We start from the raw sequence: 140,095 nt of genomic DNA, 5'->3' as shown, positions 1-140,095 counted from the left end.
CAGGAGGTTGCTGTTGGGACAAAGTAGGTGTGATTTTGCTTTGAATTTTAGGAGGGTAAATGCTGTCAAACACGTCAGGAGTTCTGCATTCTCTGAGTCCCTCTCTTTCTTCCTCTCCTCTCTCCTGCTCGCCCTTACCATCGATCCCGTTCCAGGACGAGCGAGCGGTGTGTGTGTGTCTGATCCCAGTGCTCCTGTGTCCTGCTGGGACTCAGCGTGGAGCTGCATTTATCCCCGAGACCATGGCCCTTCTCTCCTGCTGTAGGCTGTAGGATTTATAAACCCCCATCATTTGCAACAGACCATATATTCTTATTCACAGAATCAGTCTCGCCTTTGATATCATGACCTGCTCTCTTGCTTCTGCAGTCTTCTGTCCCCTTGAGTGTCTTGTGTTTTACAGCAGGTGAAATGTGATGGTTTTTCTGTGGGATTCGCACCCTGCCAACATTACTCTATCATTTCTGAAGGAAATGGTGCCATGTCAAGAGCTGCATAATTAACTTGCTACGTTTTCCTTTGTCTCCTTTCTCCTCCAGGAGCTGTTAGTTAATTCTGGATAAACATCACCCACCAAAGAGCAGCGGACAGGGACCACAGATGCCCTTGGAAGCCCCAGCATCCTTCTGTAAGACCCTGACCAAACCCGGTGCCTTCTGCCCTTCGCGGTCCAAGACGACGACATGACTTTTCTTCTAATTGCCTGCATGTATCGCTCTCTCTGGATGTTTCTGGAGTTGGGAGGGGGGTTCTGGGAGAGGAAGACGCTACCATTTTCTTTTTTATTGTATTACAATGTAAAGATTCATATTGACCCCAGGTATTTCCAGCACAGCTGGTTCACCCTGTGTGAGTTTTGGGTTCACCAATCCACATCTGAGTTCCAAGAGCTATTTTCTTTGTCCGTTTGCTCTGGAGAAAGGGGTCCAAAGTATTTGGAAGTAACCCTGATTAGCTTGTTAGGATTCATTGTTCCTAGCACGCTCCCATTGGTTACACCAGCAGGCGCGTTTCTTCCCTTCCAAGGTTCCCTCTTAAACAATAAAGTGTTTAATGGTCACCGTGTACTGTGAGATACTTTCAGTCCCACGAGTGTGTTCGTTGCTGTTTTCTGCCTCCTACCCATGCCAACAAAAACTCCCAACAAGTGTGGGGGATAGAAATATTTGAAGTCACAGTTTATAAATCACAGAACTTGTTCGTTTTGGTCCTGGGCTGAATGACTTTGGCTTATTTGAAAGTACTTGGAGGAGTGCGGAGTCCTGGCTGAAGGGAGCTGGTGTTGGTGAATCATACTGAAAAAGCCGTTGTCTGCCATAAACTACCATCATTTCCAGCCTTGTGCTCAGTTTTGAGCCCTCTCCTCGCCCCGTCGAGGGACAGCGGTACCTATGTCGTCTGACATTTCATCCTCATAGAGGTAAGTGCGGCAGATTTGCAAAAGACCTGTCAGCAAACCGGGGGAGCAGGTCTACCTTGGTAAATTGATTCTCTGGCTAAAGCTTCTCCTCTGGCAGCATTTGCTGTTGGTGTCCTCTCTGACTGGATCTGACAGTTTCTGAAGGATGTGAACATGGATTTTTGGAGGTCATGTCAGAGTTTAATGCACTGTTTATGAAAATGGATGAGGAGGGCTGAGAATTGTTTTCTGTATTATATTCTGCTTCGTCTCCTTTTAGGCAGCAACTTAGTGCTTTACATCTTCATTAAAGCAACAAAATGCCTTTCCTTCTTGCAGAGTGCTGATGCCACAACACTCTTCCTCCTCAGAAGCGGTATTTGCTCATCTTTGCAAAAATTCCACCGCTTTATCTCCGTGCAGATCAAACTTGTTGTCCCCAAGGGAGGAAGGGCAAGTTTTCCAAGCCGATGTTGAGCACTTGGTGCCCTCAGATCTGTAGTGGTTCTGGGTGGGCTTTTGCTGTCGTGCTGACTTTGGGATCTGCTTGGGAGAGCCCAGTTCTGCAGAAACACCGAACCCCTGCCTCTGCAGGCACAAATACGGAGCGCCGAGGTCCATCCCTGACTAGACTTTAAATTACTGCTGCTCTGAAAAGTACCTATTTTGTCTCTTCCTCGTTTTCCTCTTGCCCCCATCCAGTGTTGCTTTGGCATGAGTCATTTGCATGTCATTATTTCAGCTGCCCTAAATTGGGGGGGACTGTGATGCCAGGGCTGATTATCTGGTGGCACTGGACAATTTTCTCTGTTAGGCAACTGCAATATATTTCCATGTTGTTTTATAATGAGCTTTATTTACCAAATTGGCAATTCCTCTGTTGAGAAATAACTGATTACAGCATTCAGGGAGTTGCTGTCATCTCAAGATACGCAGGTGTCTGTGGAACATAAACAGATGTGATCGTTCAGACAGTGAACTCAATTCATAGAGGGTAGGGGAGAAAAAATCAGCCATAAAATCACAAATGTAACATCTCCAGTTAGTGTTGGCCAGGTGCTTTGCGGCTGTTTTGCAGCATGGCAAGGACAAAGTGGCGCTCTAAAGCCATCCAGTACCTCCAGATGACGGACTGCTTGATTATTAGCCGAAAATATAGCTGTGTGTCATCGCACTTTAGTACTGGTTTGCCTAACTCTGAGTTTCTGGAGACACACATTAGTTCATCATAGGATGGTTTGGATTGGAGGGACCTTCCCAGCTCCCCCAGTGCCCCCCCTGCCATGAGCAGGGACATCTTCACCAGCTCAGGTTGCTCAGAGCCCCGTCCAGCCTGGCCTGGGATGTCTCCAGGGATGGTTCATCCACCACCTCTCTGGCCAACCACCTTCTCTTGCGCTCCTTCTCCTTGTTTCTCCTTGACTGCTTGTTGGATATTCAGACCATGAATATTTTCTCATGCGAGGTTTTGACAGCAGGTGTCAGTTACGCTCCGGAGCGGCAGAGATCGCTATTCCTGGAGCCTGGTGTCCGGTGTTGAATAGATGTCCTTATCGCACAGGTACCATCACAGTTGGCATTAATGGGCGACGAGGACAGCAGGATAAACAACGTGTGGATCTATTGTGGAAGCTGAATTGGAGGCAGTTTCCTCCAAAGGCAAGTTGGAGTTGGGTAGGGGCCGCCAGCCACGCTGCTGCCTGCGCTGGGTGAAAAGCAGCTCTTTTGTGTCCAGGAATATCCGTGACCCCCTTCACCTCCTAAAACCAAACCTGCCCGTCGCCAGATGCCGTCCAGGCGCAGGGCTCCATTCAGCCGAACAGCTGCATGTCCATTTTCCCTGCCCGCTTATTGCAGTTTTCTGTGCAAATTGGGTAATTGTGTGTACAAATGCATCCGGTAATTCGAATGCAATGTGCACAATTGTGGTAATTTCATGTGAAAATACAGCCTTGCAGAGTGCCCACTTTAGGAGCATGAATTGTTTTTAAAACCGGCCAGATGAATGGAAGGAACAACCTTTTTATTCATGCATAATTTCTTAGTGTTGCAAGGAGGAGAAAGAACAAAAACAATGAAGTTAGAGAAGATACAGCAAATAACAGAACGGATAGAAATTTTCCAGTAGGCTTCAATAGCTGTTTAAATGAAACATTCAACAAGCGCTATGAGATTCCAGCGTGCAAGAACATCTCAGGCTCTCTAAGCACCAAATTTGTGATCTTGCATAAAAACACAACCCATTGCTTCCTGTTGTTAATATTTCACACTTGGCTTTGCAAGACGCTTTATCTAATAACCTCTCTGCATTCAGGCTTCTACCAACTCTTCCTCATCCCCAGCAGAAGAGGCTGGAGGAGAAAGGCAATTGCCAAGCGTCTGTAATGTGTGTAGGAGGGTTTTGTGTAGCTGTAGGGGGAGAAGAGTAAGTCTCATTTCCTATTTTATAGTCTGCTGAATCCTGTGATCTCATGCTGCGTGCTCCTTTTCCAGGCAGAGTTTTTCAATTTGTCTTTCGAGTTGTTGTTATTATTTATTTCCAAACTGGTTAAAAGCGTTTGTCTGTGGCTTGTTGCTAAATTGTTGATGTCTGATTCCCCAAAATGCTTCATTGCCAGTCTCACACACGCCTCAGGACCACGTTCTTCTCTTTGCCCGGTGACTTGGTCTGTTGGGCTCAGGAGCAGTGAAGGCACAAGGACTCTCCACTCTTTCCTTTCCACTCCAAGAGTTGCTGTAACCAGATGCACCTGGATAAAATACACCCTACGATGGCAACAGATCGTCCTGCCAGCCCAGGGAGTTGCTGCCTCCAGCGCTGTCGAGTTATCAGCCCTTTCAGAAACCCACGGGAGCCTGAAGCCGTTCAGTCCTGCGGGGTTGTAGCCTCACACTTGTTCCCATTCTCTTCTTAATTCTTAGAGAAGTTTATTTAGAAATAAACACCATTTCTGATGTCTTTGGAGCACGTTTGCCATTAGCACGAAGCCACACAAATCCCTTTGGCTCACGTGGCTCGTTTTGAAGAGTTGGGATCTTCTCACCTTCTCGTGAATCCCTTAGAGCTTTGATTTCAAAATCTTGATTACTCAGTTGATATCTACACTGACATTTATGGCAAACTGGTGCATGCAGTTTAGTCCTATATGTTTCCTGCTTCCTTCTCTAATGTTACCTTCACTGTTTACAACCAGTTTTGGTACCTGGTGCTGAGGTGTTAGTGGAGTTGGAATAGGTCTATCTGGTGTTTATTTTTCTTACAGCTTGAGATGGGTTTTGTACGATTTAGTCCTTGAACTGCCTGAGCTAATTTGTCTAATGGGCACCAGTGGAGGGACATGAGCGTCGCTCCCTCAGGATGAACAAGAAAGGTGTTAATTCTTCCTTCCTACAACCTCTTGAACATCCCTCCGTATCCATTCTCTCGGTGATCGAGTCCATCGTCACAGTGAGTTTGATTTTTCTTTCCTATGACTGGGGAGTGCCACTGTAAGTCAGGATTAGCTAAACATAACATTAAAAATAAAGCACGGCTATTAATTTAATGGGTTCCTCGTTACAACCATCATAAAACAAGTAAACAGGAACTCTGCCAGTGCTGCCACGCGTTCCCCCTCCGAACAGCTGAACCAAGGGAGAGATTTGAGTTTTTGCCATTTGATAAAGCCGCGCGTGAGCCTGGCTGTTTAAATATTAATTCTTTGCTTTTCCTTCCGTAGCCTTTCAGCTGTGGGGCCGTCTGTGCCGACCGCGGCCGAGCGTCGCGGCTCTTAGCGAGGCGGGGGGGAAACGCACATTCCCAATGTCGCTTAAATCATATCAGTCGAAAGGAAAGCCCTACAAAAGGCAGAGAAATTGCTCTATATGGGCTGCTCTGATGAAACAGCCCTCGTAGTCCCTTTAATCCTTATTATTTTTCTTTCGCAAGCCGCCTTTGTGTTGGGACTTTTCCCCTCTGCTCCTGACTGTCCAGCGCTGCTGCCCGCTAATGACAACCTCCTTGGGTTGCGTTTATTGGATTAAATGGAGCGGTGTTGTGCATCTGCGACGGCCACGTAGGCTGAGCCTGGCATCCCTGTAGGCTGAGCCTGGCGTCCCCATGTATCCCAGGAGCATCTTTTGCCATGAGTTTCACAGAGTCCCAGAATGTCAGGGATTGGAAGGGACCTGGAAAGCTCATCCAGTGCAATCCCCCTCATGGAGCAGGAACACCCAGATGAGGTTTCGCTCCCCAGTTCGGCTCTGTGGCCGCATCTCAGGGCTCGGTGTAGGAAGGGACCCCACAAGAGGCTGTCGCGATGCTTGCAGGGCTGTCCAAGCCAAGCTTAAGCTGAGAGCGGGAGATTTATCTGTGTGTTAGGCTTATGCCAGGCTTTAAATCCAGGTGCTTGCGTAGTGCGGTAGGAAATTTAACTTAAAGAGGTTACAAAGATGGAAAATACTTATCCATTTATTTCAAGACTACATTCTAATTATTTTATATAGTGTGTTCTGCTACCCTGAAGTATACATTCCCAGAAATGGAATATCCACAGTAATACATTTAATATCCTTCATGGCTGCTTTCCCTAACCTCCTAATGAAACCCAGCTGGGAAACCTCGGTGCCAGCTCTCGGTTCCATGGAGCCGCTGGTTGGCCTGACCCCCCTGTTGCAGGAAAATGAACGGTGCTGTCTGAAGGAACGGGTCGTGGTTTAGTCTGTAGCCAAACAGATAGGGATGAGAAATTCTGCTTGGGAGTCTAAGCTGATCATCTTCTTGGAAGCACCCTCAGCAGGGCCTGGTTCTTGAGCTCCTCAAACAAACCAGGTGTCCTCTTCAGGGGCTGCAGGTGGTCCCACGCTGCTTGGTGCTGATACAAACTCAAGGAGTTTTGTTCGAGGCCATTTTCAGCCCATGAACGGGGTTAGATCTATATAGGTTATAGGAATTGCACTGAAAAATGAGACGTGTGCACATGCTGTAATTTTAAGGCAATCGATAGCATCCTTCTGACCGTGAACTTGGCCACTGCCCACTGGCACTTACCATGTGGGTTTGCTTGGGAGGTCCATCCTCAGCCTGCTGGGAAAACCAAGCACACCCGTTAACGGGGAGGTTTTAATAAGTTGTACTCGAGAGGATTGTGCTCTAGGTGACTTTCTGGTCACCCCTGGGACTGGAAGCTGATGCTCTAACACTGATACAGACCTTGCAGCGCTCCTGGGTGAGTAGGTGACAACATAATCACAGCTGTTCTCAGGAGAGCAGATCCTGCCAGTCTCAACTTGAGAGAAAATTACATCTTAATGAGGAGCACAAGGTATTAATAATAAGTAAGTAGACTGCAAGAGCAGCACCTTTCCTCTCGTGGTGTCTGCGTGTCCAAAAAGGCTGAGCCTGCCCAGGGCTGCCTCACCTGTGCTGAACCTGGACTCAAGTATTTCATGGGAGCGGAGGGGAAATGATGGTGGGAAAGGAGCGGTTGGAAACGTACCTTTGGCTGTTAACCTGGGGCAAACTAACAGCCTTGGTTCTGGTTTCCTAAGGGTTAAGAGAGCTGGGGTGTTCAGCCTGGAGAGGAGAAGCTCCAGGGAGACCTTATTGCACCTTTCAGTGCTTAAAAGGGACCGATAAGAAAGATGGGGACAGACTTTTAGCAGGGCCTGTTGCCACAGGACAAGGGGTGATGGTTTTAAACTAAAGGAGGAAGATTCAGGCTGGACATGAGGAAGAAATTGTTGCTCCTGAGGGTGGTGAGAGCCTGGCCCAGGTTGGCCAGAGAGGTGGTGGATGAACCATCCCTGGAGACATCCCAGGCCAGGCTGGACGGGGCTCTGAGCAACCTGAGCTGGTGAAGATGTCCCTGCTCATGGCAGGGGGGGCACTGGGGGAGCTGGGAAGGGCCCTTCAACACAAACTGTTCTGTGATTCCTTCAAGTTCTGAAAATTCCCGTCAGTAACGTCACAGTGCTCTTAGTCTAAACTTTTGAACTGCGAAGTCATCAGTGATTTTGTAGCCTTGTACAGCTACTGGTGATGTTCCTTATCAGGGTTCCTTACCCCAGGGGTGAGACATGGGCTGCTGGGGAAGGCTCAGGTGGTTTCTGCCCCCGGGGTGCTCAGCAGGACAACGACCATGGGCACATCTGTGCACAATGACAAGCAAACTGATCCTGCTGGCTCTGCCTTGTTTTCCCCCCCTTTCCCGACAAGTAATTGAGTGGTTGCACTTTATTAATGCCAATAATGTTCTAGTTTGAGCTGTTAGTAAACAGTTTGATATTTATATTTATTTATTTGTAGCATCCAGACTTTGTACTGTCTGGATTAATCCTCAAACTAATCTGATGTTGAGCTATTATTTTGACAATTGAGTATACAATTTGACATTCATGCTGTACCTTGTGTAGCTAATTTATGTAACTCAATTTATAAATTACATAAATTGGTTACATAATTTACCACATACCTTGTACACTTCACAGTAATATCCCCAGCTTGCAATTTAAACAATCCTTATACCAAGAATAATTTACGCTGAAGACTCTTGAATAATTTTGCAATCTATTCCTGGACAGATAAGGAGCTGTGTTTGTTATATAAATGCTTGCTGGTGTTGGTTGATTAATATCACCCCGTCCCAATTCCTAGGTAGTCCATGGCCCATCTGTGTGTCCTCCTGGGCGATGCTGTGCTGGCCGGACCCGTGCAGAGGTCCAGTTCTTTACCTTGTGCTTTTCAGGAGCATCCTGCCTGGGAATGATGAGTTTTTCCCTCCATCATCAGGTGGAAATTGGGCTTCAGCACAGGTGACCCTGCCTGGAGCACCGACCCCGGCTTCTCCATCGCCCACCCCAGCACCCATGCGATGCTGTAACCACGGTGAGGCTGCAGGGAGAGGAGGTGGCTTTGCGATTGTTCGGGAGACCTTGTGGCCCAGAACATCTCCACGGGTGGTGACCCAGGGAAGTTACGTGTGATGAGTCCTCGGGGAATCTCTGCTTCACCTGGCCGAGTTAGAGGGGACGGGTTCTGCTCCCAACCTCGTGGCGCCCAAGTCCTCCCACCCAGGGAAGGATGACAGTGCTGTTCATTGTCCCTTGTCCAAGTGGCCTGTGTGGCATTGACTGGCCCATCTCCATTGCTCCTGGTCGCTGGCACCATGTGAGTTGCTATAGATGTGACCGTGGGGTTTGCAGGCGTAACGGGGTGTCTGCAGTGTCTGCAGCCCGCAGGGAGCACCGTGCTGTGCTCTCGGGTCTGGCTTTGTCCCCTTCCCCTCTCCTGGTGTCCCCGTTGTGGCCAAACAGCTCCTGAGCGGGCAGCAGTGAAGCAGAGACGTGAGGACTCAGCAGGCAGGCGCTTGTGTTTGCATCCAGAGCACCTTTCCTTTCTTCGTCCTACTGCTTTTCATCTTCCTGTCACTGCCTGGCTCCCTCACTTTCCCCAGGAGGGGACAGTGATGACAAAGACCATTAATTTGGCCTCCAGCTGCTCCAAAACCCCATCCTACCCCCAAGCTGCTGCCCTGTGCCTGGTGCTTCCGAGCACCGGCAGATACCAAACTTGCATATGGAAAATTAGGAAGTGCAGGGACAGAGATCATTTCATGTTCCTGGTGGTCACTGTGGCCACCAGCCACCTCCCACCAGTGACCAACACTGTCCCCCTCCCCATGGTGCTGCTGGGGGGGGACGTCCCCTCCTCACCCACCTCATACTCCCTGACATCCAGGGGCACGGAGCTTGTCCCAGCGCTGCCTTTGCTCCTCTCAATCTGCCTCCCAATTAAGACCAACAAACGAGTTATTATGTGCACACGGTCCCGGCACATGTGCCAGCCGGACCCACGCACCCCAAACCCACGTGGGCAGACCCTGACCCGGCCAGTTCAGTGATTATCTCCTGCAAGGCAAAACAATTAGGAGTCTTTGCTCTCCTCCGCCTCCCTTCCTCCTTCCTCTTCGTTGTTCTTGGCAAAAAAAGGTTAATTAAACTCAGAAAATATCCCTTTTCTCCTCCCTCCTAACCATGAGACTGTTAATTTTCTCTTTATATTTGTATTTAATTAATTCCTGCAAAGGCTCCAACTATATTTTTTGGTATAATTTCTTCCTTTGTCTGTCTCTCTCATTGTTAATCCTTGCATATTCAGTTTTTCCCCTCCCTTTTCCCCTAGATTTGAAATTCTATTACCATTTCAGAAGGCAGACGTTTGAAGAGAAAATTGAATACCCGTCCAGTCTTGATAAGAAGGGACATTTGGTACTAAAGGTAATTTGTGAAGCAGATTTTCCCCCCACCCGTGGCCGGTCCCCCCGCCTTGCTCACCACGCTGGTGGCGGAGGATGCGCCGGTGCCCCAGAGATGAGGAGGAGGATGTCACAGCATCTCCGCAGCCCCTCCAGCCCTGGGTCACTGCATCACGGCCACGGTGGGGACGGGGTGACGTGGTGACATGCTGTCCCAAACACATCCCATGTGCCTTCAGCTCCCCCGGGAGCCAGCCCCACACTCCCGTTTTGCTCTTTTTGCGTGGAGATGATGCTCTGCTCTGTTGCCCCTGTGTTTTTAGGGGAAGCTGGATTGTGCTTGGAGGCTACATGGTGTTGGCCAGGGGGCTCCTGTCCCCAGCTCCACCAGCAGCCACCGTGCCAGCAAGACCTGGAGCAGCAGCCCTGACCCTCCCTGTGCAGAGCGCGAGGGGTTTCTCCTCGGGACGTCTCCGTGCAAAGTACAGGTACTGGAGTGAGTTGAGAGAAGGGAACGGAGCTGGTGAGGGGCTGGAGCACAAGTGTGATGAAGCGGTTGAGGGACCTGGGGGGTTCAGCTGGAGAACAGGAGCTGAGGGGAGACCTTCTGATCTCTGAACTGCCTGAAAGGAGCTTGGAGCCAGGGGAGTCGGGCTCTGCTCCCCAGGAACAAGCACCAGGAGCAGAGGAAACGGCCTCAAGTTGCGCCAGGGGAGGTTGAGGTTGGATGTGGGGAACAATTTCTTCCCCAAAGGGCTGTTGGGCATTGGAACAGGCTGCTCAGGGCAGTGCTGGAGTCACCAGCCCTGGAAGGTTGGACAGACGGACATGAGGTTCTCAGGGACATGGGGTAGTGCCAAGGGTGGGTTAACAGTTGACTCGATGATTTTGAGGATCTCTTCCAACCAAAATGATTCTATAGAAGTCGCGTGGCTCTTGTCTCTCTGGTCATGTGTCTCCATCGGGGGGAGGAGAGGTGTCCGGTTTTTGGGCGCAGGGTCCTGCAGCTCCTGCATTCAGGATATGGCCATGGGCACAGGCATCACCTGGTGCCCATTCCCACCGTGTCCTCACACCCTAGTGTTGCTGGCAGGAGTTTAAAGGCAGGGGAATAACAGGCCTGGGAGTTTATGCTATTTTTTTTCCCCAATTGCAGGTTCGCTGGCACCTCCCTGGCACCTCCCGGTCCCCCATCGCCCCGTGCCGCCCGGGGGTGCAGAACACTCACCCTCTGCACCCACCCCGGGGCTGGGGTCCCTCCGGAGCCCGGTGGGTCGGGCACCGCTCCTGGCGGCGGCAGCAGATGGCACCAGATGGCACTGTCGCTCCGCGCTTCTCCCGCCGCTGCCGCCCGGCCCCAGTCCGGGACAGCCCGCGGGGACCGGGACAGCCCGCGGGGACCGGGACAGCCCGCGGGGGCTGCGGAGCCGGGACTGGGCGGTGCCGCCCTGGTGAGGGTCTGTGCCCGTGGAGAGCTGGGGTGCACCCCTGTGAGCATCTGACGGGACACGGGTGCCGTGTCCCCGCTGCGGCAGAGGTGCCAGCCCGGCTGTGCCCAGCTGCGGGACACGGGCTGAGATCTGTCCCGACTCGTGTCGCTTGTGGCTCACAGGGGACGTGAATCCCGGTCACGGCTCCGGGCTCCTGGGGCAGGTGCATTGACCAAGGGGCAGGAACCGGGCTCTGCTGCAGCTGGGGATGCTCTGGGGCTCAGAACGTCCCTCGCTCTGGGAACAGGTGAGGGCTGGAGCTCCACACTGGGACGGGGCCACATTTGTCACCTCACTGCCCCGTGCTGTGGCCACTGGTGTTTCTGTGACCCCAACCAGCCCCTGCGCAGGGTCTGGCAGGTCTCTTCCTGCTTTTGGGTGCTGCGCTGTGTGTTCCCCGCTCGGGCTGGGGGTCCTGGGCAGGGCGAACCTCGCCCTGGCGCAGCCGTGGCCCTGAGGCAGAGCTGGTGGGACACGATGGGGAGATGATGTGAGAGCCCAGAGGAACTTTTTAGGTCCAGGGACAGCAAGGGGACGAGTGCTGGAGCCGCAGAGCCCCGGGGAGCAGCGCTCTGCCCCCTCCCTTGCTGCTGTGTCAGCCATGACTGCTTGGACAAAGCTGAAACGAAATATTCCCTGTTTCTTTGCCCAAATCTGTAGTTTCCTTCTGGCTCTGAGGCTCTGGGCCATATTGCACATTTGAATTTAAAAGCAGGTTTGCACTTGGGCTTGTTATTTATTTATTTATTCTAGAATTATTATTTTCTTTAAAGTCCAGGTCCTTTCTTTTCTCCGGCTCGGTGCTTCAGTCTGGAGCGGTGGCGGATGGACCAGGGTGCAAAGGGCTGGGGGCAGGAGGCAGAGGTTGGTTCCTGGCCCTGGAGGGTGTCCTTGGGGACATCTGGAGCTGGGGAGAGCAAAGTGCTGGAGAGGAGAGCCCGGTGCTGGCTCCCAGCCCTGCAAAGGGAGGTGCAGAGCTCAGGCGATAGCTGGGGGTGCTGACGGGCACCCCGCTTCCCCTCCCTGCCGTAGGATTTGCCATCTGCTGTGCGAGAAGCGGCATTTGCTTGCTTCAGAGATGTTGCGTTGGGGACAGCGCATCCCTGCACAGCATTGCTGGGCTGCCCTTGCCTAACAAGCCTCGTGTCTCCAGGGGCTGGAGCGCAGCAGGGTGGTCTGGGCACTGGAGGTGGCCTTGTGGTTTGGCACGTCTTGGCCTCATCTTCCCTGGAAAGGCGGGAGGTTGGTGGCTGAATCTGTGACAGGGGACACCCAAGTCCCAGCGGCTGCCCCATTGCAAAGGCTCTTGGGCACCCACTGAGCTTGGCAAGGACCAGCCTCACGGCTGCTTTGGGGATGGGAGCAGCTCTGCAGTGGGATCTTTGGAGCAGGATGGTGGAGGGAGAGGTGGGAAGAAAGGATGGAGAGAGGCAGGAGGAAATGGGGAGGACAGGAGAAAGGGGCATCTGCATGGAGAGAAGGGCACTGGGGCAGCAGCGGTACGGCTGGAGGAGTGCAGGAGCGGGCAGAGGTGCCACGGGACTGAGCCCCAGTGCCAGCGCAGCCGCCCTGTGCCCCACGTCCCCAAACCCATCTCTCCATCGGGCTGCTAATAATGATTAATCACCTGTGCTGGGCTCCTGTGTGGGGCCACACTCCCCTCAGGACATGTCCCTGGGGACTCCACGGGGATGTTATGGCTGTGTCAATGTGGGCAGCTGTCGGCAGCTTCACCACCAGGTACCTGGGTTGAGGGACCAAATAACCCCATCGGCTCTGCTCCCCACCCCGGCCGTGTTACCCACACTGAGCCACAGGCAGCACAGTGGGAGTTCTGACCCCAGCACCAGAAATCACCGTGTCCCTCTCATCACCTCCGTGGGCACCAGCATCCCTGGGCAAGCGGAGCAGATGGCTGCAGCCCGCTCCTGTCAGCCTTGCTGAAGCAGACGATGGGGTCCCTTAATAACTGATGCCACAATTAAATGGCATTCACTGATTGCTGAGTCTTGCTACGCGGCTGCGCTCAGGGCAGGTGAGTGCGGGCTGCCGGGGTCCTGCCCGTTGGAGGCTGGGGAAATGCAGGGATACGTCTGCTGCCCCAGTCTGGTTGACTCATGGTGCATTTTGGCCATTCTCTGAAAATGGTTTCGGAGGGTTTTAGATGGGGAAGGAGGTGCCGGGGGTGTGGAGGGGGTGAGTCCTGCCCTGCAGCCCCCGCTGTGCTGCAAGGAGGAGGGAGAGGTGTTTGGGGGTCCCACCAGGGCTGGGGTTGCTTCTGGGGGTGCAGGGATCAGGGAGGCGTTGGCAGAGCCCCTGCCTGGGGTGATGGAGGTGGGGATACCTGCGTGATGGAGGTGGTGGGGATACCTGCGTGATGGAGGTGGGGATACCTGCGTGATGGAGGTGGTGGGGATACCTGCGTGATGGAGGTGGTGGGGATACCTGCGTGATGGAGGGCTCCTCTCTAACAGTGTGGGACTTTACAGCCCGGAGCCTGGATTGCAGCGCACTCAGCGTCGTACTGGGCTTTATTACAAGCAGGTTAATAACTCTGCACTGGCTGGTTTGTTACAGGAGTTAATTTACCCCGGGCTGTTTGCTAATTTGAGCCACAAAGCTCAACCGCGGCTGCGTAGAGCAAAGTTTGTCCTTTGGCCTCGCTTCTTTAATCCGTGATGGGGTGAGGATGTGCCCGGCATGGATGGGCTGGAGTCCCCATGGGGTGTCCACTGGCATACTCCTCCTCTGTCCCCAAGCCCTGGCCAGGACAGGCAGCCCCGTTCTCTGGATGGGGGTCACCGGGGTCCCCGTCCCTGCCGTGGGGTGACAGCAGAGCCCCTGGTCAGCTCGGGCTCCTGCCCTCCACGATCACCCCCAAGCTTCCCCGCGGCACCGCACCGGGAACCCGTCTTTAAGAATACATATTGACATTAAAAAAGGCCCCTCTGTACCTATTAATTGAAAGTCATTAAATTTAATGGGATGGTTATTGCATGTTAAATAAATACCAGCTAATTACGAAAAACATATTTGCCAAGGTTTAACTATAGAAAAGATGCCTCAATTACATGGTTATTAAACCTCAAAAAATATACACTTTTAATAATGAAGTGACATTTAAATAACATACATTAACTGTCTTATTAAATGTTGATTCTTTTCATATTTGAGGACTTCAATTTGGATCGTTTTCCCTGGCACTGACTGTATGATGCATCATTAGCTGTCTTTCACTCATCATTTTGTAAACTTTTTTTATGAATAGGCTGAAGTGTTTGTATTGCTGTTGTTCTCCCGGCTCTCCCTTTGGGCAGCGGGAACTTCCAGGCGGCTTCTTCAAATCACTGAACCCCCTTCTATGGAGGGTAAACCCCTTCCTAAATCTTTAAACAGGTGGGCAGCCGAGCTTTTTAGGATTTCTACCATGTCCTTCTGCCTCGCTCTTTGTTTTCCGGATCAAAGTTTATAAGAAGTAACCATGAAAATAGCGTTTCATAGAATCATATAAATGCATCCTGAGCTCCTGCAGGACCTGGAGGTTCCCTCTGCAGCTCCGGTGGGGCACGAAGTGGGGTACAGGAATTGGGGTACAGGCTGCGGGGATGGTGTGAAGCAGCACAACCGAGGGGTTTGCAGGCTCCTTCTGCTTTAATGCGTTTATTGATTGTGGTGTACACAACAGGATATAATTTAGAAATCACTCTCCCAGAATCAATTAAAGGCCTTGCTAGTAATATAGGTACCTCTCTTAGTTAAAGCCCCCAGCCTTCCATTAAAACCCACCCCAGCTCTGCTTTTGGGGGGTTCCCATCTCCCTCCCAGCCCAGGCTGGGTGTCTCTGTGTCTGGGAACGTGGGTGCCGGGATCACCTGCTGCTTTTCTGGGAATGGGCACTACCCCAAACCAGTTATGGGCTGTGAGGAAGCCAAGACCCATTGTCTCCCAGCCCTGTTCATCACGTTCTCTGCAGTGGAGAATCTCTGCTCGGGGGCCCAGGTGGGCAGCACGATGCACAGAGGCACTTAAATTAATGATGAAGTGAAGTTCTGGGGGGCTCCCAGGGGAGTGGGGCTGCAGGCTGAGCTCGGGGGCAGGTGCAGAGCTAAGGGGGTGGAAGATCTGCCGCCGCGCTCTGTGGCTGTTCCGTCAGTGTGATGAGTTGCTCCAGCATCAGCCCACAGCCCCGTGTGGGGCTGAAGGCAGCAAGCGGGGACCGTGCTGCGGAATTGGGGATCGGCACGTCCCCTGCCTTCCAAATCAGATTACTATTGTCACCGCAGGCCAGCAGCGTGCCAGCTGGGTCCGTGCCACCTCTCGAGGGATGGATGCGATGGACCTTCAGCTGCTTACGCTCCATGGTGGCTTTTTGTTTGCTGGGACACAGCCAGGGCTGCCTGAGCCATGGGAACGGTGTTGGGGGGGTTGGAGGCAAATGGCTTCTCAAGCCCATCAGCTCCTCCTTTTCCCTTGTGTCCTATTGTGCTGTTTGGCGTTGGCACAGGGGTTGGGGCAGCCCCCAGAGGAGGGGGGCTCGGACCTGCCGAAAGTGTCTTGGTGGGGATGGTTGGACTAGCATGGGGCAGGCGGGGTTACGGTGCAGGTCCAGAAAAGTGGGGGCTGGACGCATTTGTTTGGGAGCAGAACCTGAGATTTCAAAACTTATCTTGCTCCACAGTGGGGTGATAGACTCGAAATTCCTGTGCAGGAAGATACGGGGCGGTCAGAGCAAGTGGCTGTGGTGTTAACCTCTGTATTCTGACCTGGGCTTTGTCAATATTATGGAGTTTATTCACAAAACAGAACTGAAACATTACAATGGTAACAGCTCTTCCAAAACATAGATCTTTGATCAATGTCTAAAGAATTTCCCTGCCCTTTATTTCGTTTTCGTTTCCTACCGGTGGTGATGAACTTCTCAGGAGGACTCGAAGCTGAAGCTGAGAGGTTGTGGATGCATCGCAGGTATTTCACAGGGCAGGACACTCGTCCTCGCCAAGGTTTGTGATGCTCCTCGAGGGATCTCTGTGCCGCAATATAACATCCCTGTGCAGGGAAATTGTCTTAAGTAATGGTTTCTGTGGGTTCTTTTAAGGTATATTTATCATATCTTTTATAGGAATAGAATTAAAGCGAAATTAGAAACTAAAATAACTTTAATTACAAACTTCATGATTCAGTATGTTATAAATCCTTCAGCATAATATTGTGCCATAAAAATGCTATTTGGTGATAATTATTATTATTATAATTAATGTTCCTTAATTGCTAATGTCGCAGGCATGTGTTATCTCCTAGGTTTTCCTGTGGTGTCTCTGGAGGAGCTCCTCCGTGGGGAGGATGCGGAGGATGCAGGCGGGTGCAGGGCTGTGGATGGATGTCTGGGTGTCCGTGTGTCCAGGTGATGCTGACGGCTTCTCCCACCCCCGGCCATTGGCCCAGTGCACCCCGGAGGAGCAGGAGGTGAGCAGCAAACAGGGATCAGTGTTGTAAGATGAGAATGATGCCGCTGACCCAGGCTTTGCTGGGGTCTTGTGTGCGCTCATGGTCGGCCACGTGCTCCCTCCAACAGAGATGGGCTGAGAGGTTTGGTGGCCCTGCCTTTGGCTGGGGTGGGAGCACCCTGGGGCACCCGTCTGCTCGCAGAGATGGGTGCAGATCACACAATCACAGCCTGGCTGGGGTTGAAGGGACCTCTGCAGATCATCCAGTGCAACCCACCTGCTAACGCAGGGTCACCAGAGCAGATCACACAGGATCACGTCCGGACGGGTTTGAATGTCTCCAGAGAAGGAGACTCCACACCCGCTCTGGGCAGCCTGGACCAGGCTCTGGCACCTCAAAGTAAAGAAGTTTCTCCTCATGTTTAAATGGAACCTCCTGTGTTTCAGTCTGTGCCCGTTGCCCCTCACCCTGTCACTGGGCAGCACTGAACAGAGTCTGGTCCATCCTCTGGCACCCACTCCTGAGATATTTACCAGCAGGGTGATGCAGGGTGCAGAGCAAGGTGGATATGCAGGTGAGAATTAAGATGGTGATCTGAAAGGAGTTTGTAGCATGGAGGGTGTTGGTCTCTTCTCCCAAGGAAGAAGTGATAGGACCAGAGGAAACGGCCTCAATTTGCACCAGGGGAGGTTGAGGTTGGATCTGGGGAACCATTTCTTCCCCAAAGGGCTGTGGGGCATTGGAACAGGCTGCCCAGGGCAGTGCTGGAGTCACCATCCCTGGAGGGTTGGACAGACTGGGATGAGGTTCTCAGGACATGGGGCAGTGCCAGGGGTGGGGGCAACAGTTGGACTGGATGGTCTTGAGAGTCTCTTCCAACCAAAATAATTCTGTGATTCTAAGACCAGCCGGAGGGAGCAGGAGGAAGCAGCGGGGTGGGGAAGCGGTGGGATTGACGCTGTGGCTGGGCTAGGCTGCACAGTTCTCATCCTTGCTGAGCTCAGAAGATGCTCTGGGTCTGGGAGGCCGCGGCACGGAGCGGCTCCTCGGGCTCAGGTGTGAGGGAGGAGCAGGGAGCAGGAGGATGGAAAACACCTCATACCAAGCGCCTGAATTTTTCATGTGACCCGGCGCCCTCGCTCGTACCAGCGTGGGGCTGCTCGGGACCAGCCGGGAGTGGAAAGGCATGAAAACAGCCCCTGAGCCACCTGCTTCACAGTGGTGAGTGTATATGGGATGAAGCTGAAACCAGGATGCATTTTTAATGATGCAGGCAGGGCTGGGTTTCTTTAAATAAGACTAGACAATGCATATGTGCTCCCGAAACCGTGTAGTGCACCACAGATGCATTATTTACAGCGGCTTCTTCCTTGTCCATTTTAATTTTACATGGACACTGGAGAAAGCGAAGGGACTCCTTGGCGTCTCGTGGCTGCCCCCTTGTTCCATGTGACAGAGATGAATTTCCGAGGTGCTGAAGGGATTTGGTGTTGATCTTTCCGCTTTACTTGGGTCACGGGGGACGCAGCCAGTGCGAGGATGCAGCCTGGCACCCAAAAGTAGGGACAAATACCGCAGATGCGAACACGCTGCCCCGCAACCCAACGGGTGCCTTTTCCTAATGCGAAACACCTCCTGGCAAGTGGCAGTGGGGAGAAGAGCAGCCTGGGGTTTAGTCTGGCTGGTGCATCGTTGGGTCTTAATTGTGCTGTTTTCTGTCTTCTCCCCATGCATAGAATGGAGGGGGGATGCTCCAGAAAGCCTTTGGGAAGTGGGTGATGACACGTCATCCTAATGGTGAGGGAGGAGGTGATTTTGCTCTGGGACAGGGCTCCTCAGCTGGTCCTGGTGAGGGAGGGTATGGGGCAGATGGGAGTGAGCGGTGGTGTGATGGGCTACAGTGGAGGTGGGATGGAAAGGGGCTCCAAAGGACGTGACATTTCCCCAGGGAGATACACTGCCTGGTTCCAGCCAGGGCGGTGAGCACGCACCTCAGGTCGCTATTCAGCCCCCAACCATTAGGTTTCAGAGTTAACACCTTTTGCAATTAACAGGGAATCTCTTTATTACCTCGATGGAACCACGGGGTCAATCTGTCCTGCGTTTTCTTGTCTCAGCAAGGCCGGTTGCGAGGCTCAGCCCATCCTGCACGTTTGACCCGCGCTGTGTGTTGACGCTGAGCTTTGGGTCACCAGGGCTGCCTGATTTCCTTGTTGGGGAGCCCTTGGGCTGCTGGGGGGAAACACAAAGTGTTTCCAGCACTCCTGAGTGGCTGCAAAGGTGGGATTAGAGTCCAGGAGCTCTTTGACACGAGGCCACTTTCCCCAGCACTGCTGGCTCTGGGAGGGTTGAGATGACGGCTTGGAAAACAGGCTGAGATGAAGGAATATCAATACGGAGAGCAAGCTGTTCCTGCCGAATAGCCCCGGGGCAGCTAACATGAAATGCTGGTTGTCTCGGAGGAGTTGACAGGTGTCTGCATCAGGCTTCTTGCTAATTAAGCGCCATCGTGTGTCATGGGATGAAGGAGCTGGGAAGGAGCTCAGCTGGTGCAGGTGTGGGTGGGATGGCTGCAGGACCTCCCCGCCCACCGGGAAGGATCGGGGTGCACACGTGGCTTATCGGCTGGTGGACACACAGTCATTGGGGCAGGTGAGTCTTCTGGGAGCTGGGGATCAGCTTTGAGAAGAGCAGAACAAGCCATGTCACTGGGTGTCCATCTTCTCCTGGGGCCCATGTCCTTTTGGAGGATGTTCTGGGACCAGCTGGGCAGAGCTGAGCTGCAGATTCGGGGTGTGAATGTCCTCAAAGCCAAAACTTCTGCTGTTTTCTGGGCCAACAAGATTTCACAGCCCAAAAGGCCCCCGAGCTGAGGCCACTGGATTTACCTCATCCCTACACATCCCTGTTTAAACCCTGGTCGCACGTTCTGGGGTGGTTCATTTTGTGATGGTCTGTGGGTGATAACCAAGGGAGGTAGAACGTGCTTGAGGACCTGGGCACAGCTTGTGGCAGTCTGCCTTTTAGCAGAAGTGTTTTAGCAGGCAAGAATTACAGACAGTTGAAAAATCATGAATTTAGCTGATTGTTTTTAGCCCTTCACCACCCAGACTCTGTTTAACCCAGTGAACTCAGCAGAAGAGCCTCCCCATCTCTTCCAACTCTCCCCACTAACTTAATCCTCTCCCAAATTATCTTTTTCCCCTTTAATTTTTTTTTACTAAGTAGTTGGCAGGCTGCTTTTAGAGAAAAAAATGCCCTCTCGGTCTCTTTGGCAGCGTAGGAAATGCACACCAGCCACACAGAGAACAGATCGCCTCCCAATGTAATTTTGGTTAAAATTGTGGGTAAGAAGCGCTGAGTCAGCTTTTAGCATAAAGAGAAGGCACCGGGTGAACCCCTCGCCGCTGGGCTTTGGGTCCAGCTGCCACCAGAGCCATCGTCTGCCTCCAGCCCTTCCTCCCGGGGGCTTTGGAGGGGCTTTGAGGTGCCACTCAAGCCGTGTGTCCTCGGGGCATGGCCAGGCTGTCGGGGTCTGCTGGGGATGCACAGGGAGGTTGGGGGAATGAGCAGAGCAAATAAAACCCCTCGGGAGGCAGGATAAAAGGCCAAGCTTCCCGAGATAACAAGGGTCTCTCTGCAGGGGTGAAGTGTCCAGACGTGCAGGGAAGACATGTGAGTGACAAGCGTGTCCCAGCGCCCGCCGGGCACGGTGCTGGACCGGCCATCGGGTCACTGTGAGCCTGGGGCTGCGTCCCAGCCAGTACAAACCCAGGATGGTCCCCTGCTGGGTTCCTCCCTGACCCTGTGCTGGGCTCCTGGCATGGCAGGTCCTGAGGTTCTTGGCTTTTCTTGCTCTTTTTTAAAGTTTTATTTTATTTTTACTCCTGTTTCTCGGGGCTGGACCCTCCGCACCAGCTGAGATGGTGCTGGAGATTCACCACCAGGCTCCACCACCTTGGTTTCCCTCGTTGCTGGGCAGAAGTTGACAATCCACCTTCGTTTAGTAGAGGGTTTTCTGATGAGTGGTAACTCATTAGCTGAGATCTTTCCCCCCTCTTCCATGACCGCGCCTCCTTGTTTTCAAAGTACAGCAGCTAACAAAGAAAAGCAGAATATCCTTAGCAAGGAGGTTTATACAGATGAAAATTTAGGAGTTTTTAGCTGTGGATCAGCAGATTTGAGTTGTGGTTGGACCACTTGGTGCAGGAGCTCAGGTGGGAGACGTGGAAGTGCCCAGAGAGGTGGTGGATGAACCATTCCTGGAGACATCCCAGGCCAGGCTGGACGAGGCTCTGAGCAACCTGAGCTGGTGAAGATGTCCCTGCTCATGGCAGGGGGGGCACTGGGGGAGCTGGGAAGGTCCCTCCAACCCAAACTATCGTATGGTCTTATAGCAAAAATAAATTGCCTCAGTTTCCCTCCCACTGGAGCTGAGCAGGGGAACACAGACGGGCAGAGCTGGCCTGGGGTCAGTGTTGCTGCATCGCTTGGTCCTGCCCTGGAGAGGATGAATTCATCCCTCTCCTCTTGCCGCTGCAGCAGGAGGTGGCAGCTGTGGGACCGAGGTGCCCGTGCACCGGTCCTGGGAGACAGCGGATTCAAAAGCAGCAGTGAGAGATTGCCTGAATATCTCTCCCTTCTTCTTTATATGTTTAAGAGGTTTCGCTGTCTTGGTAACTCCCTTGAGGGACCCGAGCAGCAGCCTCTTTGGATGTGAATACCTGACAAGTTTTTAATGTGAAAGGAATTCACTAAATTTAGTCTCTTGGAGGAAGGCAAAAAAAAAAAGGTGTTTCAATCCGGGGGAAGCGAGCCAAACTCCAGCCGCTTCCCTGCCGGCACAGCGCACCCATTTCTTGTCTTCTCCTCCACCTCAAAAGCTTTTAAGTCTGGGCCCCATGTGTGTCTGTGCACAAACGAGAGGTGGGAGAACGGCAGCACCAATGCCACATCCTGGGGGAATGCGCGTGGTCCCAGCTCTGCCTGGAGATGGATGCTGGCGAGGGCAGGGTGGGGATAAATGGCGAGAAAGCCTGGTTGTGTCAGAAAACATATGTTGTCCCCACCGCAGGGATGTGATCTGAGCTTTCAGATGGGCTTTGAGCAAGGCTGAGATGCTGAAGGTGCTGAGGGCTGGAAGTAAAGGCAGAAAAGCCCTTGAGGTGCTGGAGCGAGTGGAGAGAAGGGAACGGAGCTGGTGAGGGGCTGGAGCACAAGTGTGATGGAGCGGCTGAGGGACCTGGGGGGTTCAGCTGGAGAACAGGAGCTGAGGGGAGACCTTCTGATCTCTGAACTGCCTGAAAGGAGCTTGGAGCATGGAGGGGGTTGGTCTCTTTTCCCAAGTAACAAGTGATAGGATGAGAGGAAATGGCCTCAAATTGCACCAGGGGAGGTTTAGATTGGATATTGGGAACAATTCATCCGTGGAAAGGTTTGTCAGACTTTGGAACAGGGCAGTGGTGGAGTCACCATCCCTAAGGGGATTGAACAGACGGAGATGAGGTTCTCGGGGACACGGGGCAGTGCCAGGGGTGGGTTATGGTTGGAGTGGATGATCTTGGGGTCTCTTCCAACCAAAATGAATCTATGACTCTATGATTCCATTACAGTGGTGGAGGAGCTCTTTGTGAAGGTGCCTGCACAGGGTGAGCATGTACCCTCCATCACGGAGAAGGGCAACTCCCAGACTTCACTGGCACATCCCTCTCTGAAGGGTGAAATGTTTCCTTGTTCCCCCCCGCCATGAAAACCTAGGTGAACATCCCACCCCGCACTGGTTGCCCATGGAGAGGTGGCCCCTGTGGTCCCTTCCCAACTGAGAGATGAAACAGCATTCCTGTAGGGCCTACACAAACACAAAGGACCCCTTGCACAGGGGTGTGGTGTTCTGGGGGCAGGCAGGGGGACATCGCTGTCCCCGGGAAGGGGTGATGTGAGGGCAAAGCAAGGGAGAGAGCTCAGGGGTGGGAGAACGAAGGTGACAAAAGTGGCAGGCACCGAGTGTGCTTAAAAAAATACAAATTACCCCCTCATGCCCCAGCTAGTATTTTTTTTTTTAATGGATTTTATTATTTTTTTCCCATTTGTACTTTTATTTTGGGGCAGAGTGGATATGGGGCCAGAGGAAAGATGCTGAATGGAGACCCTTGTGGAAAGACACAATGGTAAGACAAGGGGCAATGGGTTCAAACTGGAACACAGGAGGTTTCGCTTAAATTTGGTAAGAAACTTCTTGATGGTGAGGGTGGCAGAGCCTGGCCCAGGCTGCCCAGGGGGTTGTGGAGTCTCCTTCTGTGCAGACATTCCAACCCGGCTGGACACCTTCCTGTGTAACCTCATCTGGGTGTTCCTGCTCCATGGGGGGATTGCACTGGATGAGCTTTCCAGGTCCCTTCAACCTCTGACATTCTGGGATTCTGTGAAGCAGCGCTGCCGTGGGCTGCAGAGGAGAGGCCGGTGAGGATCCCCCACCCGCGCTGCTTCGCCCTCAGGTGGGTCCCGGCCCCCCCATTGCCCCCGCACTCGCGTTTCGTGGGGTCCCCAGTCCCCACTGCACCATGGCCGCTTTAAGCCCCCGCCCCTTGCGCGGCATCGCCCTTTTAAGAATAGGCGATGGGCGGGGCGGCTCCGCCCCCCTCTCCCCTCCCTCGGTCCCTCGGGCGCCCCCTGCAGGCGGCGCTCGGCCGCTCCCGCTTCCCCTCCCGGTTGCGGGCGGGCGTGCGCGTGCGTGCGCGCGGCGGCGGGGGCGCGCGCGGCGGGCGGCGTTCCGTCGGGGCCCCGCGCGCCGCCGTCCCATTCATGCGGGGCAGCGGCGGCGGCGCGAGCGAGGCGGGCGCGGAGCCCCGGGCGGCGGCGGCGGGGGGGGGAGGCGGGTGCGGAGGAGGCGGCGGAGGAGGAGGAGGAGGAGGAAGAGGAGGACGCGGCGGCGACGGCCCGGCGGGCGGCTCGGTGTGGAATGCAATTATGGCTGGCACGGCGGAGGCGAGCGGGGACCGGAGCCGTGAGTAACCCGGTTGCAACTTTCCTCCGCGGCGCGTGCCTTTATGCGCCCGATCGGTCGATTTGTTACAAATACGCCGATTTGGCTTTGTTGCCCTTCCCCGCTAAAAAAAGAAGAAAACACACGGTGGCGGAGAAACGGGGGCTGGCCCGGGCAGGGCAGCGGCGGCCCCATGGTGGGGGCGGCCGGGCTGGGCTGGGCTGGGCCGGGCCGGCGCCGCGCTGCTGCCGCCCCGGGCCAGCCCCGCATTGCGCCCCGCGGCTCCGGGAGCGCGGCCGCGGGAGCCGCCTCCCGCGGGGGGGGACAAAAACCCAGCGGGAACCGAACCTTTATCCGCCCCACGCCCCGCGCTGTTTTCGCGGCGGGGTGCTGGGGACCGGGCAGGTGCGGGCTGGACCGGGCGGGGGCCGCCTCCCTGCTCCGAGCTCCTCGGGCCGGGCCGTTCCGCGGGGTGCTGGAGCCGGGGGTGCCTCCTGGCCGCCTCCCTGCAGCCCCGGCTCTCGGCGGGGTTTGCTTCCCTGGCGAGCCCACCGTCCCCTTGCCCACCCGAGTCCGGTACCGCTGGAATCATGAGCCGGGCGCAGCCTTTCCCGGGGCTCGCCGCTTTGGATCCCCGCATCCGCCCTGCCCTGCATCCGCGCTGCCAGCCCCGCATCGTGCTGCCCCACATCTGTGCTCGCATCCCCGCATCTCCCCTGCCCCACATCTACGCTGCCATCCCTGCTTCTTCGCATCCCCGCATCTTCACGTCCCCCCATCGTCTTCACATCCCCGCATCCTCCCTGCCCCATATCTACGCTGCCATTCCCGCTTCTTCGTATCGCGCCGGGGCGGGGTGCGCGGCATCCAGGCAGGGCTCGCCCCGACACCCGCAGAGCCGCCGTTCTCCCCGCGTTTCCCTTTCCCCGGCAGCTGGCTCGGCTTTGCAGGGCGCTCGGTGGGATGGCTGCCGTCGCCCTCGGTACCGCCGTTACTATTGTGATCGTGTTGTAGTTTCGCAGAGCCTGGGCACCTCTCCGAGCGAGGCGTGGGCAGCTGCGATACCTGTGTGCGGGGCTGCGTGCCCGCTGTGCGCCCGCCGTCTCCGATATTAGCGTGGAAGGTGGCAAATGAAGCTGGGCTGCACGTTTGGTGTCCCTTACCCCTCTGCCTTTCCTGTTTCTGCCCTGCAAACACACACGGCAGCTCCGACGTGCAAGCAGGGAGGGATTTGCAAAATCTCAGTGGCATGCTGAAATAAATCCCGAAATCCCTTCTTCTCCCTCGTCCTCCTTGCGGGGAAATTCTTCCTTCTGCCCCTGGCTGAGCGCCGGGGTGGGGGGAGCCAGGGAAGGGGGCTGGTGTGTAAACAGGGCTTAACATGAAGGTCACTGGTTAAAGAGGAGATGGATGGGAGAGAAAAGACAGGCATTAACCTCACTTGTTAGCTCTCCCCTTCCTCCTCCTTTGGGGAGGACAAAACAAAAGCAGAACCTGCTAACGGGGGGATGAACGTTCATGATCCTTCTCGTATGCTCTGGGACACGGAAGGGAGAAAAGTTGGGCAGATGAGCCGCCTTTCCGAAGCTGCTTTTCCTCTGGCTTGCGAGAAAATCCCTTTTTGCTGAGCGAGGGCTGTGTCGGGGAGAATTACCAGCCTTTTGCTGCATTTCTTTTATTTTTTTTTCTATTTCTTTTGTGTGTGGCTGCAAGGAAAGAAAAAAAAAAAAGAGGAGCTGAGGCTATTGACTACATCAAAGGTTATCCATTTGAAAACACCATTTTCCTCTGAACAGCGGCTAATTGCTTCCTGAACAATCTCAGGGTCTTTTGTATATACTCAGTGGGTAAAATGAGTGACTCGATGTCTCTCTCTCAAGACACTGGTGACCGAGCTGGGTGGAAAGGTGGAGAAGCCAAGGAAGAGCAGCAGGGCAGAAGCCTCTGGGAGGGTGCACGGATAAATTCTTAAGCGGCTGCGTAGGGGGGAAGGTTTTAGCCGCTCGCCGCGGCGCGGGCTGCCGGTGCCCGTGGATGCCGACGCGGGGAGTGGTGCGGCAGCACGGGGCCGTGAGGAAGGCTGGTAAGGAAGTTTGGATTCAAAATACCCGATCGTGCGGGGAAGGAGGGACTGGGATCCGGCGCTTCCCATCTGCCTGTGGCTTCGGCTGCCCGTGCCGCTGCTCCGTGAGCCGGGATGTGCCACTTCCGAAGGGGCTGCGGGCGGCAGCGCCGGGGACTGGCTGGCTCCGGCACCGTTGGGTGGCCGAGCTTTCTGCAGCTGGTACCCCAGAGATTAAAGTTTCGGTGGCGTTGTTTTTGTTAGCGTGGCGATACTGGCACCAGCAAGAGTTTTCCTCTCTCGCGGCTTATATTATTTTTTAGTAGACGCGTCGGATTTAGAGTGAAGCGCAGGCATCTGCCTTCTCGCACGCCCGCGCTGCACACGGAGCCGTGGAGAAGAGCGCTTGTGCCTCTCCGGCACACAAAGCCCTTTTCCCGTGCGAGGCGCAGGGCCCTGCCAGAGATAAACAAACTCCGGCAGAGACCGAGGGCCACGCCGGCGGCTCCGGGCGAGCGCTGTTTCGCCGGAGCCTTGCGCAGCCGAAATGGAAGAGGGTAATAAAAGCGGCGCTGCTGCGTGCTGGCAGGGCTGCCTCCCCTCCTCCATCCCACAGCAGCCGGGGCCAGCCCCTGCCCCGCTCCCCGGGTGGAAATGTCACGCCAGGCGATTTATTTTGGTGGATTCGCTGTGTTCGACATCCGTTGAACAAAGGGATCTGGCCTCGGGATTGGACTTAATGGGGGAAAGTTATACGTGTTTATTCTTTGGGCTGAGTGTGGGTCAGGGCCTTTGTTGCTGCCTGCCGTGCTCTCGGCTGGAGCACCCACCACCGGGAGAGCCGGGAATTTTGGGGCAGAGGAAGCTGGTGCTGGCCCTGCAGCCCGCGGGCAGCCTGCTCACAGCATCGCGCTTCTGCTGCATCCCGCGGGGCTTTGTCGACTGCCTCGGTGTCCAGTGCTGTGGTCGTTTGTGTCCGCAGCGATGGGTCAGTCTGTGTTTTGGTGCTGCTGGCACAGCAGAAGGAAGGTGGGCTGTGGAAGAGGCAGGGCTGTGGCGCTGCTGCCGTCTCTCTGTGTGGTCACCCCGAACAAAAACCCACACATCGTCCTTGCTGCCTGTAAGCTTAGATTTCACATTGACCTGGGCTGGTGGGGCACATGCTTGGAGATTTCGGGTTGCTAATCTCTGTGATCCATCGATGCCTCCTCCAGATTGTGTCTTTAGATGCTTGGGTGCTATGTGGAAGGCACCAGTGGGCGCAGGGCTCCTGGCCAGTGTTGGGCTGGCGAACAGCTCAGTGCTGTTCTGAACATGTGGAGGAATGCCCAAGGGCTGGGAATCATGAGGGATGGGGAGCTTGGTTCAGCATGATCCCAATCCCTTACCCCTCCTGGGCTTGGTCTGGGGTCCCTTTTGCCCAGTAAGGCGCTGGGTGCTGCGGTCCCATGTGAGCTGGGTGGGAGCGAGTGTTTGCTTCTCTCCGGCTCTGCGGTGGCTGGTTTGGTGGGGACAACCAGCTTGCTCTTGGGCTGTAGCCCATGGTGTGTTCTGGGCAGTGCTATGGGGAATGTGCCACTACAGATCGATGGTATGTGGTGAGAACACATGTTCTGACAGCGTCTCTGAACTGCAGCCTCAGCCATGTCCCTCTTACTCTCCTGGCCAGGATGCAGCATGGAAGCCACGTAGATACCCCAGCATGATTCTCTAGCTACGCCTGGAAGCCAAGTTCAAGCAAACATCTTGTGTATCGTGGAGGAGAAAAGCTCCAGCCGATAAATCCTGAGGGTTTCCACGTTGTGTAGCCAAAACACACGTTTCCCACCGGCTGGTCTGAGCGCGGCCATGCACGGGGCAGTGTCCTTGTTTGCCTTGCTTCCCTGGCCATCCCATGGCCGCCTCCAGCCCTTGTTCCAGGTGGAAGCCACCACTTAAAGCTCTGAATTCAAAACATTTAGAAGTTTATTTTCCCTGTAGCCAAGGCTTGGCAAGCCTCCTCCTTGTTGCTGGTGTGCGAACTCCACATCCACGCTGTCAGGCTTGCGCTCCTCAAGCATGTTGCACCTTTCTTCTTCTGAAGCCTCCTTGCGTGGTGCAAGATGGACTGTTTTGGGTGACCCCCGCATTCCTATGGTGCAGGGTGGTTTGCTGTGACAGGACCTGCGTTCACCCCGGCCCCATGGGCTGCAGTGTCCTGGTCCCCCTGTTTGTCACCTGAACTGCAGACATTTGTTATCTCTGGGGTCGATTCGGGCGCAAGCAAAGCTGCACGATCCTCTTTGCTCCTTGAGCTGAGCTTGTGAGAGCTTTCACTGGAGAAAGTGCCCGGGGTGAGGGCATGGCAGGGACGTGGGACAGGCTGCAGGGCTCTGGGTGACCTGCCATGCAGGGACCATCTCCTCCCCATGTCCCCTCACCTCCCCAGCAGATCATCCCCAGGGCTGGGCGCCCGCCTCCCCATCGTGAGCATCCCACAATCCGCTGGCCAACTTGGCACAGAGACCCAGGAGCGGTAATAATCCAATTTGGGCAGTTAGCTGCACTTTGCTATCCGTGCTGCTGGCCGGGGCTCGGGAGCTTTAATCCGGCTAATGACCCCGGCTTCGGGGGTTGAGTAACCGAGAACCATTTGCTTGATTTAGTTTTCCTTTCTGCCGGTGGAGGACGGAGCCTGAGGCTGTTTCTGAGTCCTGTCCGTGCTGTTGGGGTTGGTTTCCAGGTGTAGGTACGTAAGGACCGGAGGGCGAGGGCAATGCAATGGAGGGACACTGCAATCTGTGCTTTCCCTTCGGGAGATGCTTCCTTCCCCCTTCCCTTTTTCCATCTGCTCCCCCTCTTTCTCTGGTGAAGATAAACCGGAGCTGTTTTGCAACATACTATTATTTTCAGGAAGGCAAGCCAAGAAAAATAAAGCCTCTCTCTTCCTTCGGTTGCCTACTGTTTAATGTACAAAATACAGGGGTGGTAATTGCATTAAAATGTATATAATTATACTGGAGGGAGAAAAAAAAAATCATCTCGTTAATTGCACGGATGTTTTGAACTGATAAATGTCGAGCGATTCGCGTTTTCTTGGGAGTTTGGTGGCGTAGAGATGCGGTTTGGTGCATGAGGGGTTTCCTACCATTACTAGGATGCTCTAAACCTCTCTGGGGTAGCGCCGGTGGCGTCCGGGGCCCGATCCTCTGCTACGCAGAGGATCGGGCCCCGGACGCCACCGGCGCTACCCCCATCCAGGTAAATCTCAGCATCATTTGTAGGAGCTCGGTGAGTCCCTTTGCTTTATGCTGTTAGTTAAGCAACTGCTTGTGTGTCAAAACATCCCCGCTCTTGCAGAGGTAAATCCCTGGTGAGAAGAGCAGCAGATTCCTGCTCGAGTCTGGGGGGAGATATTTCCTGTGTGATGCAGCCCCATGTCCGGGGTCTGTTTCCCACCCCCCGCAATTAACGTTGTGTGGGTGCAAGCGGGTGCTGCTGGTGTCCAACCCCTCGGGCAGGGTGGGAGGAAGGATGGTCTCGCCTTTCCAGCGACGTGATGTGAAAAACACGTTTCCTCCCGCCAATGCCGACCCCGTCAGAGCCGCCGATAACATCGCGGGGAATTATAATGGCAATAAGTTGTTTGGTTTGTGCGGGCGGCCGTGCTCGGTGGATGGGAGGCTGCTTCGCTCTTCCTGTGCAGACTGTTGGTTTCAACAGGGGAAGAGGAAAACCCAAAAATATTTTAGGAGTTTAAAAATAATCCTCGAGCGTGGCCGGAGGGCAGGATGTTTCGCAGAATCGTGTTCCTTGCTGGTTGCAGTCCAGCCCTGCAGCCCTCGGAAGGGTTTGCTGGGCGGTGTTAAGCCCTGTCATGTTGTTTCGGACTTGCTGTCTGTCTTTGGGAGCTGGAGAGGTCCAGGAGCCGCCCCTGGGTTTTGGTTTTTGTGCTTGGGGGGTCAGGCTACTTCGTACCTGAGCGATGGCAGAGCCAGGGTGTGTGCTCGAGCTTATATCTGCTGAGGCCTCCGTAACCGTGTAACACTTAAAATCCGTTCCTCAGCACTGCAGCGTTGTGTTCCCTCCGCCCCCATCTCCTCCTCGGTGTTTTTTGTTCCTAGAAGTGCTGGCAGGATCCCTGCCTGAGGCTGCATATCTCGGGGTCTGGCTCCTGGATGGCTCCATCCTTCCTGGAGTCACAGGGGCTCTCCCCTCTCCGGCGGGACCAGAATCAGCCCGACGAGCCCTTCTGAAAGTCAAGAACCTGTTTTTTTCAGGCTGATGTCATCGGGAAGAAATGGGGGAGGAGGAAGGCAGGAAGGCAGCGCCGCTTCCGAAGGAGAGCCGCTGCCGAGCCCGTGACGCCACCGGCAGCCCCAGCTTCCACCAGCACCCGCTGCCGTTCCCGATGGTCGGCACGGCGGTGCCCACGGGCTCACCGGCACGCGTGGGACAGGTCCTGCTCCCACAGCCTTGTGCTGGCGTGGGGGAGAGGCGAGAGGGAGGGATGCGCCTGTGCCAGGGGGTCTTTTGGCTGGCCGGGTGTGCCGTGCTCGGCTCCTGGCTCTCCATGGGCTGACGGCACTCCTGGAGCCGCCACCCAGCCACCTTCATTAGCAGGAAGTGGATTTTTGGCAGCGGTGCTTGGACAACCCTCCCAGCGCAAGCAGCCGCCCCCTCGGTTTCGCGGTGAACAGGCAGATCCGTGACGCCGGGGCCTGTTGGGGTCTTGGCCCCTCGTGGGCAGCGTCAGCGGTAGCAGCGCTCGCGGGCTGGGGCTGCAGCCAGGGTCTGCGGGGAGGAGCAGCAGCCTCGCTGCACCCACGCTATAGAGTTGTGGAACGTCCCAAGTTGGAAAGAACCTACAAAGATCATCGAGTCCAACTCCTGTCCCTGCACGGGACACCCCACAGGTCACACCGTGTGTCTGCAGATGTTGTCCAGTCTTTTCTTGAACACTGTCAGGCTTGGGGCTGTGATACCTCCCTGGGAAGCCTATTCAGTGTCCAGCACCCTCTGGGTGAAGAACCTTTTCCTAATGTCCAACGTGAACTTTTTATTGGACGCCCTGCACCCGTTATGCTGCAGATGAAGCCCCCGTCAGTCTCTCGGGGCACCGTTTCCCCTGTGGTGGTTGTTGTGAGGAAGCTTTCGGGCTCTTCCCCTTCCCCTCACTGCCGAGTGAGGTTCCACTAGGCTCTCCGGTTGTCTCGCTGCCCTACCTTGAGCAAATAAAACATGGGGCCATGCTGAGCTGGGACCTGAGCCAATTCCAGCTGCTGGTGCTTGGGGAGCACGACTGGGACAGCGGGAAGGGAAGGACGGGGGCTGGGGGGAAGCAAAGGCAGGTACCGCTTGGGGTTTAGCTGGGGAAACCTCATCTGGAGAAGTTTTGTGGTCTGTTTTAATGGGAACTAACTCAGTTGCGTTCAGCTCGCTACGTGACGGTGCAAGCGCTGGTGTCAGCGTGGAGGCCAGGCGGGAGGTTGGGAATTTCAGATGAAACCCCATTCTCAGAGTCCAGCAGCCATGGGTAATCCTGTGGGGGCGCCTCCTTGCAAAGGGGAAGCTCCCCGGGTTCCCTTGGAGGTTTTGGGGAAGCGCAGCTCTGCCACTGGCCTTGTGGAGGTGATCAGGAGGTGTGTGCATGGTTTTGAAAGGGGAAAACTCAGCCTGGAGAGCCGGGCTGGATGAGGGACGTTGATCTGGAGAGAGTCAGGTCATCCGCTTGTGTTTGTGGCTGCACTAGCCTGGTGGAGGATGTGGAGCTGTGGGTTTGGGAGCGAAGAGCATTGTGTTATCCCACAGGGACGGAGATCAGACAAGGGAAAGATGCTGGTGGCCAAATGAGCTTTTGTTGGACTTTTCTGGCTGTTGGGAAACCTGGCTCATATGTGACCTTCTGGGTTTCTGCAGGTCCAGCTGTACCCAGGTGACCTCTGCCAGCAGGGCTGGTGTTTGGGATGTTTACGTGGGGCAATGGACAGATGGGATGTGAGAACCAGGGTCTGGAGTGCCTGAGCCAAAGCCAAGGTGGAAGGTGGCTTTCAGGAGACTTGGTCTGGACTTCTTTGCTCTGAATCTGGGGAGAAAATGTTGTTAATTGATCCCCATTGAGGTGGTAAAATTCACATCAGTCTGGGGCTTGAAGCCTGGAGCTGGCCCAGGTGTTGAGAGTAGGAAGCTGCAGTCCTGTAGTTGTGGTCCTGGAGTCAGGGTCTGCGGTGTGACGAGAGGTGCAAAGGGCTTCGGGGTTTTGCTCCATATGTGCTGATGGACAAATGTTCTGAGGCAGGATGGGGAGGCAGCAGGCTGTGTCTTCTGTGGGTGCTCAACCATGGGCTGTGCCTTGGTTTCCATCCCAGGCATTTCTTGGATCCAGGTCTTTATGTTTTTCCTTCTGCTGTAGGAGCTCAAGTGAAGGATGGGGTGCACTCTCCTCCTGGGAAGTACACATCCAGCTTACGCGTTTCATATAGAAAGCCTCTTGGCAATCCTTGTGTGGTTCCTACGTGGACTTCAATACCCAGATGAGTTGCAAGAATAGAATAGAATCATTGTGGTTTAAGAGACCCTTAAGATCGTCGAGTCCAGAGGACAGCCTTGCACTTCTGGCATAGCTGAGTGGAGTTGGCAAACACGTTTAAGGTCCCAGTCCATGCCTGGTTTCCACAGCAGGGACAAGCCGTCCTGGGCAGGACCCGCTGGGACTGTCCTTGCGTGCCTCTGTGCCTTGGGATGGTCATTTGGGGGAAGCCGGCGTTTCCACCTTGGAAATGCTGGTGATCCCGTTTGGGAACAGCTCTCGGCAGGGCAGCGTGCAGCCTCTTGATGGCGAGAGCACGTGGTGGCCCCAGAGCTGTTCTCCTTGGCGTGATGTCACTTCTCACAGAGGACCAGGGAAGGGGAATTGCACTCTTGAGAAATGCTATTTAATTTCCTTGCTGCTTATTCTTTTATGCCCTTTTTTGCTGAGGGTCAAGTTTCTTGTTGAAGCCCCTGGGCTGTAGGTGGCTGCTTCTGCTCGTCGTGTTTCTCAGGGCAGAAGAGGTGGAATTCCTTGCTCAGAAGATCCTTGCAGGGCAGAAGTGGAAGCTGCTGTGCCACATGTGCTGCAGGGCAGGACAGGGTCCTCAGCCCCTGCCCAGGAAGGTGCTAAAGATATTCCTGATGCAGGGGGTAGTAATGGAGATTGGAGCTGGGCAGCTTCAGAGCTCACCATTGATTTCATCAGGGTGTGGTTTGAGCCAGGGATAAGATTTGTAATGATTTAACTCGCCTGCTAGGGAGAGACAACGGCTCAATAGTTTTTAATGACTGTGTGCAGTGAAGGAAGGAGTTAAAGTTTAGCCTTGTTGCAGGCGATTGCATATGTAGCGCAGCTCTAACTCGGTACCACCACCAGCCTTTCCTCATTGTTGCAAGGCTTTTCCCAGGCAGATGAACCTAAAAATACACCAGCTGTATGGTGAGGCTGACTCTCCTGTGGCCTGTGGGCTTTTCTCCCCCCCCAGATTATCTCCCCTCTCTCCCTTTTGCTAATTACTGGCAGCTCAGCAGCTTGGGCGTTTGAAAATGGAGCCCGTCCCTTCTCCTAGCGCTGAGAGCAGCGAGTGACTTGGAGAGATTGCAGGTAAAGACCCACTAAATGCCATTTTCCCTTTTGGGAGTTGGTTATATGGGGGTTTTCAATCCCATTTCTTCACTCTTCCAACCTCCCTTGCAAAGTGCAAGGCTGTAAAGCTCCTGGGACAGTTTGCAGACCTCGTCCCACAGCTGGAGAGCAGCTTCTCTCCAAGACAAAACGATGCTTTCTCTAACCCCAGGGGTGCAGACCCGCCTGCGACCCCCACAGGGCTCCTCGTGGGGATGTGATGTGGGTGATGTGAGCTCACTGGGGTCCTGGTGATGCAGGAGTGGGGAGTGCAGGTGTGTCCGTGGGTGCCAGATGTGCACCTCTGTGCTTGTCAGCGTGTTTTAAATCCCACCTTCAGCTGCTTCTGCAAGGGCTGCCGTTTTGTATCCTCACCGCCTGTGCTGACTCGGCATCTGTCAGTGCTCTGGACTCGCTGCCTGGACGAGTGGAGAGCTGGTCCTTAACGCTCTGTCCAGTCTTTGCCTTTTAAGGTTAGTTTTTCCATCCCAGTACTCACGCTTTCTGCTCTCAAAAGTGATGATTATTTTCCCAAAGCATGATCTGCCATCCCACACCCAGGTTTCTCGGGGGATGAACGCTGTGGGCCCCTTGCCACATCTTTAGGAGCGCTCAAGTGGGATGCAGGCATTTCTGGGACAAGCCCATGTTTTTTTGATGAAAGGCTCTTTTGAAGTCGGGGTGCGGGAGTGTTGGCTGGGGCGAGGCGGGCAGCTCCATCCAGGTCACACAGCAGCTGTCACCATCTCAGCGCGGCCACTTTTGAGGTGAAACCGTGCGCAAATGTCCTTTCTGGCATGGGATGAAAGGGACTGGGGCGGATTTGGCGCTTGCGCAATTGCTTTGTTTCTGGCGGCAGGTTTCCTCCTATACGTTTGTGCATGTGTGTGTATATATGTGTGTGTGCGCAGAAAACCCCCAGCCCTGCGTGGGGGTGCTTTGTGCTGCAGGATGCTCTGTGCTGCATCTCTTGCCATCCAGCCAAGTGAGATGGGGTGTATTTTTGGTCGTGCTCTCCCAGTTGGCAAGCGTGCATCCAGGCTTGGGGAATGTATTATTTTATTGCAGCCTGTTTCAGGGCTGGGCTTGGCTCCAGGGTGTCTGCTTGGGGTTTTCCGTGCTTTGGGACCGTGGTGTGCACAGTGCAGGTCTTGGTTCCGGGTGGCACTTGCACGTTGGTCCTGGGCTGGGTCCTCCCTGGGGTGAGATGGTATTTGGGTGCAGCCCTGGGGGGGTTTGGGTGGCTCATGGTTTAAAGTGCGTGCCAGCGGAGGAGCTGCCCTGCCGTTAGCTGTACCATGACCTCTCCGGCGGGGTGGAGGTGCTGTGACGGGAGGGAAATGCCCTTTGGACCCTGCGCTGCTGCTCCCGTGGGCTGGGAGCTGCTCCGGTGCAGGGCTGCCTGCTGCCCCCACCGCTGGGGGCTTGGACCCCGCTTTCATTTGATCCAGGTCTCAAGTACTCACATTATTAATACTGAAGAAAGCAGGCAAACTAACCATTCCTACTTTTTTTTTATCTTTTAAAATAATTGCTGCTGCTGGTTTCAAGCAGGACAGGACAAAACCCCCGCTGGTGTCAGGGCACTAGGATAAGATGTTGCTGCTAACGTGTCTTTAGAGCAGAAATTTCGGCCGAGCTCTGCAGAATGTGGTCTGTGTGCTCACCGCAGCTCTGCCTCGCTTTGTTCGTGCTCTGGCTCCTGAGTAGCAATTCCCTACGTTAATTTGACAATCTCCTGTAGGCCTTTCTAGCCCCACATCCTGACCTCTGGCTCTCCTACTCCCTAAAACAGAAGTGATGAAGCTGCTGCCACGCTTGTGGCTTTTCGGAGCTAATCGGGAGGTTGTGCCGACAGCGGGGCTTGGTCCTGCACCTCCGAGTGGTTTGGGGGCTCATGAGCTCTGATCTGGGGTGCTTGTGGTTACGGTCTTACCAACAAGCTTGTAAAAGTGAAGGTGCTGGGCAGCATGGCTGCCCCGGGCAGCGGTGGGGCTGTGTGCTCTGTGCTCAGAGGCACTCGATGTTGCAAAAGGTGGTGGGAACAGGAGACTTGAGACCATGCAGGTGATTTCTGGGATTGGTGGCTTCCTGCTTTGGTGTTCTCCACACCCATGGAGCTTTGTGGCACCTGGCTTTGATCTCTGGATTGCTCGCTTCCCTTGAGGCTATTGCCTTGGAGGTGGAAGGGAGCAGGGTGGCAAGTTCTTGGGCAGGGGAGAGTTGGTGGATCTGCAGAGAGGGTTTGGAAGTGGTGTGGAGGCTTTGCCCACTCATCGAATCATGGAATAGTTTGAGTTGAAGGGACCTTCCCAGCTCCCCCAGTGCCCCCCCTGCCATGAGCAGGGACATCTTCACCAGCTCAGGGTGCTCAGAGCCCCGTCCAGCCTGGCCTGGGATGTCTCCAGGGATGGTTCATCCACCACCTCTCTGGCCAACCTGGGCCAGGCTCTCACCACCCTCAGGGCAACAATTTCTTCCTCGTGTCCAGCCTGAATCTCCCTCCTTTAGTTTAAAACCATCACCCCTTGTCCTATCGCAACAGACTCTTCTAAAAAGTCTGTCCCCATCTTTCTTTCTGTCCCCTTTAAGCACTGGAAGGTGCAATAAGGTCTCCCTGGAGCCTTTTCATGCGCTGGAGCCCAGTGTAGCTGGGCTGGGCTTGCCCTGGGAAGGAAAGTTTTCATGTTTGTTGGAAGCAGGAGAAGGGGGAAAAAAGCCTCTCCCCTCTGATGTCTCCCTGGCTGGCTCCTTGGCTTGGGATGGGGAGCAGCAGAACTGAGGATGCTCTATGGGATGTCAGGGTACTGTGTGGTCCAAACGCTGACGATGAGGCCCCCTGAAGTGTGTGTGGGGCCTGGCTGGCGGGTCACACAACCCCACGCGGTCTGGGGTGCTGCAGAGCCGCGCTGTCACCACCGGCCATATTTCCTGCTGAGCCCCTCCCTGATGGGGATCCTGCCCCAGGTTATCTCGGCTGAGGGCTGAGTCAGAGATGGGTGATAAGGAGAGGGAGGTTCTCCTCCTTCTCTGGCTTATCTGCCATGGCTGGGGTGGGGAACTGCGGGCTGAGCTCGTATCCCAGTGGCGGACCTGGGGAGAGATGGTTCTGCCTTGGGTGGATGGATCGTGATGGTGTCACTGGGATGGGCTTTGTGCTGGCAGGGGGGGTTTGCACCAATCCACGTTACCCAGGGGTGCTTGTGCTTGTGCCTATGCGGGGGATGGAAAAGATGGAATCACAGAATCATTTTGGTTGGAAGAAACCCTCAAAATCATCGAGTCCAGCCGTAAGCCAGCCCTGGCACTGCCCCATGTCCCTGAGAACCTCATCTCCATCTGTCCAACCCTCCAGGGATGGTGACTCCAGCACTGCCCTGGGCAGCCTGTTCCAATGCCCCACAGCCCTTTGGGGAAGAAATGGTTCCCAAGATCCAACCGCAGTCTCCCCTGGTGCAACCTGAGGCAGTTTCCTCTGCTCCTGGCGCTTGTTCCTGGGGAGCAGAGCCTGACCCCCCCGGCTCCAAGCTCCTTTCAAGCAGTTGTTGAGAATGAGGAGGTCACCCCTCAGCTCCTGTTCTCCAGGCTATAGGGACTGGGATGCAACCAAGGCACTGCCGAGCTGTCTGCCTTGGCTTGTTGTCGCCATCTCCCCGCTGCTGGGGATGCAGAGGCCACATAGATGTGGATTCTTGGCTGCCTCCTTGCCGTGCTGTATTACCAAGCCCCAGCTGTGGCACAGCAGCGTGCAGAGCGCTCCATCCTCCCCACCCGCGCCTCCTCATCCCTCCAGAGCCTCTCAAGCCAACTGCCTGATGACTGGCCCTGCGTTCCTTAATGCATATAAATGCCAGAAGGACGTGCTTCTCCTTGCCGTGCCCGCGTGCTCCCCCCATTCCCCCTGCCCAGGGCCCTCCTGGGCTTTGTCAGGCAGGCAGGTGGCAGGGGCGGCAGGCAGCGTGCCAGCACTGTCGGCTCTCCCAGCTCCTTTAAAAGGTCCGTCCTCTGTGCAGGGGCTCAGGCTGTGCTTCCTGCGAGCTGGGGGTTTGCATCTGCGCCCAGTGCTGCTGTGGAGCGGGACAGAGGCAGCAAAGCCGATGGGCTCCTCTTGCAGCTTGTTAGCAGCCATCCCTGGCTAATGCTTTGGTGCTGCTGGTGGTGTTAAAAGCAGGTTGGGGCCAGTTGTGCCCCATCAAGGTGTTTGTATGTGGTAGGTGTGCTGGAGTGCATCGCCAAGTTGCCGGGGATCATATAATTGCAGGATGTCCTGAGTTGGAAGGGACCACAATGATCATCGAGTCCAACTCCTGTCCCTGCACAGGACACCCCACAGTTCACACCATGTGTCTGAGGACATTGTCCAGTCTCTTCTTGAACACTGTCAGGCTTGGGGCTGTGACACCTCCCTGGGGAGCCTGTTCCATGTCCAGCACCCTCTGGGTGAAGAACCTTTTCCTCATGTCCAACCTGAACCTCTCCTGGCACATCTTCCTGCCGTTCCCTTGGGTCCTGTCATCGGTCGGATGTGCTGGTCTGCTCCAGCCAGCAGTTGCTCTTCCCGAGGGGTTTGGGCAGAGGGCAGGGCAGGGTGATGGTCCTTGCAGGGGGCTACTGGTTGAGGCTCAGATGGTGGGATGTAGCACATGACAGCGCCTGTGCATGGTGGTCTGTGATCAGGGGGGTTGTCCTCAGCATCTCCAGGCTCCCCTGGTCTCCTCACCTGGGATGTGTTTTCCTCCAGGGCAGGAGCTAGTAGGGGGTGTTTTGTTATGCAAAGCAGCAAAAGTCTCTGCTGGGTGGGGTGTTCCAGGCTTGACCCCATGAAGGAAAGCATCCTAACCTTGCTCTTCTTGTCTTTCTCGCTCTAGGGCTGACTGGACTGGCCGTGCCCACGATGCCCTGAATGCCGAGCGCAGCGGAACCAGAGGAGACTGTGTCCCGTTAGCTTCTCCTCCCTCCCTCATCCCTTTAGTTTGGGTTTGTTTCTATTTATTTTGTGGTTGGGTTTGGGCATGGCCTTGGCCGAATGCGAGGCTGCCGTGATGTGGCTCCTTTGGCTCAAGCACCACTTGTCCATCAACGTTTGGACCTTGCTGCTCTTGGGGAGCACCTGGCTACCGCTGGCGGAAGGCAGCCCCAAGTCTCCCTTTAGGACTTTCCCGGTTACAGACTGGAGCTTGACGCACTTGGTGGTCCACAACAAAACCGGGGAGGTCTACGTGGGGGCTGTCAATCGGATCTACAAGCTCTCCAATAACCTCACGCTCCTGCGGACCCACGTGACGGGGCCCGTGGAGGACAATGAGAAATGTTACCCGCCGCCCAGCGTTCAGTCCTGCCCGCATGGGCTGGTCACCACCAACAACGTGAACAAACTGCTGCTGGTGGACTACTCGGGGAACCGGCTGATCGCCTGCGGCAGTGCCTCCCAGGGTATTTGCCAGTTCCTGCGGCTGGATGACCTCTTCAAGTTGGGTGAGCCCCACCACCGCAAGGAGCACTACCTCTCCAGCGTCAACGAGTCGGGCACCATGTCTGGGGTCATCATCGAGGTGCTGAATGGGCAGAACAAGCTCTTCATTGGGACACCCATTGACGGGAAATCGGAGTACTTCCCCACACTCTCCAGCCGTAAACTGATGGCCAATGAGGAGAACGCGGAGATGTTTGGCTTTGTCTACCAGGATGAGTTTGTCTCCTCCCAGCTCAAGATCCCCTCGGATACACTCTCCAAGTTTCCCACCTTTGACATCTACTACATCTACAGCTTCAGCAGCGAGCAGTTTGTTTACTACCTGACGCTGCAGCTGGACACCCAGCTCACCTCACCCGACTCCACTGGGGAGCAGTTTTTCACCTCCAAGATCGTCCGCCTTTGCGTGGACGACCCCAAGTTCTACTCCTATGTGGAGTTCCCCATCGGTTGTGTGCAGGACGGCATTGAGTACCGCCTGATCCAGGACGCCTACCTGACCAAACCTGGCAAGGCTTTAGCCAAGTACCTGGGCATCTCGGAGCGGGAGGATATCCTCTTCACCATCTTCTCCCAGGGCCAGAAAAACAGGGTTAAGCCTCCTAAGGAGTCTGTGCTCTGCCTCTTCACGTTGAAGAAGATCAAGGATAAGATCAAGGAGCGTATCCAGTCGTGCTACAGAGGGGAAGGGAAACTCTCGCTGCCCTGGCTCTTGAATAAGGAGCTGGGCTGCATCAACTCGGTGAGTTCCTGCTTTTCTCTACCCAAGCCAGGCTGCTTCTGGCTCCTGGTGGTTCTCTCTGGCCAGACCCTTGCTGGTGACCTGAGCTGTGTTTCCCACTGGGAGTACTGGTGACGTTAGGGCTGGGTGCTGGGCTTGCTTGGTAGCATTCCTCATGGAGATTGCAGCTTCATTACGGGCCCATTTGGGTCTGGGTTGCATCTCCCCATGGAGAGCTCCAAGCAAGGGCCTCCATGCCAATGCAGATACCTGCTTCTGGTTCCCATCCCCTGTGGATTTGGGGAGTGTCAGTGAGCTGGGCTGGGAGGGCAGGATGGTGAATCCTCAAGCTGCAGCACTGTTGGGCAGCCCCTTGCAGATAGCTCGTGTGAATTTGTGAGTGTTATGTCACCTTGGGCTGAGCAGAAGGTGTTGGGGACAGTGGGATGTGTGGGGCGGGTAGCATGGACCTGATGGAGAGAGGCAGGGAGGTTGGTGGTCTTGGTAGGAGTTCGTCATGTTCAGCATGGAGAGACCACGTCCACTCCATGTGGTGCTGGAGAGGAGGGCGCAGGGCACTGTGAACGAGGTGGGTTTTGAGTGTGGCCAGTGCAAAGTGTCACCCAGAGCGCTGGCATCCCAGAGCAGTGATTTCCAACTGTTGCTGGATATTTTTTCCAGGCAACATTATAAACCAGAGCGGTTGTAGGGAGGCCACAGCTCTGGGTGACAGGGAGGTCTGACGCTGGGCAGCACCAAGCAAGGGCGGGTTTTGGGGTGCAAGTGTGCACATTTGGGAGGATCTGGTGGAGGTCCTGATAACCCCTGCTATCGCCCACCCCCATCCCCACTTACTGGTGCTCGGCACCTATCACTGAGCCCCCAGCCCTGCTCGAGCAGGGGTTTGGGTGCCTTGCGGTTCAGGTGGGTGGGCAGGGGGTCCCCGTGGAGCAGCCCTGCCTTCCCTCCCACCGTCCTCCCACAGCTCTGGGGGAGACAGCGAACAGCTGCCTGACAAAGTAAAGGGTTTGCTGTCAAGAGCGCTGGGCTCGCAAATCAGATTTTGGCTTTGAACTAATTCAATTCTGTTGGAAAATGATGAAATCGTTACACTGCTGCCTGTTGGGTCGCGCAGCTGCCGGCTCCGGCAGCGGAGATGCTCACCAACCGCCTCCCCCAGCACCCCACAGCAGCACTGTGCCCCCTGGATTTGGAGAGGGGGTCTGCCCCCTGGCATTTTAGATGCAATTTCATGCTAGGAGGGTCCTGGGATTGCTACTTGGTGGGCAGCCTGAGTAGGTGGATCTCAAGATGCTCTACAGGTCCTGCAGACTTGCTGGGTGGAAGGATGTGTGTCATGATGTGGGGTGGCTCCTGCTTGTGGATGGCTTGGGTTTGGGGGGTGCTGCTCTCCACCAGGGGAGCCAGGTGGTGTTTTCTGTCCCTGTCCTGCTCCAGCTGCCAAACAGAGCTGGAAAAGACATGACTGCACCATGAGTCAGGCCCTCAGCCCCATGCTGTGCTGAGCACAAGCCAAAACAGGGCCCGTGGAGTATGGAACTTCTTGCTGGCAGGAATCTTGGTGCCCCTAATAAAATGCAGCCACCTCTGGGGTGGGTTGTGACAGTGACGGATCTCTCGGTGGTGGGGGCTGGCCAGAAAATAAAGGGTGTATATATATATATTTTTAATTTATTATTAAGGGGGCAGAATGTAGTTGCTCAAATCAGTAGTTGCTTGGGATTTACACCCCATCCGTATGCAAAATATCCTGGTAGTGCTCTTTGCTCTCTTCCTTCAACGCAGTGAGGGGCTGAGGCTGGTCCATGCTGGAGGAGGCTTTACTGGTGCCCCATCCCAGACCTTCGGGAGCGCAGGGATGCTCATCCCTCAGCGCCACAGGGCAGCTCCCATTCTCCGGAGCCGGTGCCAGAGCCAGGAGCAGAGGCTGCCAGGCTTGGCAGCCAGCTCGGGAGATGTTAGTGGTTCCTCCCCAGTGCTGGCGAGCAGAGCGAATTCTTGTCTCCTGTTTCTCTCTCTCTCCCCTTCTGGGATGCAGCAGCAGCGGGAGGGAGAAGCAACACCCGGCGTGCTCAGACCCATCCATGGACTCCCATGCACAGCAAAGGCATCTTGTGGGACTGTCTGATCTGTTCTCCTGCACCAGCCTCACTGCCCAAATTGCTCCTGAGCCTGTCCAGTGGTTTCGTTCATGGTGTTTCACTGAAGAGGGGTTTGGTGTTCTGTATCATAGAATGGGTTGGGTTGAAGGGACCTTCCCAGCTCCCCCAGTGCCCCCCCTGCCATGAGCAGGGACATCTTCACCAGCTCAGGGTGCTCAGAGCCCCGTCCAGCCTGGCCTGGGATGTCTCCAGGGATGGTTCATCCACCACCTCTCTGGCCAACCTAGGACAGGCTCTCACCACCCTCAGGGCAACAATTTCTTCCTCATGTCCAGCCTGAATCTCCCCTCATTTAGTTTAAAACCATCACATCTTTTCCTGTTGCAACAGACCCTGCTCAAAAGTCTGTCCCCATCTTTCTTATCGGCCCCTTTTAAGCACTGAAAGGTGCAATAAGGTCTCCCCGGAGCTTCTCTTCTCCAGCTGAACACCCCAGCTCTCTCAACGTGTCCTCCCAGCAGAGCTGTTCCAGCCTCAGATCATTCTTGTGGCTCCTCTGGCCCCTCTCCAGCAGGTCCGTGTGTCACCCCGCTCCGTGCTGTCCCTGTGCAATGCCCAGAGCCGGCAGGACGTGGGCAGCAGTGTTGCCCAAGGGAGAAAATGAGTTCTGAGTCCTTGCTGGGGCTCACTGCCCAGCCTGCTGGCACAGGGCGAGGGCTGGTGACAAACTGGCCCAAACTGGGCTTGGATAATCCAAATCCTTCCCAGGGGCAGGCAGAGAAATGCAGATGTTAACAAAGTGTACCATGCTGGGATGATTCCTGAGCAGCGATTAATGTGCAGAAAGCCTGGCATCCCAGCCTGGCACTGGCTACCTGCATCCTCCTCCACGGCTCTTTATGTCCCCTGCATCCTCCATTGCAGACCCTGGGGGCCCACAGGAGGCGGGGTGTGCCTCTAATGGTGTTAACTGGTGAATTACTGGCTAATTAATAACGCTGAGTGGCGCGAGCCTTGTCTCTATCTGCTCCCTCATTGCTTTTGTAAGTGGGCTTGAAGGGATGCAATGAGACAAGGCATGTCAAGGAGATCACCCATTCCCGCTGCAGGCCCACTTTTTCCCCTCTGACCGGCCATTTCCACCGAAATCCAAGTTTCCTGACCCTGTTTTGGGTAGGTGGGTTAGTGCTGGGAGAGAGGAGAAGGCTGCAGCACTTGGAGGTGGAGACCTGGGTGTCTGGGGGCCAGGGGCAGCTGAGATGGATGCCAAAGGAAAGCAGTGAAATAAATAACAAAAGAAAAAAACCCAACCCCAGACCCCTTAAACAACAACCCCCCTTTGCAACGTGCTGGGGCCATGGTCCCTGCAAGCACCCCTGCAAACGGGGGAGCGGGCAGAGCTCCATGTCTCCTGCAGATCTCAGCATCTGCAAGCTGAGACACCGCAAGGTCACTGGCCCTCGTGTGTTGTGGTGCGTGTTGGTCCCTGCCAGCACCGGCCAGGGGACAGCTGTCCCTCTGTCCTTCCGTCCCTCCATCCCTCTGCCTCGCCTCTCCCCGCAGCCGCATCCTCCAGTGATATCGGTTGGTGCCGTAACCCTCGTACCGCTGCCCTTGGCCCGACCTCCCCGTGCTGCCTGCCTGTGCTTCTCTAACGAGCCAGTTTGCTGTTAATGAGCTAATTGTCGGCGTAATTATTTATCGAGGTGGTGTCGGCATCGCGGCGGCGGGCGCTCCTCGTGGTCCTGGAGCGCAGCTGTATTTGTCATTTCCCAGAGAGTTTGTTGAGACAAAGCAGAGAGGAGTGAACACCGTAAACATCTCTCCTCTTGCATATTCAGCAGCCGAGGGGTTGGGGAAGCAGCAGATTGAGTGTGGAGAGAGCAGAATTGGCACCCAGGGGATTAAACACCTTCATGGCATCACCCTTAACCCCTCTGCGACTGCTGTTGGCTGGGTGGAAGGTGCCGCGATGCTTTACAGAGGGGCTGTTGGGGCCAAAGAGCTCTTTTTTCCTCCATAAAGTGCATGCAAGATCCCGTGTATCCGGATGGGAGTGTGGTGTTACTGGCTGGAGCATTGCTTCTGTCTCAGCCCACAGTTGGAAAGAGAATTTTCTTGGACCTGCTGTTTTAAAATGTCAAGCCTGGTGATGTAGAGGAGGATGCTTAGTGTGTGTGCTGGTTGATGGATAGGAGAGGCTGCTTGCAAGGCTGGGATTCGGAGGATAAGTGGAGAAGTCCTGATTCCTCTTCTCTCCTTGTCCTGCCATTGCAGAGGTGCATGGAGCACCCTGTTCCTTTTTTTGGGGAGCCCTGCATCTCTTCTGCGTGGTTGCAGGAGTTCCTCTGGTTTAGGGAGGGGTGAGTGAAGGTCAGGAGGGGAAGGGAGTTGATCTTTGGCCATAAACTGACTCAGACATGTCACAAAACCAGAAGTCAGAGGAACTGAGGAAGCAGCCCAGCATCCCCAGGCTGCCCGGGGAAGGGGGTGAGGGGTCTCCCCATGGGTGTGGGAGGCTGAAACTGTTGTGGATACAAGTGCGTAGTCCTGGGGCATGGAAAATGCCATGTTTTCCCTCCTCCCTGTGGGGAACTGTGGGTTGCTGCTGGGAGCTGACCCTCACTTCACAGGCAGTGAAGCTGCAATGGTGATGAGGGGTCTGGAGCATCTTATGAGGAGAGACTGAGAGAGCTGGGGCTGTTCAGCTGGAGAAGAGAAACTGAGAGGGATCTTATTGATGCTGATAAATATCTCAGGGGTGGGTGTCAAAAGGATGGATCAGATTCTTTTCAGTGGTGCCCAGTGACAGGGTGAGGGGCAGTGAGCACAGACTGAAACTCAGGAGGTTCCCTTTGAATATGAGGAGAAACTTCTTTACTTTGAGGTGCCAGAGCCTGGACCAGGCTGCCCAGCTTCTCTGGAGACATTCAAACCCACCTGGATGTGATCCTGTGTGATCTGCTGTGGTGACCCTGCGTTAGCAGGTGGGTTGGACTGCATGATCTGCAGAGGTCCCTTCAACCCCAACCAGTCTGTGATTCTGTGATGTGCATTGCAGCGCTATGTGCTGCCCTTGCGTACGTGGAGCTCAGGAGCTCGGCGTTTTCCCATATGCTCCGTGCACATGCTGTATGGATTTAAAACCCCTTGGGGACTGGCATGCATTTGGAGGCTGCTGCTTGCCAAAAAACATCTCTCTCCCCTTAAAATTTGAAAGTTACATAAGGAACCTTGTGAAGTGGAAAAATCCCGCAGCTGGAGCAGGGTGTCCCCTTTGCCACCCTGACCTCCTGCCCCCGGACTTGCTGCTGCCCTTGGGGATGTGACCAGAGCCCCTCGCTGCCTGTGATGGGCCAGGGGCTGCTGGGGGTGGATTTTGCTGGTGCCGTGTGACTCTGTGAGGCCACTGCCTAACTGGGACCTCTGGGAGGTCTGTGTGCCCCCCCCGCCCAGGCTGGATACCCATGGCCAGGTTCTCTTGTTCTGCTCAGCAGGTCAGGGTGACATGGTGAGGATGCGCGATGGAGGGGGTGAGTGTTGCAGAGCTGCTCCTGGTCCCACATCCCGGTTTTTAGAGGGGACACCCCTCTGGCTTTGCCTTGCCCATCAGTGTGATCTTCCTCACGTGAGGTGAAGGGCTGGGGCAGATCCGCCTCCTCCCTGGGCCGAGCTTGCCAAAGCTTCTCCCCAACCCGTGGGCGAGCGCTGAACGAGGAGGCAGCTGGCTGGGCCAGGCGCCTCGTCTGGGGCAAGGCAGCAGGAGAAAAATGTGGGGATTTCCTGAAGACGTTCCTGCGGGAGGTGGAGCAGGGCTGGCAGGTGGGGAGCGTGTTTGCTGAAGGCTCTGCTATGTGAAGTGAGGCTCTTTTCAGGAGTCCTGACCTGTTTGTCTTGGCACAGCCTTGGCTGGGAAGTGTTTTGTCTCTGGGGGAAGGCTGGGGCGCAGGATTCAGCCCGTGCTGTCAAGCCATTCTCTTTTTGAAGCTAGCTCCGGGGTGAGGAGAGGGGGGCGTGTGTGCTGGGGAGCTCATGCCGGCGTCCCACGTGTCTGCGATGGCAGCGGTGGGGATGCAGAGGGAGCAGGGATGCTGTGCTGGCTCCTGCTGGGTCTGTAAGTGCTGCTCTGTAAGATGAAGAGCACCAAGAGCTTTGGCCTTGGTCTGCAAAGCTTGTTCAGATGCAGAGTGGGGCTATATGCCTTGGATGTGTCCCAAGTGCCTTACATCAGCGCATAGGGAATTTTAAGGAAGCATCAGCTCATCCTTTTCCTTTGCGGGTGAGGTGGGAGCACTGGGACAGGATGGGCAAGGGATGGGGCTGCCAAAGCTGTTGTAGCCGGTGGGGCAGAGGTGGGAGATGGCTGGTGGCCATCTGAGAGGTCCAGCATGTCGAGGCGTTGGCAAAGAGCTCATCTCTCCTCTCTTTTCTTCCGACAGCCGCTGCAGATTGATGACAACTTCTGCGGCCAGGATTTTAACCAGCCACTGGGCGGGACCGTCACCATCGAGGGGACCCCGCTCTTTGTGGATAAGGAGGACGGGATGACCTCGGTGGCTGCCTATGACTACAGAGGACAAACCGTCGTCTTTGCGGGCACACGGAGCGGCAAGATCAAGAAGGTAGGAAAGCCCTCGGTGATGCTGATGGGGAGGGATGACCGCTCGCCTCGCTGGCCCTTTTCGGGGTACAGATAGGGCTGTGCCTGCATCACAGCATGACTTGTATAGTGGGGGTAACATCCAAAGGGCCAGTGAGGGGCAATTCCTCCTTCCTCCTGTCTGCCAAGCAATTTTACAAAACCTCTGTTTTTTGGAAGGGTTATAACCTAGAGAAGTTGAGTCCTGGTTGTTGGTGGCTCAGAACCTGTCCTGTTGTCTCTCAGGCGGGTGAGTTTGCCCTGTAGCTGCCATGGGGCGAGCTCTGTCTGTCTGTCTGGGTCCGTATGGCTTTGCAGGGTGGGTGGTGGTTGGTGTTGATGGCTCCAGCCCGGTGCTGGGGGGACTCTGCTCTTCCCATATCCCCCCACGGCACAAAAGGCTGCTTGTTGGTGGCAATTAGCAAATAGCTGTGTGCATGCCTTTCTCTGCCTGCATCTCCACAGGGCACGGATTTCCTGTTATCATAACATCGTGCCTGTAATTACAGCTGTACATGCCCTGGGTAAACACAGCTTGCGTTAACTGCATCCTCAGACAGTGAGAGGCAGCACCAAGGTCCAGGGGCTGGAGGACCAGGGCTTGGCTGGGGGGTCCGACCAGTTGCTCTGTGGCTTGTGAGGTGCTCCAGCATCCTGTCCTGGGCACAGCACCCTGAGTTTTTTGCAGGTTGTGCTGGTCGGGGTGCTCTGGACGAGGCAGGGTGACCTCCCTGGCAGGATTCAGGGCCACAGTGACATTTTGAGGGTAGCCCCTGTATGTCCCACTCACCCTGCCTGTGTTTTTCTCCTGTGCCCTCTGGCTGCCTGTTAGCTGCATCTTTAGGGACAGGGGACAGGAGCAGCCTGTGTTGGGATGAGAGACAGGATTTTGGGGGTCCTCTCCAGCCCCACATACTCTGCTTGGTTTCTGCAGTCCTCGGGGGGGCACAGCGGCGCTGGGGCTGCGGGGAGCTGACAGAGGCAGCTTGTCCTCCCTTCCGGATCGATGAGGGATCCGGAGGGACCGGTGTCGCGTTGCTGGCGGCTTCTCCTGCTGCTGGGCTCCAGACAGGGGGTTTGAAATGGGGATGGGAAGGAAGAAGCGCGTGGGAGGAGGGGTGGCAAAGCCACAGGGACAGTATTACACCTCCAGTTCCTGATTTATCTAGAGGGGCTGGAATTTTCTTTTTACACAGCAGATTTCTGTTTTTCCTCCTTTTTTCAGTTTTGCTCTTGTCTTTGCACCCTCAGAGCCACTTCCAGGCAGTGGTCTGGGGCGGGTGCCTGGCTGGGCTGTGGGCAATGCGCCACCAGCTTGAGGCCAGGACTTGGAGCCCAGGTGAGGCTTAAGCATCCTGTCCTGCTGGGCTTTCCCCAAATTGCTTCTTTCTAGTTTTGGTGCCCCTGATTGCTTGTCTGGCTCTCTGGCCCTGCAGGGCATGAGTGACATGGAACAAAAGCCTTATGGGGAGTGAAAAGATGGGTCTTGATCCTGCCCAGAAACTCTGGGCAGGTTTTGTAGGCTTGTCCTGGCTGGAGCTCTCAGAGCTCTCACGTGGCAGGATGGGGGCACTTTGCAGGTGCTGAGCGCAGTGCTGCTGGGTCCCTATGAGGGCTGGGGGAGGCTAGAGCTGTCCCCTGCTGTGACCTTGGGCTGGGCAGCCCAGCCGTTCTGCGGCAGGGGTTGCCTGGCCCGGATGGCAAAGCGCTGCCTCAGCAGCTACCTGATCCTGCCAGCGAGGCTGGAGGGAGGGGAAGGCTCCCACTCTACCGAGGGCTGCCAGCCTGTCCCTGAGTGGTGCCGCCGTGTCCCCAGCCAGGGGACGGGATGCCTGGCAGCAGTACAGCAGAGCATGGCTGAGGCGGCTCCTCCAGGCACAGGTGCAGGAGGTCCTCGGCAATTCCCTGTCCCCTTGGCGAGTGCCTGCATTTGGCTTGGTGAGCCTGGTGGCTTCCTTGCCTTCCTGTTGGTCCCCTGTGCCGGTGTCAGCATCTCCTGGCATCTCCTTCGGGGGAAAAAGGGCTGTGGTGACAGCTGGGTGCCCCCTCCCCATCCCCAGGAGCCCTGTCACGGGTGCTGCTCTGCCGGGGGGGCACTGATCTCGCCATCTGGGCCGGGGTAAGGTCAGGGCAGAGTCACTGCCGCGTCTGGGTTTTCCTTGGATGGCAGCTCCCTTGCCCAGCATTTGTCTGGGCTCTTGTGTGCAGACAGAGCCTCCCTTTGTGTCCCCCCAGCCCCAAAAAGCCCCGCGAGGCTCTGGCTGCCCTGCAGCCTCTCCCCAGCCTTGCTGCCAACAGTTGCTGCTGAGTTGCCGGCAGCACCTGCTGCCACTGCAGCTGCAGGGAGACCTTCCTTTCTGGGGGGGTGGAAGGATATTGCAGGCAATGTCAGGGTGGTGGGACAGAAACTGCGGGCTGGGATGGGGAGGCACCGGGGGGATGGACATAACAGAATCATAGAACAGTTTGGGTTGAAGGGACCTTCCCAGCTCCCCCAGTGCCCCCCCTGCCATGAGCAGGGACATCTTCACCAGCTCAGGTTGCTCAGAGCCCCGTCCAGCCTGGCCTGGGATGTCTCCAGGGATGGTTCATCCACCACCTTTCTGGGCAACATGGACCAGGCTCTCACCCCCCTTATTGTAAAAAATGTTCTTGTGTCCAGCCTGAATCTCCCCTCCTTTAGTTTAAAACCATGCAAGACCCCCGGGATGCTGAGCAGGTCACAGCAGTGAAGCCCGCGGCAGCCCGCTCCCAGCTTGTCCCTGCAGGGTCACCAGGCAGGCCGTTATCTTTGGCTGGCCCCGAGTTATGCGGAGAGGCCAGGCTTGGAAAGCCCTCAGCCCCGCGTGCTCGCCGTCCCCCGTGCCAGCAGTCATGGGACTAGGGGCACTGGGGGAATTCCTGCGGCTGGCGGGGTGAGCAATGCGGGGATGACTGAGCCGCTTCCCCCGTGCCGCCGCGGCAGGGACCCGGCTGTGCACCCTGCGGTCTGAGGGTGCTGCGATGGGGAAGTGACACAGGGACATGAGCTGTGAGCGTGTTGCGGCGGGGATGGCCAGGGGATGTTTGCGCAAGGGAAGCAAGCCTTGCTTCCTAATGCTTGGGTTTTGCCTGGGAAACACCTGTCCTCGCTTGGGAATCTTTTTAGTGGGTGGTTGTCGTTTTCCCAAGTTGTCTTTCCTATTTTTTGGGTGAACAGAAAGTTGCATGTGTAATTGCAATGGGAGCGCTCAGTCACATGCTGAAAAGCGTCTTTTGACTCGTAGTCACCTCTTAACCTGTGCGTGCCAAGGACTCGATTTTGGGTTTGCTTGAAGTGTTGTATGGTGAGAGGGAACAAGGATGATGCTAGAGAGGGGGAGCTGATGGTGCAGCCCCCTCCCAGTAACTGTGCGGGGCAGTGGGCATCCCGGGAGGTGCAGCACAGCCTGGGCTGCTCTCGTTAGTTAGCTTGCCATCTGCTCCTCGTTATGCAAACCAGGCACTGCCGTAGGGCTCTGCTGAGCTCCGGTGTGGCCCTTGTGGGTTGACCCAGTTTTGGGTGCCGCCTGGTTATTTTTGGGGGGTGAGCTGAGCTCCTCCCTCGAAGCAGCTGGTGGCTCCCTGCCCGCTGCCATCCCCTGGCTGCTGCAGAGCGAGGGGGCTGCGGGCTGTCCCTCCTGCCACAGGAGATATCCAGCACAAACTGGGATACAGGTGCTGGAGATCCCTAAGGTGGACACGGTCATGGGACCATGCAGCTGGTGCATCCCAGCCAGGATAGCATCGAACTACGCATCCCTTGCAGCCTGTTTTGCTCTCATATATTTCTTGAGGATTATCTGACTGCTCAGTTGGTACCGTAATCCCTGCAGCTCCCTGGCCTGTCCTGAAACCGTCTGGCCTCGGGCGTGAATGCATCAGGACGCGTCTCGGTCGGGAATCCGCTCCCCGCTGGGGCTGGCGCTTGCTGCAGCTTGTTTATTCTCTCCCATGGAAAGCACAGCTGAACCGCCCCCACCTCTGGCTTCTTTGGCTTCTCCACTTCAATAATAATAAATAAACTCTTCACGCTAAGTGGGTCATCCCCATCCCTGCACAATGTGGTCCTCCTCTTACGTCCTGGAGAGGGCAGAGGGGCTGCTGAGGGCTTTTGGGGGGCCAGATTTGGCAAGCCGTGGAGGCACCCCCTTTCTGTAGGGTTGTCTTAAAGCTTTGGAGAAGGATGCTTCGGTGTGTTCACAGCCCTTGGTGTGTCGGGGCAGTGTGAGCCTAAAATGTGCTGTGAGGAGGGGGAGCTGCTGCCTGAGGGCTTTTTGGGAATTTCTCCGTGTTCTGCTGGTTCTCTTCCCATTGTGAAAGCCCCTTTGCGCTGCCCTCTGGGCTAGGAGATGTGACCTGATTGTGGTCCATGTGAACTGGAAGGAGAAGCCGTCAGGCTCCCTGCCTGCTTGGCTGGTCCCCATCCCACGGGTTCTTTCATGTCACCCTCTGCTTAGCGCTCAGGGTAAGCAGCTCTGGTTGAAAAGGGGTCCTTTGTGTCTGGGCATGTGAAATCCGGCTCCTGGAGCACCCAGAAGGGCTCAGCCCCCTCGTGACCCCACTGCCGGCTACCCTAATACTTCCTGCACCTCCGGCAGGCTTTTTTTTGGGGGGGGGCAGATTTGGGGCATGAAACCTGTGCTGCCCTGGTGGTGTCAGCTGGTGACCCTCGAGGACTCCCCGAGCATTGACCCTGGCACAGCCCCTGGAAATCCTCTCCTGCCTGCATTGCTGCCTTTCCCCAGCTGCCCACCCAGCACAAGGGCCTTTTGTTCCTCCTGCCTCTTCCCTCTCCCGCTCTGCCCCCATCCCCATCCCATCCCATCCCCTGGGGACCCCTCGCCCCCTCCCCACATGCCCACAGTCCCCCTGGGCGCCTGCGCCCAGCCCCAGAAGGGCGATCTGCTCCTCGGAGCGTGTGCCCGCGCCTCTCCCCAATCAATGGCAATAATTTTATTGGCATGACAAGGTAGCCGACGGTTGCCAAAGTGAATCCATCAAAATACCTCTCGGCAGCGCCCCGCCCCCTCGAGAGCTCTCCCCGGAGTCGTTAAGCTGTTTTAATCAAGGTGGTGGCTGGAGAGCTGGTGTGTTAAGTGGATGGGGTAATGAGGAGGGGGCGGTGGAGCTTTCCCGTCCCCCTGCTCATGGCGGGAGCGCTCGGCATTGCCCCGCTCCTGCTCAGCAGGAAGGGGCCCCGCTCGCCGACATGGTCCGGCTTTGTTGAGCCGCCCGGCTCCGAACAGGATGTCTCATTGTTGGAGGAAACAATTAGAAATTCATCGTGAACCGTTGGCCTCGAGGACAAGCTGGGGTGTTGGGGCTGGGGCTGCAGGCAGCTGCCAGCTCCGTCCTTGAGTGACTCCTGGAGGGGGACTCTGCCGGGTTTTGGGCTCCCGTGGCGTGCAGGATGATGGATGGGGCTGAGCTCTCCGAGGGATGCTCCGACATGCTCACACAGCATTGGGGAGGCAGAGAAGCTCTTGGGGGCTCCCTTGCTCTAAACCCCGCTCCCTCCACCCTTGAGCCCCCAGGCTTTTTGACTCACAAGCCATAACCCTTGCTTTTTTTTTTAATTTCCCCCCATCTGTTCTGCTCTCCGCACAAAGCCGGCAGGTGAGCGAGGGCTGGGAGCCTGGCTCCCGGCCAGCCGGGGAGGCAGCAGCAGCCGCCAGCCCTGCTCCAACCTTCCCTGCCGAAAGCGCTGACGGTGCACGTCTTGCCTGTCCCTGGCTCCGGCGCCGGGCGCCCGCGGGCATTGTGCTGCCTCACCCCAATCCATCAGCCCGCTCTGGCTGCCGCGGAGCTGCCGCCGGGTACAGCGGCGTCACCGCCGGGCTTTGCCGGTGTCGGGGCAAGGTGACTTTTGGGGAGTGGCGTGTTGCAGGAGCTGGAGGAGTCTCAGGGGTAGAGGTGGATCCCGAAGACCCTGTGTCTTCAAAAGGACTGCTGGGTGCAAATGTGGCTTCTGTATTCACCCCGAAAAAGGGGGTTTGAGGGCAAGATGCCTCTTGGCAGCCCCCTGAGCCGGCTCTGCTGCTCTGTGGGATGTGCTCCAAACAGCAGCGTTGCCTTCGCCATTGGTCCCTGCAGACACCATCCCATGCTCCGATTGGGGCTGCCACCCTAGAAATAGCCTGGAAATAGGTCTGGGAAAGGAAAAACAAGAGCCTGCAGGTTTGGTCCTGTGTGCCATCCCTGATCCTGCCCTTCTTCTTGTGGGGCTCTGTAGGGCAGTGGTGGCCATGGCTCAGCAGTGCTGGGAGAGCGATGCTTTGGGGTTGTTGTTGGGGACACTGAGCCTGCCTAAACCTATGGGCAACGGGGAGGCCTGCATTAGGAAAAGGTGCGTGGACTTGCCCGTTGCTGTGGGCAGGCAGCGCCGGCAGCGAGTGCTGCGTTTTTCCCTCCCGGCTGGTGGGGTTGGTTTGGTTGGTGAAGCATGAAGCTGCTGAACGTTTTCTTCTGCATCTCTCTGCCCCTGAATGCGGGGCTGTGGTCCCTATTCTGCTGGGAAGAGCAGGAGCACGACTTTTGCTTTAGACCTCGCTTCTTGCTGGGGGACCTCTGTGGTGGCCCCATGGGGACAGAGCAGGGTGAAAAGCCACCCCATTGAGATGGAAATGAGCTGGGAGGCCCCAGCTCTGTTGGGTCCCTCCTGTTGAAGCCATTGTGCCTATTCACAGTCTTGAACACTGACTAATTTTGGCTTTTCAGGTGGGTGAATAGCCCTGGCCTCCCACCAGAGGCAGTGGAGAAGAGGGAAGACTCGGGAGCCCTTTTAGCTCATCGGGAAGGCAGCAGTTTGGGAGGCAGGGACTGCCTGGATGGGGAGGGACAGTGCTGGTGTCCTGCCTCGCCTTTGTGCAGCCCCATTAACCTAGATTAATGGTGCCTGAGGAATTTGCCCTGAGCCCGTGGCTGCTGGAGGAGGGAAGATGTGTGCTCAGCAGGGGCCAGGCTGGTTTCCATGTTGTCTGGGTCCCCGTGTGTCCCAGCGCTGCCTCAGGTCGAGATGTGACAGTGGGGAAGGTCAACCATCCCCTGTCCCTGTGGGCTGGTCTCCCCCCTTCTCCTCTTCCAGATTGTGAGGAAAAAGCTGTCATAAATCAAGACTGAAGTGGAGGTGCCATGTGGCACTTGGGGGTGCAGGATGTGGCGCCGTCATCCATCTCCAAGGCTTTGATAGACATGGGGGTCACTCATCTCCACTGCAGGTCCAAGTGGGGATGATGCTGAGCCCCAGGCTGCTCAGAGAGCTACTGTTTGGCTTCCGTTATCCTCTGTCCTTTTTAATTATGGGCTGCCCTGAAGTGGAGCAGGGGAACAGATGCTGATGGCCAGACTGGTAACAACAGGGCAGGGCAGTTTCTCCCGTGGTCTTTGTTGTGCAGTGGGGTGGGGGACAGGAGTTAAACCCCATCCTTTTGGGTACCGGAGAAGCGTGTGGGACCAGAGCACTCAGTCCATATCTTACCTGGGTCATTCTCAGACCAAACAAACCCGGGGATCAGGGCTGTGCTGGTAATCCTGGCATAGCTGGCGGATGAGCAAATACCCGAGAGCTCTGCTCATCACAGGGCGACAGAGCCGGAGACACGGCACCGGGGTTTAGACGTGCTGCCTGGCTAAGGAAAGGGTCTCCCAGCCTTGGGGGATGGGGGTGTTAATCCTGGCTTAGGCCACCACAATGAGGATAATACTGAGTGTTTTATGTGATGGCACTTGATGATGAAATGAGTTTGATGGGTTCTTGCTTTAATCTCTCGGTTGGTCACGGTTGTGTGGCTGGGGGTGAATCGGAGCAGGGTGGGGGCAGAGCTGGGTCTTGAAGGGTTTTTCATCAAATAAACCTCCCTGCGTGCCCCCAGCTGCTTCCAAGCTGGGAACTTTCCCCATAACCCCCCCTCTCCCTTTCCTTACCCATTGCAATTGGGTTGAGACTGGAGGTGGAGAATGTGGCTGCAGCAGGGGACATGACGGGCAGGGGTAGTGCCATTGTTTGGGGTTTGGCACTGGATTTTGGGGCCCCTGGGTGGCCCGTGCTGTTCCAGAGCCAATCCTGGCACCTCCCTGCTCTTTGTGTGCCCGTGGACCAGCACGAAACCTCGCTGTGGCAGCGAGAGCAATTGTCTACACGGGGAGCAATAGTGAGAAAGTTTTATTTAATGGATGCTTAGTTCTTTTAATGCCATTTAGCAGCTGGAGAGAAGGAAGAAAGCCAGCGCTGTGTGACAAGCCGGCTCTCTGCAGACCGAGGACGGGCTGTGGTGGTGGGGAGCATCCCTATGGTCTCGCAGAGAAGGGCAGGATGATCTGATAGTGCTTTAATTTTGCCATGCTTTGTGCTCTGGAGGGCAGCACCGCTTGGTTGCTCTGTGCCGGGACAGCTCTGGCATGGCTGGGCAGCTCGGTGGGGAGATGTGGGGAGGGGTCGTGCTGGGGGAAGCATCTCCCTCCCACCATAATCCCCGTACGGGTGAAGAAAATGATGCCGGGCTGAAAAAGCCCGTGTGGATTTTATTAGCTACAACCCTAATGATGTATTTTGTATTGCTCTCCTGCGTGGATAAAAATTACCAGACCTCGAACAAAGGGGAAATAAAAAAAAAGTCTCTCTGACCTTGAAGCCGTTCGTTCACTTGTCTTCATTTCATTCCCCTCGGCTGGGGATGCGGGTCAGTTTTGGGTGCTATTTATAGTCCACTTCACTCTATGGTTTTCTTTACAAAGCAAAAGGTTGTCACCTTTGTTTCTGATACTGCAGAGAGGAGATGCTCGAGGGAAAAGGAAGAATAAATGAGAAATTTTTCAGAGTGCTCCTGTACACGGCAAGGCTTTGTAATCTGGAAAGATCAAAAAGCCCCCGACTGCCGCGCCGAGCTCCTCGTGTGGACGTAGCCAGGGTCTGTGCTGCCCGGAGGGGTCCGGGATGATGCTCTGCCGTGCTGCTGGAACCGATCGGAGCCTTTATCTGCTCTGAAATGGCGATGCTCTCCCTTCCCGAGCAGCTTGGCTCGCCTCTCCGCGTCTGGCATGGTTGGCTTGGGTTGAAACAGCATGTTAGCTTAATTCTTCCCTTCTCCCTCCCCCATGAAGGAAGACGCGGCTGCATTTCCCACCTTCACTGGAGCCGCCCACCCGGAGGAGTCCCGCTGCCGAAATAGCATCACCCGCCTGCGCCCCTATCCCCTCCTCTGGCCCCGTCCCTGACTGACAGGCTCGTTGAAACAACAAATGTTGCTGTAATTTAATTTTCAGGCAAACAATAGTCCGGGGACAATGTTAAATTCATGAAACTGGCTTAATGCGATGAAATTTAATGAAGCAATTTGTGTGCTAGCGTGGCTGTGTGCAGCTTCGGGGTAGCGGGGATACCACGCCGTCCCGCCGGGTGGTCCCTCTTTGGAGACGAGATGAGGAAAGGTTGATGCTCCCGGGGAAAAGGGGGGTTGTTTTGCGGCTCCCTAGACTGTGTGTATTTTTGGGGTGCAGCTTTCCTGTCTCACCCTTTGACGCTGAGAGCTGCTGAGTCCCGACATTGTGGTTTGGCTGGAAGGGGAAGGGTTAAATGAGGGTGTTTTGGGGCAGGAGGGGCCTTGGCTCTGCAGGTTGTGCCTTTCCCAGTTCTTTCCTCCCCTTGCCTGGAGCCCTGAGAAGGTCCCTTTGCCCCCCCCTTAGCAGCCCCCTTAGCAGAGGGTCTGTGCTTGGGGGGAGGGTTGCTGAGCCAGGGAATTGACCCCGGGGCTTGGCAATGGATGGATCCAGGCAAAGTGCTCCTGCTGCTGATCTCCAGCTGCTCCCGGAGACCTCTTGTCCCCCCATGTCCCTTGGGGGTGGCGCTGGGCAAGGGGGGGCAGCAGGCAGAGCACAGAGTGGGGAGAGGAGCCTTGTGCTGGATGTGCCTGGAGGGTTTATCCTGGGGGAGGTGCAAAACGTTCTCCTCCCCAGTCCCTACTTTGGGGTGCCAGATTGAAGCCTCAGATGCTGTAGCACCCCATCCTCCCATTCATGCAATGCTGGCTTTTCCCAACAGCGATGGCCTCCAGGACCACGCTGGGTTGTGATTGTCAAATCACAGAATAGTTTGGGTTGGAAGGGACCGTCAAAGCTCATCCAACCCCTGCCATGAGCAGGGACATCTTCACCAGCTCAGGTTGCTCAGAGCCCCGTCCAGCCTGGCCTGGGATGTCTCCAGGGATGGTTCATCAACCACCTCTCTGGCCAACCTGGGCCAGGCTCTCACCACCCTCAGTATTCACAGGGCTGTTCACTGAGGCCATTCCCTTTGTAGCGAGAGTCTGGAGTTTCCCCACAGTGATTGACAGAGCCTTGTAGCTCTTAATTACATATCCGCAAAACCAATCTCACGCTGCCGTAGCTGGAGGCTTAATGCTGCCGATGCCGCTCGCTGGACCGGGCGGCTGCGGAGGTAAGAGGCTTCCTTGCCTTTTTGGGGGCAACTCAGTGTGTTTATATGGGATGCGATGGATTTCTGGAGCTGTGTGGGTGGGAGCTGGGGCAGTGGCAGGTGAAGGGATGGTGTTAAATGTATGTGTGGATGATATCACTATGGACTGTTCACTGGGGAAGGAGGGAGCTGGAGATACGTGGATGCCGTCTCCTTCGGGGTGGGCAACGGGACCTAAGGTCCCGTTGCCCACCCCGAAGGAGACGGCATCCACGTATCTCCATCAGGGCTTTTCTCACCTGCAGAACTCCTCTCGCATCCTCCCAATTCTCCCAGCAGCAACCCCAACCGAAACCTGAGCTCCACCAAACTCGTGCCACTGATGGTGCTCTTCCCAACCAAGACTTTAAGCTACATTTTCACTGAAAACCCTTCCGAGGGTGGATTTTGGGCTCAGCAGGGATGCTTTGCAGGCAAGCTTGAGGTCTGTAGAGCAGTTTGCAGTCCTGGAAGCTGTGAAGGCAGCAGGTCTGGAGGCTGGGTCAGCACTTGGCTATTCCCCGGCTCCCCTGGCTTTTCCTTCCCATTGACGGCAGTCAAAAGTTAACCGGCAGCTGTTGAGCAAAATGCAACTGAAAAAAAATCCATGGAGGAAAAATATGATGTAGTTTTGATGTGCATGTGTGTGTGTGTATATATATATATATATATATTTATTTTTCTTTACAAGCTTCCAAAAATAGGCCTGTGTCTTGGCCAGAGTGACTGCGTCTGTAATTAGCTCTGGAAAGCGGGTGTCCCAGTGAGGCTGGTACATACACAGCCATGCAGAAAGGCTCAGCATCCCTGGCGAGGAGGTCGAGATGCGGGACCGTGGGGACAGCAGGCACAGCTAGAGGTCTGGGGGGCACACAGGGGGTCCCCACAATGTGCTCTGTACCCATAGCTTTCGTACAGAGAGGGGGGAGCAGCCGCTGCCCCCCTGGGTGGAGATGCTGGATGGAACTGGACTCACCACTGCCACACTTGGTTTCTTGGATGGGGTGTGATGCATGTGATGCTTTTTGTAAGAAATGAGCATAGTCCTTTAAAAAGACCCAAAAATCCAATGCCAATGCCAGCTGATTCCCACCCTGCGCAAGCGATGGGAACTTCCCAAATTGAATTCTCCATTTATTTCCCCAGGGTTTTTCCGTGTTACTCTCCCTCTCTTTCTGGTATGTTTATGAGCCTCGAGGGATCTGTTTTTACGCTTAACGTTTAAAATTAAAGATGTGTTTCTCTTCTAGCAGGTGAGATAAACACTCCCTGTCTCAGCTGGGAGTTTCCTTCCTGCCTCTCCTTCCCCCCCCCTCCCCGAATCTGCTGGTGGGAAAGTGTGAGCCCATGGCTGGAGCAAATAACCTGGGAATGGGATGTGGAGTGAATAACCTGGGAATGGGATGCCTAGGCTCTCCTTCCAGTGGGGACCAGTTGGCTTTGATGCTTCGGCTTTGTTCCCCCCTCCCATGTGCTGCCTCACATGAGCATCCTCACCGCTGTGCTGAGAAAGCCTTGGCTATAAACCCAGCTCAAATCTCCAAGAACATGATTTTTTTTGGCTGAGACGTGGCCCAGCGGGCGTTTCTGAGTCAGCACCGGAGGTGGTACCGCGTACCTGTGGAGCGGGGCTATTTTTGCAAGAGTCTAGTGAGCTCCGAGTCTTGCCCTCAGCATCCCTGTTGCGGGTGGCAGCTCTTGCTGACGAAGACTGTCGAGTGAAAATTCTTGTTTCTGACCCCCCCTAACCTCCCAAATTCTGTTTATGCTCATGAGCAGGGAGAAACAGAGAGAACCAGTATGTTTTCTTTTAATGGCTTGTGTGTTTCTGGTGATGTTTTTCATCAGAAAAATGGTAGTTGTGTAGAAGCAATTAATTGGAGGAAAAGTTTACGGCAATAAGCATCAAGACTGTTTCAGGGATAGTTTGGATGAAATACATTTTTTGTTAAAGCCTCCCAGCAAAAACAAAACCCTTGCCCTATTTTGAACCTTGCCAAAGAAACAACCTCAAAACTTCTTTATTTTTGTGTGTGTGTGTGTATCGTTTAGGTGCCTTTTTTTTTTCCCCTATGCTTGTGTATCGTTTAAGTGCTTTTTTTTCCTGTTCTTGTTAAACAAGAGCATGTGTTTTCCTGGCGCGGTTCCCCGGAGGCAGCTCTGCCGGAGCAGAGGGCAGGGGCTGTGGAGGTGACGGCTGCACGAGTCCGGGCAAGTCCTGGTTTTTGGCAGGAGCTGAATTCCTCCCGTTCTCGGTGGTGGGGGGACCGTGGTCATTTCTCCTGCCCGTGTCACCCGTTTCTCCTCCGTGGCATCTGCGGATGGCGATGCCCGCAGCCAAAAGGAGGAGCGAGCTATAGGCATGCGCGGAATACTTTTGATATGCTGGGGCAGAAGGTGATAAAAGAAGAAATTAATGTTTGGGAGTGATGTTAGCGCCTTGGCTGCTTCTCCTGTGCAGCCGTCGTCTGCAGCTCCCCGGCTGTCGGTAACCCTGCTGCGCCGCCTGCTCCCTAGAGCAAGTGAGGGTTTGGGGAGGTTGGCATGAAGAAAATGACATTTTACGGAAGAGGTGATTTCCTAAGGGAGGATTTCTGTCTCGGTGCATGGCCCAAAACACCCCTGGGCTGCTGTGGCTCTGTGAATCTGCCTCGGGGCTCCGCTCACCCCGGTGTGGCCGAGCCCTGCTGCGCGGAACCTTCAGCCCCAGCCGCGGGGCTCGGCGCTGGTGTGTTTTTCATAAAGGCTCTTAATCACATACAGGATGTTTCTGTTTGTTCAAGCCATGAAATCACACAAACAACCCACCCCCAGTTTGGCTTTCGCAGAGCATCAGCTGCTCGGCCCGAGTCCTCGGCAGAGCGGGAGCAATCCTCCCCTCTCCTCCTCCGGCTCGGGACCCGGCAGTGTGGCGAGGGGACGCCTTTCATGTGTCGGACATGCCCTGGAAAGCCGCCCGGCAGCGGGGACGGGATTAGGCGAGGGCTGGGAGCCGGGGCTGACTCATCGCTGGGGCTCGCGCTTGGCCGAGGTGGTGGCAGCGTCTCACGGGGACGCTCGGGGACCATAAGCCGGGACCAGCCCTGTGTTTTCGGGGAGCTGGGTTGCAGGCAGGCTCTGTGCAAGTAGCAATGCCAGCTCAGACCCTCTCCTAAGAAGAGCGTGGTTGTTTTTGGGGTGGGTTGCAGGTACCATCTTGTTCCCAGGCGCTGGCGTTGTGTGGTTTTGCGTTACCCCAAGCACCCAGCCCCGGGTGGGGACATTGCAGTCCTGCCACTGTGTCGTCGTCTTTTGCATTGGGCTTCGTCCTTCAGGTTGTTAAATGGAAAGAGAGTAAGAATGCGTCAGGATAGACTGAAATAAAAAAAACCCCTGACTTTTCTCGCCCCTGTTGCGTGCATCGGTCCCATTGCTGCCATTTCCATGGCAAAGCAGCGGGCCCGTAACCCAGCCCGCCCCGTGCTCCTCACCATTTGGAGGAGCAAAAAATCCTCCGAGACGATGAGAATAATGTAACAAGCCATTAACGAGAGTGGGGGAAAACACCGGAGGAGCCAGAGCGGGGTCGGGGCGGGGGTGCAGGGAGGCAGGGCTGGTTTTTGGCAGGGAGCGGGTCACGTTGGCAGCCTGCTCGCCTCGCCTTCGATGCGTTATGAAGTTTTGGAGGTTGCTTGAAAAGTGTCTGGGGAGCGGTGGCGAGCCAAGCGGGCTGCAGGCCAGCTCGCAGCTAAACATGTTGTGTAAAATTGCAGTCAATTAATTTAAGACCTGCCAATTTCAACTGCAAAGCGCTAGGAGGTTCTGTCAAGTTTTCAATGGGATAAAAAGGGGGAAGGGGGGGATTAGTTTTCAGCGCTTGGAAGGGCACATAGTGATCCTCTGCCCGATCCTGCAAAGCACCACTGCCGCTCTCTGCTCCTTTTGGTTGCAGTAAACTCGCTGCCACCAATGTTAAAAGTCATTCTGGCGTGTGCCAGGGCTGGGACGATGAGGGACAGCAGCCACAGCCCGGGCAGGCACCGACGGCCATTCCAGGGGCTGGGGGGACACTGGTTCTGGGGAAATGACCCAGTCCTCTTTGGCTTTGTAGAGCTTCCCCACTGTAGCCCCACGAGGAGCATCCCCTCTCCTGCATCCTGAGGTGGTCTTATCATAGAATCATTTTGGTTGGAAGAGACCCTCGAGATCATGGAGTCCATCCATTATCCCAACCCTGGCACTGACCCATGTCCCTGAGAACCTCATCTCCATCTGTTCAACCCTCCGGGGATGGTGACTCCAGCACTGCCCTGGGCAGCCTGTTCAATGCCCCACAGCCCTTTGGGGAAGAAATGATTCCCAAGATCCAACCTCAACCTCCCCTGGCGCAACTTGAGGCCGTTTCCTCTGCTCCTGGCGCTTGTTCCTGGGGAGCAGATCCCGACCCCCCTGGCTCCAAGCTCCTTTCAGGCAGTTCAGAGATCAGAAGGTCTCCCCTCAGCTCCCGTTCTCCAGCTGAACCCCCCAGGTCCCTCAGCCGCTCCCATTGCATTTGTGCTCCAGCCCCTTCCCCAGCTCCATTGCCTGATGTCTTTGTTGCCCTTTTGTCTTCTCCCAGCTTGTGTGATCCCACAAGTCTGCTCTGATCCTTGGCACATTGGACAGAGTGCTGCCTGTCTGAAACAGACGAAGGGCTGGGAAATATTTAGGGCAAACCCAAGAGATGCCCCATGTACCCTCGTGTGCTGTCTTGGAGGTCAGGGTGATATTTGTGATATCTGATGCCCACCGCATGGCAGTGGTGGGCAAGACAACCTGCCCTGGTGAGCTGACAGAGGGGTGGGCACAGTGCCTGAACCCCAAAAAGACTCATCCACCCCTTCTGTGGATGGTTCTGCTCTGCACAGAGCCCCTGTCCAGCTGCTCCCCATCGGCTTCTCATGCCACAGGAACGTGGCACCTCTGGCTGGAAGCCCTGGTGATGTTTTGCTGTGTTTGCCGCAACTTTTATTAGAAACGTGTTTCCTGGGTTTTGGAGAGAGCAGTGTTTGTACGTGCATCTGCAAGCTGGCTTTTTGTAGGGATTTCTTTTTTTTTACAGCTTAATGAAGGCTCAGAGCAGGCTCAGCTCTGCTTGTGAGTAACAGTCATGAGACCCGGGGCGAGCGGGCTCCGGCGGGTCCCCTTGGGCTGCTGGCAGCCAGCGGCAATGGGAGCTTCTTCTGCTTCGGACTTGTGCCTCTATGCGTGGCTTGTTTTCCCAGCTCTGAAAACACCGTAGCTCCAATTCACAGACACATGCACATGCCTGTGTCTGTCCTTTCTGTGGTCTCATCCCTGAGCTCTCATCTGTGTCCCCAGGACACCCTCTCCAACCACTTCTGCTTTATAACTCACCACTAAAGGGTGCAAAACCACGTCCTGGTGTTTGTGCTTTTCTGTGCACGGGCTCTGCTCTGCCTTCAGCGCTGATGTGTGCGATGGAGCCGCACGTCCTCACCGGGCTGCTGCTCCTCCTTGCTGGGAGGAGAAGGGATTTTAGGAGGTTGGTCCCTCCAGAGCCGGGGGGCTTTGCCCCGCGTAAGCGCTGCCGTCTGTGAACTTCCCCAGAATGTATTAAGCGTAATTTCCTCCTCCTCCTTCACTGGGAGCTTGTTAATATTTCACTGGGGCACAGGGGCAGCCTGCAAAGCCCGTGCTTCAAAGGAGGGCAGCTTTCAGCAGCCCTGGGGTTAGCTTTTGGTTTCGCCAGCTCTCGCTATTACTCGTTGTGTGGTTTTAAAAATAGGTTAAAAGAAAAACACCCAGCGGAGGAGAAAGCCTGGGCAAAGCCCACCGGGCTTTCTGTCACCTACATGCTGCTGTGGCTCGAGGGCCTGCTCAGCTCCGCTCTGCCTGCAATGGCATTTGGGGAAAAAAGATGAATTTGATATAATTAAGGGAGAAGGACTATCTGGACGCCTTCTGAGCCCGCTTGGGTGTGAAATGGCCAGGAGACCCAGTGCAGCCCGGCTACGTCCCAGCGCTGCCAGCCTGGCGTTAGCGCTCCTGGGTTTCTCTTCCCAGCGAGGAGCTTTTTGGGAATGACCTTTGGGAGTTTGGGGGAATTACTTTTGCCCAATCCTGGACTCCACAAATCGGAGCAGGATTGGCCCTCCAGGAGCAATAACAGCAGAATTACTGCATTGCATGGGCGTCTTTATGTGTTTTTTAAACCTTGCCTCCTAATTATAAATAATGGCTGTGATATGAGATATGATTATGATGGATGGTGATTCTGTATTCCGTGTGCATTAGCGGCTTTAACCTTGCCGGGGTAATTATGTCTCATTTCAAATTCTGATACTATTTATTTGAGGTAGGGGACTGGGAATTTAATTTCTACTGCTTTGTCTTTTAGTATTATTATTATTTGAAAAGGATACCTTTGCAAAATTGTTTTTTAATCATTCCCTCCACTTGGCAGCACCAGTTCGTTAATATTTTCCGGGCCCATGCGGGATTGTTTTGGAAATATTTGTGCAGGTGGATGTTTTGGGGAATGTGAAGAGCTGATCTATAGGGGAGGACCTTCTCCTTAAGACACCTGTGTGCATTCCACTGGCTTCGGTCTTCGTAAAGGAGCTGGTGTTGCCCTTTTGCACCGGCCGCTGCGGTTGACTTGTGTGTATCTGCCAGCCTGGGCTCACATGAGGTATCGGGGGGTCCAGCCAGGGCTGAGCCGTCGTCCTGCCCGCCCCTCTTTGCCGTCTTTGACGGCACGTTTAATTAAAAACCGCGTCAACCCCAAGATTGCGCACGTGGTCCTTAATCAGTTTGAAGTCGCTGTGAGAATAAAGTAATTATACTACTCGTTTGGTTACAGTAATTAAAACTTTAATTAACATCATTTCCCACCCCTTAGCCTCCCTCTATAGATATTGAGGAGTGCGATGGGTGCCTGCCAATGTTGCATCTTGAGATAAAGCTGTTTATTGGGGGGCTGTTTGCCCATCCCCACAGCATCGGGCCGCTGAGGTCTGACAGCACGTGCTCTTGTTATTTCTCACCAGTCTGCCCAGTGCCAACCAGCATCCCTGGCTGGGAGCAGCTCCTTGGCCACGGTGCTGGCATGTCCCAGGGGGTGGCAGCTCTGCTTGAGGTCCCCTGGCAGCGATGAGGATGGTGGGAAATGTTCCTCAAAGATCTTCTGAGAACTTGGTTTTGGATGTGGCATGTGCCCTGGTCTGGGCTTAGAACAAGAGCCAGGCTTTCAGAGAGCAGCCTTGCGTTCCCAGGAGGAATTTATGAAGTTAGCTGGACTCTTTGTTTCCCATTACGTGGACCTGCAAGAGCTGAGGTTATAATGATTTGTGGCTGGGTGCTGTCACATCTGGAAAGCTCCAGGTGGGCTCCAGCCCCCCTGTACCCCACTTTGCCTCCCGGGTGAGCCCTGCGGTCGCTGTCGTGCTCTGCGTTGGCTGACGGGACCTGGCGTTCCCCAACAGCCTGAAAAAGGGATTTTCTGCCTGGAGGAGCAGGGCGGGGAGTTCTGCGTCGGTGCCAAAGGAAATCCATGCCATGTAAAACCTGAGCTCTCAAATATCTCGAGCAGCATCCGTGGGGGAAGCAATCTCTATATTTAAATATTCTCTGTCTCTCCTTCAAAATTGCTCCTATGCACAGATTGAAGAGCCTAGTTTTCAACCTGGTTTTGAATGGAGAGCCCACTGCAGAGGAGTGTTTTTCATCACTCCACGTTCTGTGTGGTGGGGCCCACAGCCCCGTGGTCCTGGAGCTTTCCCCTGGCTTTATGTGACCTCCGAGAGGGGCAAAGTATATCCAGGGATGCGGCTGTTGGGGTTGGAGATGCTATAGAAAGGCCTGAGGTTTAGGGTTGAAATGCAAATGGAAGGTGAGAGCGGGGAATTTTAACAAACACGTCAAGAGCTCAAGGTGGAGCGAGCGAGAGGGTCTGAGTGTATTTGAAGCAAAATATTTGCAAGCGTTCTCCTGTGTGCTCAGCCCCAAGCCAGGCTTAGCTGGCTGTTACCGCTGGGAACACCGAGCCTGGAGTGGCGGAAGGTTTCTTCTCTAATCTTGGAAGTGCTTGTGTTTGGATCAGGGACTGTTTCTGGAGGAAAGGCAGAGCCTGGAGTTTTGATTGTGGCGTGTCAAGAGTGGAAATGTAGATCTATAAAGGAAAAAAACGGGTGGCTGTAACTTTCTGCCTCCTCCTGATTCATGGGTTACGTTCCCATGAAGTACAGCATGTGATGTATGATTTTTGTCATCGAACTTGTAAGAGATTCTGCATGTCAAGTCCTGCTGCCTGTGCTGGGTGTTAGTATTTAATGTTGTTACTGTGCCCTGTGATATTTAGACCTTGATTGTTTATTGCTTATCAGCTTTTCCTGGGCAGTCTGGTGTGATGTGTCCATGGATATAAAACACCAGGACAGCCCAGATCTGTGGTAATAAGAGACTTGATCGGTGGGAATGGATCAAAGCTGGTGTTAAACAGGTGAAGTTGAATTCCCCCTGTGCAGTCGGTGTTGTCCTTCTCCCTGGGTGGAGGTGAATGGGCAGTGGGTTAAATTCCTATTATATCCCCCTTGTTGCACTGTATTGCTGCAGCAAACGGTTTTTGGCTTGCACCCTGTGGAAATAACAGTTGATGCACTTAACGTGGCTGGAGCTGAATGAATGGGGAGCTTCAGGGGTGGGTTTGTGGAAGGCTTTAGGGTCTGATGGATGGATAAATCCAGACGCAAGACCCAGTGCCCTGCACAGGCAGACCTGCTGCAATGGGCTTGGCTGGTGCTGAATCTGTATCTAGGGTGGGAGGGGACCCAGTCATGCGGTTACCCCGAAGCAGATCCCCCCATTTGAGGTCCATCCCTCTGCAGCCTCCCCTGCGTGGGCTTTTGCTGCCGCTGGCTGCTCCGTTTGCAAGACCAACAGCCCTTGCTTTGTCCTCAGGCAACTCCTCTCTTGCTGCTGTTTTGTTTTAGGGACCAGGAAGGAACACGGCTATTTTCCTGGAGCTGTGAGGGAAGGAAGGATCCAGCTGATCTCCAGCTGTGCTGCAGCCTGTCCTTCCTCCCCACTGCATTCCTGGCAAAGCCTCGCCGCCTCCTCCCTGCCTTGGGAGACCCCCTGACGGACATCTGGACAGGGAGCGTCCCCATCGCTGCCGGCGGGGTGGTGGGACAAGCCCCTGGTGTTCGTGTTGGGCTTATCTTGGTCTGGTTGCATGGTCAGAAGTGCAGCGAGGCTTGGGGATGGGGGGATTGTGCCGTCCTGCTGATCTAAGCAGCATTGTTCAGAGGAAAATAAGCAGTGTTTTGGGTTTGCAGGAGAAATAGCAAGTTCTAAGCTGTGGAGAGGTTGAGGATGGCGGCGCTGAGTCTGTTCTGCTCTCCAGCCAGGGTGATGGGCTGTGCATTGCGGGAGACTGGTGGCCAAGGCTGGTCCTCATGGGACAGAAGGATGCGGGCTTCTTGGAGGAGCCGGTGCCTTGGCAGCGAAGGGATGGCTTTTGTTTGGAAAACTGAGTACTGAGCCCTTCAGGCAAGATCTTTCTTCCCAAGGACTTGTCTGGGACGCTTAAGTATTAACTGGCCCCAGGCTGGTCACATGCAGTCTGAGTCCCATGGGAGCCAGGAGGGTGACACATTGCATGGCTTCGGTGCGCCCGGGGCGTGCTGGGACTCTTGGGATGCCTACAGTAATTAACAAACGGCGAAAAAAATAATCCTGCATTTCTGTGACGTGCTCTGCCCTTCACTGCTGTCACCCAGGGCTGTTTCCTACGCAGAGGGAGAACAGCGAGATGCAGCGAGAAGGTCCCCATCCCATTTTCCTGTGTGCTTTTTCTGCCTTTACCTTCTAGGCCTAAAAATCCTTTCCCATCCGTTACGGGGCTCCCTGGAGAGGGACGTGTCTGTGGTGAGGTGCTGGCGCTGCGGTTTTGCCGTGCATTACGCTGGAGAAGGGGTTGTTTGGATGCTCTATCATTCCTTCCCCAGGACACTGATGCCCCGGCAGCTGCCGTGCTGCCCCTGGGGAAGCCCTGAAGCTCCAGTCAGGTCTGTGTAGCCACGAAGCACCTTGGAGGCAAAGCCCTTGTGTCCCATCCAGAGTGCTCAGCATCGGTGGCTGCGTGCACGTCCTCTGCACGGGTTATTTTGCATCAGCGTTGCTCGGCAGACCAAGGACTGCCACCCTGCCAGGTCACTGCATCGCATGGAGGGGTCCCTGGGGTCCCGCATCCTCCCCCTGCTCTTCCTCGTGCTGCTTGGCAGCTGTCAGTGCCTCCCCCGGCCCGGGTCCCCGGCAGCCCCGGGGCACAGCCTGCCCATCGATTCGCTTGTCGGGGCCCCCCCTCTGACCGCCTGAGCCCCGGGCGATGCTGATTGGGAAATAATTGCAATAATAATAGAGATATTTTGCTCCTGAGTGACTAGACGATACAAACCGGGCGCTGAGCCAGGAGAGTTTTGAAGGGCAAAGCTGGGAAATCAATGGCTCGAGACCGCTGGAGCAGCTGTAGGGGGGACGAGGACGGGACTGGGGACTTTACTGGGGAGGGACACAGGACAAGTGCCTTAACCCATCCCATGCCATGTGGGTCCCGACAGAGGGCTGCTTGTCATTCCTCCTCCTGCTTTGTTGCCTCCATCAGTCCCTCCTGCACTTGGGTTCGATTCCAGCCAAGGCGCCGCTGCCGTGCAGTGCCTTGGCACTCGCTCCCCCTTTCCAGTCGTTTGGTTTTGGTGCCGTGAGATTGGAGAGGTTTCTTTTTTTCCTGACAGCATTTTAGTTCTGTCAGAATGGCTGGAACGGCGCGTTGGGCTGTACCTGCCGGTCCTGCTGATGGAGCGATGCGGGCAGAGCTGGTCGGGGAGGTTTTGGGAGGGTTCACAGGTGGTGGGCGAGGGGCCGGTCAGTGCCGTGATGTGCCGTGTGGGCTGGCGCTGGTCTGGCCGGCTCTGCTGGCGTGGGCGGCTGAGCCAGAGGAAAAGGTTAGAAATGAGTTTGCGCAAAAGAAAAGGGTGGTTGAGGAATTTTTGGGGAAGGTGATGCTGTGTTCCAGGGTCTGGCTGGGCACGTTTGCTCTCCTGCCTCCCTCTCTCCCCTCTCTCCTATGGCAAACCCCTTGTTTTCACCCAATTCTCACCCCACCATCCCGGAGAGGTGCAGCGAGTCTGTCTGTCCTCAGCCCACGTGGCCAAGCTCAGGATACCGCCCGGGGATGACACACCGGCAATAACGTGTGCTTCGAAACCGGTTAGATTAACTGGTGTCATATCTGTCAGTGCTGGCAAGATGCTGGCATTTGTTGCTGTTATGAGCATTGATTTAGATTAAGTATCTCCTTGTTTTTTTGCTTTATTATACAGATATAATTAAAGTCCCAATATTCCCTGGCTCAGGGCGATGTCGGGCCTGGAATGAAAGCCTTGCTTGTGTTCATCTTTATAAAGTGAATGACTTTCACTGAATGGAAGTAGGCAGCTCATCTCACCCCTTTTCCTTGGCTGGGTTAGTGTTGAAACAGGAGCATCCCAGCCCTGTGTGAGGGGATGGTGAAACCCCCTCCCCATATGGGAGGCTGGGGGGACAGTACCCACCTCTACGGGCCCCCCCGTGCCCTAGGCTGAGCAGCCGGCAGCAGGCAGCTGCCCGTCTGTCTGTCTGTCTGTGTCCCGGCTGCGCCCGGCTGCTGCGTTCCTGTGCGGGCAGCTGGCGAGGAGGGTGGCCGGCTAGGGGAGCCGGGATGCCGCTGCCAGCCCCCCCGCATAGCTGGGATGTTTCTGTGGGGCCGTCCTGTCCCCAGCCCCGGGAGCTGCATCCCCAGAGCCCTGCCTGTGCCCCCACCGCCGGCTGCCCGTACCCTTTTGGCTGTGGATGCCGCTCAGCAAGCCCTGGTAAGGCATGGCTGGGGCTCCCTTGGTGGTGATTTTATTGAGGCTTGAGGAAAAACGGGGGCGTATCCTCGTCTCCCTGGATGCCAAAGTTTGGTAACCCACAATACAGTGAGAGGGAACCATAGAATAGTTTGGATTGAAGGGACCTTCAGAGCTCATCTACTCCAACCCGCTACCGTGAGCAGGGACATCTTCACCCAGATCAGGAGCCACAGTCTCCTCCTCCCCGCTCTTGCATACTTGTGCTCCCATCCCCATCAGCTGTGCCCCCCAGAAACAGCTGATGCTGTGGCCCCACAGCTGCTCCTGGCCCCGCATTTTGCTGGGCAGCCGCTGTACATTCCCGGCGTGGGGTGGGGGGAAGGGGTGCACCCCCCAGAGCAGCTGATCCGGGAACCTCATTTTTAGACCCCTGACCCTCTTTTTGGAAACCGGAGAGGGGTGTGCAGGCAGCAGCTGCCGGCACGGCTGGTCCCTGGGAGATGGTTGGGGGGGTGATATGTGGAGGGGCAGCCGGTGTCCCTGTCCCCCAGCTGCCGCGGGGTGAGCCCAGGCCATGTGCTGGGGGGGCTGTGCAGTCTGGCACCCCAGGGGGGGTCCCTGTGCCCCCACCAGCCCCCCCAGTTGGACACAGGATGCTCCCATTTGGGTTGTAGGCTTGTTGGCGTGGTGTTGCATGACACTCCTCAGCAGCTGTCACCTCTGGGCTGTGCGGGTCCTCCATCGCCTCCGCGAGGTGGACTCGTGGCTTGGGGGTCAGCTCTGCTATAGGACCTGCTCCTCTCCTGGTTTTATTTTGCTCTGTCCTGTGCCCTTTGGGTGGATGGTGCTAAAACTGAAGCAAAATGCTGGGGGTGTTAGCACAGACCTGCTCTTGTGGAGAGAGGAGATGTGCATCCATCAGCTTGGGACTTTGGTGGTACCTGAGCAGTGGTGGTGTGGGGAGGGGAAGATTTTGGTCTTGGGATTGGCATCTGCCCATGTCAAAGCTTTGTCCTCCTCTCAGCTCAGGAACATGTGGCAGAGATGCTCACCGGCGAGAGGATGGGCAAAGATGGGATGGGGACCTTGACCAGCATCTTCTCCTCACAGCCCCATCTCATGTCCCCTGCTCAGTCTCTGTCCCCGATGGACATCCCTGGGGCTGGAGGACTCGCTGCTTCCCCCAGCGAGTGTTTGGAGTGGAGAGGGGAGGCTCTGAAATACACTCCCGTAAATAAGCCCTTCTTTTGCGTTGCCCACTGGCGCCGCGCAAGCCCTGTGGAACTGGAAAAGGTCCCCGTGAAAAGGCTGCGGAGTGTGTTTCAGACAGATAAGTCCCTGCCTTTGAAGTGTGGCAGGCGGGCAAAAAGCGCCCTCCTCTTGTAGCTGCTGCCAGCCGCTGCGAATTAATCACAGCCCTGTACAGATAAGAGTACAAAGCCTGGCTGAGCACTTCTCCTGCCTGGAGGAGGGGTCTGCGGGGGACCACTCGGGACCCAGGATGGGGGCTTGAGAGCCCAGAGAGGGGGAGATGGAAGGCTGGGGTGGGGGAGCCCCATGGGGAGATGGGCTGTGGGCTTGGGGGATGTCCCTTGCGGAGACACCCCATCTCCTGTGGACCCTGTACCTCCAAGTACGTGTCCTTGGTCCTGCAGGAGCTGGTGTCCCACCCCTGTTGGCGTGTGTTAAATCTGTAAGTGGCCTTGGCATGTCTGCAGCTGCCTTCCCTCTCCGGCTGTGCTTCCTCCCTCCCCACCTGGTGTCCCTGGTCCAGGCTGAGCTGTGGGACCCTGTCCTTCACCGTGGTCCTTCTCTGGACCCGCTGCCAATGCTGGGTGACCGCCAGGTCACAGTTGCTGCCCTTCATTCCTCTCATTGCCCGTCTTTCCGAAAGTGCAGGGCTGGGGAGATGCTTCTCTCCATGTTGTCCCCGTTGCTGGTGGCCCTAAGGATGCTGAGAGATTTTCCCCTTGGTGGTTTGGTGAGCAGCTGTCAAACAGGTGTTATGGCGGTGGGGAGGTGCCTCCTTATCCGGACGAGCCCTGAGGACATATTGCCCAGGCGAGCAAGTGTGCTGCGATGGAAGGAGCCATCTCTCCTCTTACATCTCTGCTCTTCGGATACTTTTGCTTCCCCTTGTCTCTCATGTGGGTTTCAGGTCCCAGCCTTGTCTTCTACAGCTCCTTGGGACAGCGGTTCTTCATTTGTGCTAGACATGGTGGGGCTTTCAGCCCTGCAGAAGCTTCTGGATGCTCCAGCATCATGATTTGTAAAGGAGAGCCAAGCTCTGGAGGGAGCAAAAAGAAAAGGCTCCAGGGAGACATTATTGTGGCCTTTCTGTGCTTAAAAGAGGCCAATAAGAAAGCTGGGGACAGACTTTTGAGCAGGGCTTGTTGCGATAGGACAAGGGGTGATGGTTTTAAGCTAAAGGAGGGGAAATTCAGGCCAGGCATGATGGAGAAATTGTTGCCCCTTAGGGTGGTGAGAGCCTGACCCAGGTTGGCCAGAGAGGTGGTGGATGAACCATCCCTGGAGACATCCCAGGCCAGGCTGGACGGGGCTCTGAGCACCCTGAGCTGGTGAAGATGTCCCTGCTCATGGCAGGGGGGGCACTGGGGGAGCTGGGAAGGTCCCTTCCAACCCAAACTGTTCTGTGATTCTATGATTCATTGGGCCTGAGGCAGCAGCAGGACCAGCTGGTGCTGTTGTCTCTGACCCTGCATGCTGGGGGTGTCCAACCGCCCCCCAGGCTCCTGCCAGCCCCTCACTGCCGATCGGCTGCCTGCAGCCAGCCCGAGGCAGGCGAGAGCGAGGACGGGAATCCTGAGCAAGAAATTAGTGCGAGTAATTATTAGTATTGGGTAATTATATCAAGCATCAGGATGAGGAGAAAGGTTAATAGGTTTATTTATTTATTTATTTTTGTTAAATGTCTTTTCCCCCGGGGTGGGAAGGCAGGCAGGGTGGGCAGGAAGGAGCGTGTTTCCGAGGGGGTTTGCTCTGATTAAACCGCATCCTCTCCCCCTTCCCCTGCCCCCGACTACCCCGCGGGTGTGAGGAGAGGGGAGGAAGAGGAGAGGGAATAAGACGTCACTGTAAGAGATCAGAGGCACCTTGCACATCCCTTGCGTTGGCTCCACCGCCTGATGGTCCCAACAACTCATCCCCTTCCCACCAGCTGGGATCAGCCAGTTCCCATGAGGCTAATACCGCTGGAAAGGCCCTGGTGTTCCCACTCTGCGGGCACTGTGGGCAGTCGGCTCCTCCTGGCGTGGGATGAGGTTGGGGTCTATGTGCAGGTATCTCCTAGGGCTGGGGAGGAGCAGCAGGATGAGTTTGCCTGCCCTGAGCTAACTCAGAAACCCCCTCCTGCCCTGCCTTTTGGCCAACTAGGAAACAACTTGATTGCCAGCTCTTCCAAATTTCATTTTCCTGAATCCCAAGCCTGTCTCTGGAGCATCCTTAGCAGGAGGGGAGGCTCTGGAGAGGATGGTTCCAAATGTGCATACCTGGGGTGGCCCTGCGCCCCCACCAGCGCACCCTGCCGTGTGGCAGGCTGGACTCCAGCCCAGTTTGACTGCTGAGAATATTTTTAAGTTCTTCCTGGAGCCTCAAATTAACTGGAAGTGCTTCACGTCTGTTGTTTTTTTAAATACATCTCTTTCTCTTTCCCAGCACTGCGCAGTGCAATAATGTAATGGGGAAATTACCCCGCTAGTTAAAAATTACTGCCAGCGCGATATCCAGCCATAGATCTATTTTAGAACCAGGGTGAAACTATATTGATTCTTCTGCGCCGCAACTGCAGCCCATAAAAGGGTTGGAAAGGTGCGTTTGTCACGTTGCTGTAGTGATGTAGCGGGGGGGACATGGTGCCTTCCTGCTGGGAGGGGGGGATGCTCCCCATTACCCTCCTGAAGAGCTGGCGCAGGACTTCATAGGGGAGAAGCTGAGAGCCAGGAGGAGAGTGATGTGCAAGGGAACGCAGGGTTGGGCTCTGGGGGTGATGCTGGGTACCCCTGAGCAAGGGGGACAGCAGGGCAGGGATTGCCATGACCCTGTACCCCAAGCATCTGGGGCTCGACCTCCTCTGATATTTGGAGTAGGAGCAAATGTGGTCCTGGATCTGGGTGGAAAGACCCCCCAAAAAGCGCAGGCAGAAGCTTTAGGATGGGCTTTTGGCATCTCTGGGTTCCCCAGCGTGCAGTGGTACCCAGGGCGGGGTAATGGGGAGCACAGGCTATGTATGGGTCTGGCAAAGGATGCTGAGAAGGCATCAGTTTGGGTTATGGCAAAGGCTCGTCAGTCCTGTGGCAGGACATACAGGGGATTTTTGGCTGTGCCGTAGGCTCCCAAAAGTTACATCTCGCCCTACAAACCTGATCCCCACATCCTATGGGGAGAGGGCAGCCCCGTTGCTCAGTGCCATGCAGGACTCGCCACTCTCTGGTCGCTCAGAGGTCTCTTTCTTAATTAAATACATTTGTTTTGTAAAACTGCCTAAAAATAATCCGAGGCTGGTGCATGGAGGAGGCTGGCGGTGAATCAAAGGCGCCGCTCTAATTAAACGGGCCCCGGTTTGTTTGTGAGCCGCATACATTTCCATGCTAATCAGCTGCACACCGGGATCCTGCTTTCCCGGCCCCGTATCCTCCTGATTGGGAACTATGCAAATGCCAGCGGCGATTTATTGCAGGAGGGGGACGAGGCAGCCGGGGTGCTGGGGCGGCTGCTGTGGGGGACACAAGGGCTTGTGCGTGGCCCATCCCATCCCATCCCATCCCATCCCATCCCATCCCCTGAGCTGCTTCTCTGGCACCAGACAGCCTAAATCTGGAGGGATTGTGAGGGATGGCATTGTCAGGAGGCATTTCTTGCTTGTGGAGGTAGCAATCGGGTTATGGCAAGTAGTGCAGCTGAGTTTAACTACTACTCGGTGGGGCCTCCAGCCCCACGGTGCCTCGTGATGTGGTTATCGCCGGTACAGCCAGAAAGTGGTGTACTTAGGAAGAGCTTTAACGTAATTGTGAACCATAAGGGGATTAAAGCTTTCGCCACGTTCCTGCTCAAGGAACAAAGGCGCTTTCTGAACCCCTGTTGACCCCCAGCTTCCTTGAGACCCTCTTGACTTTCCCGGTCACGAGCCCAAGTGTTTCCTCTGATGGATGGGGAGGGGAAGCCCTGTCTGTATGTACCGCAGCATCCTGCCCGCCCAGGGCTCGGTGCGGTGTAATTCCAGCCACTGTTGGTACTGCTGCGGAATGATGGGGTTTGCTGCTTTCCTGCAAACTGGGGGCTGGTCTGTGCCATGCTACAGATACTTAGAGTCATAGAACAGTTTGTGTTGAAGGGACCTTCCCAGCTCCCCCAGTGCCCCCCCTGCCATGAGCAGGGACATCTGCACCAGCTCAGGGTGCTCAGAGCCCCGTCCAGCCTGGCCTGGGATGTCTGCAGGGATGGTTCATCCACCACCTCTCTGGCCAACCTGGGCCAGTGTTTCAGCCACCTTCATTGTAAAAATCACGGTGGGCTTTGGAGCTGAGTGGCAGTGGGGGAAGCAGGGCAGCGCAGAGGAGGGTCGTGGATGTGGCTTCCCTCCCTGAAGATAGGTGAATGCTGTCTGTAAATGTGGGACAACTGTAAAAGAGGGAAGAAAACATTGCAGTTTGGTCTTCTGGAGAGGGCCAGGGTGTTTGCAGCGCACTGCTGCTTTGCCGTACTGTGGTGGCTGTGGGGTGGGACGGAGGGGTGTTATTCCTAACGGGGCATATTCCCTTTCCCACCCCGTGAGACTGTGCTCACCTCCCCTCACTCTCCCCACAGATCCTGGTGGACTTGCAGGCCGAGAGGAAGCACCAAGCACTGCAGTATGAGAATGTCGTAGCCCATGAGGGCAGCTCCATCCTGCGAGACCTGGTGCTGAGCCCCGACCGCCAGCACATCTATGCCATGACCGAGAAACAGGTAAGGGGTGGGGACATAGCAACCCCTCTACTTGCTTGACTTGGCAGCCCCCATGGCAGCCCCGGCCCGTGGTCCTGTGCCCTGGGAAGCCTTTTGGGCAGCTCCCCATTCCCTGGGAGTGGCAGCAGCTCTTCCTGGCTCCTCTCTGCAAAAACCCTGCCCTGAGGCACTGGCTCTGTGGCCCTGCTGCTCCTCTCCTCACTGAGGACTTGCCCCAGGCAGGAATTGTGTGCATCAGCTGCTTGACATCCCCATGGTCCCCAGGGACTGAGGGCTTCCCGACCCTTCTTTGCTGTGAGGGGCTGCCCATAAACCTCCTCCCTCTTCTGGCCATCCCCTCCCAAGCAGGGATTTTGCGGGTTAGCAGATGCTCCTTGCTCCTAAATGGCTTTTTCTCCTCTGGAGTGGATGCTTTCTCACCTTGGGGTGGAGGGAACGGTGTGTCCCCATAGCCCGGTGTACCCCTGGTGTGCACACCTTGGTCCTGCCTCTGCTCCTGCTGAGCCAGCCAGACATCCAGACCTGATCCAGATCCATCACTGCTGTCCTGGCAGCGTGGTCAGGGCTCATGATAACAAGTTTTTGTTGCCCTTGTGAGCATTTACCTGCTGGAGAGCTTGCAGATGCGAGTTCATCCATCCACGCGCTGTGTTGGAATGGGTGAAGGAGGTTCGTGCCGTGGTGGCGGTGACACTTCGTGGCTCTGGTGTCAGTGGGTGTGCACGCTGTGCCCAGTGGGGGATGCGCAGCAGCCGTGCTGGGACACGGTGTGCCTGTGTCTCGCAGCATCTCTGCTGCCCTGCCCAGAGAGGTGTGCATGAGTTGGACCTCAGCAGAGCCTGGAGCGTAGCAGGTCTCCTGGCCGCCAGCCCGGGGGCTCGAGAGGGAGAAGGATGCTGGAGTAGGGCCGTGGGTTTGTCTAGACAGCCCCATGGGGACCACAGAGCCCTTGCCCTCCCCCTCCCAGTGCCTGTTTCTGGTTTCTGCTCTGCTGCAGGAAACCCGTGGCTTTCCAGGCGAGGCAGAAACTGGATTTGGGCTCCTCCTCTGTGTTTCTGTCCCAGACTTGGCTCAGCTAAGCCTCCCCTCTGCGGGGCAGATGTTGGAGATGTGGTTGTATGTAGCGGGGGGTTACACCGAGCTGAGATAGGGGTGTCCCTAGGGGCCACCGCAGTTGCTGTAAGCCAGCACGTGTCTGTGCGGGGGTTCTGCCTGGGGAGAACCTGCCGCTGACCCCCTCGGGGACAAATAAATGGGAATGCTACAGGTATCCTCATCGGTATGCAAACCCCAGGGTACTGGTTGGCCAACCTTATCCCAGCCCTGTAGACATCCCGCTGAGCCCATCCCCTGCTGGGCTGGGAGGAGGAAGCACACCTCGGGTATAGTCTTCAGTGGAGAAGTTTGCAAATTGTAATTAACGAGTGAGTCCTGCCCTGTGGGAGCAGTGGGGAAACTGAGGCACGAGCGTGGCAGGCACAGGCAGCTGCTCAGTGCAGCTCCCTGCACCCCCCCTTGTCCCCCTTTTCTCCTCCCCTCTCCTTAATAAAACCCTCTCTGTTCACTACTATGACTTGGTGTTATCAGAGTGCTGGTGGAAAGTAATTAAATGAACAGTTGTAACAGAGCTTGAAGGGCTTGGAGAACGAGGGGATTTTAATCAAATCTGGAGGAGCAATTAATAAAGGATGGGTAACCGTTTTGGAGCAGGTTTGTGGCAGCCGCGGGGCACCAGGAGCCAGCGTGGGGCTGAGCCGGCTCGTCCCGCTCCCACAACGCTGCGAAGATGCGGCGGTGGAAGGAGCTTGGTTGGGGTAAAAGTCTCTGTGTGATGGAGGTGTCGCCTGCAGATGTGCTGCCCAGGGGAGGAGTGGGTGACAGTGGGGGCTCAGCCTGTTTCGCGCCGCTACCTCCTCTCTAATGGGCAGAGTGAGACTGTAATGCATCCCATCTCTTGGGGGTCTGGGCATGGGCACAGCGGGGAGACGCGCAGCCTGTCCCCCTTCACTCCCTGCCTGTCCCCCGCAGGTGACGCGGGTGCCGGTGGAGAGCTGCGAGCAGTACGAGAGCTGCGAGCTGTGCCTGGGCTCCCGGGACCCCCACTGCGGGTGGTGCGTCCTCCACAACATGTGAGTATGGCCAGATCGGCCCCGGGGACGTGCCACAAACCTTGTCCATCCCCACCACTGGTCCCCTTAGGGACATCCCTCCCTGTTTTTGGCCCTGAGGTGCAGGAGGATGGAGTCATCTGAGGGGTCTGTCACCCCTTCCGCAGCACCCGGGCTGTGCTCACGAGCACCCATGTGTTGTGAAACCAGCCTGGAGAGGAGAAGGCTCCGGGGAGACCTTATTGTGCCTTTCAGTGCTTAAAAGGGACCGATAAGAAAGATGGGGACAGACTTTTGAGCCTGGCCTGTTGTGACAGGAAAAGATGTGATGGTTTTAAACTAAAGGAGGGAAATTCAGGCTGGACATGATGAAGAAATTGTTGCCCCTTAGGGTGGTGAGAAGTGGTGGATGAACCATCCCTGGAGACATCCCAGGCCAGGCTGGATGGGGCTCTGAGCAACCTGAGCTGGTGAAGATGTCCCTGCTCATGGCAGGGGGGGCACTGGGGGAGCTGGGAAGGTCCCTTCCAACCCAATCTGTTCTATGATTTTATGATTCCAAACAGCTGGCATGACCCCTCTAAATCTTGCCCATGGGGTCCTGGGTTCAGTGTCTTTGTGCCAAGAAGAAAAAATGGAAGATAAAAGACCCCAGAAGTTCCCAGTGCTGGCACTAGGGGAAAGCAGAGCTCCTGTGCGAGCCCTGGGTGCCCCAGGTCCCTGGCTGGGTGTCACCTTCGTGCCAAAGGCTCCATTTGCTCTGGAGTCAGCCCAGAGCCACGCAGCACCCCGGGGGATTCTCGTCCTCACCAAGGTGGTTTCATCCCCATCCAGATGTTCCCGCAAGGACCGGTGCGAGCGGGCGGACGAGCCCCAGCGCTTCGCCTCCGACCTGCGGCAGTGCGTCCAGCTCACCGTCCAGCCCAAGAACATCTCGGTCACCATGTCGGAGGTCCCGGTAAGTCACCTCTGCTGCCCACCTACCCCTCCCCAGCCGCCTCCTGACCCTCTGGAGGCAGTCAAAAATAATTAGTATGCGACAAATAGGGAGAAAGGGGAAGAGAGGTCTGAGGCAAATATAGCAAAGTGTAGGGCATTGGTGAGGGCTGGTCTATTGATGGAGATAGTAAACCAGCTGATGTTTATTCAGAAAAGACATAACTGAGCAATAAATATTTCACTGTAATACAAACAACAGCATCAGAGTTGCTGTTTGGAGGCCAGCGATGCATCCAGCTCAATAGCCTGTCTCTGACCCTGGCCTGCGGGAGATATTTTGGGATGAGCCTTCGATGCACAGCTCACTGCTCCCTCTGTGCAGACAGAAAGGATGATGGACATCCCCCAGGTATTTTTCCAGTCCATTAGCACTGTGAAGAGAATAGAAAACAGTGTATACTAGGAATAAAGTTTTGAAAACTGCCAGGTCTGGATATCTGGCACTCAGGAGACCTTAAAGAATTGGCTGGCGAGTTCTGTGACCTGTGGATATTTATAATAATATGACTTTGTAATAAATAAGTGAATGTTGAGAAAAGCCTAGGAAACAGAAAAGGGGCTTGCTGTTTTGCCCAGATGCAGAAAGGACCAAGTGGTCAGAGAGTGCTTAGGTTGACATAAGGTTTAGAAAAACTAAGGGAAAAAAACAGGTGCAGGATACAACCGATAAAGATTTAAGGATGGGAATATAGTTAATGCCAGTCAATGCAGTTTTATGTCAAACCAACAACATTTTGTTCTTTGATGAAATTATGACTTGAATTAGAAGAGGGACTAGAGGGATGTGATGTCATTAGACTTCTACAAGGCATTTGACTTGGTACAACACAACGTTCTGATTAAAAAATAGCATTATACAATATTGATAAAGCACGTGTTAAGTGGATTAAGAACTGGCTCCGTGACAGATCTCAAAAAGTCCTCGTCAGAGGGGAATTGTCACTGTATAGAAAGGGTTTGGAAAGCGCTTCTGCAGGGACTAACGGTTGGTAACGTGGAAATGAATGTGAGAAGGCTGCAGATGGGATGGGCTGGGAGGCTGAGGCAGGTGGGATGGGGTGCAATTGGGGTTTGATATTGCCAAATCTAAAGTTAGACATAGAAGGAAAAAGCAGGAGTTTGCCTGGTGTCCTGGAAAGTGGTGCTGGGGCTGAGCCCTCGCTGTGGGGCTCTCGATGCTCATCGGGTGAAGCTGGGGGTGTTTTCACCTCCACGGGTGGTTTTTCTCCGTGACCCATTGCAGGATGCTGTGCTGAGGGCTGGTGTACTTGGTGTGGGGATGCTGTGCTGAGGCTGGAGTCCAGCTTTGAAGGGGGGAGGCTGCAAACCTCCCGTAAACATCATGTAAATGAGTTGAAGGCTGGAGAAAATGCCTTGCAGTGAGAGACTTCCAGAGCTCAATCTGCTTAGCTTATCAAAAAGAAGATTAAGAGGTGACTTGATTACAGAGTATAAGTGCCTTTACAAGGAGCAAATATCAGGGACTAAAGGGCTTTTTAATCTATCAAGGAAAGGCATAACAAGAACTAATGGCTGGAAGCTGTGAAAAATTCAAATTAGAAATAAGGCAAGCGTTTTGTAAAGCGAGAACTGCTGACCCCGGGGATGACTTTGCGAAGGAAGAGGTGGATTCCTCCCCTCCTCGGCTCTGCCGAAGTGGATGCCTTTCCCTGAAACACTCTTTAGCCCTGACGCTATGCTTGGGCTCTGCAGAGAGGTAATGGCTTGTGGTGTGGCGAGGGCAGAGGACGGGAGGCTGTGAGTCATTCCGTCTTTTAACCCATTTCAGTCCTTGCTTAGAGTAGGAAGATCCATGGATGGGGCTCACTTGCAAAGGCCTGGAGTGGGTCTGTCCACCACGCGTGGGTGGCAGAGGAGGGGTTGCACCCCTGGTCTTTTCTGTTGGCTGGATTTACGCGTAGCAGACACAGAGGAGTCTTTGCTGGTTTTCTGTATTGATGTTGGGTATTGGGAACAATTTCTTCAAGGAAAGGGTCATCAGGCATTGGAACAGGCTGCCCATGGCACTGGTGGAGTCACCATCCCTGGAGAGGTTTAAAATACATGTAGATGAGGTTCTTAGGGACATGGGTTAGTGGCAGTGTTGGGGTAATGGTTGGAACTGATGATCTTCAGGATCTCTTCCAACCAAAATCACTTGCTGATTCTGTGCTCTTACCTCTCCTCCCCAGCTGGTCCTGCAGGCCTGGAACGTCCCAGACCTCTCGGCAGGAGTCAACTGCTCCTTTGAAGACTTCACTGAGTCCGAGAGCCGCATTGAGGATGGAAAGATCTACTGCAGCTCTCCCTCTGCCAAGGACGTCATCCCCATCACTAGAGGCCGTGGTGAGCTTGTGCCCCTAGGGTGGGAAGAAAAACCTTGTCCCACTTGTTGCCCCACAGACAGGTGTGGAGGAGGACACTCCTCCCATGACAGCGATCCCCAGGACTCAAGTTGGGTTCCTGGGGTGCAAGAGGAGAAGGATATTGCTGCTCATACAAGACTGGTCCTTGATCTCCTCCAAGCTGTAGGCGCAGCTCCTTGCTGACCTTATAGTGCTCTGTGCAGCAGTCCTGGGCACACTGACCATTTTCTTACCTATGGACCATTCCTGGCCAGAGGAGCCATGGGCTCTAGGACATTCTGCTGACCCCAGATCTGTTAAGCTCCCTGTCAGTACCAGCAGTAGAACCCAAAGCACCTGCCTCCATCCATGCCCGCAGGCTGCTGTTTGCTGCAGGAGCTCCAAGCTGTATGTGGGCTCTGCTGGCCTGTTTGGTGGGTGAGCGGAGGTGGGTGAACACCCTCTTTTTACTGCCAGATTTGGGGGATTTTGTTAGTTAAGCGGGCTGAGTGGTGATCCCCAGCTCCCTCCAGCCCATCACAAGCCTTGGGCTGAATTCTGGGCTGCGTAACCGTGTCCTTTCTGATGCCTTTTTCTGCCTGCTTCTCTCCCAGGGGACAAGCGAGTGGTGAAGCTCTACCTGAAATCCAAGGAGACAGGGAAGAAGTTTGCCTCTGTGGATTTCGTTTTCTACAACTGCAGCGTCCACCAGTCGTAAGTGGCCCTGACTTTGCGAGCATGGTCTGGGAACAGATTGGTGGGACTATGTGAGACTGGGAGAGAGAAAGATCTCAGCTTTGTGGCTGCTGATGCTGCAAGAGGAAAGGGCAGTCGTGTATAATGGTGTTTGCAGTGAGAAACCTCCTACTTTTGCCCTTGTAAACTGGGACGGTGACCAGCACACCCACAGTTGGTTTGGGCGTGTGGGAACGTGTAGCATCAGGGCAGAACCTCACTTAAAAGCAGGGCTTTGGGTTTGGCAAAGCTTTGAAAGGAAAAGCGAGTTTACTGCATTGCAGACTGTAGCAATGCGTGTGACCAAAAATGCCAAGCATCTTGTTATTCCTGGAAAAAGAGTTAATTGGAGTGACTTGGTGATGCAAAAGAAAAGCCTGTGGTTCCCTGTGCCGGTACCAGCTTCCGAGGCTGGAGCGTCACAGCCACATGCGATGGAACACGCTGCATGTCCTGGGGCATTTCCCCAACAATTTCCTAACTGGAAGCAATGGTGAATTTGCTTTCTTGTCAGGTTTGCCTTGAAATCCACTCCACTTAGGAGTTTTTAGGCGGTTTGAGATGTGCATGGGGTAAAATAGAGGAGGTGTGGATTACTGATGTGGTGTCTAAAGCCTCTAAGAGGCTCTCGATGAGCTCCTGCTGAGGCTCTGCGGCGGCGTGCTGAGCGGTGGGAGGTTGGCTCTGCTTGGAGAAGACGCTGGGATGTGTTTGGACAAAGAATTTGGAGCTCAGGAATGCGAGCGATTCCATTACCCTTGCCAGAAACCTCCCATGGATGGTGGCGCTCCGGCTGATCAGTAATTATAGATAAGAAAATGCAGAGTGGATGGCTTTTTGCACAGTGTCTAGGCTGGCTCAGCCAGCGGCTCTGCTGCACGTGGTTCCTCCAAAACCTTTTTGGTGAATGAGCTGGGTTTTCCTCTTGGATCAAGGAAATGCAGGTGGGATGTGGTACCTCCAGCAAGCTGGAGGAGATCGATGTGCATCCCAGGGGTTCCTGCCCTGCCCGCTCTTTGCACAGGGAGGAGAGAGTTTGCAAACTTGACTTTCTCCCTCACCTTGACTCCTGAGATGAGCTTTGTCTCCCTTCACGTCGTGTGGTTTTAATAACATTAGCTCAGCTTTGGCTCGGGCTTGGCTGCGTGTCATTATTTTGCAAATCACAAAAAGCAGATGTGACTTTTATTTTTCGAAATGAGAGAAAAGACGACTTTTAAGTACAAATGGCATCAGATCCAGTGCAATTGGAGCTCTGGCATATTGGTCCTGCGGGAAAAGGTGGTGGGAATTGGCATTTTATTTTATGTGCCTGACACAGGAGGGGAGAAAAAAAACCCACCCCCCCCCCAAACAAACCTACAACAAAGCCCTGACTGATTTATTACTGCGTTGATGTTTAATTTTGGATGCATTATTTAAAAAGGCTAATTATGGATGCATTAATATTTATGGGCTCCGGTTGGAGCTGATAGAAAAGTCCACGTTCTAGGCTGCTGAACATTATTATTATTTTCTTTACGTCAAGAATTTTAGGGTTTGGAGGCAGTTTTAATTATGTGACCTGCAGTCGAGTCATAGCCAAAGAGCACGACAATACCTAGGATGATGCAATACTTTTAAATACCATTTGCAGACAGGCGTCTTTAATGGATCTCTTTGGAGTTAATAGCCTTTCAGATCCAGGTTTCATATTTTGTGGAGGAAAATCTATACGTCAGCCTGATAAATTCTGTATTAGGAACAATATGCTTTTCCATGAGGCTAATGTTTTTCCTGTGGAGATCTCAGATCACCGTGCGTTGCGTTTTCTTTTTATATTTGGGCAGCTTGCTTATGTTGGGAGCCAGAGGCCCGTGTGTCAAATCATTTCTCAGCTGAGGACGAATCGTTTAGGAGAGATTTTTCAGATGGTGATGGAGAGGTTGGAGGATTACAAGGCGGCTCTTTGCTCAAGTGAGCTGGAGTTTTGCCAGGGAAGCCAACACAGCCCCACCAGACACACAGGAGAGTCTGACCCTTCTGATTTTCAACACATGCCTGAAAGGGCGTCAGCAAAATGAGCTGCTAAAGCCCTTTTGCAGGCTGTGGGGCTGGTCCTGTGGCTGTGCGAGCATCCCGGGTCTCTTGTTTCTCACCACCCTGCAAAACTCTTCTTGTTGGGCATTTTCAAGAGCTGCTGGAACCAGCCTGGTCCAGGGAGGGGTTGCAAAAGGGGAAGATACGTCCAACCACTTCTGCTGCATGGAAGGAGGGGGACAGAGGAGGTTGTGCTGCCCATTATATTTCACAGAATCATTTTGATTGGAAGAAACCCTCAAGATCATTGAGTCCAACCATTACCCCACCCCTGGCACTGCCCCATGTCCCTGAGAACCTCATCTCCGTCTGTCCAGCCCTCCAGGGATGGTGACTCCAGCACTGCCCTGGGCAGCCTGTTCCAATGCCCAACAGCCCTCTGGGGAAGAAATTGTTCCCAGATCCAACCATATTCTCCCCTGGTGCAACTTGAGGCCGTTTCCTCTTGTCTTATTGCTTGGTACTTGGGAGAAGAGACCAACACCCTCCACCTGGAAGCCTGGAGGTTGATGTAGAAAAGTGAGTCCCTTGCAAAGGGGGATGTGAGTGTCTGAGGGTCACTGCCAACCCACGGGGCAAAAACAGGGCTGCCCACGCAGGCTCAGCTCCTGGGGACATCCTGTGGTTCCTGTGGTGGAGGATGGGGTGGAAAACCCCACAGCAGGGACCGAGTGGGTTCCCCTGGGGGATTCCCTATGGGGCACCGATCAAGCGCAGGCTTTTAAAGCTGCACGGCGCCTTTGATCATCTAATGAATCAGCCCATGTCCAGCGCGTGCGCGGACAGATGTTGAGGTCGCCTTTGTCAGCGTTAAACTCCCTCTTCAAAGCATTTGTGGGGAAATGAGTCCCCTTTCAAGATAAAGACGTAACGCCGGGCTCCCTGCCTGCCTCCGGCAGAGCCCGCGCTTGCCGGCGAGGTGGGCGAGCGGGGAATCCTCCCGCAAAGACACCAAGACGTATTTCTTCCCACTATTTCCCAGTTTGCTTTCTGGATTTCTCCTCTGGAAAATGGTCCGTAACTCCTGTTACAGTTTGGATTTTGGGAGAGGGGGCACATCGCAGATCAGTGGGTCTCTGATGCTGAGGGGGGAGCTGAGCAGGCAGGAGACCGGTGCTGTCACATGCCTGCGCTGTCTCTTCTATCTTTAGATAGGATATTAGGAAAACGTTTTTCACAAAACGGGTTGTCAGGCATTGGAACAGGCTGCTCAGGGCAGTGGTGGAGTCACTGTCCCTGGAGGAGTTCGAAAGACGTGTAGATGAGGTTCTTAGGGACGTGACCCAGTGTTGGGTTAATAGTTGGACTTGAGGATCTTGAGTATCTCTTCCCAAAAATGATTCTGTGATTCTATCCGGGAGGTGGTCCTGAAGCTATGGGCTTCGTTGTGCCTCACTGCAGTGACGGCTGTGACACCCGGGTCCCATCAGCAGCAGGGGGCTGGAGCGAGGGGCACATGTGCCAAGTGGCTCTGGCTCCTCCTGGCCAGAGGGATGTGAATCTGCTGTCACCCTGTCCCACCAGTCAGGCTTTCCCTCTAAGCCTCCATTAGGTAAATGGGAGTTTAATGCATGGCCCCAGGGGCTGGGAGCAGGGCTGGTGGCACCTGTGGGACAAGGTGAGACGGTTCCAGCCCTTGTATCACTGAGCTCCTTGCTGCAGCCTTTCCGTCTGGCCGTGCCCGGTGCTGCCCGTGCGTCTGGGCTGCCGCACACCCAGTGCTGCTCGTTTCCAGATGTTTACAGATGCTTTCTGTTCGAAGGCACGAACAGATGGCTGCAAGCAGTTGAGTGAGTGTATCTGAGTTAGCACAGCTGAGCTGCGAGGCGGTGACAGATCCCTGCGTACTCCTGGGCTGGGGCAGGTGGAAAATCCCATAGGATGGCCCTGGAGACCACGTGGGATAACCTGGTTTATGTCATGTTTGTTGTGAAGGAGGAGGGCTGGTGCAGCCTGGTGTTGGCTTTCAGGGAGTGGAGACGGCTGAAGGTGTTTCAAGAGAATTACATGCTTTTGCCCATCTTAAAAACCAGGGCCTGATTCTGCAGCCTCCAACCAGCGTGCTGGTGGGTGCCCTGGACCACCCTGCATTGAGCCAGTGCACCCAGCCGCTACCCTGGGAGTAGCATCCTTGGCAAAAACCAGCAGGGATGGAAAAGCATCGAGCTGGGCTGAAAGGAAGGACAGAAATGCAATTGCTTGAGATGGGCAGGGAGGGAGGGGGACGGATCTCTCACCCCACAGCTCTCATGGCTTTGATTGGGAAGGGGCTGGTGGGGGCACTGGCTGCCTCTTCCTGCTGCTGTTCAGCATTTTCCCACCCCATCCCTGGGGCAGAGATGGATATAAAGCCCAAAGCACCACAGTTCATCCCCTCATCCCCGACAGCTGCTGCTCCAGATGCAGGCTGTGCCGGAGCTGGGGATTTGCAGGGGATGGATCCTCCTGCCAAGAGGAGTCTGAGGAGCAGCCGGGGGGCTTGCAGGCGCGGCGTGCTGTGCATGCACGGATGCTGTTTCCATCAGCACTATGTTTATCATTTCCCTTCTCAATGAACCTCCTCTGCTCTGGGTGCCATTGAACTTGTCCCCGTCCCTCCTTCCTGCCCTTCGCTCTGTGTCCTTCTTCCAGGAACGCGGCTGCTCCATGGAAATAGCCCCAGTGTGTGAACGTGTGTGTGTGTGCGCACATGTGTGCAGTGCTCCTGTCCCTCTCATATTTTCTGCTCAAGCTTATCACAGCCCTGTGGATACTGGTTTTATTTTCTGCTTTCCCTGCTCTGGGGGAGCTCTGGGTCCCTTGGGGCATGTGGTGCCCCTGGGGCTGGGACTGTGAGAGGGGAGAGGGAGCGAGGAGTCCAGATCCAGCGCTGCTGCCTTCCTGTGCTTCCCATCAGCTGCAGTTTAGCTTGGGATCAGGTGTAGAGACAGCTGTGACTTCACCGTTGTAGCCAGAGCTGCCTGTGCATCCAGCACACCCAAAACCACCCTCACCTCTGGGCTCATCCTGCAGTGATGCTCGTGGCCCTGCACCCACCCTGGAGATGTGCCCAGCTCCAAGGTGACCCTCCCGCCGCCCTCTCTGCACCGCTACTTTCCTGCAGCCACCTCAGGTGTTTCCCTCCATGGCCTCAGCAAGTTTGGGATCGGTTTGGGAAGCGGAGAGGAGCAGCATCGGGCAGACTTGACCCAGCTGTGTAGTGAGTTGGGGGCAAGCGGGAAGGCTGCAGGGGGGACTCTGGCTTTGCCCCTGGTCACTGGGAGGTGGGCAGGGCTGCCTGCTCTTTCTGGGGTATGTTGGGGGCTGGTAGCGAGCCTGGGCTTGTTTTGGGACGGAACACTTTGCACAGAGCGATCCTGAAATGCAGCGCTGAGGCTGGTGCGGCTCCTCATCCATGAGGAGGCAAACAGGGGGCACCACTGGTGGGTCTGACCTCCTTTCCTTTACCCAGCCTGGGTTTCAGCTCCACCTGGGCCCTGGCAGGGCTGGAATGGAGACAGATGGGGACCAAGCTGTGGGTCCATGTCTGCGCTGCACCCCCAGCATCGGTTTTCTGCCTGGTTGGGCTTCTTGCACCCCCGGCACGCTTCGGGGAAGGGGGGGTGGGATTTCAACACATGAAGGAGAACCTCTTTCTAATTATCAGGAGTGATGAAAGCCTCTTTAGGCAAGAAGTGATGAGGGAAGAGTGCCTGACCGTGGGAAGGAGAGAGACGGCACAGATGGCATCATGCTGCCGAGCAACCTGCTGCTGTGCCGGGAACAGACAGCAGCGACACACGGACACACCGTGGATACGGCCCCGCATGGGGAGCCCTGCCTCGGCTCCTGCCCTGGGTTTTGGGCGGCCTTGCAAGGGGTCGGGGGATCAAACGGACATGCTGAGGCTGGAAATGGGGTTTCACTGTGTTCTCAGTGCCCAGGTGCTGACTTGCTTGCTGCTTTACAGTCTTTGGCCAGCTCGGGGATGCTGACCCAGGCAGACTCGAAATGCAATGTAGATGTGATGGAGCAAGATGTGTGGTAGTGAAGTGCTTGTATGGCAGCATTTGATGTCCTTACAGCAGATGGAGAACCTCGGCAAAAGGGAGAGTGTGAAAACCATCGCTGTGGATGAGGCTTTAGAAATGGCTCGGTTCAGTTCAAAGCAGCTGGGAGGGCTGAAGTAGGAGGGGGGATCCCTGCACCTCGGGGTGTATGTGAAGGATAACCTGAGGTGCTTTAGGTCCTTTGGCAAGTGGAGACCAAGAGACCAGCTGGGAATTGCAGTAGTTAGATGGCAAAGGAGACTCTCAGATGAGAAGGGTCCTGAAATAGCCAAGATTTGGCTTTGGCCTTGAAGAGCTGCAGCTCCAGGGACCGGGATGTCCAGGACTGCACTGGATGCTTCACCCCGCTGGTTTGAGGTACCTCACAAGGTGGTAGAGAGGGAACTGGAGAGTCTTTTTGTAGACACTGAAAGACCTGATGGCTGGAGAATCTCTCCTTTGCGGAGGGGCAATTTCGTGGGAGGTTGGTGGTTTATGCTCCGATGTGTATTGCGACTGCTTGTACCAGCTCCTCTTTTAAGTGATCTCTCTGTGGTTGCTCTACTTCCATGAGGATTAACCCATGCTTTTCCTTTTCCTTCCACATCTTGGATTTGCCTGCCGGAGCCCTTATCGGGAGGGCAGGAGCCTTCCTTTTGCTTTGTTTGTGTCCCCCGCTCCCCCTCACCCTGTGCACCTCCCTCCATCAAAGCAACCAGAGATAGGAGGCTACAGCTCTGCTTTTAAGTCGAATCTCTGCAGCTGAAATAAAATTGCATAGATTTGCATAAGGAGCATCTCAATTAACATATTTGTGGGTAAAGCTAAAAGGGCTGTTCATTTGGAAGTGAAAATGTGAGCGAAACATGGAAATGACTTCCAGCCCTCTTTGCAAGCAGCTTAATTAAATATTTCCTTAGTGTGTGCACATGGGTTTGGGAAGCTCTTGCTGTGTATGTAACGGTGTGTGGAACCCCAGGGCGGGCAGTGGTGGTCCTGGGAAGTTCAGGGTGTGTGTTTGCACCCTCCCTGCCTGCAACCTCCCTGCCTGCCACTGCGGCTCCTTGTCCCCACACCTCCAAAGTGACAAGTCTGCTGGAGGGCACAGAATTTGGCGTGCCAGGCTCTGCCACCCGAGGATCTCCCTCTCTAGGAAGGTTTTCTTTCTGTCGCCTTGCATGATGATGCTGCTCTGTTTGCCCTGTCGTTTCCTGGGGGGTAGAGGCAGCGAGGCAGCTGTGATTTAGGAGCGGGGTCAGGCTGGGCTGGGCTGCCTGCCTCCTGCCATAGCCGTGTTCAGGGGAAGATCCTGCCTTTATTTAAATATAATTGCTTTGGGCCTGATCCTGTTCATGCTCAGATATGTGAGAGCAGGTATGAGCCTTCTAGGGAGAAAAACAGTGCTGCTAATTTTTTTTTAAGCCAGGCTGATTATTTTTCTTGCCTTTGAGCTTATGCCTCAGCAGCTCTTTCGTGTCCTCCTCGGGACCAGCCTGGCGCAGACCTGCTCAGTGAAGGTTCGCTGCATCAGCATGGGACCTCGCTGCTGTCCCAGGACAGTGTGACAGGGAGGGCTCATCCCCTTCCATCTGCTGTCTGTGGGGCTCCACAGATCCCCTGTGCTTGCAAACAGGGGTGCCTCTTGATGCTGGGAGGGGGGTGTGCTTTTGTGGGGGTTAGCAAGGGCACAGGCTGTTGGGGTACCACTCGTGTGGATGGTTGCATGAGGAGGGGACTCTGTATGTCCCCTCCTATGTGGGAAGAGGCAACATTTCCCTGAAGCCGGGGTTTTTTTTTGGTAAGAGGGATGCAGAGCAGAGCATGGGGCTCCTGGGTGCCAGAATGTATCCCCCAGGAGGGGAGAGGGGGACACGCGTGATCCCACCGCACAAAGAACCCGAAGAAGAGGCTGGGAGAGGATGGAGGGTTGGGGGGCAGCACACGCACGCGCGGCCACGAAGGGCTGAGGATGAGGGGGGCCAAGGGAGGGGGTCACACACAACCTATTGTGAGCGGCTGAAAGGCGCTACAGTCCCGAAATGTTAATCTGACCCAACCTTTTGCCAGTTATAATTTTCCTCTCAATGAGCCTGCATTAATCTGGCCCTTTCTCCACGGTTCCCCCGTGGTGCAGAGCCCTTGTTCTGCCGCCTCTTGCTAAAATTGCCTTTCAGCAAACCCAAATAAAGCTCCCAAAGTCTGGAGCTCGGCCCCCGCGCAGAAGCGGGGTCAGTTTGCCAAGCGGAGGAGGGAATGTGGCTGCTGCAGCACAAAACCCGCCGTGCTGGAAACGCCGTTCCGCCTCACCCTGCCATGGGCAGAGCCCGAGAGTCTGGGTTGTGCAGGCATTGAATCATAGAACAGTTTGTGTTCCCAGCTCCCCCAGTGCCCCCCCTGCCATGAGCAGAGACATCTTCACCAGCTCAGGTTGCTCAGAGCCCCGTCCAGCCTGGCCTGGGATGTCTCCAGGGATGGTTCATCCACCACCTCTCTGGCCAACCTGGGCCAGGCTCTCACCACCCTCAGGGCCAACAATTCCTTCCTCATGTCCAGCCTGAATCTCCCTCCTTTAGTTTAAAACCGTCACCCCTTGTCCTATTGCAACAGGCCCTGCTGAAAGTCTGTCCCCATCTTTCTTATCGGCCCCTTTTAAGCACTGAAAGGTACAATAAGGTCTCCCTGGAGCTTCTCCAGAACCTCCCCTCCCAGCCTGCCAGCACACAGCCCTCACCCCATGCATGGGGGGTCCTTCCCACCCAGAGATACGGGGTCACCGATGGATTCTGTTCTGCTGGAGCATCCCCAGCAGTGCACCCCTGGACCCAGCCTCACCGTTGCCCTAACGCGGCCACTTCTCTCTCCCCGCAGCTGCCTGTCCTGTGTCAACGGCTCCTTCCCCTGCCACTGGTGCAAGTACCGCCACATCTGCACGCAGAACGCTGCCGACTGCTCCTTCCTGGAGGGACGCGTCAAGCTCTCTGAGGTAAGGCGGTGCTGAGCCAGCTCCCTTCTCCTGTCCTGGTCCTGTCATGGTCCTCTTGTGCTACAGGGAAGGGTTTAGAAGAGGGAAGCCCACCGCCTTGCCAGCGCGCTGGGGCTGCCTGGCAGGTGCTGCTGTGACCGTGTGCTGATGGGGAGATGCTGCTTGGGAAGTCAGGCATAGCCAAGTGCACTTTAGGCTGAATGAAAGGAAAAATAAAGGCAGAGATGCTAAAGCATTTCCCTTTGATGTTTCTGAAGGGAGCAAGCTTGAAGTGTCATTGCAGAACAACTTGTTTTCAGAGAGGGGAAGGTTGAAATCGGTAAAACAAACTGTTGTGCTGCACCTCACGCCTTCTTCGGCTCAAATGCTTTGCTAAGAAACATGTTCTTTTGCGGGGGTTCATCCTGTGCAGCATCTGTGACACCCACCGGGGAAACCTGTCACTGGCAGGAGGTCCCAGCGTCCCCAGCCTGTGATGGCTGCTTGGGTTGGGTCTGGAGGTCTGGCCAGGAACTGCTGGCTCTACAGTAAATGCTGATTTGGGTCCTGAAGGGAAGGTTTTGGGAGAGTTTCTCCTCTGTCCCTGTCCTGCAAGGGGGCTCTAGTTGAACTTACCTGGATGTCCAGTTGCCTGTGCAGGTGGAAAGGTCCTGCTGCCTGATGGCTGGTGCTGGGAGCAAAGCTGTAAGCTGTTCTCACGGGACCAGCTCAGATGGATGTTGTCCTGGAGAAAACGTTTGCCCAGCTCATCTCAGATATAATTCAGTCTCTGAGCTCTGGCAGAGCTCGTGTCCCAGCAGCCTCCCAGGCCGGGACTGGTCCCCAAGAGCAGAGGTGAACAAGAAAGTCTTGTCCCTGCTTCACAGACCATGTGTGAAGGCAAGCAACCGAGATGTCTCTGCAGCCTGCCTCTGCATCTCCCCACTCGGGAGCAGCAGCATCTCTGAATGAATCTCCATCCCTTGTAATTCGTGTCTTCTGAGGTCTGCCCTTGTCCCCAGTGAGAACCTTTAGGCTTGTGGATGCCTTTCTAGATCAGGGGTGTTGTCCTCACCATGTCCCCCTGCTTCCATACTGGGCTGGGAGCATATGTGGAGTCAGATGAATCCCTCTGCAGCTGTGATGCCACAATTATGGTTTTTTCCCCTTCCTCTCCCTCTGTCTCTCTCATCACTTGAAGAGCTCTCTCCTGGGAGAGAATGGGTGAACTGGGCCATTATTCAACCGTTGTCCAGCCACCAGCAGCATCCTTGTTTTTGTGCCAGGGATGGGATGGTTGGAGGAGCATCTTCCCCTGTGCTGGGGCTGAGCCCTGCACGGCTTCTCTGCTCCCTTGGCTTGACCCCCCACACCCCTGTGCAAAGCTGGAGCACCTGGTCCTGCTGCCTCTCCCAGGGGAGCTGCTGTGTCTGTGGGGGAACATCTGGGCTTTTCCACTGTGCTCATGGGTGCTTGTGCCTGTCTGTCCTGGGCCAGAATGAGCCCAACCCAGCAGCCACAAGTGGGGGATTCGGGAATGTGAGAAGAGCAGAAAAAGCTGTTTTCTCCCAGCCTGTGCCCTGAAGAAATCCGGTGAGGGACTGGCCTGTCCCAGGCGTCCCCGCAGCCTGCTCTGGAGGTCACACTTCCTGCCAGACCTGGCATTGCTTCTGCGAACGCCACACGTGATGTCCAGACCGCTGGAGCCCAATGGCGCTTGTCTGTCCATTCCCCTCGCTGAGGGCACGGGGAGGCTGCTGGGCTCTTCCCAGTCCCCTGCCATGTGAACCCAAAAGCATCTGGCTGTACCCCCCAGGGATGTTGTTTTTGGGATGTGTGCAGCTGCTTGGGAGCTCGTGTCACCCCCGAGCACGGGCAGGCTGTCCCCCAGCAGAGCTTTTGGCCACCCTGGGACCTGGAGCAGTGCCTGGTTTGAGGTTTGGAGCTCCTGGCTCAGCCTGTTTGCACATTGCTGTGGCCTCGGCAGTTCCTGGCAGGCATGGCGAGACACCCCCAGAGCAGCTGCTGCTGTGGGCTGCGTGTCCGCGCTGGGATGAGACATCCCATCCCCATCCCTGGCCATGCTGGTCCCCAGCAGCGTGGTGTGGTGGGTGGGGGGACTCAGTGCAGGCCTGTGGCTCCACTGGACAAGTTCATAGAATAGTTTGGGTTGGAAGGACCTTCAAAGCTTATCCAGTGCCACCCCTGCCATGAGCAGGGACATCCTGACCCAGCTCTGGTTGCTCAGAGCCTTGTCCAGCCTGGCCTGGGGTGTCTCCAGGGATGGGGCATCCACCATGGTAATGGTAGATGTACAGCCCCATCCTCTCTGTGGGAAGATGTCTAACTGGGAGGGTTATTTTGAACAGGATTTGGTCTGGCTGGAGCATGGTGGGCACTGGTCAGGGGAGGCAGGGAGGGGTTGACAGTAGCACTGAACTCTGTCTCTGCTGCTTCCCATGGGTGGTTCACCACAGTTTCCTGGGTGGAAAGGTGGCTGTTTTGTAGGCAAACACAAAGAGTGACCCACAGCACTCTGCCCTGGGCATGCCAGGGCTGTTCACCTGGATTTCTGAGGGTGGAAAGGAAGGAATGGGGTGTGGGCACCATTCACATAAATGTGCCTGGGAACGGCGGCAGCAGGAAGGATGTCCCTGCCCGCTGCCGGCGATGGCTTTGAAGCCTTAGCTCTGGATATCACTCTCCTCTGTGGCTTGGTACAGGGTACAGGGCTAGGAAAGGGGAGAGTCCAATGGTGGGCTACAAAGATGATGGAGTGTGGAGCATCTTTCTTATGAGGAGAGACTGAGAGAGCTGGGGCTGTTCAGATGGAGAAGAGAAGCTGAGAGGGGATCTTATAAATGCTGATAAATATCTCAAGGGTGGGTGTCGAGAGGACGGACCAGACTTTATTCAGTGGTGCCCAATGTCAGGGTGAGCAGCAACAGGGACAGACTGAAGCACAGGACGTTCTGTCTAAACTTGAAGAGAAACTTCTTTACTTTGAGGTGCAAGAGCCTGGCCCAGGCTGCCCAGAGCGGGTGTGGAGTCTCCTTCTCTGGAGACATTCAAACCCACCTGGATGTGACCCTGTGTGATCTGCTCTGGTGACCCTGCGTGAGCAGGTGGGTTGGACTGGATGATCTGCAGAGGTCCCTTCAACCCCAACCAATCTGTGATTCTGTGACTCTAAAGCTCTTACCTCTCCAAGCAAACCTGGACACCCCCGTTATGTTCTCATTGAACTAAAAAAATGGTTTTAATGGAGAAAATCAGAGTTGTGCGATGTTTGGGAATGTATGTGTCGAGGTCTTGCCTTTCTGCTCGTCCTGTCCCTTTGTAGCTCTCTGCTCCTGGGAGCCGGGGCTCTGCTGGGCGGGCTGTTCTTGGCAGGACGGGGAGCTCTGGAGACTGTGCAGAGCGTTCCCGAGGGATGGGCAATGCTGGGGCGAGTTTTGTCAGCGGGTTGGAATTGCTCGTAGGGGAAATGAGTTGTCCCAGTGCCCCCACCCCTCCGGGCACCCCGGGCGCCCACCAGCACCAGGTGCATCCTGTTTGGGCGCAGACTGACATTTTTGCTGGATGACACACTTCTGCCGGCAGATGCGGAGCATGTGACGTTGCACGGGGGGAATCGGCTCAAATGGCGAGTCAGCAAAACGAGCTGCCTGTGCGGGGAGGGGAACACGTGTCCTCCCCGCGCTTCCTGAGCATCCGTGGTGAGCCCAGCTGGGGTGGCACGGACTTACCCACCACCCCACTGGGTCAGCAGCGATAATTAGGGAAAATAAGGAGGTGAAGGTGTTGGGGAGCGAGCTGGGACCTGATCCTCACCAAGTGTCTGTGTGCCCTGTAGGGAAGGCATGTGCCTGGGGAATGCAGGCTTGTGAAGAATGGGAAGCTTAAAGAGTAAAACAAGTTAGCATTTTCTGTCAATATTTGCTAAATGAAGTGATTTCTTTTTCATTTCTCTGCATCATTTGAAAGCTGGATTGATCCTACCAACTGAGATAAAGCCCGGTGCTGTGCAGGGTCCAGCCCGGTTCGCTGCGGGGTGGCAGGAGGCAGCTGGCCAGCGTTGGTCACACGGGGCTACTGGTGGCCTTGGGGTGAGAGCTGCCACCATGCCATGGCCATCGGCAGCCCTGTGAGAGCAGCAGGGCAGCTGCTGCCCTTTCTGTTTTTGGAGCAGCTCATTTCGGCACACTTTATTCCCCCTTGACGTTATTTCAAGCCGACACTTCCAGGACTCTCTGTCGTAGGTGCGAGACCTCCTCCCGGTTCGGCAAAGCCGGCATGGGATTGCATCAGGCTGTTGTTGCCAAAGTGGCACCCACCAGGGGACGTGGAGCTGTTTTGCTGCCTGAGCTCATTTATTTTTGCTCCCTCGTGCTCCCTTGTGCTTTGCACACAAGGCTCACTGGCTTCCCCAGAGCAGCTGGGAGCCTGTGGCTATTAAAAGTCGATGGCTCCTTCCCCAGGGAGCGTGTGGGGGTGCTGAGCCCCTCGCTTTTGCCTTCCTCCCCACCTTGAACACACCAGCATCCCCTGGCCAGAGGCTCTGGCTTCTGGGCAGCCTGCAGCCGGGCTGGTTGGGGTGACACTGATTCACTGCTAGAAGCAGCAGCAGCGAAATTCGCTGCAGATCAGATTCTCTGCCACGCTGCGGAAAGCATGTTGCAGTGTCAAAGGGAGAAAAGGCTTTTCTGTCCACTTGTGAAGGAAGGGGGATGGAGGCTGTAAAGAGGGCTGAGAGGGTAGCCTGATAACGCACAGCCCAGTGGGCATTAGCTCTGAAACCTGCTGACTGCAATGATGACATTAAAGCCCATCTCATTTTTGCCCCAACATTTGCTGTGGTCTCAGTGCCAGATTGTGAGTCCCATAGCTGAATCCTCTCCCCATCTCCCACCTGGATCAACCCGAGCTGTTGAAAACACCCCACAGCGATGCCACTGGATTCCTCAGTGCTCTCCTTTTCTGTCTCGAGGGCTTTGGTCATAGGTTTGGGGTTGGCTGCTCATAAGGATTTACTCAAGCATGTGCTCAGGGTGGTATTGTTGCAGCCAGTCAACCAAGTGAGGGACCATGGGGGTGCTGGGGAAGACTGCATGGTGTTCCCTGCTCATCGATTGCCCCTTGTTCCCCTTACAGGACTGTCCCCAGATCCTGCCCTCCACTCAGATCTACATCCCCGTTGGTGTGGTGAAGCCCATCACCCTGACGGCCAAGAACCTGCCGCAGCCGCAGTCGGGCCAGCGCAACTACGAGTGCATCTTCCACATCCCCGGCGGCACCACTCGCGTCACTGCCCTGCGCTTCAACAGCACCAGCATCCAGTGCCAGAACACCTCGGTGAGTGCGCGGTGAGCCTCGCCGCGGGCTTCATTAGCGAGCTGCTCGTTTCTGCCCTGTGCCAGGACCATCCCGGCTCGTTGCGTGGCCGGGTTTGCTCTCCCGTGGGCAAGTAACGGGGGTTTCTGGTGCTCGTGGGGTGTGGGATGGACTCTCTGTTGCTCCCCCCAGATGCTTGGGGTTGTTCCAGATAGGATCAACGCCAGAGCCCCCAAGGGGAGCCGCCAGGCTTTAGGAGCGCTTCCAAGGAAATTGGCTTTGGAAAGCTGAAGAAAGTTGCTTGGGCTGGAGCCAGCTGGCCCGGACATGTCGTAGCTTTGTCTCCCCCTCCCCTCGCCTGCTCTTGCTTCCCCCTGACACCGAACCAGGACACCCCCGTTCACAAGCAGGATGGAGCTGACACCTTCTCCATGTCCCCCTGCACACACTCCCCTGTGCAGCCATGCCTGCCAGCATGTCCTCTCCGTCCCCTGCAGCCCCTCTCTGTCCCCAGCTCCCACCCACAGCTGCCTCATCCCCCTGCCTGCCCTCCATCCCGGCCTTGCTGGTGTATTAGATTGGATATTAGGAACAATTTCTTCGTGGAAAGGGTTGTCAGGCGTTGGAACAGGCTGCCCAGGGAAGTGGTTGACTCGCCGGTATCAGCACCAGTGTCACGAGCTGCGCGGCCTTTGCAGCTCCTCTCCGGACAGATGGGACAGCTCGAGGTGCGTCTGCCCCCTGTACGGTCCACACACAGAGCTGAGGTGACCGATGTCTTCTCCTGGGCTGACAGTGGTGGATGTTTGACCTGAAAATTGCCAGGGATGCCCGGAAAGCAAAGCAAATTGGCTGTAGATCGCGTGGGAGGTGTTTTGGGCTGTGTGGGTGCAGGAGCGGGCGGCAGCAGCTCCGCGGGGCCGTGGTCTCAGGCAGGAGACGTGGCTTTCAGGCTCAGGGTGGCTTTGCAGATGGAAGAAGAGAGTTTTGGCTTGTAAAAAGCTGTCGTGCTTTCAGGGTCTGCTCGCCTGCTTTAACGGTTGAGGGCATTTAGCCAGGCTGCTTTATGGTGTGGGGATTCAGATTCACACTTCTGCGACGCTTGTCTCCTCCGTGTCTTTTTTTGCAGTCCATCTGGCTGGCTGATCGCACTTCAGGCTCGTGTGCCGTCACCCACCGGTGACCCACATGGTTCTTCCATCACGATTCATTTTTTGGGTTAGGATTTTGGGTCTTGCTTGGTGTGGAGGACAATGGTGAGTGGAGAAATAGGGCAAGGATGCCATCCCTCCCCGGCAGGGACTGAGGGATGGATGTCCTCTCCTCGGGAAGGCATTTCAGCACACTATGCAGGAGTTCAGTGGGATCTAAACAAGAGGTTAATTACTCTGCGGAATTAGGGATGTTTTCCTGAATCACGGGTAAATGGAAGGGATAATAAGTCAAGGCGCTTAAAACTCTTTGTCTTTTATTTAGTTTTAGTGCTTGTCAAACTCCAATGGCTTGTTAGTGCTTTGAAGAAAGGACATCTTGGTTAAATATTCAGCAGTCCATTCATTAAGGTTTGAGTGTCAGCTATAAACATTATTCGAGACACCCAATAGATCTTCAGCAAACTCAAGGGAGACCAGACCTAGTGTTCCCTACACATCCCAGGACAAAAAAACAGAAGCAGAAAACCCCTTTTTCCTCACTTTGGTTTCTTTTTGCTGTTCAAAAGGAAAGCAATCCTAAAGGTTTTTCCACATGTTTTGTAAAGAAGCAAAAAGAAAAGCCTAATTATGAAATTCTTTGCCGGTAAACTTTTTCTTTCTGTTAATCGGTTACTTTAAACCTTCTGGAGTCAGACATTTCCAGGCTTGCTGCTTGCAGTGGTGGGTGGGGGAATGGTCACCTGTCTTAATGTGTGCAGGTAACGCCCAACTTACATTTCCCAAGTATCTCTACCTTGGGCCATTCTTTCTTATCTGCCATCCCTCGATGGGACTCGTGCTTCTGATTGCTGCAAAATATTAATGGTTTTGCTGTTGTACCACAGTCCTGAATCTGCAATGCTGCTTGTAACAACTGGACTTCATTTGATTTAGTGCTGGCTTTGGCAACATGGCTGCAGGTGTTTCTCGCTGGCAAGGATTTGACTTTTTCTCCCCAGAATGTTCCTCTTAATGTGAAATAGCCCCAGAGCTGCTCTTTCCCTTTAAATGTAAAAATAGGAAGAACCCCTGATCTTCTTTCCATGAGCACTGAGTTTGTCATCTCAGCACTTTAAATTAAGCCTCACGCCTCAATTATTTCCCTTCCCTTTTAACCAAAGCCCCGTGTGGCGAGGAGCAGCTGTGTCACCTCCTTGGCTCCCTTTTGACTCTGTCCTTGCTGATCCCCCCACCATGGGCAGCCCCTCATGCCCACCCCTTTTGGCTGCGGCTCTGGAGGTCACTGCCCTCTGGCCAAGCTCAAGTCGGGATGTTTGTCCAACAGTTGGGATGTTTGTCCGTGAGCAGCTTATCCTTGTGCCAGAGCGATGTGGGTGCAGAGCTGGGGTGGCGGGATGGGCACACGAGTGGTACCCAACGCAAATGCTGAGGCTGTGATGCCCAACCCCAGGCGCAGATGCTGGGAAGGCAGACCTGGTAGATTTACATTTTCTGGGTATTTTTGTGCTGCGGTGGGGCCCGGGTGTTGCTCTGATGTCTTCTCGGTGTCTCTGGTTCTCACTTATGCCCTGACGAATTTTGAGCAGGAGGAATCCGGGCGAAGTAGCTTGCGTATAGCGGGGGAGGACAGGAAGAGATTTATATTAAAAGGAGATCCAGAATCAGAGGCCAAGCGTTACCGTCAAGTTGTGCCGTTATGTGGATGACGGTATTTTACTAGGCCTAGGGTGTATTTATAGAGGAACATAAATCATACACACATGCCCTGTTCTGAGCGCCGCACACCTCCACTATGTGTATCTCTAATTAACCAGCCATGGAGAGGGAAGCGGGATTGGAGCCCACAACCCCAGCACCGTTCGCCAACAAAGCCGCGCTCTCCGTCCTAGCAGTGCCTACATTTATCTTTCCTGCAGCAGTGTTTAAAGTGAAAAGGGAGTATCAGGAGAGTTTGATAGGATCCAATTAAATTCCAGCAGATAAAATAATGATGAATTGCAGTTGAGCCCTGGCGAGACGCGATGTACATTACTGCCGTCCCCGTAGCGCGGGGAAGGAGTTGAGGTCATCAACTACAGAAAAATAGGACACAGCTGCAGCCCAAGCGCTCCTCCAGAAATGCAGCCCAGGGGGATGGCGCGTGTGGGAGGGAGGGGGGGTGCGAGGGAAATTTGGATGTGTGGGTTTGCTGGCAGAGGGGCTGCCCCCCCATCACCATCCTCGCGGTTGTGCAGGTTGTGGCTGCAGTGGGGTGGCTGCCCCGTGGCCAGGGGGGTTGCGATAGCCCAGGGGCCACTCTGCCTTGTCTGGGCTGGGACGGGCTAGTGCCTTGGCTAGTTGGCATGGCGCTTGCAGAAGCATCTCCAAGTGCATCTGCCCCCAGACTTGGGGAGCCCCCTCGCTGCTGTGGCTCTGTCCCCTGGGAGTGTGGCTCCCTGAAGGCACCTTCTTGGGGAGCTGAATCCCTCACCCCAAGGGGAGGTGGGTGGCTGTGGGTGCCCATTGCTGATGGGTGAGCAGTGGGCTTGCTGGAACCAAATGTGAGACCTTTGGAGTGGTGGCACCCACAACTCTCGTATCCCCCTCATGGGAATGGAATAGGTGTGACAATTGGAGCTGGGACACTCACGAGGTTGTCCAACTTGGCAAGATGCTTGAGATCAGTTTTGGTTGAAGAGCCTTGAGAAGGGTTTGGTGAGGAGTCCTCTTTCCTGAACCACATTCCTGCAGAAGGAGACCTTGCTGAGAATAGCTATATTCAGGTCAGCGGGGCTGCTGCTGGTCCTCTGTCAGCCCTTCCACACTCACCTTGTGGGCTCTTCACAAAAGATGGACAAGGCTGTGGCTGCGTTAGGTGAGGAGCCAAGCTGCTCACATCTCTGCTGCCGACTCAGTTATGACACCTTTTCCCCCATCCCCTTCTGTGGGGAGCACACTTCTCTCTTGGGTGCCGCTTCTTTCTTGGGTGCTGTTGCTTTGCACTCAGGGCTGTGCCTGTTATGTTTTCCTCCCAGAGCAAATATCCCTTTCCCATAGCTTGGCCTCGAGACAGCTGTAGGGCTGTGCCACATCATCCTGTGGCACAGCCGGGGGGTCCTTGGTGGCTTTGTAGAGTCAAATGTGGTCTGATAGCCAGGCTGCCTGGGTAGGAGCATCCCCTGCTCACCCCCTAGTCTCCCCTCCTGCAGCTCATCCCAGCTCGCTGCCAGCCACAGCCATTGATTAACTGGGAAGTTAATAACAGTTAAGTGTTTAATGGATGTTTAGCAGCCCGTTAGCTAGAAGCAGGGAGGAGCCAGCACCATGGGAAAGTTGAGAGAAGGGGACAGAGCTGGGGAAGGGGCTGGAGCACGAGTGTGATGGAGCGGCTGAGGGACCTGGGGGTTCAGCTGGAGAACAGGAGCTGAGGGGAGACCTCCTGATCTCTGAACTGCCTGAAAGGAGCTTGGAGCCGGGGGGGTTGGGCTCTGCTCCCCAGGAACAAGCGCCAGGAGCAGAGGAAACGGCCTCAAGTTGCGCCAGGGGAGGTTGAGGTTGGATCTGGGAACAATTTCTTCCCCAGAGGGCTGTGGGGCATTGAACAGGCTGCCCAGGGCAGTGCTGGAGTCACCATCTCTGGAGGATTGAACAGAAGGAGATGAGGTTCTCAGGGACATGGGGCAGTGCCAGGGGTGGGGGAACAGTTGGACTCAATGATTTGAGGGTTTCTTCCAACCAAAACAATTCAATGATTCTATTCTATGACCTGCTGGCGGTCCGTGGGCTCTTGTCATGGGATGGACAGGTTGGTGAGCACCTCTCCTGCCTGACCCCCACTGCTTGTGGGGCCTTTGTGGCCAGGAGGTGACCGCTACTTTGCTCAGCTGCTGTGGCTGGGCTGCTGCCACCTCCCGGCTGTGCCCAGGGGTGGGGATGGCACCTTCCTGCCCACGCTATGACACGAGCAGCTGCCATCAGGCCTTTTGAAAACATCCTTCGAAACAAGAGGTGCTTTGGAAATTAGAGCGGGGTGGGGTGGCCCTCGGTGTCCCATGAGGCTGAGCCCTGAGCCCCTGCAGCTGCAGCTCCTGCCCGCACGCAGCCAAGCTGCCGCTCCAGCTCCAGCATCCTGCTGGGGTCAGTGACGGCATCCCAGTGCAGGCCCGCTGCCCATCTCTGCTTATGGAGACGCAGGCACCGAGGACACGTTTTTCACTGATATCCGCATTCCCTCGGTGATCCCAAGCTGCGAACACCAGCCGGGGACACAACTCTTGATCTTGTCTGCCACTTCCCTCCGTGTCACCCTGTGTTCCTGGCTGCTCCCCACCATCCAATCCGGCTCCACGCTGAAGCAAATCCAGCGTCCTTTGCACAGTGGCCTTTCCCAGAGGGACACTGTCTCTTGTGCACGTGCATTGTTGTGTCAGGGCTGGCGTGTGAAGAGTTAATGCTCCCCCTCCCTCTCCCCCTATTCTTCTTCCTCCAACCCCCCTCCCAGAAGAACTAATTTCCAAAAGCAGCCGGGGCAGAGAGATGCAAATAAGTGTTTTGGACAGCTGCAGGCTGGATGCCTTCCCGAGATGCCAGGGCCCCAAATGAGACATGTCAGAGTACAAATTGAAAATGCCAATTTCACTTACGCTGCCACGTGGCTCATCACAGCGAAATTCTGCTCCGGCGCCGCTGCCGCCGTCCCCAGCACGTGTTCCATCCTGCTGCCAGGGGATGGGCTCTGCTCGCAGCTGCAGGTCTGGCCAGCTCCTCGTTGTGGTCCTGCCGGGCATGTCCTCGAGTGGGACAGTGGAAGGTGAAGCAGATCTGGATGCTCAGCCTGGTTCTGGCTCCATCTTCCCAGGCCTGGTGATGGGGATGTTGCTGAGAGGCTCTGGTTGCAGATGGTGTGGTGGAGATGTGGCTGAAGGTCCTCCAGGGAAACATCACGAGAGGTGCCGTGTCTGGGATGCTGCGTAGGAGGTGATGGGATGGGGACACAGCGGTGGAGCTGTTCAGTGCTCAAGAAAGGGTCGACTTTGTGGTTGAATGTCTCATGCCTTACAACTGCTGTGTGTGGTTGATGAGTGGTGACCCCGGGGTGTAGGACCACCACCTAAAAGCTGTGGAGGTGTTACTGAGGATGAGGCTTAGCCTCTCATTTACGCATTGAGGGGATGAGGGAGGGTTGTGTTGCCATAGCCATGACTCACATTGGATGTGTGCCCTGTTTGGTGTCATGTTTGCTGCTGGACTGTGACTGGTGATGCTGGTAGTTGGGAGATACTCAGCACAAGAGGGACCAGCTTTGATGGTGAGGTGAGAAGGACTTAAGCGTCTCTTGCTTCCCACAACCACCTGGGCGTGCTGACTTCTCTCATGGGCCACATCCCTGCCTCCCATGGAGGGGGCTGAGGAGAGCAGCCCCACCAGCGTGGTCCCTGGTGCTGGCTGGGACAGATGTTCTGTGGGGCAGCAGCTGGGGCGCTGCGGGAGGAGATGCTGAGGCCACCTCCTCCGGGTACGGCACCGGGGCTGTGACAGGTGGCGCTGGAGGTGGCGGCAGGGCTGTGGCCGGGTGAGCCGCTGCCGGCGCGTCCGCCGCTCCCTAACAAACTCCAGCAACCCATGAATCATTCATTTAATCTCTCCTGACACGCCTGTCATTTTCTCCGGCGAGGAGCGGGGAATCTCTTGCCGGAGGAGGTCATTAGCTGTCAGGGACGGTTCCGACTGCTTTCCTGCCTCCGTATCGATTAAACCTCTCCGCCTGTGTGCAGGGGCTGCGTGGAGAATATTGATAGGGCTGCTGGGGTGTCGAGTCAGGGGAAGAGAGGTTTGGGTAGGGAGGAGGTGCTGACTGGGCTGGAAGGACCAACAGAGGTGGGATCATCTGGACAACAGTGGGTGCTGGGGCCTGAGATTGGGGTCCCCGGGAGCTGGGGGGCAGGATCCCACGGTGTGTCACCTCCCTGCGTGGTAGCAGGGGATGGGGTGGTGATGCTGGTCCTGGAGCAAGGTATTTTGGGGTTGTCCTGTGCATGGACGGGAGTTGGACTCAGTGATCCTTATGGGTCACTTCCAGCTCAGGCCATTCTATGATTCTACAGCTGATGGCCAAACACGGTGTGGGGCTGGGAGCGGGGTTGGTGGGGAGCACAGGGATGTTCTCCCAAGACCTTTTTGAGGGCTGGCATGGCACCAGGCTGGCACCTGGCTCTTTCCTCTCTGTGGGAACCAGACCCCCATCCCTCTCCTCTGGGTTGGTAGGAGACATCCACAGAATGGAGTCGTACGCCATGTGCCCATCACCAAGGTGTTTTGCATCATGAATTAACAGGTTTTCCCTCCTTCTGTCCCCTCTGGCAGTATTTCTATGAAGGGAACGACATCAGCGATCTACCTGTCAACTTGTCTGTGGTCTGGAATGGGAACTTCGTCATTGACAACCCCCAGAACATCCAGGGTGAGTGAGAGATGGGACGGGGGTGCCCCATGGTTCTTCATCCCCCTGACGGCGGTTTGCACGGGGCCTCGGGGCGGGAGCAGTACCCTGGCTGCATCCATCAGCCGCTTTCTAAACAACAGGGTTTGCTCCAAGAAGCTTTGGGAGAAAACCTAAAGCTTTGCTGTGGCCTTGAGTCCAGGGTGCTGGTGCCTCCTGCTCATGGGGGTTTTCTCCCCCAGGAGCTGGTGGCATGCATGCAGTGGTGGGGTGAGAATGGGGACTCTCATTGCATGTGGAGTACTGTGTCCCCTTCTGGGCTTCCCAGTTTGAGAAGGACAAGGAGTTAGTGGAGAGAGTTGAGAGGCAAGATGCAAAGATGATGAAGAGTGTGGAGCATCTTTCTTCTAAGGAAAGGCTGAGAGAGCTGGGTCTGCTCAGCCTGGAAAAGAGAAGCTGAGAGCGATCTTATTGATGCTTCTAAATATCTCCAGAGTGGGTGTCAAGAGGATGGACCAGACTCTGTTCGGTGATGCCCAATGACAGGATGAGGGCAATGGGCACAGACTGAAACACAGGAGGTTCCTTCTGAATGTGAGGAGAAACTTCTTTCCTTTGAGGTGCCAGAGCACTGAAACAGGCTGCCCAGAGAGGTTGTGGAATCTCCTTCTCTGGAGACATTCAAACCTGTCTGGATGCGACCCTGTGTGATCTGCTCTGGTGACCCTGCTGCATTAGCAGGGGGGTTGGACTGGATGATCTGCAGAGGTCCCTTCCAACCCCAACTGTTAGATTAAAGCTGTATTTTATACAACTCTGTAAGCCACAGGCTGGGTGGGCCATGCTGACCCCCTGCTCCTCTTGCCCTTGCAGCCCACCTGTACAAGTGCTCGGCGCTGCGGGAGAGCTGCGGGCTGTGCCTCAAGGCCGACCCGCGCTTCGAGTGCGGCTGGTGCGTGTCGGAGAGACGCTGCTCGCTGCGGCAGCACTGCCTGGCCTACGAGAGCAGCTGGATGCACGCCAGCAGCGGGAACAGCCGCTGCACCGACCCCAAGATCACCAAGGTATGTGGGGATGGAGGAGATGGGAGGTGGATTGGGAGGTGGGTGGGGATGAGGCTCTCCGGTGGCACATCACAGCAGCCAAATCTACTCGATGTTTAGGACTGAGTATCTCTTGTCGCCACTTTAATTTCCAAGGCTAAAATCCTCTCTCCATCACTCCCGTGACTTGGGTTTTCTGGCCTGTCTCTGAGATTGCCACCGCTCCTCCTGCACTTGGATGGAGCATCCCAGGAAAGCCGCAGCTCTGGGTTGCTCCTCTTGTCGCCATGTGTGCATCGATAGTTCATCATCGCCCTTTCCTGACAGCTTTTATGACCTTTGTTTAATAAGACTGTGTATATTAATGTTCACATGCCTGTCGGGACGGGCTCCGAGCGCTCGAGGAGGGACTGGTGGGTATTTCTGCTGGATACCTTCTGTTTACCCACACTGGCCAAGCCTCAACAGTGTTAATTACTGGAGTCTTAGTGCAGGATCTGATCTGTTTGGGTTTCAGTGTCTTATCTGATGGAAGCTGGAAATGAGAGTTGTGCCTTCCCCTCTGCTGCCTGCCTCTCGCTGCGTACCGGTGCTGGGGTCTGCAGGGTGGCAGCGGCATGGGGACGTGGGGGTGACACCTCCCCTGGACACGTCCCAGCCTGCAAGGAGTGCTGCCTGCAAAGCCGCCTGCTGGAGCACTGGCAGGAGAAGGGATCTGTTCTTGGGGAGCGGGGTTGAACCCCAGAGCCTGCATCCCTACGAGGATGTGTGGGGCTGCAGGGCTCCCTGTCTCCTATGGCTTCTCATGATGTTTAGGGCTGAACTTCCCAAAGCTGGGCCCCTGGGCATGATGGGAGCACAAGTCACAGTGGCTGGGTCATACCAGGGGTGGCCCAAGGTGGCCTCACTGTAGAATGTGCCCTGTCCTCTTGTGACCAGGGCTGCAGGCATCCATGCATACTGGAGAGAGCCCAGCAGAGAGCTACAGAGATGGCGAGGGGTCTGGAGTATCTTTCTGATGAGTAAAGACTGAGAGAGCTGGGGCTGTTCAGCCTGGAGAAGTTGAGAGGGGATCTTATAAATGCTGATAAATATCTTAAGAGTGGGTGTCAAAAGGATGGACCAGAATCTTTTTCAGTGATGCCCAACAATAGGGTGAGGGACAACAGGCACAGACTGAAACACAGGATGTTCCCTCTGAATATGAGGAGAAACTTGTATACTTCGAGATGCCAGAGCCCTGGACCAGGCTGCCCAGAGCAGGTGTGGAGTCTCCTTCTCTGGAGACATTCAAACCCGTCTGGACGTGACCCTGTGTGATCTACTCTGGTGACCCTGCGTTAGCAGGTGGGTTGGACTGGATGATCTCCAGAGGTCCCTTCAACCCCACCAGGCTGTGATTCTGTGACACACCACTCCCAGCAGCGGATGGTGTCCAGCCTCAGTAGCAGCAATCCTGCCCTGAGTCATTGTCACATTTTGCAATAATTTCAGGTGCAGCAGGAACCAATCTGCTGCCTGCAGCTGCCGTTTCCCCTGCTCCATCCCAGTGTCACCAGTGTCACCCAGCCCTGTCCTCAGTCCCAGCAGGGGCACAGAGCCCTGCCGTTCATCCCACTTAGTGCTGCACGTGGGCGCTGGTGTAAAACTGCCTGTGATTGCCTGGCTGGAAGCAGCCGCGGGCCCACGCCTCCCGTCACCCCTCAGCCCGCCGCCGGCTGTCACACCACACCTGCCCGCTTTATTGGGCATCATGCTGGTAAATGAGGTGCAGCACCAGGGTGTGAGGTCCCCCCCTTCCCAGCTGGCCTTGGCACAGGGTTTGCTGGTGGAGAAAAACCCTTCTCCCTGCTGTCTGCCATGCACAGAGACCTGGTGGAGATGCTTTTTGCTTTGAGGACACCTTGGGTGTGGGGACCTCCATGTTCTTCCTCACTGGCTCATCCGGAGTCGTGACTGATGCTGCCCTGTCTCCTTCCAATCCATGTCCTTGTCACCTGCGAGGCAACTCTGCCTGCAGCGGGGTGGCCAAATACCAGTCCTCTGCTTGGACACATCTGGTACCTCTTGGCTTGTTCCTGGCGCTATTTGTGGATGTGACTGTCATTTGGGAGTTCTTTCCCACTCGTGGTCTCTTTACAGATGTGTTGGCATTTGTCATCACCCATCTGCTTCTTGCAGCTTGTGGGGGAGTAACACACATCCCACGACTGCCTGAGTGAGGTGTCTCCATGGCTCCACTCTCTCAGCTGATGGGCTGTGCTCTCTTCTAGCTGTCACCTGAGACCGGCCCCAGACAAGGAGGGACCCGTCTGACCATCACTGGAGAGAACCTGGGCCTGAAGTTTGAAGACGTTCGCTGGGGCGTTCGAGTCGGCAAAGTGATGTGCATCCCCATCGAGAGCGAGTACATCAGTGCTGAGCAGTAAGTGCCCGATGAGGGATGGGTGTGTTCCAGGTCACCGTGGCAGGTGGGGGACAGGGGTGCTGGTGCTCAAACACTGCCCAAGGCTGCAGAAGGTGTGGAGCTGACTGGGCTGAATTGGGAGAGAAGTGCCTGCTGGTTGTGGTCACTCTGGGAGCAGCCCCACGGCTTTGGGTAAGCTCCCTCCGGGGCTGGTAGTGCCCTGGTTTGGGTTGAAGGGACCTTCAAAGCTCTCCCAGTGCCCCTCCTGCCATGAGCAGGGACATCTTCACCAGCTCAGGTTGCTCAGAGCCCCGTCCAGCCTGGCCTGGGATGTCTCCAGGGATGGTTCATCCACCACCTCTCTGGCCAACCTGGGCCAGGCTCTCACCACCCTCAGGGCAACAATTTCTTCTTCTTGTCTGGCTTGAATCTCCCCTCCTTTAGTTTAAAACCATCACCCCTTGTCCTATCACAACAGGCCCTGCTCAAAAGTCTGTCCCCATCTTTCTTGTAGGTCCCTTTTAAGTGCAGAAAGGCCATGATAAGGTCTCCCTGGAGCTTCTCCTCTCCAGGCTGAACACCCCAGCTCTCTCAGCCTGTCCTCCCAGCAGAGCTGTTCCAGCCTTGGATCATTTCTGTGGCTTCTCTGGCCCCTCTCCAGCAGTCTTTCCTGTACTGGGTGTCACTACCTTGGTTTCTCATGAATCCTACTGACACCTCGGACCTTTGCTTGGTGCCAAACCTGTCACTTTCTGAACCTGGTTCGTCCCCATCTTGGCACAGGGAGTGTCTCGGTGCTGGGGCACTGAGTGCTCCTTCCCTGCATCCCTTAGGATCGTGTGCGAAATCGGAGATGCCAGTCCGAGCAAGGTCCACGAGGTGCGAGTGGAAGTGTGCATCCGCGACTGCTCGCCCAGCTACCGGGCCACGTCCCCCAAGAGCTTCACCTTTGTGGTAAGCGCCATGCCAGGGGACAGGGCTGGTCCCGGGTCACTTGGGGTGCTTTTCTGGGTGAACTGGACAATTGGCCATTGTTTCCCTGGGAGGCAAACAGGGATGCTTTGGGTGGGCATTTGGTAATGCTGGTTGAATTTCTCTGAGGCTGCCCACAGTCCTGGTGGCACTGCCAGCCCTCAGCATCGTGTCCCACCACTGTCCCATGGGTCCTTCTCCTCTACCATTCCACCCCCATTTGCTTGGGGTCATGGGTTTTGGTCCCCAACCCCCCTGACAGCGGGGATGCTCTTTTCCTTTGACAGACACCCACTTTCTCCCGTGTGGTCCCAGCCCGAGGCCCTCTCTCTGGTGGCACCTGGATCGCCATCGAAGGCAGCCACCTCAACGCCGGCAGCAATGTCTCCGTCACCATCGGGGGACGGCCCTGTGCTTTTTCATGGTGAGAGGCACGAAGGGTGGTGGGAGATGCACACTGGGCACCTCTGGAGCCAGGAGGGACCCTGGGAGCCAAACCCTGCGGGCGGCTGGAGGCATCTCCACAAGAATCCTCTGTGTGTCAGAGCCTGCAGGAAGAGCCCAAAGAACAGGGATTTTTCTCTAAAAGCACAAAGCCCTGAGGCATGAAGTGGATAATTTTTAGATTAGGGATGATAATGGAGCGGCTCTTTAAATATTTTCCTGTGGTAATTACTGGTTATCAGCCCTAATCGCTGCTGTTTGCAGCAGCCGCGCAATGGGAACGCTCAGGAGCTGCTCAGCCTCTCCCAACTGCCTTTTGTTTCATTGCCTGGATTTTCTTTTTCGTTTTTTCCTCCTTTTCTCTCTTGGACCCGTCTGGAGCTTCAGCAGGGTGAGGGGCAGGTGGCTCACGGGCAGCATTGGCCACCCCTGGTCCGCTTTGCCCCCTCCTGCCCCAGAACTGACAGGTTCTGCATTTCTGCTCCAGGAGAAGCGCCCGCGAGATCCGGTGCAGGACGCCCCCCGGACACACCCCCGGCGGCTCCCCCATCCTCATCAACATCAACCGCGCCGAGCTGAGCAACCCAGAGGTGAAGTACAACTACACGGAGGACCCCACCATCCAGAAGATCGATCCCGAGTGGAGCATCAACAGGTGAACCAAGGGGTGCCCACAGGGAGGTTGGGGACACAGGGGGGCTGTTCTCCATACTGATCCCCGCTCCCGATGGCTACATCCCGGTGCTGCTGCGATTGCTGCTGGGCCGTGCTCAAGAGACATGACAAGCACCATGAGCAGTGGTTTGGCACCAAGGCCCTGCTAACTCCTGGCCGGCAGCGCTCAGCCTGGCAGGGGGCAAAAGCAGAGAGCGCTTTGGATCTGCTTAATTTCAGCTTGACATTTGGCGGCAGTGAATGAAATTAAAATATTTCCCATCGGGTTGTTTTATTTTTTTATTTTGTTTTTTTCAAAATGTTTACATATTTTTCTAAAAGGTTTGAATTGTCTGGAGAGGAGGCAAAGGAATCCATTAAGCGTTAGCACCAAGAGAAACCTCCCCCAGGGTGTTGATGAGGAGCGAGCTCCCCGGGGGCATGGCCGAGCTCACTGGGACCGCAGGGCTTTTAACACCAAACCCAGGGCTTTTAACACCAAACCATGGAGAAAAACCAGCGGGGCTCAACCTGCCCTGGTGCCCTCTCTGCCTGTGTGGTGGTGAAGGGGATGACAGAGATGACCTGCTTCTCCTCAGGATGCTTTCCCATAATGGGGGCTTGGTCTTCTTTAGGTTGGGAGCTGTCTTCAGACCCCAAACCTGGACACAGGGTGGAATGTTAATATTAATTAGGCAGGGTTTATCTCTCTAGTTGGTCTCTTGAGTCAGTTGAGATGGTTTGACAGTGGGATAAGATGTCCTGAGGGCATTGCAGTTCACCTGGACTGAGGCAGATGGGTGTCTGGCTGGTGAGGATCATAGAATCACAGGATAGTTGGGGTTGGAAGGGACCTCCCCAGCTCCCCCAGTGCCCCCCCTGCCATGAGCAGGGACATCTTCACCAGCTCAGGGTGCTCAGAGCCCCGTCCAACCTGGCCTGGGATGTCTCCAGGGATAGTTTATCCACCACCTCCCTGGGCAGCCAGTTCCAGTATTTTACTATGCTTTCCTCCCAAAAGTGGGGACACAGTGCCAAGCTGCCTCTTGTAACCCCTTGTCTCCATGTCTGTAGTGGTGGGACACTGCTGACCGTGACTGGCACCAACCTGGCCACTATCAAAGAGCCCAGGATCCGGGCCAAGTACTCCAGCTCTGAAAGGGAGAACGTAAGTGGTGCTGGCTGGGACTGGGGGCAGGGCACATGGAGGAGGGAATCCTGTCCTGTGCAACGCAGGGTGGAAAGCGTATCCCTTACCCATCAGGTGTGATGGTGTGGAAGGGCCGAGGTCCAGGATGCCACCCCAAGGGAGGCACCGATGTCCCTGCAGGGCCTCCAGCCTGGTGCTGCCCAGAGAGGGTTGAGATCTGAGCGTGCAAAGCTGATGGGAGGTTTGTGGGATGTCTGCAGCATGCTCCCACCTGCCATCCCTCACACATCCATCGCAGACAGGAGTCTCTCTCTGCCCCGGGGTGGATTGTGATACCTGTGGATGTTACACCACAGGACAGGAGATTGCAACTCTGAACCCTGTGTCCAGAGCCGCTGCTTGCAGGGTGTCCTTGTGGGGTCCCATCCTGGTCTCTCTGTCGGGATCAGGTTCTCACCTCGCTCCATGTCTCCTGCAGAACTGCACTGTCTACAACGACACCACCATGGTGTGCTATGCGCCCTCCATCGACAACCCCCTGCGGAGACCACCAGAGCTCGGCGACCGCCCGGATGAGATTGGTTTCATCATGGATAATGTCCAGGCCCTGCTGATCGTCAACACCACCAACTTCGTCTACTACCCAGACCCTGTCTTTGAGCTTCTCAGCCCCACAGGGATGCTGGAGCTGAAGCCCAGCTCACCCCTTATCCTCAAGGTAAGGGGTAGGGACATGTCCCTACATGTAGGTGGCTTTTTGTCTCTCCTGGCAAAAAGTCCTGCACTGTGAGAGCACAAATTTACTATATGTGGGGTTTTTTAAGTGTTCCCTGTTGCATGAGAACTGATTATCTCGTTCCTTGTTCCCTCAAAGGGCAGGAACCTGCTCCCGCCGGCTGCTGGGAACTCCCGCTTGAACTACACGGTGCTGATCGGCGACACTCCCTGCACCTTGACGGTCTCCGAGACCCAGCTCCTGTGCGAGTCCCCCAACCTCACCGGCCAGCACAAAGTCACGGTAAACGCCACCACCAGTGTCTTTGCTTCTCGTGTCCCGTGTGTCACAGGTTCAGTCGTTATCCCGGCACCAGCCCTGCTGCGCACTCATACTTGGATGAGGACCAGGTGGTTGGTGCCCATACAGGGGCATCCTCAGGTGTCTTCTTCCTGCTCCCTGAGTGTTGCTTTCCCTAATGACGTGTTTGGTAGGACCAAATACTTTGTCCCCTCCCTGGCACGCTCAGCCAGGTGTTCCTGTGCCCTGTGTGGCCCCTGCCAACAACCTCCCTTCCTCGCTGGGTGCCATGTTGGGGGGGGTCCCCCCCTTTTCCCCCAGTGCTGGCTCATGCCATGAGGAAAGCCCTTTGTTTGTGGGGTTGTAGCGCAGCGGTGCTCGCGCTCCAGGACCCTGCCAAGTTGAAAAGGACCCAGCACGGTCCCCACCAAGGTTCCCCACCCATGGGGGAACTTGCTTCATATCCCATCTGTTACTGGTAGCGTTGTCTGAATGAGACATCAAACTCTCTGCCTGCTCCAGCAGCGTGTGTCCTGCATCCCATTAAAACGTGCCACGCTGCTTGGGACCACCTCCTGCCATCCTGGCATTTTTCTGCATCCTTCTTGAAGTCACCCTCAGTTCCCAGCACAGCAGGCGTGGTTGGGAGGGCTGCCCTGGGCACATACCCCTTGACACCAGGTCCTTTTTTTTTCCACACCATGGCACAGATTAAGGCTGGAGGGTTCGAGTTCTCCCCGGGGACGCTGCAGATCTACTCGGACAGCCTGCTCACCCTACCCGCCATCATCGGGATCGGCGGTGGGGGTGGGCTGCTCCTCCTCATCATCATCATTGTCCTCATCGCCTACAAGCGCAAATCCCGGGATGCCGACCGGACCCTGAAACGCCTCCAGCTGCAGATGGACAACCTGGAGTCCCGGGTGGCCCTGGAGTGCAAAGAGGGTGAGGGATCCCTGTGCTGCTAACAGGAGGTCTTGTAGAGTTTCATACATTCTCAATGTGCTCCTACTGCCTTCCAGAGAGGGAATGGGTAAAGCTGCTTTGTCAGAGGAAGCATACTCAGTTTGGGTAGAATCTGGGTTTTTTTCCAGTTGAAGAATTCCCCTCCATGTATCCAAATGGGAGAAAAGAGAAGGAGGAGGAGTAGCAAGGGCTGCCTGCGAGTGGGCTGTCGGTCTCTCATTATGTGACAGACGTATGCTGTGAAGTTGGACAGAATTCCTTGTATGATCCTGCTGATAAAACCTAATTGCCCTGAGCTGGCTCCCAAGGTGCTGACCCTGGCAGCCACAGCCAGCCTGGGTGCTGTGGGTGGAGCAGCCACTGAAAACAGGACAACAAAACAGGGGAAGAAAGAAAAACCCCTTTGCACCCCCAAGTCCCCATCCGTACGCGTGCCTGCGGATGGCACCGGTGACAGGGAGAGGGGAGGGAGCTGGTAGAGGGGATGGTGTCTTGTCTTCCACAGCTGGCAGATAAAAGGATCTGCTTTTAATTAAAAGGCACAATCTCTTCCCTGCCTTTTCTCTTTTCTAGTCCCACTAGTTACAGATAAGATAGCACGCCTTTCAAGCTGACGGTTTGTTTTTTCTCATCAGGCTGACGAGCCTGCAGTCCTCTGCCTAGCTTTCAGCTCCCTTTAAAGTGCCGTTAATTTGATTTTTCTGAGGGTTTTCTCCCCCCTGCCGCCAACCCCTTTCCCTGGTGCATCTCCAGGACTCCTCTCCCGTCAGCTTTTCCCTGTAGGTGCAATTAAAGGTTCAGGACTCCCCCCGCATCGCGTTCCCCTGGGAGTCGCGGCTGCCTCTGTTCGGATCGGGAGGTGCCAGGAAGGGTGTGTTCAAGCTCTTCTCTCCAGTAGTATTTAGGTCAAAAAGAAATGAGGACATTTTTGTGGTTTAGGCTAATGTTTTCCCCCAGAAGCTCTGGCTTTGTTCAAGCCTTGCTGTTCCCTGCTGCCCCCATCACCCCTGGGAGACTGCGAGTGCTGAGCAGGGGAGATCTGAGCCCCGTGGGACCTGGTGGTCCTGTTCCCTGATGTGCCGCTGGATTTGTTCTGGGGAAGTCACCCCCACCCTCCACAGCTCAGTTTCTCCATCTGTGCGATGGGGACAGTGATCACAGCCTGTGGGGTGGGAGGGATGCAGAGCCAATTCACGCCTCGGGGGGGTCCCACCCACGGGGGCTGGGTGCCAACTCTGTGCTGGGACTCTGTGATATATTAATTAATTCTCCCTTTCCCACCGCAGCCTTTGCTGAGCTGCAGACGGACATTAACGAGCTGACCAACGACTTGGACGGGGCTGGCATCCCCTTTCTGGATTACCGCACCTACGCCATGCGGGTTCTCTTCCCGGGGATAGAAGACCATCCTGTGCTGAAGGAGATGGAGGTGTGGGTCTGTCTGTCTGTCTCTCTGTCCCTGTAGTGTTTCATGCTGGGGATGTGCCCTTACATAGTCCAAGTCCCCGTTCTCCAGGCGTAGGGCCGGAGAGATGTTTTGGTCATGTGCTGGTGCAGCAAAGAGCATCTCGCCACGTGTCAGCTGAGGCGAATTGCAGACCTGCTGCTGAGTGGTTGCTGCTCTCTGTGACATTAATATCAATATTTATATTAATATCATTGCTGCTGTCATTTTCTACAGCACTTGCTTTATTCAATTGGGTTTGTTTGATGCCTGACCGGCCGCTCGTTTCTAGCAGGCTTGTCCAGCATTGCCTGCTTGCTTGGCTCTGTTTCCCCATGCAGAACCCATCCTTGGCATCCTTCCTCTGCTCCCCAAACCACCTCCCTCTCCTCTCCTGGCCTCCCCACCGCTGTTTCATTTAGTGCATGCAATTGCACAGCAATTGGCTTCTCATTCATTGGGCTGCCAAGGCTGTTCTTGATTAGAGAAAGGAGGGGGGGGGTCACCTTAGCTTCCCCCCACCGCTGACCTGGCACGCTAATTAATGTCGACGTGTGCTTCACAATGCATTTAGGAGAAGTAATCAGCCCTGGTGCAAGATGCACGATCACTAATTATGACACAAGGAGCTCTTACCAACCGCGAGCACACGTGCTGGTGTTGTACGCCAGCGCGGCTGCAGCGCGGGGCCCTGGCGCTCCGCCTGCTCTGTCCCTGCTCCCTAATCCACACTCCAGAGGGTGGCAGGGACCTCGTTTCCATGGATTTCCCCCGGAGAACCCCGTTTCCATGGATTTCCCCTTGCAGCTCGGGTTTCCGGATGCTTGGAGCCGCAGCAGGAGTGAGCGGAGCCGTCCCTGGGGCACAGCCCTTCCTGGCTGAGCAAACGCCTGGCTCTCCTCTCACCTCTGCTCTTGCTCTAAAGGATTTTCCCTAAAGAGAGAGGGGTGGAAAGGGTATCAAAAACAGCATGGGAGGAGGAATTTTGCATTGGCCGCGATAGGCTGGGTGGGAGTTTGTCCACTTCCAGCTCCTAATTCAAAACATCCTACTCAATAGAACACGCCAGCTCAGCCTAGGCTGGGAAACAAGGAGTTAAAGTTGCAAAGGAGAAGAAAAAAGAAATCCCCAAAAGAGATTAAATAAAGCAACTACAGTTGTGTAAGCTTCATATAATTTAATCAGATTTGCTTTTATTTGTCTCTTTACTCAGTGTGTAACATTAGCTATTGCAAGTGATGGGAAGGAAACGGCGCTTGCTCACGCACACGCTAATCCGCAGCAAGCATCAGGCTGTCGGTACCAGCTCCCCTCCTCTTTAGGTTTGGGGGGGAGGTTTGTTGCTTTGTGCAAATTTAAGCCTAATTAAATATTTAATTCATATTATTCATTTATTTCTTCTAATGATCAGCAAGTTAAACACAAGGGCCCAGCGAGGCAACAGGCATGTGGGGGGCTCAGGCATTGCTGTGCTTCTTGTTTTGGGGGTTTCATGTCCTCCTGAGCACCCCACTGTGGCTCCAATGGGATGGTCATGGCAGGGCAGGACCCATTTTGCATCTTATCAAGATGCTGTTGCCCTGCTGAAGGGAGAAAACCTCTCATCCCGCGATCTCCTTTGCCTGGTCTTGACTGCAGAAGCACCAGCTGTGTGCAGGGGTGGGGATGCAGCACATCTCCCTCTGCCCCGGTTTTACTGGGGGGGCTGGTAGGTCTCCAGTGCAGCCCCTGAGCTCCAGCCGGCTCTCGGGTCTTCCCGTGCTTGAGGAAACAACCAGCATCTTTGCATCCCCAGAGGGAGCAGCCGATGCCGCTGAACCTCACGCATCTGCCTGAGCATCCCTGTGTTGAGGTCCCTGCTTAGTGTGGAGGGAGGGACTCCAGGAAAATATACTTTAAAGCATTTATGTTCCTAGCAGGGTGTTTATCCTCTGAACTGCAGTAAGGGAAGTTGAGCCACACGCTTGCTCGCGGGGTGTGATAGGGACAAAGAGGGTTTGTCACTCCTCCATCACCCTTCTGGGATGCTCCCTGCTCACCTGGGTGACAGTGAGGGGACACGTGGCACCTGGGGCTTGTGCGGCAGAAGTGACAAGGTCTGGGTGGGAAACGGCATTTTGGAGGGGAAAGTAGCAACCGTGAGATATTTTGCTGAACAAAAGAGCAACGATCCAAAGTTTTGATTGAAGCGAAATGATTTGATGTGTCAAAACTCTGTTCTTCACGTTGAGTTGGTGTTTTGAAATGAAAAGTGTTGTTTTGTCTCCAAATATCGACATGAAATGAAATTTTTCACTTATTCTCCCAATCAGGAAGACAAGGGGGGAAAATAAAAAATAAAAAATCATTAAAATTGACATTTTATCACAGCAAGGCTTTTATTCAGAGGAAACCATCTTTTCTAATGGGAAATGGTGTTGTAAAAATGCTCTTTTCTGGTAAGAAATGTGCTCAGTGCTGACCAGAGTTGGGCTGACACTGGTGGTGTGGGGATAAAAACATCCCGGCCCCATCCCTGCTGGGTCCTGCATGGTCAAACATGGCCAGAAATGCACCTTCAAACATCTCAAGAGGAAAGGGAGTATTTCCAGGCTGTGTCTGCAGTGGGGCAGAGCCAGGTTTTTGCTATTAGTTTCTCTGTCTGAAGTCCAGCCCCACGAAACCAGGTGGGTTTGCTGCTGGCAGAGCTCAGGGCCCTGGCTTTGTTTGCTCTCTGTGCGATACCCGAAGCGCGTGTTGCAGTCACTTGGGTGGGAATTGAGCTGCTTGTTAGTTGAAATTGAAAATGATAATTTGTGTGTGTGTTTGGGAGAGAAAGAGGGTTGGTTTATGGGAGGGAAGTGCATGTGTGTGCCTGCACATGCGTGGGAGTCTCTTTGTATGCAACTGTGTGTATATATATACACACACACACACATATATATGTATCTATACATCAATGCCCTGAGACTGTGTTAACTTGATGCTGAGATATTACAAACCAGACAACACTTCTGGAGGGGAACTGAGGCTGATCACCTAAGAGGAAGCTCGGTAGTATAGAGACAGCAAATCCAGCTGATTTTTGACCCTTTTTCATCCTTTTCTCTTGGGAGGTGAGGGTGACTCCAGCGCCTTGTGCAGTCCAAACACTTTCTTCCTGTTGCCCTCACCCTCGTGCCCGTCTCCCAGCTTCGCTCTATCCTTGCAGGTCCAGGCGAATGTGGAGAAGTCCTTGACCCTCTTTGGGCAGCTCCTGAACAAGAAGCACTTCTTGCTGACCTTCATCCGCACTTTGGAGGCTCAGAGGAGCTTCTCCATGCGGGACCGTGGCAACGTGGCATCCCTCATCATGACGGCACTGCAGGGCGAGATGGAGTATGCCACGGGCGTGCTGAAGCAGCTCCTCTCCGACCTCATCGAGAAGAACCTGGAGAGTAAGAACCACCCCAAGCTGCTCTTGCGGAGGTGAGTGACCATCCGAGAGGCTGGAGCTGTGGGACAGTGCCACAGCCAACACCAAACCCGCCACTGGCGGCATCCCTAAAGGACACCAGCTTGTGTCCACATGTTCAGAGGAGCCTGGGCAATGTTGGCACTGGGGCCGTGGTCAAGCATTTCCTTGCCTTTCTGCATACAAGGATGAGAAGGGTGGTGAGAGCCTGGCCCAGGTTGACCAGAGAGGTGGTGGATGAACCATCCCTGGAGACATCCCAGGCCAGGCTGGACGGGGCTCTGAGCAACCTGAGCTGGTGAAGATGTCCCTGCTCATGGCAGGGGTGACACTGGATGAGCTTGGAAGGTCCCTTCCAACCCAAACTATTCTCTGATTCTGTGATTCCTCAGGGATCGCCCACCTTGCCTGGCACATGGGGGTTTTCCTGGGAAAGCCAAGTAGATCTTCACAAGCTGGGAGTCTCGCCAGGGCCGGGAGGGGAGTGCGAGCAGGAGGCAGCCTGCCAAGCCCTGCCTGAGTCTGCCTGGCCCATCAATATTTAACAATAGCTCTGAGCTCTCCTTCATCACGGGCTGATGAATATTGAAAGATACACCAAGTACTGAACAAAAACAATTAATAAGCTCCACCAGCGCAGCTCGAGGCCCTCCGTGCCATCTTCTCTCTTCGCACGCTGCGCCAGGCTTCCCCATCTGTGCCTCTATCAGCCTGGTGCCACCAGGTTCCAGCAAAGGTGCAGGGATGGCCGAGAGCCACAGGGTTAGCATGTCATCAGAAGGGGTCAAGAAAGCCAGAGCATCTTTCAGACATCAATTGATGTTCATGGCAAAGTTGGGGTTTGTGTGCCTGGCCCTGGGGAGAAGACACAGATGTGAGCTGGTCCCGGTTACATCTCTGCTGCCTTCCCTCAGCTGGTTTCTTTAAGCACATTGCTTTCTTAATTTCTCTGCTTCATTTATCAATTACAAGGTTGGCCATAATTTCTCAAAGCACCTCATTAGCAATGTACCGGGGGTGATGCGGGGCAGACCTGGGGCTGGCCAGGAGAGGGGTGCATCTTGGAGGTGCCAACCCCTGTCCCTGTTCCTGCTCCCCGAGCGCATCCTTTGACTCTTCCTTTCTCTCTGACCCTCCACACCACCAGGCTTCTCTGAAATATTTTAACTGTGCTTCCAGCTCCTGGGGCTCTCAGAGCACCACGAAGCTGCTACCATCAGAGCAAAGCTCCAGAATGAAGTAAATCAATAAAATATAAATAAAAGGCAGCGCGGGGAGGCCGGCAGCCGTGGTGGCGGAGCCATGGGGCAGAGCCCAGCCCGTGCCAGTGCAGTGAGAGCTGGTGGCACAAGGACTGTTGGTCCCCAGCCACAGAGCTCCAGAAGCCATGGCTTAGGACAAAGATGAGGTCCCCTGGCTGGGACCTTGCTTGTGCATCCCTGAGTGATATTTAACAAAGAAACTTTGCTCTTCCTGCAGCCGTGGAGCGGAGTGAGCGGTGCCGAGCGCTGTGCTGCTCCATCCTTTGGATTAGCCCTGCTGTTGGGTGCGACAGTGTGCTTACCGCCCAGGGCAACTGGATTAACATTGATCTAACTGGGGAAAGCTGTTATTTATTTATTTTGTTATTGGATAATCCCCCCATTGCTGTGGCATCTGGCTCTGTTGCAGATAAAGACAAATATCCGCTGGAGCTCGGGTGGTGGCACTTCACAAGAGTATTACAGGCTCGTGGGCAGAGGACCTGGCCTGGGGCTGGGGAGGATGTCTGCCAAAGAGCTTCAGTCCAGCCCTTCCCCTGACTTTCTCCCCATATCTCTTCTCTCTTTTCTTCCTCCTCTTGATGGATTAATCTTTCCCATAAAGGCATAGGAAAGCTTCCTTCCTCTGGAAGCTCAGATATTACCATCCCCTAATGGTTTAAAGACTATTCCAGGGAGGGCAAAAAGGGCTAAGCCCCATTAGCACAAGAAAAAGCCTTGAATGGGGCCATATGACCCTGAGTCAGCTTGAATAAACTCTGAGAAAGTGGATTTCCTACCCCAGCCATCTGGCCATGGGGAACTGCTCCTGTCCCATCTGCTGGGCATGGTGTTGCCGTTGGGCAGTGCGTGGCATCGGGTGGTGGGACCCTTCCTGGTGGCTCTGGGGTTCAGGTTCCTTCTGGGTTTTGTTTCTTCTTGAGTCAAGATGTTTGTGTTCCATTCCACCAGGAATGCAGCCTCATTGGGGAGTTATTAGTCCCATGTCACCCAGTAGTGAGCCTGTGTTGGGGCAGTAGTGGTGTTGAGGACATTGCCGGAGCAGGAGTCAGCAGCAGCTCCCAGTGGTGAGAGGGGATGGATCTGGCTTGATCAGACACTCTGTGTTGTAGGACAAGATGTTCCTGACATGGGAATGTGGGCCAGGATCTGGCCTTGCCTTGCAACCCCAGCTCTTCCCTTCAGGTCATGCTTTAACTGAGGAGCTTGAGGTGTCTCACACAGTCCTCCTGGGGAGGGAGCTGCCCAGTTCCAATGAGATGCGATACAAGAAACCAACTTCATTTAAGTAGAAGGTACCAGGGAGAGGTAGAAATCTGGTCATCCCCTGGGTTGGACTTCCCATGGGACACGGCCGTGCTCGGCTCTCTCTGGATCTCCAAATACACCAAGAGACCAATTTGCTTCTCACTCCCATTGGCTCAGCCTTGCAGATGGGCAGGCTTTGCACGAGAGATTTTGCTGCCTGCTTGTGCCCCTTTGCTTCAAGGCTCCTGCCTTTCCACATGTGACCTTTTAAAATCAGAAATAATTTATCCACAGTCCCAGGCTGAGTTGTGGCAACAAGTGAGATCAGAGACCTTTAATATCCTGTCCTGATGGCTTTGCTCTCTGTGTTCCCTACAGAACGGAATCAGTGGCGGAGAAGATGCTGACGAATTGGTTCACGTTTCTGCTGTACAAGTTTCTGAAGGTGAGTTTGGGAAGGGATGGCAGCCTTGTATGGGTGGGGAGGTGGCTCCTACCTCACTGGGATGTGCAATGTGGTACCCAGAGCCTGGGCTGATGTGCTCCTCAATGCTGCTGCTCCCTCCTGGTGCAGAGATCACTTCCCAGGGCTCCCTTCCCATCCCATGTTTCTGAGATGTGATCAGTGATTCTGGATCTTCTTTTGGGGAAACAGCTAAGACTGAGAAATGAAATCCAGACCATGATTGCTTAATGATAGTGGGTTTGAGGTCTTAAAAACAGTGCCTGGAGAAAGAATAAACCTCAAGCAACTCAGCTGAGTCTTGAGTCCCTTCAGAGTGGCCCCATTCTTCCCTCCTTGCCTCTATTTGTGTAACTTGGGAGGAAAAAGCCCCAGAAGCTGGTCCTTCTGTAGATATGACTGTGCTCAGAGGATATTTCTGCCTTTTTGAGCTGTAGTTTGATGTGCTGTGCTCTTCACATAATTCTGCTGCTTTTCCTTCATCTCTTTGACACTGAAGCTCCTTGGTAGGGGTATCATTTCCCCCACATATTTCTGCTGCTTCTTCCCCTCCAAAAGATGCCCCAGTGGGAATGGACACCCTGCAGGGCCTGTGGGCAGCCAGAGGTGCAGCTTTCCCACCACGTGTACACAAGGGTGTAGATGACGGTGGACCTCCCTGTGCCCCTGCCTGCATTGACGAGCCCATTAGCCTGAATTTGACCATTCCCTGAATTTCATCGGCGTAGCAGAAGAGGATGCCAAAGCATAAGGGCTACTTTTACCATTGGTTCGCCCAACCCATGTCGAGAACATTTATCCCATCAGCACTGGTGCTTCCACCTGCTAGAGCCGCACCAGCAGCCATGCAGGTTACACGGCAGCAGCTCCAGCTCATGGACCGCTGGGCTCAGTCCTGCTGCTGCTTTGGGATGACACCGGCAGGGTGAATGGTGTCTCTGGTCCCATCGTGGCTTTGTCAGTCGGCAGAGCTGTTTCTTGGGATCCTGCCTGGCGTCGGTGCAGCGAGACTGGGTGGCACGCAGCCTTTTTTGTGGGATTTCATCCCTCATTAAGATAAAGAGGGTTTGAACCATTTCCAGCCAAGAGATGAGAGCAAGCAGGAATCTGTGCAGAACTCAAGTGATTGTCAACGAGGGGTGATTTATAATATCACTTACATGCACTTGGCTTTTTGCCTCCATTGGGGGATAGCCTGTATTTATAAAAATCTAGTGTAGTGTGTGACAGAGATTGCTTTCCAGGGTGGGAGAGGAGAAGAGTTGTGCCGGTCACAGGGAGATGTTGAGCATCCTGCTGCCTCTTCGTGTTGCGGTTTTGCTCAGCAGGGCCACACTGCAGTGGTGGTGCCTGGTGGGATCAGGTAGGACATCGGCAGATGGCTCTTTGGGCTCTGCAGGGTTGATGGGACAAGCAGGAGGAGGTGTTGCTGTGGATAAACTCCTTCAGGGCTCCTTGAGGTGGACAAGATTGTGCTTTGGCCAAGCAGAGTGCAGCACGCAGCCTTTGAACACCCACAGTGGCGTTTGGGGATGTTGCATTCACATGCGTGACTTGGTGCCCTTGGCGTGTCCCTGGCTGGGCTGGGCCATGTGGGCAGTGACCTGGGGCATGTTCACCTTGTTCAGAAGCTGCTTTGAATTGGCTCATGTGCCACCACTGTCCTACATGTGTCCTTGTGGAGCCCTGTCCCTTTTCGGAGAGACTTCCAGGTGCATCACCAGTGCAGGGCAGGTCTGAGGATAAGGCGTAGCAGGTGAGGGAAACGTGGGAATGGGACCTGGACAAGGACTTTTTAGAAAGTCCTTGGCTATGCCGCAGCTTTGGTAGGGGAAGATGCCTCTGGTCTCTGGGTGGTAGCAGCAGGAGAGAGAAATGTGATCTAGATGCACCATTACAGGAGGAAAATACACAGAGGGCTTGGATAAACCTGCTGGCTGTGAGATTGTTGTGCTGGGGATCGTCTCTCCTGGGAAGTGGTTGGAACTGTGTCACTTGGGTCACTTATTAGACTGGAAGAGGCTTGAGGATGTGCTTGTGGCCTCTCCTGGGGCAATCCCACCCAAGGAGACTTACGGGACCGTTTCCTCCTGTCTCCTGGCAGTGAGGATCACAGGTGACATCAAAATCAGGAGAAACCTATGGGGTAGATGGAGAGGTACCACAGCAGCGTGTCAGCAAGGAAACTGCACCAAACCGTGGTAATTGTGCATGTAAATGAGGCAGACGAACATGTGCCCAGCTGTAAGATCAGCTCTCAGCAAACCTGCCCAGAGCAGGGCCAGGCACTTGGCATCGTGTGGTTGTGATGAGCTGGGGAGAGGGACAGGGACAGGGACAGAGCAGCCTCCCTGCCCAGGGCCAGCAGCATGGGGAGCCAGCGAGGGCTGGCGCTTTCCCAGGGACCCTGTAGTAGCATTTATCAGACTCTTAATGAGACACCCTGGGGAAAGGGAGAGGGATAAATTGAGGCAAGCGCTGAAAAATGCACAATATTAGGTGCCTGATGAGCTAGATCTAGTCAATAAGCCAGTCTGAGCGTTAGCTGGCTCGCCTCAGCCTGTTCTCCGCATACTGACGCCTACGTGCACGGGGGGGGTTTGCAGCCACCCCCCTCCAGCTCAGCTTGCACGGGGAGCCCCCACAAACCCTCCTCACTGAGCCCCATCTCAGCAGTCCCCTCCTGTACCTCACCCCGTGGAGATCATCTCGGGGCAACTGTGCAGCACCGTTTTTGTGGTCTCTGTTCATTTTGTTGGTCTCTGTCAGGGATAAGCCCTAAACCATTCTCATCGGTCGGGGCTCAGTGAGCTGTGACCCACGGCAGCATCTTTGCCCACTTGGTCCTCAAGAGCTGGTGGGAACAGTGAGGCTAGGAGTGAGTGATTTCAGGATTTTAAGGGTATAGGACACATTTGGAACCAGTAGGGAAGCCAAGCTGCAACGTGGAGGATGCGCAGAGTCAGGGGGACGGGGCGGAGGGGCTGTTTTGGTTGGCATTAGAGTGCCTGACAGGTCAGAAGGAGACCAGAATCCTGGGGCACACAGGAGCACTCAAAAGCCTTCATGGTGCTGGAGGAGGGACGTACCCATCACCCAGCCCACCCATCCCTCCAGGGAGGCCATAGAACATCCAAAAAGAGATTTATTCCCCATCAGCCCAGCCAGTGTCTGAAGATAAGCTTCTTTACTGAGGAGAAACTTCTTTACTTTGAGGGTGCCAGAGCACTGGAACAGATGATGGGGCAGCAACCGTGCTCACCCAGAGAGGAGAAACCCATGGGCTGAGATGGGAGCAGCTGTGCCAGATGTGAACAGGAATCTTGCTCCGAGCTGTCCTCCATCCACATCGCTTCCACAGACTAGGGAAGTTTTATGAGGAGACTTTTCAAGCAACAGAAAGAAGCAACTCGAGTCTTTCACCATGGCTGCAGGGGTGGGCTTGGGTGCTGTAGGGGTGGCGGGGGGCTCGCAGCTCTGCAGGCACCTGGTGACCTGCAGCGTAGCACCCACCTTGGGTCTTCGGCTTTTCCAAGCTGCCTTAATGAAGCCAAGTTTGCAAATGAAACATAATTTCAAAGACAGGCATGTTGTCGGAAGGTCTGGGGATGATGTATGCCTGTTCCTGCTCGTTAGCAGCTGTCTCTTTAATTACCGCAGATGCTAACGAGATGCTAACAGCATATGGTGACAGGGAGAGCAGCCACACTTTGCACCAAAGGACAATTTATTTGTGAGGCGGCCGGGAGGGAGGGGCGAGTGCTGGTGGGGTAATATCTGCTGGGACTTCTCCCCCTCCTCTCTGTTCCCATCCCCTTTTGGGTTTTTTTTACCCTGTTTCCCCCTTAGGATTAATGTCTGTATCTGAAAGGGCTCATTGGGGTGCAGCTCAGGGCCAATTTGGGCCCTGGCTGAAAAAGGGGGTGTCCACTACCAGCCTCCCTACACCAACTCCTGGCTCCAAACTGGTTGGTGCCTTCAACCGTGTTGGGTCCTTTGCTGTTCCTTTGTTCTGCAGCATCTTTGGGAGAAGCGTCTGGTCCAGTTTTTCTCTCCTTCCCACTTATAAGATGGTTGCTGATGTGGCTCTGACTGGAGAGGTTTGACAGTGGGGACACGTAGGTGACAAATGGTTTAACTGCAGGAACCTCATTGCCTGGTCCCCTCCATCAGCTGGAGGCTCAGGGTTGGGTTGTTAGCGAGTTGCTCTCTCACTTTTCCTTCCCAGTGGATCTGACTGACTGTGCCGAGGTGTCGTATGGATAAACCTCCTGTGACCTTCTCTGATGTGAGACTGGGCTCCTGGCAGATGCCAGAACTGCGTTGTGATCCCTGGGCAAGAGCACCCAGGCTGTCCCACTGCTGTGTGCCCTTTCCAGTCCTCAGGTGCTTCTCCTGGCTGGGCCAGCTCAAAAGATATGCTGTATCCGATATACAAAGTCCCCAGACCCAACCTGCTCCTCACTAGCCCTGAATTTAACCTTTTTAGCTTGTTTTTGCCTGTAGAATTAACAGACATCACCAGGGAGTGTCTGGAAACTCTGGTAAGCTGAGCCTAGGGGTTGATAGACAAGGGACAACCGCTGGCAGGCTGGGAAGGAGAGAATGAGTTCTTCCACAGGCTGAATTTTACCATGTCCCCCCTTCCTTGCAGTCTTGAGAGGCAAAGCTGGTGCTTGGCACCTTCTCACCCCACTCTCTCCTCCATCCTTTGTGCTGCAGGAGTGTGCTGGGGAACCGCTCTTCATGCTCTACTGTGCCATCAAGCAGCAGATGGAGAAGGGACCCATCGATGCCATCACGGGAGAGGCTCGCTACTCCCTCAGCGAAGACAAGCTCATCCGGCAGCAGATTGACTACAAAATGCTGGTTAGTGCAAGCGGAAGCCTCGCTGGTCCTGCTGCTTGCCAGCACTGCTAGGTCCAGCTGTTTCATGAGATCCTGGAGGCACCCGAAGTACTTTGCAGAGAGTGATTTGTCTCTTGTTCTTCTCTCCAGCATCCCTGGGGCGCCTCTTACCCTGTCTGTGTGGTGCCCATCTCAACTACAGTCAGAAACGGGGTCTTTGCATGGCAAGGTTTGCTCTTGTCATGGACCTGAGAAAACCAAACGTGAACTGAACCCCTCTCCATGCCTCTCCCAGCAAACCCCATGGCCCTGACAGACCTAGGGCCACAGATGCTGCTTGGAACATTCAGCGGCTCATGTTGGGTGGGGATCAGAGTTAGAGCCTTGAGATGACTGCAGGAGATGGAGAGATACTTTTCCTCCATATGAGCCATCTCCTCTGTCCAGCTGAACCTGCAGCTGGTTCTTCACCAGTGAAGTGTGCCTGGGTATCACTCAGGCTAGGCAGGTTTTGGTGACGTGGTTTTCTGGCCCAGTATTCCTTCACTGATTCTGTGCTGCCTTTCTGGAATAGTTGAAGATTTGAGGGTGGAGGAGAGAGATGGGGAAGAAGGGGCAACAGGAATGTGCCATGTGGCTGTGACTCCACAGTGGCCTGGGAGGTGAGAAGATGTGGCCTGTAGACAGCTGTAGCCCCATGGACCTGCCTTTGCACCTCTCACTTGAGTCTTTCTGCCCCTCCTGTGCTGTGCAGACCCTCAACTGTGTGAACCCTGAGAATGAGAATGCCCCGGAGATCCCTGTCAAGGTGCTGAACTGCGACACCATCACGCAGGTGAAAGAGAAGCTGCTGGACGCCGTCTACAAGGGGGTGCCCTATTCCCAGCGACCCAAAGCTGGAGACATGGACCTGGGTAAGAGAGAGGCCAAGCACTTCCCTGTGGGCAGCAGGGACATGATTAGGAGCAGAAGTGCCAAAAAAACCTGTTCAAGGCAGGAAAATCCACATCTCCTACAGGAGAAGGAACCTGACAGGACCAGAACAGTTGTGCTTGTCCTCTTCTGCTGTGCTGATGGCACTGGCTGTGTGTGGGGACCTCTGGCATGGCAGTGCAGGTCCTGCCAGGAGAGAGGATGGAGAGAGGAGCCTCCTTGGCTCTGGCCATGGTCTGGGTTGCAGGCTTGAGGTTGCTGCGGTCCAAGGAGGCCAGCAATAGTTGAGAACAGTGTTAATAGTTCTGTTTCTAAAGGAGGGGCAGGAGAATGAAGAGCAGTGAAGGAAACGGTCGCTGGGGTCAAATTGGTTCTATCTTTCCTTGAGTAGTTAGAAACAGCTTTTGCCCAACGCCATATTGATCATCATCAATCCTGGGGTTCAGAAGATGGTGGGAGGACTCTGTTCTTGATGCCCACACTGTGGTCCTGCCCTCACCTCGGCTTTGTGCTCCAAGGCCCCCCACTAACCACAAGCCCTTCTCCTTCATGGGGCAGAGTGGCGGCAGGGCAGGATGGCCCGGATCATACTGCAGGACGAAGACGTCACCACAAAAATTGACAATGACTGGAAGAGGCTAAACACCCTGGCCCACTACCAGGTAAGGCTGTCCATGATGGAGACCACTGAGCTGTCACCAGCTGCTTTGAGCTTGAGCATCTCAGCTTTCTCCTCAGCTTGGTCAGGGCCTGAGCTCAGCTCTCCAGGCCATGCTGCTCAGGCAGGGCCATGGCCAGGAGGTCTGCAGTCACTCTGCTGCCCAGGCCCCATGTTTATGGTCCTTCCATTTAAGGAAGCACTAAATGAGGCATGTCCAGAACTCAAAGAGGCTGTTTCCTGCTCTGACCTTACTTACCATTTTCATGACAAGGTTTCTGGTGTGTTCCTGTTCTGACCTCTTCCTGTCGCAGAACTGTAGAATCATAGAATAGTTTGGGTGGGAAGGGTCCTTCCCAGCTCCCCCAGTGCCCCCCCTGCCATGAGCAGGGACATCTGCACCAGCTCAGGTTGCTCAGAGCCCCGTCCAGCCTGGCCTGGGATGTCTCCAGGGATGGTTCATCCACCCCCTCTCTGGCCAACCTGGGCCAGGCTCTCACCACCTTCAGCATAAAAAAATTTCTTCCTCATGTCCAGCCTGAATTTCCCCTCCTTTAGCTTGAAACCATCAGAGCTTGTCCTATTGCAACAGGTCCTGCTAAAAAGTCTGTCTCCATCTTTCTTATCAGCCCCTTTTAAGCACTGAAAGACACAATAAGGTCTCCCCAGACCCTTCTCTGCTCTAGGCAGAGGTAGATATGTAGGTCTCCTCCGGTGGAGATGGATGTCCCTGGCCTGGGGTGCTGTGTAGCTTCATCCCTCCTGTCTGTTTTCTCCCTGCGGTGGGGCTGCTCCTCCTGTATTTCACCAGTGTCACAACCTGCTCACGCCACCTCTGTCCCCAGGTGACGGACGGCTCCTCCGTAGCCCTGGTGCCCAAGCAGAACTCGGCGTACAACATCTCCAACTCCTCCACCTTCACCAAGTCCCTCAGCAGATACGGTGAGCGCGCGGGGGCACCCGCCGCTGTGCTGGCCGGGGAGGCAGCACCGGGCTGGGCTGGCAGACCAAGGCCCAGGGCAGGTGATTGTAACTGTGGCTCATGTGAACAAGGTTCCTCCAAACCCCCGGCTCTCCTGCACCATCCTATTTATTCTGGTGTTGGAAAGGGAGCAGATGCCCTCAGAGACATCTCTCTTTGCGACGTGTCAGACTCGGGGAATAAAGATGTGTCAGATTGCTGCTAAGGGATTCCCTCCCTTTTATTCCCCTGAAATCTAATTAAAATAAGCACAGAGGTACTTTGCCCTTAAATGAGCAGAGTTGAGGGCTCCAGCGAATATGCTGGCAAGTGTTTTTCAGCCTTGGTTTGGAAGGGAATAGTGTGGTCAGCTTAGGCTGATACAGGGGGCGTCTGTGATCCTGGCACCAGCGTGCTGGGAGCAGGACAGACCCCTGCAGAAACCCTTCCACCCTGGTCCTGGCTCCTCTGCATCAGCCAGGCTTGAACACAGCCCAGCAGGCTGTGAGGACAGTCCCAGTTCATGGTGGATCCCAAAGTTCCCGTTTCATGGCCCCAAAGCCACAGCAGAGGGAAGGAGGATGGAGGTGGGCAGGTTGTGAGCATCTCCCTCTGCTCGGTGCTTGCAGAGAGCATGCTGCGGACAGCCAGCAGCCCCGACAGCCTGCGCTCGCGGACCCCCATGATCACCCCCGACCTGGAGAGCGGCACCAAGCTCTGGCATCTGGTGAAAAATCACGACCACATGGACCAGCGGGAGGGTGACCGGGGCAGCAAGATGGTCTCCGAAATCTACCTGACCCGCCTGTTAGCCACCAAGGTATGGCCCAGAGACACAGAGCTGCTGCCTGGCTTTTGAAATCTGAATGGAGAAGGGTAGTGATTTGGGTTGTCCAAAAGTCGTAAGCGCTAGTTTTTTTATTAGCCTTCTATTTCAAAAGCACAGGAGGAGTGACTCTCTCAGTCTCTTTCCTGAGCTGGAGGTGATGTTTTTGTATGCCAAGTGAATATCCCTTGGGTGGATTTTCCCATTTGCTTTTTACACCATTTGGCATTTTTACTGTTCCGTGTATCCTGGAGCAGCTGCTGAACTGCAAAGAAGAGCTGCCCTGGGGCAGGTGCCCCTTTGGTGTTTGGGATAAAGCTACGAAATCAGTGATGTGGGAAGGGGAATGACCTGGTTCATCTCTTTGCTGGCTCCAGGCGTTGCTGAGCGGCTCTTCTCTCTCCTCTTCAGGGCACCCTGCAGAAATTCGTGGACGACCTGTTTGAGACCATCTTCAGCACAGCACATCGTGGGAGCGCCTTGCCCCTCGCCATCAAATACATGTTTGACTTCCTGGATGAGCAAGCTGATAAGCATCAGATCAATGATTACGATGTCAGGCACACCTGGAAGAGTAACTGGTAATGAAGAAGGGCAGTGGGACGGGGCGGGGTGGCGGCTAATGATATCACAGCCAATGATACTTCCAACCCCTCCCCCGGCGAGCAGAAATATGTCATTGGAAATGATCCAGAACAAGAGAGGCCCATATCTCTGTATTTCGGGTGTGGGTAAATCCCTTGCATGCCTTCCTGCAGCAGAAAAATCCCAGGAATGCAAAATGCTCCCTCAGCCCTTCCATCCCCGAATCCCGGGCACCGCGCTCCCTCTGATGGCTGCAGTGGGCCGAGGACCATGGTGGCTGGTTCCCGTCTCACCTCGGGAAAACACCACTCGGGCTTCTCCGTCCGCCGGGCTCCTCTGGAGATGCCAACCCAGTTCTCATCCTGCCTGTCCTGAAGGTGTTTCCACCTCCCTCCAATGGCTCAGCTGAGCCTGTCCTAACAAAGTCAGCGTAAAGCTGTGGGTGCATCCTCCCTAACCTTGCCCATGGGTTCCACTTATGGCTCTCCGCAAAGCGGGGCCAAGCGGCTGATGAGACCAGGGCTGGGGCAGGCGTTGGCTCCTGCTCCGCAACCCCCTCCCTCGGCGTTCTTCTTTTCTGCTGCCTCACTGATTTCATCTCTCTGATCTTGCCGTTACTGGAGAACGGGTACGTACATTCCCGTGTCTGGCATTTGTTAAATGGCAGCCAAATTGCTTTTGTATAGTTCAGTAACTGTTGGCAATTAGCAGGGCAGGAAAAGAAACATTTTTAAATGGAGATGTGAGAGCACGGAAGTGCTTGGAACTGATTTATAACTTGGCTTTCTATATTAAAAGAAGGAGTGAAAGGCAAAGGAGGAAAAAAAAAGAATAAGCCCCGTTCCGCAGGGGCTGGGCATGCAGGCTCCTGCATACTAATGCCTGTGCTTATCTCTGGGCGCTAATTCGATGTGTGGAGCTAATTTCTTGAGGCCATTCCCTTCACAAATGAAATATGTACATGCACCCGGTACCCTCATTAGGAAAGTCCTGGGGAACGAAGTGTGTTTTGTCTAAGATAAAAGCATTTGCTGGGCGTTGGTGCTGAGGGATGATGAAGCGGAGGGGCTTTGCGATGCGGGGAGACCCTGAGATGCTCCTGGGAGAGGAGAGGGGCAGTAGGGTTGGAAAACAGAGCCGTGGAGGGTGGCACATGTGTCGTTACGCAGCAAACATCCAGTCGGTGGCTGGCCAGGAGACCCGCTGCCTCTACAACTGAGAGCTTCATTTCTAGCGTCTGAGGCTGCCTAAATTCTCCTCTGGTGTGAAATGTGCTAATGAGTCCCTTGAGGAGTCCAGTTAACCCCCTCCTCCGACACGAGAGATGTGTGAAATGCCGCGCGGTGCTGTAGACAGGCTCATTGATGCCGGAGAAAGGGACCATGCGTGGTGTGACCCGCGGGCTCGGCAAGGGCTCGTCAGTGCAAGAGGATCCTTGGAGAAACTGCGGATCTGCGCTGCTCTGCTTCGCCTCTGGACTTGTCGGCAGTTTTCTCCTGGAGACCTGAGGCCATGTGGGGGTGGGCAGAGGGGAATGGCTGTGTACCCCAGGTTTTTTGCATCCCTGGGGTGCTGGGACAAGCAGCCTGCCCAATTCTGGGTGATGGGGAGCTCCTTCTCCCCAGCCAGTGTGGTGTGTGTGCTGGCTGCCTTGTAGCGCTCAATCCAGGTGCTGACTTCTGTTTCCTTCTTCCCGCAGTCTACCTCTACGTTTTTGGGTGAATGTGATTAAGAATCCCCAGTTTGTGTTCGACATTCACAAGAACAGTATTACTGATGCCTGCCTATCCGTGGTGGCTCAGACATTCATGGACTCCTGCTCAACTTCTGAGCACAAGCTAGGAAAAGACTCTCCCTCCAACAAACTACTGTACGCCAAGGATATCCCCAACTACAAGAGCTGGGTAGAAAGGTGAGTAGATTTGGCAATAGCTCCTTGCGTCACCTGAAGGGTTTACAGGGGATGTGCATGGGTGCGAGGACTTCACACCGAGGGCTTGGTTGTTGGGAAGACTCCTCTTGGCAGCTATCTGAAGAGAGACCATACTGATGCTTGAGGAAGATGATCATCTCATTTGGGAGATGATGCTTTCTCATGATTGTCTTCTGGAGTGAGATTGCAATGACTGTTTGACAGAGCTGTGTATGAATTGCTTAAGGGGTGCTAAAAGCAGCCTTCACTTTTAGGTTGTGTGGTGGTTTCTGTTGTAAAAACTCAGTCTGTGCTAGGGGCTTGCTAACACCGCCCTTGATTGCTTTCAAAAAGCTGTAAGAAGTCAGCCCTGGACTAGAGAAGTGCCTTTTTTGCACCGTTGCAATGCACACAGGTTTTCCTGAAATGGTTGAAAATGACCATTTCCCGACTCTCATCCATCCGCACGTCTCGCCTGGGATCCTGAGGAGAGCGTGTGCTCTGAGACAGCGCTCGGGCTGCTGTCGCTGCGCTGAGGAGCAGGTCCCCTGGCTCCTTCCTCCACCTTCCTCGTCAGCCGAGGAGGGACATCCCTCTGTCCCGCTGAATTAGCACAGCGCCAAAGGTTTGGGGCTTGAATGCTACTGATTGCAAATTGATGCGCTCAAGCATGATGCTGTGCTTAGCTTTATCCTTTTGGGAGAGAAACCTAGGAGATGTCCTCCAAAGCCCTCAAAATATAACTACTGTTAAAATGTTGCTGTGTTGTAAAGTGGAACTTCATCAAGCTTAAAAACCAGCAGATTTCAGGTTGCTTGTGCAACTTTCTGCTTGTGCTGATATGCTGTGCTATAGATTGTGCTTTTCTTTTTAAAAAACTGAGGACCCTTCCCTTTTTCAGCATCTAGACCAGAACCAAGTGAAAGATGTCCAGGTAAAAATAAGCATCATATTCTCTAGTTTGCAAGCGTGGGACTTTGTAGCCTAAATCATCCTTTGGATACTCGCTTGTACACAGTTATTTTTGTCGCACCATTGGCGTGCCTGGTGCTTTGTGGGCAGGCACAAAGACAAGCTTCTTCCCTGGAGGAAGACAGGGCTTGGATCAGAAGAAAAGGTGCCTCTGAAACAGGATGGCTGAGATGAGAGATGAGCTGCATTGCAAAATGAGACATTTCTTTGTGGGGGGCTGGAGGGAGCTTTGGAATGGGGTCCCGTAGGAACATCACAAACTTCATAAGGTGAATTCCTCTGACCTTGCTGTCTCTATGACAAAAATACTCAGATATGTGTGTGCCTGGAGGAAAAAAAAAAAAGGTATAAAACCATTCCAGAGTGAAACATTGGTCTAGACATGCTGTGTCCCTGGGGAGGAGGTGAGAGATCTCACGGTGACAGATGTTCTGCCATCACTCACCGCCGGCGTGGTCCCCGAGGCAGCCGAGCCGGGGGCAGAGCTGCCCCATGCAGGGTACGACTGTGTCTCCCGCAGCTCCTCTGCTGCAAGGATTTACGGTGTAATTGGCATTTCTGGCTTTTGGCAATGGTTGTCTTCACAGAGCTTTGCAGAGGCCGGATGGGAACAGTGCGGGGGCGGCTGAGCGGGACTGGTGGTCCCAAAAGCGGGTCTGTTTGGGTCAGGCAGCGGCTGAAAAAATGGGTGTCCTGGCAGTCTGTGGCAGGAATAGTAAAGGGCTTGGGAGGTGGGGAGCCCGGGGAAACCCAAGGTTACCACTGCCGGGGTCATAGCTGTGGTAGGCGTCCTCTGGAAATGGTGTGTCTGGGATCTTGGTCCACACCAGCCATGCACATTTGCATTGAAAAATCATGGTTTCCTATTGTCCTTTGTGTCATGAGAAAACCTGGAACATAATACTGCTGCATGTTACCTGGACATCTTTCTGTGGCAGCCAAAACAGCTTTGTTTTTCAGCAAATCTCTCTTGTATGTGCATTTCTTACAAGTCCCTTCACCTATGGGGGATTGGACTAGATGATCTTTTGAGGTCCCTTCCAATCCCAAACATACTGTGATACTATGATACTGTGGTTAAAGGGTGGCCAGGGGGGATCTCTATGAGTTTTCTTTGCTAATCAAAGCTGGCTGGAACTGAGAACGTTGGGCATATTGTCCCTAATAAGTAGTATCACCTTTAGGAGACATCATTCTGGGGGTGACCTCTCTAGGGATGTAGTGGCTCTCTTGGTGCCTGATTTGGTTGGAGGTCCTCACCTCAGAGCACCGCACTCTTGGCAGCATTCAGGAAATCTCTCGCATCGCTTTTTGGATGTGAATGAGGCTCCTTGTCAAAACTGCCCAAGTATTTTATCGCTAGCTGAGTTCAGCGCCATGGGATGGAGTGGATCCTCATATTCATCTCCTCAAGTGGTCTTGCTGCCATCTGCTCCTATCCAAGTGCTTCAGTTGTGTTCCACCTCAGCGTTCAGCTGATGATGCTAATGATGCTAATCACTGTACCAGAAACTGCACTGAGTAGTTTGAGGAGTCAGGAGGAGCAAAGCAAACCTGGGAGGGACTGGCACTCTGTATTTCCAGGTGGTGGGAGCAGCTGGGGCTCGTTTGCTGTGGGTAGGGTTTGTATTTTAATAGAAGCCTGTGGATGCAACCCTGGTTTCCATAAGGACCTGAGCATCCAGGCCGCTGGTACATCTGCTTGGTGTAACCCTCCCGCTGAAATGGGATGATGCGGCTTTGATCTTCCTATTTTTTCATGAATATCCTGTTGGATTATCTGTTTTTCCACTACGATTCCAGACTATACAAGCCGTGTCTGGGTTTCCCTGTAATTGCTGAGCATGTCAGTGAGGCAGCTATGGGATGGGACTGCAAATCTTAAGGTGTCATAGGAAATGTAAGGTAGGAACCATCAGAGAAGCACAAAGAAGACAGAAAAGGACAAAGCCATTTGGCCCAGGCATGCCCTAGGACATCAGCTGCCTGGGATCCTTTGAGTTCACACGAGCATCTTCAGAACCTCAGTTTTCACCAAAAATGAAAGCTGTTGTAGCTTTTGGGTGAGCAACAACTTCTGAGCATGGCCAGCGGCAGTTGTAGGGTGTTGGATGCCTCTTGCTGAGGAAGACGAATCCACGCAGGCATGTATCCCTGCAAGGCCTGGATGTGAACTTGTTTTGTGTTCATGCACCAAGTATTTAATTGGACGCAAAGGGACATCATTGGCCTTAGCAACACAGCAACCATAAGAGAATGGTATCAAAGCCTTAGATGTTGCTGCAGGCACGGAGGATTCTGGTGGATGCAGTTTGGTGGCAAAACATGCCAATGGGATGGGAAGGAGGAAAAATGTGTGGTTTAGGAGAGGGTGGGAAATCCCTCACATTGGGCTGGGCTCAGCGTCTGCTCCACAGACGGGGTTATAATGGGTGATCGTAGTACATCACAACGTGGAGGCAAGGTGCCCTTCACCTTCTTCACAAGGTGGCTCTTCTCAGCAAGTGTCGCGGTGGGGACCCGTCCCCTTCTGTCTGTCCCAGAATCAGACCCGCTCTTCTCTTTCTCCCTTGCAGATATTATGCAGATATAGCTAAAATGCCAGCGATCAGTGACCAGGACATGAGCGCGTACCTGGCGGAGCAGTCCCGGTTACACCTCAGCCAGTTCAACAGCATGAGCGCGCTGCACGAGATTTACTCCTACATCACCAAGTACAAGGACGAGGTAAGACGTGGTGGTGGGGAGTCAAGCCTGGGCTATGAGCCGTGTCCCTTTGTCCTTGTTTCTGCAGTCCCCTGCTTTTTCCTGTAGAGGAACACCCCGATAAATGCAGAATAATGTAGTCTGTGTCTGTGCTTGAGCAGTCAGGAAAGGTTTGGGAGGCATGTAGGCAGCGCTTTGTTCCCTGCATTTTCTGCAGTGAGTAATGTGGGAAACACCTATTTTTCTACACATTTGGCATGTGAACTCAGCGGGGCTGCAGAGTTCATGGTGTTATCTCAGTGTGCATTCCCTCTCCACTGCCACCGACCTGGTGCTGCAGCGGTACCAACACTATGATGATACAGGCGGCATCTGGCTCTGCTCCCCAGGGATGCTGGAGGATGTGGAGGCGTCTTCAGTGCTTGCTTTGTGAACATCAGTAAGAACGGTTAAAAACCCCTCTGTTGTACTTTATACAAATTAACTTCGTAAAGCACCACTCGAATCCACACCTCGCATCTTTTTATTAAAGCAATAAAATATGTAACTACAGTCAAATATGGATCTATACATATAACGTGATGGTATAGGCTTAATTGTCCCAATAAAGCGGACTGATGACTGTGTTTGAACGGTGGCTTGTTTAGATGACAGAGTGCCAGAACATCTCCTCGCTTGAAAAGAGCTGGGAGAGCTGGCATCTCATCCCACAGGAAAACAGGGTCCCCATTGCACCCTGCAGCAACCGTGAGGCTTCTCCTGGTGCCTCTTCAAGATGTGAATTTAGGAAGTCCATGGGCAGGACGTAACAGACCTGGCCCCTGGGTCTCAGGTCAGCGCTGGGACCGTGGTGGCCAAAATGCTCATGGAGCTGAATACTTTGCAAGAGTGAGGAGGAGGCGGTGGCTCTGGCTTGTCTCCAAGGCTGGGAGGAAGCCCTTGGTGCTTGGGAAGGTGCCACATGGCGGTCACTGTGCAGCAGGTGACCATGCACTACTGACCATGGTGGTGGGACCTCTGTGCTGCTCCCCAAACAATTTGGGTGGCATGTCCAGGAGGTTCCCATCTATGTGAGAAGTTGGCCAAAGAGGGTTTTCAGGGGATTTTCCAGTTTATACAACAACTCTGTGTCTACCATGAGGGTGGAAGAGGAGCAGTTCAGAGAATCTAGATCTGCTGCAGTGCAGCCCTCATCCCTCAGCCATCATCAGGTGCTTGCTTCCTCCAGTCTCAAAGTCCCACAAGCCTTAAATAAATCCTCTGAGCCCTGAGTGAGAGCAGGGAGGGGACCATGTGGCATTCATGAGCTGCCCTTTAGGGACACAGGTCCTCTTCTTGCCCACTGATGGCAGCCTGACATCTGTTGAGCGTCTTGCTGTCTCCGAGCATCACAAGTGTGTTCACAGCTCTCAGGAACTTCTTTTATTATTTGTAATGGGATTAATAAATCGCAGCTGTTCCCTTTGTTTGTTTTCATTCATTAAGCACAATTATATGCAGCCCGATTGCACCCTCTTTGATGCAAAATGGGAGAGAATAATTTTTCCTGTTGTTCAGTGCAATAATATGCTGTCATTGGCTGTGAATGAAAATCATAATTAATTTTCATTTGGGTACTTGCATCTTGGTAATCAGTGGTCCTGGCTCCTTACAGCAGGTGACAAACTTGGCTCTCTACGCTCCACACAGGTTTCCTTTGAATGCATCGTTTCCCTTAGGACGAGATAAAAGAGGAACAAATAAATGCAAAGGCAGATTGTGAATCATTTGACACCTCAGCATCCCAGGATACATATCGGGAGAGGCAGAGGAGGCAGGCAGGGGGGGAATAGGCTGCTCTTCCAATTCTCGGACCAATCTAATTTGGTTCCAGCTCGGCCACCTTTCAGGCACGTGGGGTTTTGATTTCTGCATGAGCGTTATTATAGTTATTTCATTCTGCATGGAGCGTGATGGCCGACAGCGGCTGCGGAGATGGATGGTGGGGGAGTGTCGCTGGCGGCAGGTTTGTGGTGGAATCTATGAGCTCTCACGAGTCCATCTGCATCCCAGGGTCATTGCTGCCAGGGGAGGTAAATCAGCCTGACTCTCATGGGGAATTTTCCCCACCTTGGGAGCTGATGCTGATGTTGAGATGCAGCTTTCCCTCATCCTCTGGGAAGAAATTCCCCCTCGGGCATCTCCTGCTGCCCCAGCAGGCAGGGACCAGCCTGGTCCTGTCCCAAAAAGCCTGGCAAAGAGATACGGAGGCGGTCGGTGGTGGGGGCTGCTGCGTGGCAGCGATGCTGCACAGCACGTCCCGCGTGACGCTCCGCAACCCACCGGCGCCGCAGCAGCTCTTAATCAAAGGGAGCTGATTCCCCATTAAGAAGTTACCTGTAGGGCTCCTGATGGACTTTGCCTGCCTCCTGGTAAGTCTATTAATTATACAACAGTTTGTTTCCAATTATGCAGCCAATGAAATGGTTAATCAAGTCCCCTTTGACGGATGCCTTGATATTTAATTGCGAAAAATTTGCGCTCTCAACGAGCTCACCCGAGGAGATGTGATTTCTGTCAGGTTTGGTTTTTTTAAATCAGCTTTTCTGCTGGCATGATGTTAGTGAGGTGAGACTCCTGGCTGCTGAGAGGGCAACTGCCCCTTCGTTTTACGCTTCATTACTCCCTTCTCTACCCTCCCTCTGCCACCAGCCCTGGGGACATGGTCGTATCCAGCCCAGGGCAGGGGACAGTCCCTCCACCTGTGACCTGTTGTCATGGCCAGGAGCTTGGGTAGAGAAAGGGGATTTCAAGGGAGGAAAGTCAACCTTGGATGTCTGTGGGTGCACCCTCTGCACAGGAGCAGGGGCTCCTAGCGAGGCAGATTTTGGTGGTCCATCCATCTGGTGTTTCCCTCCATCACCTCGATCCACCCTGAGGAGCGATGAGGGGGGATTTTACCACTGTTAGCAGCCAAAGCCTCATGGATTTGTGGGTTTGGTCTTTTTGCACTCATGGAACCAGTTGATCATGGCCTCTGAAATGCAGCTCCTCCTTCCCTATGACTTTAGCTTTGTTGGAGTCACAGATGTAGTGAGAAGGTATCATCTTGGTTTGGGGATTTGCCTCCAATTTTATGCTGGGTGTTCATTTTCTTTGTCTCCCCACATTCAAGTTGACTTCTTGTTAGTGTGAAGCAGGTCCCCTGCATTACTGTAGCCCCTTGGGGGTCCCGGGAGGCTCTGTCTGCTGGGGTGGCAGCAATCGGGGCAGTGTCCTCCACCTCCTGCCTCCTTTGGCCCTTTCCTGGCCCCATTAGGAACAAGAATGAACCCGCGCTGCTTCTCACGAGACCACATTGGTGTGCCCTGATGCCATCAATGAGCCAGCATGGCCACATGAGAAACAAGTTGCTGCTTTGGGTAGGAGGTCATCTTGTAATCTCCTCACCTTCTCTTCTTCTTCTCACAAGTCAAAAGTGATAGGATGAGAGCAAACGGCCTCAAGTTGCACCAGGGGAGGTTGAGGTTGGATCTTGGGACCAGTTTCTTCCTGGAAAGGGCTATTGGGCATTGGAACAGGCTGCCCAGGGCAGTGCTGGAGTCACCATCCCTGGAGGGGTTGAGCAGACGCGGAGATGAGGTTCTCAGGGACATGAGTTAGTACCAGGGCTGGGTTTACGGTTGGACTCAGTGATCCTGCGGGTCTCTTTCCATCAAATAGTTCTACAATTCTACAATTCTCCCCTCTCTCCCCAGATTTTAGCCGCGCTGGAGAAGGACGAGCAGGCCCGGCGGCAGCGGCTGAGGAGTAAGCTGGAGCAGGCGATCGACACAATGGCCTTAAGCAGCTGAGAAGGCGGTGGCGGTGCCAGCATCCCGGGCGGCGGAGGCGGCAGGAGGGACCGGTCGGCCAGTGGCAGCCGCGGGCAGAGAAGACTTTGGGCTGGGGCCGGCCGGACCCACGGGAGCCGCCGTTGCCTCCGCACGCTTCCCACGAACGAACAAGGAAACCTCGCGCTTTAGCGAAAAAAAAACAAACAAAAAACCACACACGTATCCCGACGACAGCAGCAACATTGATGAGACCCCCCCGACACACAGAGATGACCCCTGATCCATCTGGGACGCAGCAGGGACCTTGCAGAGGCGATGCCAGGTGGAAGAGAAGGGGGTCGCCCTCCATGGACCCACTGGGCATCCCTTGCCCAGGCAGAGCCCCCGAGGAAGGAGGATCGGGACCATGAGGCTTTCTAGGACGGCGTTTGGATGTTGTTGTTACTTTGGTGGAGTGGGGGGGTGGGTTGGCTCCTATTTTTACTGTACTTGACTTGCTCTCCCCTCCTTATCCCCAGCTGGCCGCCCCCCTCTCCTCCTCTTCTGTCTTTTTCTGTCTCTTTCCCCCTTCTCTCTCTCTCTCTGGCCTTCTGCCACTAGTGTTAACTGCTATATTTGCACAATTTACACGAGACGAACAAAATTTTTAATTTAAAGAAAAAAAAAATATGGGAGGGGAAAACAAAAAAAAATATTCTAAAGTTTTTTGCAACAGACTAACAAAAACGGTTTTAAAAAATAAGCTAAAGGACTGATGCTGGGGAGATTTGGGAGTGGGGGCAGTAGGGGTGGGCAGGAAAGGGAGGAATCCCTGAGCTTTGGTATTTCTTAAAGTATGTCCTGTGCCATGTTTTATTTGAATGTTGTTTAGTGCAGAAAAAAAAGAAAAAATAAGGAAAAAAAAAAAAAAGTTGGGAGTTTTGTTAGTTGGATAGATGCTCTTATTTAAATGCTGCTGGTGTGGTTCTGGAGGTCAAGATCAGAGAGGAAGGCAGATCCCGAGGTCGGTTTTTGTTTTCCCAGGGGATTGCTGAGGGATGGTCGGTGTTTTGTTGAGCTCGTCCTCGTTTCCCCAGCCCGGTGGCCACAGAGACATCTGGGCCTGTCCCGGGGCGATAGGGGGCTCAGGATGGCTACGGGGGCTCAGCAGCTGTTGGGATGGATTCGTCTTTTGGCAGATCCCCTTTACTTTTTTCCCTCCATCTTCTTTCTGTGCTGATAATAGGGGATGGGACCAGATCCCTGGGGAAAGGGGAGGCGGCTCCTCCTGTCGGGGACCCCCCTGCAAACCCCGCTGGGTGACCAGCCCACGGAGGGACCGGGATGCTCAGACTGTCACCTGCTCCCCACCCCGGGAAGCCCAAACGTGTGCAGGCCTTTCCGCTCAATATTGACCTTTCTTTCTCTGTCTTTTCCTTCTTTCTCCCCCTTTCTCTCCTCGCTGTCACCCCGTCTCCCCTCCGCCACCTCCGCTCTGCCGGGGGGTTCGCTGGAAACATGGGGTCTCTCCTTCGGCCGCCTCCTTTTGAAATGTCAGATCCTCGTGGGTTTGTGCTTGCCGGAGATGAAAAGGTGCCGAACGCTGCCCCGAATGGCAGCGGGTGACCAAAAACTTCCAAAAACAGTGAGCAAAAACCCCTTTCCTTTTCTGTTCCGAGAGCTTCCGTCGCTGCCCGCGCCACAGCAGACGGGGCCAAACTCTGCCAGGAGCGGGCGGCTGTCGAAACCCAAGTGGAAAGAAGCCCAGCCCATTTCTGTCCATTCCCTTAAATTGCAAGTTGAGGCGGGGAGAGGGAGAAATAATGAAGTTTTTAATTAAAAAAAAAAAAAAATAAAAGTGTGTATATATATATATGTGGTTACAATCTAATTCTCGTGCCCCAGTGGGGTGCTGTATAGTTAACTGAAGGAGAATTGAACCAATATAAATACGAAATGAATTTACACAACCGGTTAAAACAAAACAAACAACAACTACAAGAAAAAGATACCAAATGGTCTGGAAGAGATTTCCAAGCCTTTCTCACCATGCAGAACAATCGTTTGAAGCCTGCACATCTCTCATTACGTTGTAATTTTGTTTGGTTTTGTTTTGTTTTAATAAGGAGAAAAAGGAGAAGATGCTGATTTCAAAAAAAAACACAACAAAAACCCAACAACAACAAAAAAAACCAACAAAAACCACAACCACAACAGCAAAACTATGTTTGAAACAGGAGTAATAATTGTTTCCCAAACCTATGAACGTCGAGCTGTCGCTGGATTTCTGAGAGCTGTGGGCTGTTGCATGACTGTGCTAGATTTTAGTCTGAGTTGATCTTTTTAAGAAACAGAAGAAAAAAGCGTAAAACAAAAAAAACCTGCAAGTGTTGAATATTAGAGGTTTGTTTAGACTTATTATCTATATATTTTTTTTTAATTTGAAATTAATTTGTCACTTTCTCGTCCAAAAGAAAAACACAAAGCAAAAAGCAAGATTTCAGAGGTTTACGTCTCCAATGTGGTACTCGGAGAGCCTTAAAGGACAGCTGTGTGCCCACCCGCCCTGCACCGGGGCCACCAGCATCACCCTGGGCTCTGGTGGGACAAATCCCCCATGGGGGTCCCTTGGGGGTTCCTTTGCCGAACTGGGCGCCACTGCTATGGGGCAGAGGGGTGTCCATGGTTCCCTTTGGTGCAAGGTTGGCCCAAAGCTGCTTCCTTG

The 140,095-nt window shown here is 54.7% G+C and overlaps 2 protein-coding genes across 2 annotated transcripts in view; both read left to right on the top strand.

Moving 5' to 3' along the window:
- Positions 1-1,029, top strand: part of CHCHD6 (coiled-coil-helix-coiled-coil-helix domain containing 6) — a 111,415-nt gene extending 110,386 nt beyond the window's left edge. The window contains exon 9 of the mRNA XM_080350812.1: positions 540-1,029. Within this exon, the coding sequence (XP_080206938.1) occupies positions 540-563 (24 nt within the window). The 3' untranslated portion in view covers positions 564-1,029. The remainder of the gene's footprint in view (positions 1-539) is intronic.
- Positions 1,030-38,260: 37,231 nt separating this feature from the next.
- On the top strand, positions 38,261-137,662 carry PLXNA1 (plexin A1; the record flags this gene model as incomplete). Its single annotated transcript, XM_080350644.1, has 31 exons — positions 38,261-39,463; positions 46,005-46,187; positions 74,372-74,512; positions 76,541-76,641; positions 77,455-77,578; positions 79,812-79,965; positions 80,579-80,678; positions 89,675-89,789; positions 94,923-95,123; positions 102,599-102,695; positions 103,548-103,738; positions 105,991-106,142; positions 106,958-107,078; positions 107,384-107,520; positions 108,028-108,195; positions 109,269-109,362; positions 109,823-110,062; positions 110,219-110,362; positions 111,070-111,304; positions 112,612-112,754; positions 115,960-116,216; positions 119,091-119,157; positions 123,898-124,044; positions 124,778-124,937; positions 125,515-125,618; positions 126,460-126,556; positions 127,205-127,395; positions 127,813-127,982; positions 129,686-129,898; positions 133,447-133,597; positions 137,314-137,662. 31 exons carry the CDS (start codon positions 38,261-38,263, stop codon positions 137,407-137,409), a joined length of 5,697 nt encoding a protein of 1,898 aa, XP_080206770.1. The 3' UTR covers positions 137,410-137,662.
- Positions 137,663-140,095: the final 2,433 nt, after the last annotated feature.

The sequence above is a fragment of the Nesoenas mayeri genome, assembly GCF_963082525.1.
Source record: "Nesoenas mayeri genome assembly, chromosome: 10".
NCBI classification, from domain to species: Eukaryota; Metazoa; Chordata; class Aves; order Columbiformes; family Columbidae; genus Nesoenas; species Nesoenas mayeri.
Note: the sequence above shows the minus strand (reverse complement) of the source record. Positions and strands in the feature narration are given on the sequence as shown.